The sequence below is a fragment of the Clarias gariepinus genome, chromosome 21, assembly GCF_024256425.1.
Source record: "Clarias gariepinus isolate MV-2021 ecotype Netherlands chromosome 21, CGAR_prim_01v2, whole genome shotgun sequence".
In the NCBI taxonomy this organism is placed as follows: Eukaryota; Metazoa; Chordata; class Actinopteri; order Siluriformes; family Clariidae; genus Clarias; species Clarias gariepinus.
In genome coordinates, this window is record NC_071120.1 from 11,429,085 (window position 1) to 11,573,263 (window position 144,179).

Genomic DNA, 144,179 nt, shown 5'->3' on the forward strand with positions numbered 1-144,179 from the left:
AAACACATAGATTTAAACACAGAGAATAGGCTGAACAGTGCTGTAAAATGAGTTCAGTTGTGATGTACAAATATTAGGCTCATGACTACTATTTTCTGCCCACAGCTGGAGGAAGGAGCTGTTAGGAATACCATCAAGTCATCAGAAGACTTAACTTGGCAGCGGTGTGAGCGTACACTCCAAGAACTGGAGGAGGTGCTTGATCACCTGGAGGAGCTCTTCTCCCTGAGTTACGTCCCCCGTGTGCTCTTCATGCTTGGAGGCTCTGTGATCCTTCCCACCGAAATATACGAGATCAACATGGAGGCTTTGGTGCGGGAAGGCAGTGTGAGGAGTTTGAGAACTTCCCTGTGTTTGCAGCAGATGTTTCACACCCTTTTCTTGGCAGATTTGCTCTCTGACGTTAAGCCGGTGCGTCTCATGGGCACCACAGTCATGGCGCTTGCTCATCGTAACTGTGGTGTAGAATGGTTTAAGCCTAAGGTTGACTTCAGGCTTCCCACTAATGTAAAGAGACAGATGATAGTTTTAGCCAGTGGTGGGTCTGGAAGTGGCCAAATGAAGGCTGACCCTAGAATCAGGGATGATAATATTTGGTTTCAAACACCTGTAGCGATTAAGGGTTTCTGTAAATAGTATAGATAATAGCATAGGTAAGATTCAGTCTGTGTACAGAGTTACAATAAAATAAGAAAACCAAAATCAGTAAAAGAGGTTCTTTAAAAAAATAATTAATAAATAAATTTTGTATTATATTGTTACATGTATATTGTATATAGTTTTATTTTGTTCAAAATATATATGTATATGTTCTTTTGTACTGGTCTTGAAAATAAATTCAACAATGTAACAATGATATTACATAGAGTAAGTGCACTGTACTTTCGTTATAATTTTTAAACAACTTGCATTTGTTTTCTAATAAATATAATTTTTGTAAGCATGCTGCTTCTTTATTTATTAAAAGAGAATAAGTAGTGAGATTTAATGGGTTGAAGTTTACAGGGTTTGTAATGACATCTGTCAGCTATTCTCTGCTACTTCACTATGCAGGTGGAAAAAATTTCCGAAGGCACACTGTAAAAGCAACCCAAGAAGTGGACTGTTATACAATGACTAAGTCTGTCACTTGACATGAATAAAAGATGCCATTTTTAGGTACATCTGGCTAAAAGTGTAATCATTCTGTTCTGCAGCAAATTCTCCTATAAGAAAGTGATGTTCAGGATTAGGTAAAACTGTATGATCATTTAGGAGGCTGTAGTTTGTGCTGCTGTTGAACTGAACTCTTATTACTCATTAGAAATACAGTTGATTGCAAAAAACCATAAACAACTGTTTACGCTTGTAGGAGGTTTCTGGATGTACTGTAGTGCTGTCTTTAAAGATTTTGTTTATGCTTTTTTCTTGGATAAATCATGTCAAATAAAACTCTAACCAGCAGTCACCTCTGACCCGGTCCCACAGTCCATAGGAAAGCACAACAGTCCTGTAAATAAATCACAGATAAACATAACCTTTATAAAACCATTAAACACAGAGTATTAGTACTACATCCATAAAGTGACAAAAAAAAACATTAATTTAGTGAAGTAAATGTAAAATACTGTACTGTACTCACCTTCATATCTTGTGCACTTCATAAGCATGACAAAAAAAGCATAAAAAATGTTTGTTTGCCAAATAAATTTTGTAATGATTTCCCGCTAATGTTTTTATAAAGGTATTTTTAAGGGTTTGTATCCTAAGGACCCAACACTGGATTCCACCCTTAAAAGTCTGGCAACCACTAATATAAGTATTTCAAATCAGCACATTCTCATGAACAGTTTGGAAGTAATGTGGGAAAAGCCTCCAAGTGTCACTGCCACACAGCTCCAAAGCCTTTGCTTTGATCCTAAGCTCAGTTTATTGTCTGTGTGCACATTTACACATTCTCCTCTGAGGGTTTCCTCTGGGTTTTCTGCTTTCCTTAGACTTGTACACATGGACAAGTCTAAGGATAGAACAGTCCATTGCTGGGGTGGCTAAGGTCCTTCACGATCTTTCAGCCCTGGTTCAGCACGGCTTGCTGTAGATTGAGTGCAGGTCAGGGAGCCCGGTGCGGATGATGCGCTCAGCTGACCACACCACCCTCTGTAGAGCACATTTGTCCTGCATGGTGCTCTTCCCGAACCAGGTCATGATGTTTCCCGTTAGGGTGCTCTCTATGGTGCAGGAGTAGAAATTCCTGAGCACCCTGGAGGTCAGTCTGAAATCTCTCAAGTGTCTGAGATGGAAGTGCTGAGAGTGAGGGAGGATGAGCCATGTCCTCCCATCTTTACTGCCTGTGGTCTGCCAGTCAGAAAATTGGAGATCCACTGACACAGAGATGAGCTGATTCCCAGGTGCTCCAGCTTGGTGGTGAGTGTGGAGGGAATTATGGTATTAAATGCTGAACTGTAGTCGATGAAAAGCATTTAAACATAATTCCCCCTTTTAGTGTCCAGGTGAGTGAGAGATGTATGGAGGAGATGAGAGATAGCGTCATCTGTAGAGCAGTAGAGGTAGAGGTCTTCCTGATCTCTCGCCATCTTTCCGTAATGTTCTTTCTCTTTTTATACATGCGTTCCACTCAAAACACCTCAAACGACTCAATCCAGCATCGCCATAAACTTACCGAATCAAGTCAAATGTCTCTGTGGCAGATTTACCCAGTCTTACACAGAATTTCACGTTCGGTCTTCGTTCTAACTTTCTGTCCATGATGAAATAGCAGACGTGGTAATGCTAGTGGTCAGAATAGCACCAGTTGCACACAACTCCTGATGTACACAGGACGGAGATGACTTTTGGCACAGTGACTTATGAAGGTTGGTGCTCCCTGTGACTGTGAGTGCAGCCACCTGTTGGTGTGTTACAAAACTAGTCTTGAAACCTTTGGTTTCATTGTATACTGTACAATCTCCCCTATACAAAGACATCCTGTACAACTGTGTTTTCAACTTTGCGTCAACAGTTTGGGGAAAATGCACTTCGGCATGTTAAACAGCCTGTTCAAAATTTTCTGTCTGTCTGTCTGTCTGTCTGTATGTCTGTCCATTCAGATTTTGTCACAGCATTATGCAAAACTGGCTAAACAGACTTTAATTTAACTTTGCCAGATGTTAATCCTGTGAAATAAATGAAATCAAAATGTTGTGTAGAAACATTTTTTCACTGCTTAAATAACAGTGCTGAAGTGGTATAAGTAAATTTTAAAGCAATGGAGCTTGAAAAAAACGTCCTAATATTGCTTTTTTAGATTTCTTTTCTGTGGTTCACTCTCCGATTATCGAACAGGGAGTGTATTTGGCTTAAACAATTAGCATAAACAAGGTGTAAGGTACAGTACTTAACCTTACAAAATTGTATTTCTTTGTTGTAATAAATTAGGCAGAGAGTTCTGCCATACAGAAGGACAGTCAAACATGTACATGGGCTTCAAACTAAAATAATAATATCACTAATTACATTAAAGCTGATCTGCTTATTTTTAGCTTTAACCTTTTAACTATTTCTAAAAACTCCTTTCCTATTAACGATATTTACTAAAACTTAAATTTAGTAGTATTTACTAGTAGGAAATAAAAAAAAAACATTGGGGGGGATTTGTTGTTATAACAGAATAAAAGCATTACTTTACTTAATTAGTCAATGAAATTAAGGAGATTCTTAAAAGCTTAACAAGAGAATTATGAATAAGTGAAACACAACAAATAAAATAAATCTAAACAATGGAAAGCTTTGTGTTGTTTTTTAATTATTATAGAGGGTTTGTGTTATTCTTACACAATAAACTGTTGACATATCAAATGAATTGGCTAATTAAACCTCAAAGCACATGGATGAAACAAGGATGAGAAAACACTGAACTAAACTAAATTAAACTAAACTAACCTATTTAAGGATATTGACAATATATGCTAATATATCAACACACACGCACACACATATTTGTAATTTTATTTTGTGTGTATGTATTACCATATATAGTCATTATCTTTCAATAGTTTAGTTTAGTGTTTAATAATCTATTGAGATATAAAAAGAAGGGTCTAATTAAACATAGATAAAAAACACATGAATGAATCAAAGATGAAAAACATTCAACTCTAAAACTAAACTATTAAAAGATGTTGACCATACACGCTAATAAATCGACACAAAATACAATGACGACACAAAAGAGCTACTGTAAAAGAAAGTGTGTATGTGTGTGTGTGTGTGTGTGTGTTCATATACAGTACAGTGAATTGGCTATGTAGGCTAGGCTACCTGATTAACTGTAGCTTCAGCGTATATAGTAATGAAAACGGCGTTGTTAGGTTACATCCCACTTATTTGCCCGCTCCCTGTATAAGCGCACTCCATCACGTGTAAAACAGCATCCACTGCACACTACCTAGTGCACTATATGCTTTATTTGCAGCACAGCCAATAAGCTTCTCCTGTCGCGACCATATGGGACGCTACGGCGCTCCCTAAGGTGAGTTGCCACGGCAACGCGTGCACGAGGAGGAAATGCGCGCTAAGGTACCCGGGAAATCTCACGTCACGCGCTCCAACAAAGTGATGCTTTCAGTTTGGGAGAAACTCAGAGGGCTGAGACAGTGGAGCGAAGGTCAGAGTGAGCATGTCGGCTATGAGTGACTCGGGCTTTGAAGAGGAGCTCCAGAGCCCTTCTCCGTGTCAGCAGCACGTTACCCGGCCGTGGGCAGAGAGCGCGCGCGACACACCGACACACAGCGACGAGAGCTGCTTCATCACCCAGAGCCACAAGCAGCAGCACTTCCTCACTCGAGACTGTCTGGCACGACAGCCACAGGTACACACGGGAGAGAATTTATTAAAAAAAACTTCCTCGTAGAAAAGTTTTTTTTAATTATACAGTCACTCAGGATGTTAAAGTACCATTTTATTCTGACCCATCAAATAGACCAGGGCCAGGATCAGATCAGGATCAGACATCACTACACAAATAACGCATATTTACTAAGATAACAACAGTAATAGTTAATTATTAAACAGACCTAAACTACAATCATGCTGTATTGTTATTTAATAAAAGGTAATTGAAGCAGGGGATCAGTGGCATAGTGGTTGGCAGTATTGCCTCACATCTACAGGGTTGGGGGTTCGAATCTTACTCTTGTCTGTGGGCATGGAGCTTGCATGTTCTTCCCATGCTATGTGGTCTCTTCCGGATTTCTCCCACAGTCCAAAGACATGCAGTACAGGTTAATTGCCATTCCCAAACTGCACACTCCTCAGGGTGTAACCCGCCAGGGTGTACAAAAAGGCTCCTGGAATAGACTCCAGTCCCTGTGGAGTGGAAGTCTATTCCAGTGGAAGAAGTGTGGAGTGTTATAGAAGATTAATGAATGAATGATTGCAGCCTTTAACTTTTAGGGTCGGTGATTCGAATCTCACCTCTGAGTAAAGTTTGCATGTTCTCCTTGTGCTTTATGGGTACTCATAGGTGCTTTAGGGTACTCCAGGTTACTCCAACAGGCCAGAGGCAATCACTGTACTCTGATTGGTGCCCACTGGATGTGTGTGTGTTTCTGTGTAATCCCTTGTGCCCCAGGTTTTCTTGACTAGGCTCCAGGCCCTCCTCAAGAACCTACACAAGATGAATGGTATGGCAAATGAATGTTGAAATAAAACACTTGTTGCTGATACTAGAAAATGATCAACAGTGCTAACAGTAAATCTGCTCACTCATACCACCCTTTCATTAATTTTTTTTCCTATAAGTATATGCCGCCATTGCCACGCCGGGGCAGCTGGACGCAATGCCACCTCAGAACTCCAGAGTCACAGCTCTGACTCAGGGTTTTGGTGATAGTTTGTTTCACTACAGATTCTCCCCATGTTCACATGTGGGGCTTTTTCTGTTTTTTTCTTGGTCTGGTAGTACAGTTACTGCTTACAAAACTCTCAACCATATTGAGCCACTTAAGACACAAGGAGAAAAGTACAAAAGAACCATAATAGGAGGAAAAAGTACATTGAAGAAAAAAACAACCTTTGAGTCTCACACAACATGAGTTTGATGAGAGTCTATGCAGGTAAGTTCAAGAAGGATCATTGTTAGACAAATACTTTGTTTCTTTCATTGTAAAGTAAATTTCAAAATAATAATAATAATAATAATAATAATAATGAAAATAATAATAAAAAAACTTTAAGCAAGCCACTGTGTGAGGTTAAGAAATCCCGCCTGCTATGTCATAATTGGTTGGAAGAATTCTATCTCACATTTCTTTGGTTAGAAACCCAGCACATGGAACCAGGATGTTTTTAGTTTTTAGCAATTTAGCACTCTCATTTACTCACTTATCGTCTATACCACTTAATCAGTATCGCGGGGGCCTGGAGCATATCCCAAGAGGCTTAGGACATGAGGCGGCGTACACCCTGGAGAGGGTGCCAATCCATCGCAGGGGACACACAAATACACACAGTCATTCACACACTACGAGCAATTTGAGAACATCAATTAGTCTAATCTGCATGCCTTTGGACTGTGGGAGGAAACCGGAGTACCCAGAGAACACCCACCAAGCACAGGGAGAACATGCACACAGAGTCAGGAATCGGACCTGGCCGGGAATCGAGCCCGGAGCCTGGAGGTGCAAGGCGACAGTGCTAACCACTCATGACTGCAAGTCATCATGCAGACTCAGTTTAGGACAGTATTTTTTTTAATTATTAAATCTCAGTCACTCCAAACCACAATTATAGCATATATGGCGTATTTATAGGTAGAATTAATGGATTTATAGATTTTGTTGTACCTTTGGCTGCTCTCGTCAAGTGGTTGCCACAACAGACAATCACACAGCTTGGCACAGGTTTTATGCTGAATGCTTGTCCTGCATCCAGTGGCTGGGGTTTGGGCATTGGGTGGGAATTAAAGCCGGGCCTTCTGCATTGCAGGAAAGAAACCTACAGTACCACTGTGCCACAAATGCCCCTTCATTCTTCTTCTTCTTCTTTGTCTTTTGGCTGTTCCCTTTCAGGGGGCCCCACAGTGAATCATCTGCCTCCATCTAACCCTATCCTCTGCATCCTCTTCTCTCACACCAACTAAGTTCATGTCCTCCTTTCCTTCTTCGACCAACAGTAGCCCAATTTTCACCGGCACCCTGCAGTGGCGGTCGTTGTTAACCCGGGCCACGACCGATACCAAGTGATTTATAGATAAAAATAGTTATTATTTAAATATTAAAAGAAAGATAGTAAAACTGTTAGCCAGATCCTGGTAGTAAGCCTGTGTGAGGTTGAGAAATCCTTCTTCTGCATTGTAATTGGTCACAAGAAATTGATCTTGTCTATTATTGGTTAGAAACCAGAAGGATGAAGCTGAGACTTCAAATTGTGTTTAAAAGACCAAGTGTATAGGGGTCACTCAGGGTTTTGCAGTAAGAGGATTTTTTTTTCTTCTACATTTTTAAAAAGACTTTTTTTGTTTCCTGTCCCGTTGGGGGCTTCTTATTCAGTAGATATAAGTCCAGAAAACTGAAAGAAAACTGTCTTGTTGAATCTTATACAGCAACACTATTTGAAAGAGCTGTGATGTTTTTATTTTATTTACCATTTCTAAATAAAAAACCTAACTGTGAATGTTATATAAATGCTTTTACAGATAACCGCTGAAGCACGCTGTAAACTGGTGAGCTGGCTCCTAGCCGTTTATAAACACTTCAAGCTCTCATTCGAGTCTTGCTGCTTGGCCGTGAACATCATGGATCGTTTTTTGGTCACAACATCAGTGGCAGCAGATTGCTTCCAGTTACTCGGAGTGACGTCTTTACTGATCGCAACCAAGCATGTAAGTTTTAAGGAAGGATGATCATCGGGCTTCTTTTAACCTGACTAAATCACAGGCTTTACATTAAAGTAGAGTATAGCATTTAGCTGTTTATCACGAAGTTTTTTGCTAGAGTTGTAACGACCCGCTGCTGTTGTTGATTACTTTTTTCTATCAGCATGCACTGTATTACAGTGGGTCTATGGGCCAAGATAAAAAGAGACACCAAAATATTTGCCTGATTATTTCCTAGGTTACACAGGGATTCTGCAACGTGTGTAAAGCAAAACAAACAAACAAACAAATGAATGTATTCTGAAATGCTATATATGCCATCTGCCACTAGGCTGTGCTGAAGGCTTGGTGCATGCGTGTGACTCAGCGAGCTAATGATAGTACTGTAAATATTTTCTTTCTCCTCAAAGCTAATGCAGTGGGTTGATGACTGTCCCCAGTAACAAAGCAAAACAGATGGCATTAACATAAACTATTATAATGATTTGCATTTTTTACATTTTGCATTTAATGCCATACAATAAAATACATGTGTATTTTATTTTGTTAGTGCTACAAATTTTCTGGTGAGTGAATACACAGGGACTTTTACTTAGTCACATAAAAAGTGCATTTGAACATTACCGATAAATAAAATTATTATTGGTGTGTGTTGTGAATCCCTCAGGTTGAAGTTTGCTCCCCACGTATCAAGCAGCTGCTCTCCCTCTGCTGTGACGCTTTCTCTAGAGAGCAGCTCTGCAATCTCGAGTGCCTCATTCTTCTTAGACTCAACTTCCGCTTGGCTGCACCGACTCTCGCCTTCTTCCTCGACTACTTCATCAGTCATGAGTTATCCAGATATGCGATTAGAACAAAGGAAAAAATCCCAGATGAAGAAAACAAATTCAGGAGCTGGAAAGCCGCTGAAGAGCAGCTCTTCAGTATGAAGAGGTATAAATGTTTAGTTGGCAAAGTTTGTGAGCTGAGTCTGGCAGACTACGCTTTCAACAAGTACCCACCGTCTGTTATAGTACTAAGTGCCATAAATCTGACAAAGGACCTGGTAAGGAGACAAATAAAAGAGTCCTCAGTCAAGAACACTAGATTGTCAGAGATGTTAGACTTCGTCAGTGTTGCAGATAACAACTCACAGGGTTTGGACGATCCTACTTTAATTCAGCAATGCACACAGGAGCTAAAATTATTGGTGTCTCTTAATCAAGAGTCAGTCCAGGACTTAATGACTCTCTGAACCAGTGCCAGTAATCTGAGCTGTCAACTTCAGAATATTTTTGTTTACTTTTGTGTATTATCTATGAAGGACAGTACATTTACAATTCAAATATTTCAGTTCATGATGCATTTATGAGTAAAAAAAAAATGCAAATTACTGCATTTTCTGGTAAAATGAGTTGATTTTTGACATTAGTATTTATTAATGAAATATAATTTTGCACTTACACCTTTGCTGACATTTATGTGACTCCTTATTAGATCCAGTATCAGTCTAAAGACAGTATCAGTCTAAAGTTTGGAAACAAGTTTGGATTTATCTTTAACGTTCTAGAACAATATTGGATTTTTTGGGAATTGGAATTGTCAAGTCTATTTGCAAAACCCATCAAGCACCATGATGAAGCTGGCTCTCATGAAGACCTTCTCAGACAAGCACGACCAGAACTTGCCTCTGTCTCAAAGGAAAAGTTCATTTAGAGTTACCAGCCTCAGAAATCACCAATTAACAAACAGCACTTCAGATTAGAGCTGTTATGAAGGGTTTACAGAGCAAAAGTAAAAGACACATCTAAATATCATCTGTTCAACAGAGATTATTGCATATTTTGGATGCCTTCAACATTGTATTACAATGTAGATAGAAATAAAATCAGGAAAGACAAGTTATAGGTTTGTCCAAACTTTCGACTGGTAGCGTAATAACATAAAACTTAATCCTTGTAAATATACTGCATGGCTACATTCTGGGCAACTTCGTTAAATATGAAGAATTTCAAGAGACTTCATATACACTGTCTGGAAAAAAAGCCATTTTATTGTCTTGCATCAAACAAAGAAAATATTACAGTTACTGGAATTAAAATCTAAAGTAGTGGCAGACAGTAAAATCTGTCTATTATGAAAACCTAAAAGGATAGTGCTGTACAGAAAAAAAACATGAATGATCATGATTAAAGATCGCTTAAGAGCTTAAATGGGGAAGTATCATAAAAATTTTACTCACAGCTTTGTTAAATAGAGAAGCAAGCGCATTTCCACACACACATAATGTGATGAGAACTCACAGGGTTGGGATCAACAGCTGTGTGTCCATAAGAAAACCACTTGTTAGTGAGACTCATTAGAGAAAAAGGCTCCAGTTTGTTCGGGAGTATAAAGTCCAGATTGATTCTATTCCATCTATTGCACCCATCATGCATAGTACAAGCCTCTGGAGGCAGTGTTATGATCTGGGGTTGCTTTATCTGCTCGGGTCTAGGCTCAGCAATGCTACTGTATGTGGCAATAAAATGATGTCAGCTGATGACCTGAATGCACTGAATTACCACGTTGTCACATCTATGGAGCTTTTCTCCCTTGATGGTACAGTCATATTCTATGATTCAAATTGTAAAAGAGTGGGAGCATGAGGAATCATTTTCACACATAAGCTGGCCAATATATTGTGCACCAGAATCAAAGCTAAAAACAGTCGAATTAAACATACAGTAGGAGTATAGTTTTTTTGCCAGACAGTGTACTATAGAAAAATATAAAATCGTGTAATCATTGGTCAATGAAGTTAAATATACGGTATGTGATTAGGCAGTTATGGGGGTTATAACCTATGAGGAATCAATCGTTGTACATATATAAAAGAGATCACAGAATCTGAGCTATCGTGCCATATTGATTTATTATTCATGTGTTACTTTCATTGTAGTGTCACCCGGATGTTATTTTTTTTCTTGTATTGTTAACAGCTTGTAGGATGATTATGCAGTCTGTACAAATATTTGTCTATCCAGTCCAAACTGAACAACCTGAAAGATTGACATGTATATATAAATATATAGCTAATGTCACAGTTATTTTATTGAAGCACTTTATTATATACATAAGGTTAAAGCTGCGTGGTACTGGAGAATAAAAGATGACTGATATACTTTATGACTATAGAATAATCCTACGTATACCAATATAACAAGCTGGTGTTGATGCTAAGATGCTTAAAGAAGCTCTAAGGCAAAAACAGATCTAACCACTCATGTCTGCTAATGTTGGAGGATGTAAGGCAGATTTGTCTGCTTTGAATCCAAAGTGATTGGTGAGGGTTAATGGCGCTCTATAGATGTGGAATAAACAATCAATACCTATGCAACTCATATAAGTTTATTTGGACAATGTTGATAAGCTGTTTAAAAATTTAATTAAAGAAATGCACACAAAAATTACTTAATGCCGATTTTTTTTATTTAAATGTCAAACCGCTTCAAAGCTACAGTTCACACGTCTATTACATGCATTCTCTATTTGGAAAAACGAGTGAAGGAATTAGGTGCATGACGCAAAAGCCAGTCTCCTAGCAAATCAAGTAGCAACAAAGAGACAACAAAGTAAAATTTACTGACTTTTCCAACTATTCATGGAGCATGCGAACAGATGTTGTTTTAATGTTCCTTAATTCCACTGTGAAATTGCACTGAAAGCAGATGGCTGATGAACTCATGACAGCTGGGGCTTGATCAAAAATACCAAAGTTTGCGTTGTGTGGAGGCTTACCTCTGACCACAGCCGTCAATCCTGCTATTTATCTTATTATCATCATGTGATGCTGTGCATGTGGAAACAGGAAGGTGACCTTATGAGCTAAGTGAAAACAATGTGAAATATTCTATTTATTTGGTAGATAATCCATCATCCTGTGCATTTACTGATTGCCATTCCTTTGAAAATGTTTTCCATACACATGGATGTCACAAGTATTTTTCTTTCCTCTTAAACAGCCACTGAGAACTTAGGATTACCACTTAGCTAGGAGATTAAGTGCAGACTAAACTATTTGAATGTAAAATTGGGCAGCGGGATAGTTTGTACCTGTTTTGTACGCAATGTAATCAGTTTAGAAAATGTTACAGCTGGGCGGGAGATTGTCACAAATTGTATTTTCATTAGTGTGTTGTGACTTTAGATGTTAGCCCAGCGAGAACCTCCGAATGCTAAGGTCACACATGATATGTTGGGTTTCATTTACTTTTTCAGTGTTATTTGTTGAAATAGGCCATCTTAGGATCAAGATCAGCTAGTGGGGTAACTTGGGAATTTGTTGTTTTCAGATACTTTGCTTAAATTCTAAATAAACTTAACATTTGATATAATCTGGTGTGTTCCTTTTTTCTATTTCATTTTTACTAAAGAATGTGTATAACAAAAATCGTACTGAAGAGACATCAACAGTATGCAATAGACCTGCATATGTATATTCCATAAACCCCAGTATGCATATAAACTGGCCAAAAGTTAATGTATCAGATAGAGGATCCCATTGCTGTTATTATAACCTCCACTCCTCTGGGTAGGTTTTCCACTAGATTTTGGAGTGTGTCTGTGTGGATTAGAAGTGCATTAGTGTGGTCAGACACTGATGTTGGACAAGGAGACCTTGTTATCAGTTAGCATTCCAGTTCAGTCCAGACATGTCCAGTGTGTATGAGTTCAGAGCTCTGTACAAGAAACTTGACACATCATATTTACATGGAGCTAGCCCTCTGCACAGTGGAATAGTCATGCTGGAACAGTTTTGAGCCTTTGAGTTCCAGTACAGGTGAATTCTAATGCTACAGCATCTCCTCACACCTCTGAGGCTGGTGGTTCGTGTCTGATCTATTTGTGGAGTTTGCAGTTTTCCCCCACCAGGTCCTCAAACTGTGTGTATTTCCCCCAGGTACTGTATGCCAGTGTCCCCCACAGTCCAAAGACATGCAATGCAAGTTTATTGCTGTTTCCAAATTGTCCACAGTGTATACAGTGCATCCGGAAAGTATTTACAGCGCATCACTTTTTCCACATTTTGATATGTCACAGCCTTATTCTAGAATGAATTAAATTTATTTCTCCTCAGAATTCTACACACAACACCCCATAATGATAAAGTCCATGTACATAAGTATTCACAGCCTTTGCCATGAAGCTTAAAATTGAGCTCAGGCGCATCCTGTTTCCCCTGATCATCCTTGAGATGTTTCTGTAGCTTAATTGGAGTCCACCTGTGGTAAATTCAGTTGATTGGACATGATTTGGAAAGGCGTACACCTGTCTATATAAGGTCCCACAGTTGACAGTTCATGTCAGAGCACAAACCAAGCATGAAAGAGTTAAAAAAATTGTTTGTAGACCCTAGATTGTCTTGAGGCACAAATCTGGGGAAGGTTACAGAAAAATTTCTGCTGCTTTGAAGGTCCCAATGAGCACAGTGTCCTCCATCATCCGTCAGTAGAAGAAGTTCGAAACCAACAGGACTCTTCCTAGAGCTGGCCCGCCATCTAAACTGAGGATTCGGGGGAGAAGGGCCTTAGTCAGGGAGGTGACCAAGAACCCGATGGTCACTCTGTTAGGGCTCCAGAGGTCCTCTGTGGAGAGAGGAGAACCAGAGAGAGTTGCCAGTTGGAAGCCATTCCTTAGAAAAGGCACAAGGCAGCTGCCTGGAGTTTGCCAAAAGGCCACTTTACCATATAGCCGAGGGTGGGGCTGCGCGTACCCTCTAGTAAAACCTAGGGCACATCTATTGTGTGTGTGTGTGTGTATACAGATATATATATATATATATATATATATATATATATATATACAGTATATATATATATACAGTGGTGTGAAAAACTATGCAAAAATGCAGTTTTTAAATGAAGGTTTACGTTATTAAGGGAGAAAAAAAAATCCAAATCTACATGGCCCTGTGTGAAAAAGTGATTGCCCCCTTGTTAAAAAATAACTTAACTGTGGTTTATCACACCTGAGTTCAATTTATGTAGTCACCCCCAGGCCTGATTACTGCCACACCTGTTTCAATCAAGAAATCACTTAAATAGGAGCTACCTGACACAGAGAAGTAGACCAAAAGCACCTCAAAAGCTAGACATCATGCCAAGATCCAAAGAAATTCAGGAACAAATGAGAACAAAAGTAATTGAGATCTATCAGTCTGGTAAAGGTTATAAAGCCATTTCCAAAGCTTTGGGACTTCAGCGAACCACAGTGCGAGCCATTATCCACAAATGGCAAAAACATGGAACAGTGGTGAACCTTCCCAGGAGTGGCCGGCCGACCAAAATTACCCCAAGAGCGCAGAGACAACTCATCTGAGAGGCCACAAAAGACCCCAGGACAACAACTAAAGAACTGCAGGCCTCACTTGCCTCAATTAAGGTCAGTGTTCACGACTCCACCATAAGAAAGAGACTGGGCAAAAACGGCCTGCATGGCAGATTTCCAAGGCGCAAACCACTTTTACGCAAAAAGAACATTAAGGCTTGTCTCAATTTTGCTAAAAAACATCTCAATGATTGCCAAGACTTTTGGGAAAATACCTTGTGGACCGACGAGACAAAAGTTGAACTTTTTGGAAGGTGCATGTCCCGTTACACCTGGCGTAAAAGTAACACAGCATTTCAGAAAAAGAACATCATACCAACAGTAAAATATGGTGGTGGTAGTGTGATGGTCTGGGGTTGTTTTGCTGCTTCAGGACCTGGAAGGCTTGCTGTGATGGATGGAACCATGAATTCTACTGTCTACCAAAAAATCCTGAAGGAGAATGTCCGGCCATCTGTTCGTCAACTCAAGCTGAAGCGATCTTGGGTGCTGCAGCAGGACAATGACCCAAAACACACCAGCAAATCCACCTCTGAATGGCTGAAGAAAAACAAAATGAAGGCTTTGGAGTGGCCTAGTCAAAGTCCTGACCTGAATCCTATTGAGATGTTGTGGCATGACCTTAAAAAGGCGGTTCATGCTAGAAAACCCTCAAATAAAGCTGAATTACAACAATTCTGCAAAGATGAGTGGGCCAAAATTCCTCCAGAGCGCTGTAAAAGACTCGTTGCAAGTTATCACAAAAGCTTGATTGCAGTTATTGCTGCTAAGGGTGGCCCAACCAGTTATTAGGTTCAGGGGGCAATTACTTTTTCACACAGGGCCAATGTAGGTTTGGATTTTTTTTCTCCCTAAATAATAAAAACCATCATTTAAAAACTGCATTTTGTGTTTACTTGTGTTATCTTTGACTAATAGTTAAATGTGTTTGATGATCAGAAACATTTTGTGTGACAAACATGCAAAAGAATAAGAAATCAGGAAGGGGGCAAATAGTTTTTCACACCACTGTATATAATTATTATTTTAATTTTATTGTAACACGTAAATGTTTTATTGCACATCCCTATTTTTTCCCCCGCAATTTTTCTTTTGTTGCAGTAAACCGATTCTATCTTTTTGTTCAACCTTACACTATCTTTCCATCCAGCTCACAGACAGGGCACAAGGCGCGCACTAATCCAACGCAGGGCACACACACTACGGGTTCACGACGACAGCAATTGCAAACCACTAAACCACTGTGCAACCTAGATAATTAAATGTATGATATGTCCTGAGTGGTGGAGTCATGAGCACTTGTACAGTGCGTCCAGAAAGTATTCAGAAAACCTAAATTTTTCCACATTTTTGTTATGTTACAGTCTTGTCTCAAAATGAATTAAATTCATTATTTTCCTCAAAATTTTACAAACAAATCTGGTATTTTATTCTTTGCAAATCTATTAAAAATAAAAAAAAATCACAAAAATCACATGCACATAAGTATTCACAGCCCTTGCCATGACACACAAAATCAAGCTCAGGTGCATCCTGTTTCCACTGATCATCCTTAAGATGTTTCTATAACTTGATTGGAGTCCACCTGTGGTTAATTCAGTTGATTGGACATGATTTAGGAAGGCACACACCAGTCTATATAAGGTCCCACAGTTAACAGTACATGTCATGAGACATGAAGTCCAAGGAGTTGCCTGTAGATCTCCGAGACAGGATTGTATCGAGGCATAGATCTGGGGAAGGGTACAGAAAAATTTCTGCAGCATTGAAGGTTCCAATGAGCACAGTGGCCTCCATTATCCGAAAATGGAAGAAGTTTGGTACCACCAGGAGTCTTCCTAGAGCGGGCCGCCCGGCCAAACTGAGCGATCGGGAGAGAAGGGCCTTAGTCCAGGAGGTGACCAAGAACCAGATGGTCACTCTGTTAGAGCTCCAACCTTTCTCTGTGGAGAGAGGCGAACCTTCCAGAAGAACAACCATCTCAGCAGCACTCCACCAATCAGGCCTTTATTATAGAGTGGCTAGACAGAAGCCACTCCTCAATAAAAGTCAACCACATGATGACCCTAAGCACACAGCCAAGAAAACAAAGGAGTGGCTAAGGGACAACTCTCTGAATGTCCTTGAGTGGCCTAGCCAGAGGGCAGACTTGAACTCGATTAAACATCCTTGGACAGATCTGAAAAATAAAAAATGACACTCCCCATCCAACCTGATGGAGCTTGAGAGGTCATGCAATGAAGAATGTGTGAAACTGCCCAAATAGGTGTTTTAAGATCGTAGCATCGTCCTCAAAAAGACTTGAGGATGTTATTGGTGCCAAAGCTGAATACTTATGTCCAATTGATTTCTTTTATTTTTAATAAATGACCAACATTTAAAGCAAACGTATTTCGTGTTGTCATTATGCGGCATCGTTTGTTGAGTTTTGAGGAAAATAATGAATTTATTCAATTTTGGAATAAGACTGTAACATACACAAGCGCTGTGAATACTTTCTGGATGCTATCGTGTTATTCTGGTTTGTTTTAAAAATGGATGTCACTAATATCTTTTTACTGCAAAATAATTGTATCTACAGGTAAAGTAACCAAAGAAAGAAAGAAAGAAAGAAACCAAAGGAAAAAAAATCCGCGCCATGAACTCAGTTCTACCGTGTTTCAGTGCTCTAACAACAGGGGGCGCCAGGCGCGACCGCCGCTTAGCCACCCGCTAAAAATTCAAAGAGTGAACGACTTCTGCTCCTCGCCTTCCTATAGGCTGAGAGAGAGCGCTGGGGGCGTGGCTTTTATTTAATTATTCACGTGGAACAAGGACAGAATCAGTTGGTTTAGAGCGACCGAGTAAAGAGAGAGAGAGAGCGCGCGCGCTCCAGAGCCTGGATTAAGCTTTATAACTTTTATTATCACTTTATGTGTTAACGGTCAGCGCCTGGACTCGATAAACACGTCTTTTTTTTTTTTTTTTAAAGAACATCTATAAAAATCATTGGACGCGTTTATTTAGGGCGCAAGACTTCAGCAGGTGTGTGTGTGTGTGTGTGTGTGTGTGTGGACTGAATGAGCTTATTCACACTGCAACACAAATAACACGCCAGAGGGGTGTTACCGCTGGACAGACGTGCAGCATGTCGGATTGTCTGCTTTTGTCCTCTTGTATGAGCATTTCTCACCTGCACTCAGTCATATAGAGCTGGAAGTGTGTGTAAGACTCTCCTGAGAAGCTGCAGAAGGTGTTTTATTTCCCCAAGGACAGAGATCTGGTGTGGAAGCTCACAATGACTGAGCAGAGCTACTCCAGTCTGGATGAAAGCTCACTTCAGAAACTGGTGAGTTCCTTCCCATCCCTGTGTCCTGCTGCTAAATTCACACTCATCTAATATACTGACCTGGGAAACTGTTCAGCTCAAATCTGTTGCTTCTGACCATTAAGCCTAAATTAACACTTTCATATAAATCTTATACTCTTATGCAGTGCAATAGTAATGTCACAGGTGTGATCATTTGTTAGACACAGGACATGTCTCAGGTGGGACTCATCATCAGTAGAGTTCTGACTCTTATGCAGTGCAATAGTAATGTCACAGGTGTGATCATTTGTTAGACACAGGACATGTCTCAGGTGGGACTCATCATCAGTAGAGTTCTGACTGGTGTTTATTTTGTGTTCATGTTCATCTTGTTACGACATGTTATTCATACATGCTAGACAGAGTTGACATTAAACATCTGGATAGGGCTGAAAGGGGCGAAACTTTCCAAGGAATAAAATAGCCTGCATCTTATATTCACAGATTAAAAAAATAAATAAATCAGAGTTGGACTTTGGCCAAGTTCACACCTGCAAATTACACACCGTCTCTCACCTGACTCACTCACTGATCCTTCATTTCGACAATATTGCTCACTTCCTTTAAAAAACAATTACTAATTACAGGAAGGTACTTTACACTGGCCTTGTGTTTGCTTCCTATGGTCAGTTTAAATCTGTGTATATTTCCTAATCTTTTCTGAATCCAAAAGTTCCTAACTGAAACCTGGGCTAATTATTTGAATCACAGTACATATTATTATTATTTTCCACTTCGTTATAGGTTAAAACAGCCAGATGTTTTATGTTGTACTTCATAACCCGAGATTTCTAACTACAGTATGACTTCTCTTCAGCCAGTCTCCTTTTGTGTCCTCTAAAAACTACACCTTCTTTTGAACATGTGAACATTTCGGGCATGTTTCGGACAGGAAACAGGCTCTTTGATTGCTCAGGCAGATATGGTGCTGCTGCTCCAGGAGCGTATTTGAGATGTATCACTCAGGCATGACGTTGGAGATCTGTTCTTATACGGGCATCGTGACTTCTGAAGAAAGGAGTCAGCAAAATAAGATTTCTATCTCTGTGATCAGAGAGGCTTTTGCGTCAAGCTTTCCCATGAAATTATGTAGGCAGAGAACACTGAGCATTGTTTTGACATGGATCTCAGAGGTTCCTCAGTGGGTCTCCAGCTGGTAATGCATTATTCTCATCCCTCAAACTCCTTCTGCTTCACTCTTTTTTCGCTCTCACTGTGTCAGTGTCTATGTAAAAGAGCTACTGCTGAGCCACACCCTTAAAGAGAACAGCAGAGCTGAGCAGCAAGCTTAGAGAGGGTGTCTTCTTTTATGAGGTCACAGCAGGGGGAAACATCTACTTGGCCCCAACCAATACAATAATGAAAAAAGGACAGTTCCAGTCACCCCCCCCCCCCCCCCCCTCTTCAAAGGTTAATTTGACTAGGCACACTGAAGCCCTATCTGAATGTCTTGGGGGGGGGGATTAAAGGATAGCTTCACATTCTCTAATTCACTATTTTTTTATAAGACATAGAAAAATTCCCAAACACCAAATTGTCATATTATAAAAACCGCAATGGACATCCATCACATCTAGGATGTATTCCCTCTTCACACCAAGTACTGTCTGAATCCACTGCCATCCTGAGGGAGGGAGGGAGGGAGTGAGTGAGTATTTAAACAGTGGTGAGAGGGAGGAGGAAAAAAAAACAGGTACTTAAATGAAAGGTGGCAGACAGGTCGTGAGTAGCTTGGGCATGTTTTATGAGCTAATGTTTTTTCATGCCTGTGTGAAAGACTTTCTCTTAGCTATGTCCACAGTCAGGTCAATTAGTATTTGAACAGTTTTTGTATTTTTGCCTCAGTACACCACCACATTGGATTTGAAATGAAGACTGCTTAAAGGTCGTTTTCACCATGTTGGAATTGTAAAGGTCATATGACAATTTTATCTACTTGGGTCAGCAGCGTTTCCCTTAGAATATTTTTTAGGCATGTTGGCAAGAGGACGATTTTCGCTCACAAAATAAGACTTTTGGTTGATGATAATTTTCATGTAAAGGGCAAGTAAGACAATGATAGAATGAATAAGATGTATTTATTCCACACAGAACTGTCAAAACCACCAATTACTTTTTAATCAAACAAGGTTAAGCAAAAAAAAAAAAAAACGTATAGAAACGTTTAAAAAATATATATAATTTTAGGAGAAAATGTGACATGCTTCATATATTATGATATAATATAACATAGTATAATATAGGCATCAGCTTATGGGATTGTTTAAAAATTCTATTAAAACTTTCCAAAGTAAACAGGAAATGTGATCTTATCACAATGAGCCTCAATAGAGTATGAGCTCATCAGCTGTTTCAAATATTATTTAGTATTAACTACTTAGAAATGAATGAGACTTGCATTCCCCATAACATGTTTTTATTTATTTCTTTTTTAATATACCCACCATGGGCGATGGATAAATGCAGCAAACAAATCTGGTGTTATTTTCATTACTAATTACAGCATGTATTCCAATACAAGCAGGAGTACATTTTACTGTACATGAGGTAAAGTGAGTTTTGTGTGTGTATATATATATATATATATATATATATATATATATATATATATAATATATAAATTTTTTTTTTTAAACGGTGCCCCGGAAGACTCAACTCAGTGTTTGGCGAGCACCCTTTTCCAAAGCGACTTGAGTGTGTTTCATGTCACTCTGGGCAGTGGTGGCTGAAATGAGTAAGGCTGTGGGTTGCTGGGTTACTGATCGGAAGTCCAAGGTGACAAGGAAAAGCTTGACATGGAAAAAAGACGACATGAGGAAGAAACCTTAAAACCTTAAAAGGAAACACTCGTGCATGACCGTTAAAGTCAAAACAATGAATCTTGAGCAACTTAAGCATGAGCAAGTTGTAAATGAGTGCAGAGAGAAGCTGATTACAGCTGAGGTGCTGTATGGAGTATGATGATGATGATGATGGTTTGAATATCACTTAATTCCAATACTAATTATAATATTAATTGAGTTGTTAATAGTTAAACTTCTCATTGTAATCTGAACATCCAATGATTCATTTAGAAGGAAGCTGTTTGTCTTTACGAGAATGTGTTAAATCACATTTTGTACTCAGACACTTTTTGCCTTTTCCTCTCCATGTGAGTCAGACCGAGGCGTGTAAATGTCGGGCTTTGGATGACTCACACAACATATTCGGTGTGTCAGAGTCAGTGTATTTTATTTATTTATTTTTAAATGTCACAATTCATAAATCCAGTTTTAGTACAGGCATCATTATCATTACTGTTGTGTATATGTTTTTTGTTTATATATTATATGTATTTGACTGCAAATGCTGAAACAGTTTTGGCTGCATCGACACAAGCTCCCAAATACTATTAAATTATTTACATTCAGTGTACACACAGCTTTTGGTCAAATACAGTACTGTAAAAAAAAGTCTTGAGCCCCCACCTCATTTCTTTATATTTTTCTTTAAAAGAGTCAAATCCTAAACTACACATCCTTGTATTCTAATGTAGAGGATCAGTTCTCCAGCCAAAGGTTCAAGGATTCTTTATTGTCATACCAGCACACTTCCATGTTATGGTGCGAAATTAGGACCCAGGTCCCGTTTAAGCCACATAGATAATGTAGATAGCCATATAGAGTAATATAAATATAAGGATGTATATACTGTATGTATATACATGAATATAAATAAGAGCAGTCAGATATATTATGCAAGAATTAAGACGTAAACTATACATAGTATATTGCACATTTTTAAAAACTGTATTGTACATTTTGGACTTATAGGGCTATATATTACACAAAAAATATAGAGCTATATTGTAATTAAAATACTATCCATTGTTCGCAGTTTGTGTTTGATGGGAGAGGACCTACAGAGCATGGCTAGAGTTTAGCAGTCTAATTGCCTCAGGGTAGAAGCTGTTTTTAAGGCCTGGTGGTCTTGCACTAAAGGCTTCTCAGCCTTCTGCCTGAGGGAAGGGGTTGCAATAGAGCATATGCAGGGTGTGTGGAGTCCTTAATAATGCGGAGGGCTCTTCCTCTGTATCTTGCAGTGTACAGTTCAGTAATAGAGGGGAGCCTGCTCCCCACTGTCCTCTGTGCAGCCTTAACAACCCTCTGCAGGGCTTTCCCCTCAGCTGTGGTGCTATTCACACAGTGATGTAGGACCTGATGATACTTTCTACAGCTCCTCCATAGAAACTTTTCAGAACCAGGCCCCCAAGCCTAGCTTGTTTTAGCTTCCTGAGGAAGTAGAGTCGCCGGTGGGCCTTTTTAATCAGGCCCGAGGTGTTGACGCTCCAAGTTAAGTCCTTAGCTATATGGACGCCTAGATACTTAAAGCTGGAGACCACTTCCACAGCAGCTTCATCAATATGTAGGGGGAGAGGAGTTCGCTTGTCCTTTCTGAAGTCCACCACCATCTCTTTAGTCTTTTTTACATTGATGCAGAGGTTATTTTCTCTACACCACTGTACCAGTTGTTCCACCTCTTTTCTGTAATAGTATTTATCATTGTCAGTGATGCGTCCCACTAATGCTGTGTCGTCTGCGAATTTAGGTATATATGGCAGCTGGAATGTCTCGTCGTACAGTCATACGTCAGTAAAGTGAACGGAAGTTGGCTCAGCACGCAACCTTGATGATAACAGATGATCAGACTGGTAATTAGTATACAGTTGATGCTGAATGCTGAGTAGTTGGAACAGATGGGGGGGGAAATGAGGTGGCTGCTGATGTTGTTGCATAAACAGCCAATGTTCAAATTATATCTTTAGGCATTTTGCACTAAAACATTTGTTCCTGTTTTTTTACTTTAATCAACGTAATTTAATACTTTAAAGGTGTAAATATGTAATTCATAGCGATTTTTAAAATGTATTTATTTATAAACTATCCTAATGGATTAAAGGTCAGAGAACTAAAACTGGATGCCGATGAAGTCATGTTAAATCACTCTTCAGCAGCATCTGCATCACTGATGTTAGGAGGAGGCTGGAAGAGGACGGCACCTTCAGAACTAGAAGCAGTCTCAACCCGTACCAGATCTCTCTTGTACCCACGTCTCAACACCACCTACCTTACTTGCAGATGTGACATGTAAATGGATCCGCCAAGCAGGAAGTGGAGAAGAAAGCACTCAGCTCCTTTCCGAGACTGCACGGACCCATTGGTTCAGATATATAGATGTAAAGATGAAGATTAAAGTATTGGCCTTCACAGTTCAATTAACACTAATATCAATTGACAGCAAGGCCTTCCTGGACTGTGCAGTTCTTATATGGACTGATAAGAAACTTATGGAAAAATGAAAATCTACAGAAAAGCCACACACAGAGCAATGCTTGCGGTTTGAAAACATCTCCACATCCACTGAAGCTAAAAAGAAAGAACACAACGATCAAGGCCTGCGGATATCCTAAGTAGGCTTTTAACGAAATTGCTTCCAGGTTTAACAGAAGGATGACCAAGAGAGCTGAGACCCAGCCCCAACAGAGTAACTTTATTATCCTGTGTGTGGCTGGAGTGTCGGAGAAGCAAAAAAGGATTTTTGAAAAACACTACATACCAGTTCACGTCAACCCCACTAAGATATGTGTATGTGTGGTGCAGTGAAGGATGTTCAGAGCAATAACCTGGGAAGACAAAACATCTACATAGGAGGATGTGCCATTTCAGGACCATAGTCAGCAATGTACCTTCACCTGAAGGACAAACGACAGACATTTGCAGACAATAATGTCCAATGTCTTGGAGAGAAAGGATAGATCATCTTAACGACTCTCCCTAATCTCTCTCTCCCTCACTTATTATCTAATGACTCTCCCGCCTACCCTCATCTTTTCCATTGTTCACCTAATGAGCATTTTCAGACAGGGATAGACCTGTTTGAAAATGACCCCGGAGGATAGAAACACGCGGAACTTACCAACTCCCTCAGACTTAAGAAGCTACTAGTAGTGAAGCATATCTATCTAAGAAGAAAGTCAAGGGGACATGATTCAACTTCTAGATAATAGACTAAAGATATGTTGTACATATCAATTTCTTATGTTAGTCAAATAAATTAAGTTCAATTTCAAATAAAAAAATCTGTCCATCAGCACCAGAAATTCACCATTTAGACAACATTGACCCACAATACAGCCTCCTTCGACATCCTTCGAGTCCATCTTCAGCCAAACATTGTTGAACGGTCTGTCGACTTATTGTGTGTAAGCCTGGAATACCGCCAGCAGTGGTGTGCCAGCATTTTCTGTCTGATTTGTTATGCCTTGGCATTGTCACTCTTGGCCTCCCAGACAATTAGCGGTGGAACCAGTTGTTCAGAATCTTTTCCATAGCCTGGAAAAGAGATTCATGGGAACTTCACACCATCTGGTGACATCTGAAGCGTTCTTTTGTGTGTAAATGTGTTTCTTTATTTGTGTGTGTATGTGTGTGTGTGTGATTGGTAAAAACATACACACACAAAATAAATATAAATGTGTTTTGTTTAATAAATGTGTTATGTTTTGTCAGTACTCATCATTGCTGTCACTGTTATTATTTCTTTTCCAATAATCTGGCTGTTTGTTCCACATGAATAACCAATCTATTTTTTCATTCATTAATCATATTATAACACGCCTGTTTACTTTCCATAACTGGTTGTTTTTAGGTGGAGTGCTTGCTCAGGGCTCTTTCAGCCTCTTTGTTCCTTTTAGCACATACAGCAGCTACTGGAAAATGTCCTGCAGAGATCTTTTTGAAAAGGCCAGTGTGACATTTCATCCCACGTACAGGGTCAATCAGTCACAGTACACACTCTGCAACATTGCAGGAACAGAAATAAAAGATGGTATAGTCATGATATGCCCATTTATCATCGAAGAAAGAAAACCAGAGGATAACTAAAGTGCGACAACAGCAGCCTCATATCTAAGACGCATAATTTCATGCGTAATACAAGTTTCCACTCTGACATGTGCACTTTTCCTAGGGGCTGTTAGAATGTACAGTACTAATGGAGGATGCAGTTCGGGAGATCTCTGAACGTTTATTAATGTAGTAAGATTTGGATTGTATGTGGTGCAAAAATCTCTCTAAAAAAATTAAGTTAGATGTGTGTGATTCAGTTTGATTTCTAAACATCAAGTTATCTCAAATAACTTGGTCGCATGCATATATCTTGAACGTTAAACAAGTACATTTTGTAAATGAAACCCCAGGTGATTTACCCTTGATCACTTAAATCATTTCATCTGGTTTAAGGTATGAGGAGCCGGAGACGTGATGAACCTGCCATGACGCTAAACACGTTGATTTAGCCTTTAACCTGAGCTTTGCAAATGCCAATTTCGGCAGTGGCACGAAGGTATTTTAATATTTTCCAGAAACCCATCAAGCCACAAATATAAGCACCTGGAGTTTGCACCAGGCACAACTGGAACTTTGATTAATGCAGAGTTTCACAGATGAGTTTCCAGATTTTCAGGTGCAAATCTGCGGCAAAAACGTGAACACACGCATTCAAGTCCGCACACACACTTTGGGAATCTAGTTTTGGCCAGATGTTCTCAGGGTCCCAGTAAGCTTCTGGGACACTTTGGAAAGAAATTCTGATGGGAATTAAAATGGGGTCATTGCTAGATTGTTCATGGTTAGTTTTGGATTCCGGACAAAATCTGGTTTTATGGTTAAATTTCTGATGGTCTGCTTTAGTGTGGTATATGACTGGATTAACTTGGTGGTTATTTGTATGTGGAATCTTCATCATCCAGTAAGAGATCACTGAATTGCAGTTCATGTGTCTTTCCAGGAACAAAGTCTGTTCCAGGAACTAAGTAACAGCACTGTTATAAAGCTATTGGAGTGTTTTTAGCTGTTCATATGAGTCTATGTAACTATGTAATAAATGTTAATTAATTTTATGTACATTATTGTGCAAAAATCTTGAGCCAGCCCTCATTTCTTCATATTGAAGTAGTTAAATTAATTTATAGAACAATGGGCCCTAAACATACTATTGAAAAATTGGTTGTTTATGTAGCAATCCGAGCAGCAACCTCATTCCCCCTCTCGTCTGATCCAAGCACTCAGCATTCAGCATCATCAGTATACTAATCACCAGCCTGATCATCTGTCATCATCTGCACCTGTTTCTCACTGGGTCATGCAATGCCTTGGGTTAGAGGTTTTACTTATGCTTGAGTGTTTTATGGGTTACTGTGTGGACAAACAAACAAAAATATTCAAATGAAACTGTGGAGGTACAGGAACTGGGCTAAAAACGAGATTGACACAACAGTCCTTCAGGAAGCCTGGAGAACTATTCCTCAAGACTACCTTAAAAATAATAGAAAGTCTGGTTCTTTGGTAGCAAAATATGAAGAAATAAGGGACTCAAGACTTTTGCACAGAACTGTCTGATTATTTGAGGATTCTTTTTTCTGTTTTTGATATAGTGAGGCACCTCTGACGAAAAAATCCGGTCGTACTTGATCTGCTGGCGAGAGTTTGAAATCAGACAAAGTTGCTTGATAAAAGATGATCCCACATGGGTGCAGATAGCAGCCTGGCAAATACCACAGACACCCACGCTTTCACATGTTCACCTTCTTTGTTAAAAGCCTCACCAACACAAGGGAAGGTTCTTCATTTTTTTTACACCGCGCCCGTTCCCTTGTTCTAACAGTTTCTCCTGTTTCCAAGTCTTTAAGTCTTCAAGTCCCCTGGGGTCATAAATGTCAGCCTCTCTTGGGTGACCAATATTGTATTCTTTCCAACAGTTTCCATCTGCTTAGATTTATTTTTAGTTGTTTTTTTCTCTTATTTTCCTGCTTTGCTGCGTCTTTTCCTGAATACTTTTAAGTGCATTGGAGTTGATTGAAATCAGAGTTACATAAAAGGCATTAAAAGTAGCTTTGGGATTTAAGTGCATACACACACACACACACTCACTCACATGCATACACAGTATCAGGTCTAGTTGAGTGAATGACTAAGTGATGTTATTTTTGTCTACTAACCTTTATGGACTTAGTGTAAAAATTTAGACAACATTTATGGTAGAAAAATGTGTACCAAAAGTTCCAACCTTTTTGGATAGGAATAAAGAGTTTAATTACTGAAGAGTAATTAACATTCTTTCCATACCAGCTCGGCTCTGAGCCACCGACAGGCCTGCAAACGGTTTCTTTGTGTAGTAAGGTGATATTTCTACAAATTTTATGCAACGTAATTGTTATTTCAAGAGTGCTTATAAATTTACAAGGCTACTCACGGCTTACTAACACACACACACACACAATCGCACAACCACACAACCACACTCGCGCACACAACAGTGAATAAAATAAAAAACTGGTAAAAGGTGCTGGATCTGCTTCTGTACCGTCTTCATACTTCTCAGAGGCAGAGAGTAGATGAAGGTTTTTCCAGATAACTTTCCAAGATTTGATTGATGGAAAGATGCAGATACGGACATTTCTTCGTGTACGTACACAGATCGAATCCTTTTTGAAAAGGACTTTAATTAGAAGCCTCTCAGTATTTGGGTGGGCAGTTATTGTCTTCTCACCCATATGATTTCCTCATTTGACCTAAAGAGCGCTGTATTTATAAATATGTTGACGTAAAGCAAAGGAGTAATGACTCTTTTGCAGATGAAGAAAAAAGCAACGGTATGGATTTCTCTCTCTCTTCCTTGAGCTTCAGCTCTTATCTTAAAGACATAGGGCAGAATGATGTGCCCTATGCCCTTATAAGGGCAAAATAAAGCTGTGTGAGGAGTGGACTTGCTGACTCACTGTTCACTCACATACTGGAAAGCAGTCATTCTGGGGGCATAAAAAAGTAGGAATCAGGTAAAAATGTGAGGATTTGAGCAAAAGTAACCCAAAAATGAATAACCTTAAACCTTTATCTTAATAAGCTGTTCGTAAATGTATTATTTAAAAAAAAAAAACTGATCATGTGTTTAGATCACATGGCTAAAAATTTTTACTGAAAAGTTGCTGACGTGACCACATGAAGCATAACGAGTTTGTGAAAGATTTAGTGGATAAACACGGTCAGTCAGAGCGACACTAGTCAGTCATTGACATGTCTGATGTAATGTGAAGGGCAGTTGTTTTCCTGTGGTGTAACGTGTCCTGCAGTGACAATGTCGGGACTGCAGGATATCCGAACCATATATAAACGTGTTGTATGATGCATGTGCCAGTATGTTATGGTATGGGATGTAAGCTTACCTTGTTACTGTTTTCTGATTTTGTACTTGTTTTATTTCTGAATACTCCTAGCACCATAGGTTAGTGCTGAACTGGTGTGTACGCTATTCTGACCTGAATAGTAAATTCCTCAAAACTAAACTAACCAGTACTTAATGAATGAAGTAGCAGAATGGGGTGAGTGAGTCAAGACAGAGGCGGTGCGTCACATCCAAGGCTTTTATCTCAAAACTATTAAATATTTCCGCTTTCTTTCTTATTTTGCATCTCAGCTTGTTCGGTGCAAACATCTCCCAAAAATTGGAGCTATAGTGATGTGAGAATTTAATGTGTGTGTGTATAATGTATGGAAGTTGGAATTTGGAAGTTACGTAGCCCATGATGATGATGATGACGATGATGATGAAGACTTGGCATAAGTGAATTAAGTTGCTAAGTAAACCTATTTAGGAAAATGGATTTCTGAACTAAACAATTTATTATATGCACTATAGTTCATTCTCATTTTTACAACCATGGTAGGAGCTCTGGTCAATTTGGCCAGTTTTCATGTAATTCCCCAGACAGCTTTATTTGAACCTCTATGACGTATCGATGACGTATTTCTTTACTCACTGATATTGTTGGTGTATGCGACTTGTCAGATAATATAAAATGCCATTTCACTGGATCAGTGTTTAACAGCTTTCAGCTGTAGTGTATCTCAGGGAAACAAGCTGCTGCTTGAGCTGCCTTATCAGTGCTTAGGAAGGAAGGCTGACTTCAGCTGTGTGTGCATGTGTGGAGCTGGCACTGCACCCAACAGTGACTTGACACTCAGTAACTCATATCCTATAAAAACATTTATTTTATTTTTTTTAACTGTGTGGACAGGCAATTGACTAATCGGTACTTGCTGCTCTACTGGCCTTAGTTTTTTTTTTTTTTTTTTCTTCCCTTTTTCTTTTCTTTCCTACCCTGAGACAGTGTAACAGTGTGTTGCAGTGATTTGTGCACGTACGAGTGGGTGAAAATATCAGATTACAATTGCGATATAATAGTCTGCTGACCAGTAGTAAAGTTGTTATTTTACAGGGAAAAAAAAGCTTAAGCAGTAATTCAGACATTGCTTCTTTCAAAAATACAGAACAAATAAAAAAAAATTTTCTAAGACATAAAATCATTTGGACATGATTTATACTATAGAAATGATTACTGTACAGGACAACCTTCTAGCCAACCAGAAAGAAGAATTGTGATCAGGACACAGCGGTATAAATATAGTACTATTATATTGTATATATTTTCTTTGCTTTATGCCCCAGATGTCAACTGCCCAGTTTCCTGTTCTCATCCGCCTCATTGTCCAACATGTGCAATCTGAGATGCTTTTCTGCTTTTGTCATGAGTTGCTGTAGACTTGCCTTCCAATAAACCCTGTCTGAGGGTTTGAACTGAAGCTTTTGACCTGTATCTGACTTGTTGCAGTGGTGTTGTCTAAGTGCCCGACTGATCTAACCTGTGTACTGCATGTTGTTTTCAGCTGGATGGCACCGTGGATATGACAGAGCGCCGACTCATACGGTCAGCGATTCGAGATCTGCGTCACCGTGAGATTCAAGATATGGAGGCTGCACTGACCAACAAGAGATTCAGACGGGCCCAGGAGCACAGACATGACAATAAAGAAAATCAGCATCGGTAGTAGAAATTTTTTTATTACTATAATGCTATAATAATAATAATAATATACAGCAATTTGATAAATTTCTGTTAGAAGATCAGTTATGCTGTTTTGTGCAAGCAATGAAAATTTATAAATGTATAAAAGATGTATTATCTTCTGTCTGGAAACTCCTATGAACCCAATTGCTTTCTAGATTCTGTAACAGACTGACTGTTGTTTTTTTGATGTGAATCAGTTTATTCATACACTACTTGAGAACATATTAAAGCCAAGCCTACAGTCCATCCCTTTCTCCCACATACATACAAGTATGGAGAGAATTTCACTTCTTCCACGCTCACATTTTCCATTGTTAATAGTTTTCTAAGACTGGAGTTTCTTCTTGCCAAGAAAAACTTTCTGGTATGTGTGTGTCCAACTGCTCAGTGCAGCACAAAGCTGTCAGTCACTGTGCAGTATGCAACTGTCAGTGTCTTATTCATAAATTACATTTTGTGTGTACGTGTGCATTGTTTATTTACAGGCCTGATTTGGCAGCATCCTTGGACATGCTTTCGAAGAAGCTTCAGGATGTTCAGAACATTGACGAGCTCTCTGCAATGGTAGGAACCAGGAGCAAAAATGGATCAAAAGTTTTATTTACCTATAGGCCTCAAACCAGGAATTTTAATTGTGTAGAATGACAGAACAGTCATGAGAGTAAAACTGTTTATTTAACCCTTTTTAATTTAAACCTTTAATTTACCTTTATAAAACCCTGCTACACTATTGCACTTATCCCAGCGATTTACTAGTGATTGAATACCATCAAGGTAAAAAGTTTTCTTAGTTCACTAGAGCCACGATCGGACTGACTGCTTCGCGTCTAAAACGGTGGCCTCCCAGTAACTTTATTAATGGCCTCGACATGTGGAAATAGCTTGGGGCAAAGTCAGGACTGTACGGGGACGTGGCAGTAACTCCCAGCCGAGTTTCACTCACCTGCAGGTTGTGCTGGTGAATGATTGTGTGTACAGTTCCCACAGACTGTCGTTTCTACCGCAAGTTCCCGTCACGTTATCCATTGATTTTAAATGATTAGGTTTTTCACCCACTGATTTTTCATGGGAACAAAGGGCAGAGGCCTCCTTTAAATCGATCAGGATCATCATTAACGGACATCCAGCCTCCTTTGAAACATTTGCACTATCTAAATGTTTTATTTCGGCTAAGAGCCACATCATTATACTGTTCTTGAAATCTTCTGTCAACTAGCAGTCAACTAGCTAAGCGTGTTCAATATCATACTTTGATTAAACCGATTTTACCCGTTTTCGCTTCACTTGTGATTGAGATACATGCAGTTCCCACATCTGAAGACGAGGAGACATTTTTACCGTGTACTACAGGATTTTCCCAGGCTGCCACACAATGATCTTACCACATTTTATGACATTTTCTATAAATAGTTACAGAGACAGTGTTTGGATCAGCACACTCTGTGTTTTTCTCTCTCCACCCTTAAGAAAATGTCAGCCCGAAACCTATAATTTTTTTTAGATGAACTTATAGGGTGGTCTGATATTTTCAGTTCCCTCAGGGTAGAGATGTCTGCAGTTTTCTTTTTTTTTGTTCGTTGGGGAAAACATTTTGGAGTACTATGGCATGTTTGTTTAGCCGTCGTTACGGTCATCCAGAGACTTGTACAATGATTTCATCATCAGATCCTTGGGAAAAGACTCTGACATGGCGTCAGTATGGTTGTACATCATTGCCACGCATGACTCACTGGGAAAGTAATAACGAAATAGATTTTTATTGGCAGGTACTGGTGGTGCTGCAGTCCTTTGTTAGTAACATTAGGCCAAAAGTATAACTCGGCTAACATTCAGTTAACATTTAATTCAATCCCATTTTTATTTATGTTATGAGCTTATAGAGTTTGAGTGAAACAAAACAGTTGACTTTTGTTGTTTGTTGTTGCTTATCATGCCGAAATAACTGCATGACGCTCAAATACAAATTTGGAAAGTGATCATAGATACAGTGGGTACGAAAAGTATTCAGACCCCCTTAAAGTTTTCACTCTTTGTTATATTTCAGCCATTTGCTAAAATCATTTAAGTTAATTTTTTTTCCTCGTTAATGTACACACAGCACCGAATGTTGACAGAAAAACACAGAATTGTTGATAATTTTGCAGATTTATTAAAAAAGAAAAACTGAAATATCACATGGGCCTAAGTATTCAGACCATTTGCTCAGTATTTAGTAGAAGCACCCTTTTGATCTAATAAAGCCATGAGCCTTTTGGGAAAGTTTTTCACACCTGGATTTGGGGAATCTCTGCCATTCCTCCTTAGATCCTCTCCAGTTCTGTTAGGTTGGATGGTAAATGTGGGTGGACAGCCATTTTTAGGTCTCTCCAGAGATGCCCAATTAGGTTTAAGTTAGCTGGGCCATTCAAGAATTCAGTCAGAGTTGTTGAAAAGCCACTCCCTCAATATTTTAGCTGTGTGCTACGGGTCATTGTCTTGGGGTCCTGAGCACTCTGGAGAATGTTTTCGTGCTGCCACCATCATGTTTCACTGTTGGGACTGTATTGGACAGGTGATGAGCAGTGCCTGGTTTTCTCCACACATACCGCTTAGAATTAAGGCCAAAAGTTCTGTCTTGGTCTCATCAGACCAGAGAATCTTATTTCTCACGATCTTGGAGTCCTTCAGGTGTTTTTTAATGTGTCTTTCACTGAGGAGAGGCTTCCGTCGGGCCACGCTGCCATAAAGCCCCGACTGGTGGAGGGCTGCAGTGATGGTTGACTTTCTACAACTTTCTCCCATCTCCCGACTGCATCTCTGGAGCTCAGCCACAGTGATCTTTGAGTTCTTCTTTACCTCTCTCACCAAGGCTCTTCTCCCCCGACAGCTCAGTTTGGCCAGACGGCCAGCTCTAGGAAGGATTATGGTCGTCTCAAACGTCTTCCATTTAAGGATTATGGAGGCCACTGTGCTCTTAGGAGCCTTAAGTGCAGCAGAATTTTTAATTTTTTTTGTAACTTTGGCCAGATCTGTGCCTTGCCACCATTCTGTCTCTGAGCTCTTCAGGCAGTTCCTTTGACCTTATGATTCTCATTTGCTCCGACGTTCATTGTGAGCTGTAAGGCCTTATATAGACAGGTGTGTGGCTTTTCTTATCAAGTCCAATCAGTATAATCAAACACAGCTGGACTCAAATGAAGGTGTGGAACCATCTCAAGGATGATCAGAAGAAATTTACAGCACCTGAGTTAAATATATGAGTGTCACAGCAAAGGGACTGAATACTTAGAGCCATGTGATATTTTAGTTTTTCTTTTTTAATAAATCTGCAAAAAAAAGCCAACAATTGTGTTTTTCTGTCAATATGGGGTGCTGTAGGAACATTAATAAGGGGGAAAAATGAACTTAAAAGATTTTAGCAAATGGCTGCAATATAACAAAGAGTGAAAATTTTAAGGGGGTCTGAATACTTTCCGTACCCACTGTATATGATCTTGCTCTATGGGCAGAGTCAAAACGCTGGAAGATCAGGAAAGTCTAGTTTCAGAGTACAGTAAAATGCTGCAGGAAGCTTCTCTTTATGACATTTTCTAATTATACTTTAAATTCTGTATGGTATTTAAACCACTAAAGCAAATAGACTCACTGAATTTTAAGCAAAAGAATGAAATCATAATGATAATCATAATTAATACTGTTATAGTCTAAACACTAATAGAAACTGTCCTTTAATTATTCATTGAAAAAAAAATACTGTTCGTCTAATCCACACAGTAAAAAAATTGTTCATAATGCTTTTGAGTAGCGTGTTTAGTTTGTTCATGCAACATAAGTTGGAGTCTTATTTGTCCTCGTTTTAAAACATGCTGATTTCTGTTTGTCTTTTTTTCTGTTTGTAGTTGCATAGTAGCACTGAGTACGAAGAGAGGAAGCTCATCCGTGCAGCCATTCGCAGACTGAGAGATGAGGAGATAGAGGGTAAGAGTAGGTGTTGTATGTTTAAATGGAACACAGTAGTGTCAGTGTGGGTTTGGATCTTATACCTGCCTGCTTTCAAGCAGGTGCATTAGAGAAGATTCATTTAACCGGTCATCAGATGGAGAAGCAACAAAAGCCTCAAAGAAGCTTGGACTTGGAGGTAAGTGCATAGATGTTTTCCTTTGGGGAAAGATTTATTTTTTCTGCACAAAGATTGTTGGGAGTATATAAAATAAAGAAAAGAAGACTGTGTGTAAGATCTCAGCTATTAAATCAGTTCTGTCATTTGTAGTTATTAAAATTGTTGTAGGGATCAAATATCTTGTGAAAGCTAAAAATATTTGGAGCATTTCAGTATTATAGGTGTTTGATGGCATTGTTAAATACCTAAGATTCATTTAAACAAGGAAGCAAATGAAGCACTATACAACTGACACAAGGTGCTTTTAGGAATGAATACTGTAAGTGAAAAACTCTAGGTGAGAATTATGCCAAATTATTAATAAATGTCATCTTTATTGGTCTAATTGTTTATCGCTCATAACAGTGATGCAGCAGGCAGGGTTTGGCCTCACAGCTACAGGGTCCCCAGATCAATCACGAGCTTGTAGTGTGTCCTTATCTGCCTGGGTTTCACATGCTCTCCCTGTGTGCCTCTGTACATATATGTATGTGTGTGTGTGTATAAATTTAGTGTGGTGTTGAATGCCAAAAAAAACTTTTTTCAAAATTTGTTCCAAAATTTATGGCCCAGGCTGTATTTAATAGAAAAATTAACATTGGGACTTTCAGCACTTACCACCAATGTCTGGTAGCCAAGACAATGAAATAAGCCCTGCTGTCTGGGTGAAAGCAACGGCTCACACTCTCTCCTCGTCAGTCACACCGACACAAGGCCAGCTGTGGGTGTTTGTTAGTGCTACCTACACCCTGTTTCACACACGTGAACTATATGCTTTCCCGTGATGCAGCATACGCCGCAGAGTAGCTGTACTGAGGAGGTTTACCGATTTAGCATCAGTCATTTTTTTAATTAAAGGCTTATTGCCAAAGCTCTAGATATTTTTTTATTTCTAGTTTTGTGCAATAATCCCAGTTTTTTTTCTTCTTCTTTTTTTCTTTTTTTTCCCGCTACACAAAGCGTGTCGAATGCCATCTCTGGAATGCTGTCGTCTCATCCAGCTGATGTTGTGTATGATAGTTGTGTGGTGGCTCTTTAATCTGATGTCACTGGATCATTTTGGTTTCTCTTTCACAGTTTGCGTTTGTGGTTCTGGTATGCAGCTGAACTTTAACTTCAATTTAGTTCCACTCTGGTACAGTTTTATAACCAGACATTTCGGACTGTAGTGTTTATGTCATTAGTACTTCTTTACTACACCAACAACAAACATCTTCGGTTCACCACGTAAATTTACTGTACAGGTTTTTTTTTTTTTACCCAGCGTATAAAACTGGGTCTGAGCTCCAAGCACTGGGCTTATCGCAAGCTTTACAATCAGCGACAGAGAGTAAACATCATGCACATACTGTAAATAATTCTGTTTAATGGTCGTATACTGTACATATAAAGAAAAGTACATTTACATTCTTATTTATTTGTTATTAACCCAAATATCTAACACTACAGAACAGCAAGGTAACAGTAAAGAACCAAAGTATTATGTTTGGAGCTCAGTTCTCATTTTCATAAAAAAAAATATGTGAATAATCTGCAATAAATCTCTATTTTCATGTAGTTATTTTTAGGGGTATTTTAAGTTGTGTTTAAAAAGAGCATGTCCCAGGCGATGGCTGCGAATTTAATATGATGTCAGCGTGTGTTAAATAACTACTAGAACAAACTTCCTGGAACCTGAGTGACTTTCACTGTTGGTTTAGCTTTTTTTCTTTTTGTCGTCTGCTGCCCAGCCCATGATCGTCAGAGATCAACTAGGTCTGTTATAATACTATTAGTTTAAGTTACAAGAAAATGAGCACGGCATTCAGTCTGTGGCATCCTAAAAGGACAGATATGTCTTAAAAACTAGTTCAAGTACAATTGTATATGTTATACAATTAGAGGTTGAAGATTGAGAGGAAAGAAAGAATGCGTGAGGAATCCTGTTCAGCCAAACGAGCAAAACGTGGGTGTCTTCTGACACGGTGCAGAATCTCAGGCTCATACTGTGTTTGCATTCTACCATTTCTTAGATTTATATTATTTAAATTTGAGTTTACATCATATGATTTGAGCTTATATTACTACACACATTATTATAACTTTTTGGTCTGTGCTTTTTACCATTTCCTTTCTTTTGCCGATGGCCAGCGTCCTAAAAAGATCTCAGCCGCACCACACGCTGCCACCCTGCACCCTAAGAGGCAGAAAAGATAATAGCCGTCTACATTATTTAAAATCTGAATGAATTTGTTTGCCAGAATTGGAATTGGCCTCCTTAAGGTCAGCTTCCTGATTGCTTCCTCATCGCTAACCTTTTTAGACTCTGACGTTGCGGAATTGCCGGAATGCACAAACGCAGATAGAGGAGAGATTTCGGGCCAGCTAAAACAGGATGTTTGTCATGCATCACTAATTATGCGTTTAGTATAAACGGGATCTCTGAGTGCATTCAGAAGCTTGGGTCCAGGTTTAAACACCTCTCACCATGCTGCTTGCTGCTGCTCAGGTAGTTATGAAGTAATTGTGACTGTGCATATTTTTTCTGTTAGATTTCTGTATCGATTCTACACACACTACACAATACACACACTAAACAATACTGATTCTACACACACACACGTTTCTATGCTACATGATACTATACGAGATTCTAAAAACCTGTAATAAAATTACATAATGTTATACAACTATATCATACTGACTATAAATATAAATAAATGACAAGCTAAGCCATTTATATAGAGCCATGTCGTTTTTTTTATCTTGGAAATATGATTTTAATATTTGCAGACTGGAATAATCTTAATCTTTAGACTGTAGATTAAAAAAACAAAACACTACAAACCCAAGTGTCAGCTCACGATAAAGGAAAAAGTGGTTTCAGTTTAGGCATATTTAATTGTTACAATAAACATCCAAAATATTTAATAAAAATTCACTCAAAATAGTACAGTACAGAACCTCATTAACTGTAATGTAGAATGAAATCTAAATACATTTCACTGGAAGCATTGCAAATAAAATGACATGCAATTCCAGGGAAGCGCAAATGTGATAATTTAAAATAAAGCAAATGATCACCTGTTTCACCGCCTTTATGCGTTCAGTTTTCTCTATTCAAACATTCAAACCATAATTCTGTCATCACAAACTGTCTAACCACAAGAAGAAGAAGAAAAAGAAAACATATGCAATGCAGCGACGGTGACGTGACTCACCAGACTGTTATTCACACTTCTTACTCACACATCTGGCTCACTTTCCTAAACACATATACAAGGCCAGACCTCAATGGTCACGGAAATGTGAAGAATGTGAAAAATCTCTGTCCAAATTACGCCATTCCAACGGTTTGACCAAGTGCTTCAGCACAGAGAGCCTCTCTTTCTCTTGTATAGTTGTATAGTTTAACATTATGTAGCATTTACCACCACCCAGTGGTTACTTATGGCGCCTCACGCGGGCTATAGACACCGCCAGTAAAAACAGGTCTTATTCTCAACAGTGAAGGCTGTAAATGGAGTGTAAAGCAAAAAATACTCAATAATTTATATAATACATGCACAATGTGCAATGCCATTGCTTATATATATAGCCCAGTGGTGTAACTAAGTCACTCAAAAAAATAGTATGTGTGTATATGTATATGTATGTATATATATATATATATCTATATATATAAGAGTCACATTAAACAATTTTTAAATGGTGCTTTGCATATACTGTACAACAAAAACTACACGCACTAATTACAAAGTTTCTGAGCTCTAATTATTCTTAGCTGTTATTATTCGGAAAAAAAATTGACGTCCTGGTAATAACTATCCAATCCACCCCGGTATAATTCCGCCGCTAGTACACCTACCTAGTACACCTACCTAGTACACCTACCTAGTAAACCTGGTTCCGCTGATTAATGTCTGAGCTACTGAAAGACTTTAGTGACCTTTACATGAACTGCTTTAAACATCGATTTCCAAGGTGGGTTATGTAGATTTTTTTTTTTTTTTTTTTTTTTTTTTGCACAGGACACACCTTCCTAGGCATCCTTTACTTTCCATGTCAAATATTAAGTCAAATAATTTTGCATGCAGACAATATACTAAGTTGCACATCCTTAGCACACTTTGTGAACATGAACTCATTTCTACCCCTAAATCGCATTTTCCAGCTCACAGTAATAATATAAAATACGCCGCTAATAAATAATAGCTCAGTGCTTTAATTTTTAACCAGATATTACACAAATGCTGACTTTGGATGAAGGGTTTCATAGAAAAATACACATTTAAAGGCAGACGGAAAAATATTTGGCTGCTAGTTAATCCATTGCCTTCCCTGGCTGTCGGCTGTTCACTCCCCCGACCTTCTTCTTTTTCTACTTATAATGACATCTTTCAGTCCGTAGTGCTGAAATTGTATAATTCATGAGTTATAAATTCCCAACCTAGTAGACACGTGGAGGACAAATCCAATCCTGCAGCGCATGAACAGCATGCCACATCACAGCCAGAAATGAAGAGCGCATGAAGATCGAGTAGAAATAAATATAATTGTGAATGTTCTAAAGCAGATTTATGAGTGATCTAATTATAGTTGTGGTTTAAAAAAAAAGCCCTTTAAATCCTCCAACAGTGAGCGGAGTGGTTTAGCGGGCTTCAGGTTTGGCCCAGGCTCTGTGAGGTCGGAATTCTTGCGATCGTAGCTCACTTTTTAACAGTCTGCTCTGAAATCAGCAGACGACCATTGAAGGTTCATTGGGGTAAAATTCAAATGTGTGGCCGTCTACCTGTAAGAGGAGGAGATGGGGAAGCCGGGGAAACGGAGCGGAGGGGAAAGGGGGAGAGGCAGAGGCAGGGGAGGAGGAGTGTAGATGTGGGAGTGGCCAGAGGAAGAGGTAGAGTACAACTCATTCTGTGCGTTCCACATGAGGAGAAGACTGTAGCTCCTGCACAGGAAGGTAATTACCACTTTTCTGCTGTACCACGCATTCTTTTATTTTGGTACCGTTTGAGTTTAATGTGCTAAATGTGATGTTAAATATGAAGGCATTATTAAATAAATACCTAATAAGCTTTAATGAGATCAATTTATTGCAGTTGTTTGTATGAGGTTTATCAGGACAGAGGTGTGTGTGAGTGAGTGTCAAAATAAATTCGTTATTTTTTTTTTCTTTTGTTCTTTTATTTCTTTCTAAGATTTGCATTGCATTAGTTGTATGTGTGCGAAATGGATTGTCTGCCGCCCACAGCACACACCAGACGTACACCATCGACCTGCGTTAAGAGAAATAAGACAGGAGCAGCAGCCTGCCGGGTGTGAAATAGCATTCATGCGATTGTGTAGACGTGTGTAGTGTGTGTGTGTGAGAGAGAGAAAGAGAGATTTTAATACGAAAGGCTTCGGTGTAGTGCGTTGGTGTTTGTGGTCACAGTTTGAAAACCACATTGGGTTTTAACTATAGGACAGCATGTGTGGAAACCTCACATACATACACACACACACACACACACACACATGAAGGCAGGGCTAAATCACCAAATGACAAACATACATATACGCACACACACAGATTGAGGACGTTAGAGAGAGAGTTTCCCTAATGTCTTGGCTAGAAGGTCTGTAATTATACTGCAGTATATAGTTATACTGATGTGTAACTGATGCATTTTCCTTTTTGCTCCTAATGCCCTCCACGTTTTTCTTTTTTTTTTTTTTCCTTTTTCTTTTTTCCACAATGTGTCTGGTTTAAACAGAAAGCGTCTGTCTGCTTTAGTTTAGTCGAAATTTTACAAGGTAAATCTGTTAGCTAGAATAAAGACCCACAAAACACGCCAGGCTCGCTGGAGAGTGTGTGTCATTTCCCCGGCATGATCTCCCCACACGTACATACATATATATATATACTATATACACACACACCTGTGTTTTGGACTGGTGTAAGCGGTTAGTCATGACAGATGAGTGCTTGCTTGTCGTCGCAGAGCAGCGCTTAATACTGTTCGAGCAGGTGGTCAAGGTCAGTGTCAGGTGTTTCAGAAACAGACAACCAGCCTAATGTTGTGAAAACTCTGATCTTGTGAGTGATTATCCCTCGCAAACACACAGTCTGTTCATGTGACACACCTGTTCTTGTGTAACAATTCTTTCCAGTCAATCCTCCACAGTTTTATAAATGAAATGAGATTATGCACTTCTAAACCAGGTGTGTTGTGTGTTGGGAAGAATGACTCACTTCAAAATTGCCATCCCTGGGCTTTTTGAGATTCAGAATGAAAACTTTTTTTCCCTAACATTTTAATGGCTTCTTCTCCGTTGCAAACAAATACCAAATGTGTGAGGAGAATAAAACATAACAGTGCATGCTTTTACACAGGAAAGGAGCCTAATCAATGACAGGAAGGTGTTATGAGGCCCGATGAAGTGATGTGGACTTGCTGTTCCCCCTCTTGACTATTCTCCCATTACAGCACGTCCTGAACCATTTTATTCCTCTTAAACCACACCAACTTGCCAGAGATTGCGGTTTATTCATGAAAGTCACATGATTAACTAGATGTGAATAAGGCGCTGCTATAGAAATGATAACGTATTCATAGAAGAATATTATAGAAAACACACTAAGATCTGTCGTACAGATGCACCTGTGGACTGGGCGGTTGTTACAGCAAATGCTTTAGCACTTAGTACTATAGGTAGGTGTGTGTGTGTGTATGCGTGTGACAGATAAAAACATTGCCCTCAGTTTCTTATCTGGTTTTAATGGTATACTTTAACAGGTCAGATACTGTAGGTCACTGATAGTCGGCTTTAAATCATGTTTCAGATCTGCTTTAAACCTACTGTAGGTTCGCACGGTGGGGTTAGGCTTGGGGGTTAGCACTGTGGCTCCGCACTTCCTGGGTCGGGGGTCAAATCTCGCCTCAGATCTGTGTGCGTGCTCTGTCTGTGCTTGGTGGTGGGTTTCCTTTGGGTACTCTGGTCTACATCCGTCGACCAAAGACATGCAGGTTAAGCTAATTGGCTTTCCCCAGTTGCCCATAGAGAGGTGTGTGTGTGTGTGAGAATGACAATCGGGCGTCAAGCTGGCAATGCGACCCTTTAAGTAACTGCCACAAAAAAAAAGGATATATCATCAGGTTGGGAAGTATTCGCATGGACAAAGGTTCTGTAATGCTTTAGCAGACCTCACAGTGGGGACTGTGCTTTAAACTTGTGATTTATTCACAAATTCAGATGCACAGCAATAAATAGAAGCACTCGTTGTGATTCTTGTGTAGGTTAAAGGTGGGATATTATGCAAAATGTACTTTTTAGTCATTTTAAACATTCCGATTCACTTTCAATCGGTGCATACAAACAAGCGAATTAGATTTTTTGTGAAGGTACACTACCCTTCCCCAGCTTAATAGTCAGCTCTGCTCCTGAGCCAAAACCAACAGAAGACAGCAGTCATTTACATGGACACTCAAACAGTTCATTTGGATTAGAAGTGAAATAAAGGATGTTGGAGGTAGAACAAAATGCATTATCTGAGGTGTATTTCATCTGGTATATTAACGCACACATTGGTGGAGCTGAATTAGTATTATTATTATAAAAAAAAATTTTATTAAAACAATTATGGGACACAATATTCTTACATTCTGGCGTTCCTGGAGCACTTAACTTTGTCATTTAATTAAATAAATTTTTCTCCCCCCCAGGATACACCGAAGGAAATCGTGGATAAGTCTGAACGGGTTGAGAAACTCCACAGCCAGACCCTGAGTAAAGAGGCCCCTAGAACAGGTCGGTTAACCATCAACACACCCTAAAGAGTTCACCCTGCTCCACATGGTGCCCTTGACTCTTTAACAGATTACAAAGCTAACTCGACTGGATGGAGTGAAGCAGCTCTCACCTTACAGTCGGCTGCATGTAATATATATATATATTTTTTTCTCTTAAGGCAGTGCGAGTAAATGAAGGGGAGAGCTCTGTATAATAATCCGGCTCGTGTCAGGGTTGTGTTTCCTGATGCCAGTCTAACGTGTGCTGCTGTAATAAACCAGAACAACTGTTTATATAAGGGGTGAATTTATTACCATGTTTTGAAAGTCTTCTCATGTTCCCTTGCAAATGACAACTTTTGAAATGTTTCACATGTCTAAATCCTGTAGATTATACGCTTTATTATCGGCCTGGTGCTATGCGGTTGGAGCCGTAGTTTGTTTAGAGGGTGTAGCCCCGGCTCGGTGGGAACGGCCACCTCTGCACGCGCAAGACGTTCAACCGACGCTAGTCATTAAATGACCATAAATAATCGCTTACTTTATGCTCGATTACATCTCTTCAGGTTCACTTAAAATCTAAGAGTTCACTACCTCGTCGGTTTCTTTACACTAGCCATATTTAGCGTGTTTAGGTAACATCTTTCTGCAAGACCTTTGATACAGTATGTGTGGTTCTGCTCGTCTATCCTTAGCTCCTCTTCTAACCAGTAATTTTGCTCTTTTTTTTTTTTTTCTTTCCCTCCAAACTCCAAACTTGGCCTGAGACAGTTTAGGAAGTCAGTGTTTGTTATTCGATGAGACACAAAGAAACAGGAAGTTTGGGGCGAGGACTAGGAGATGCGGAGGTGAACACGCTGAATTTCACACTGAAGAAGATTGGTGTTAGGAAGAGAACAGAGCAGCTACGCTTTTACTTCCTCATAGACCTCACCTACACGCTTTAACACGCTCTCATTTGTGTAGGTAAATTTTTTGTTGTTGTTGGACACGTGAAGTACGTGAATATGTGGATACACTAAAAGTGCTTGCAAGCCAACAATCTGACCGTTTAATCGTAAACAGCTGATTACTGTAGCAGTGCGTTCACTCTCTCAGAGCACTCCCACTCGAAGTGATTTCTTTTTTTTTTTTTTTTGGAAGGAAATCCTTTCCACGCTATCACAATATAGAAATCTGAAAGGATGTTTACATTTTAGTGGGATCTTTAGCCTTAAGTACACAGCTAAAGCAACAGCGGAGGAGTCTGAAACAAAAAGCGAACTTCCTCAAGTGCTTAAGTGGTCCATGTGTAGATCTGTCCTACAAGCTTTAAATAGCGCGTGTCCCCGTGAACGATAGCTCGGCTGACCCCTGTGTCAGAGAACACTCGTTTAATCTGTTCAGTGTATGATTGGCTAACGGGATAAGGATCTTGAAGTCCAGCAGTACATTTTCTTCCCCTTGCCTTTGGCTAATTCGGTGTGATTTGAATTCCCACTGTGATTTCTAAAAATAGCTCTGTTTAGAATAAACACTGGCTGATGGCTTGCTGGCTTTCATGGGAACTTTGGGAAAATTCACCAAATGTATTAAATCAATCATGACACCTTCCAGTTTGTTCATTTTAAATGAGATTTTTAGAGTTCTCACGCACGCATTTTCCTCTACGTGCTTAGCTGACCACTGGGGCATTTCTCCTGAAACCTCAGAGCAGCAGGTGTTCCTCTAATTTAAATCTGTTCTCAGAGCCGCACAATGAAGCCAGCGAATGTGCAAACAGCAGTCAACAAGTCATTATTTAATATAAAGGGATGTGGAGACGGTGGCATAGTGGCACTGTCGCCTCGCACCTCCGGGGTTTGGTTTTGATTCCCGGCCAGGTTTCATTCCGACCCCTGTGTGCATGGAGTTTGCATGAACTCCCCATGCTTGGCGGGTTTCCTCACACAGTCCAAAGACATGCAGGTTAGGCAAATTGGTGTTCCCAAATTGCCTATAGTGTGTAAATGAGTGTGTGTACCCTGCGATGGATTTGGCACCCTGTCCAGGGTGTACCCCACCTCATGCCCCAAGTCTCCTGAGGTTGGATCCTAGCACGTCCTTGTCTCCCCGTGACCCTGTGTACAGGATAAAGCAGTGTAGACGTTTGTCCCTTTAATTAACCTTTAGATTAGTTCCAGATTTTATGCTGCGTGATGTGGGAAATCCAATTCCAACCTCATACTGTAAATCTACTCACTCATCCTTTCTGACTGTACCGGTTTAAACCATGTGTAATATTTGTGTGTATTTATAACACAGACTGTCTCTGACTGTCTCAACCAATAAACAGAAGACAATCAAGCTGCCATGATTTTGTCATGAAATTCCACAAGATCTCAGCTTCCAAGAACCAGGAAACCGGGACTTTGCTGGGAAATCATGTAGTGTGTGGTTTCATAACCGAAGGATGATCCAAGAGGGAAAATCTATGAAATTGGTCCTTATATCCAGAGTCTAATGCCTGTTGTGTGACCTGGGTATAACCTGACTGAGGCCACTCGTCTGACGCTGGCTTCCTCTCTAGTTTGCTCTCACTCTCTCTCTCTCTCTCTCTCTCTCTCTCTCTCTCTCTATATATATATATATATATATATATATATATATATATATATATATATATATATAGTTTGTATGTTCTCCCCATGCTTGGTGGGTTTCCTCCCGGTCCTCTAGTTTCCCAGATTCCCAGTTTGCCCATTCCCAAATTGCCCGTGGTAGGTAAATACGCAAGTAAGCGTGTGTATATATACCATATGTAAATGTTTTTAGGTGTTCTTTCTTTTGCACAGCATACCTAGACCAAATGGTGGAGATGGCTTAATCAGGATGCAGTCAACACTTTTTAAATAGTTTTATATGATGGTGTTATACTGACCTTTTGTGGTGGTGTTGCATCAGTCACAACAGCATTCAGCAGAATCAACCAACACTATGCTACTATGTATTTACATTTATAATTATGGTTGATAAGAGTACAAGATGTAACAATTGATAGCTTTTGTTCTGCTGACTGTTTTCATATGCAGTATGTAGGGCTGCAACAACTAATCGATAAAATCGATAATTATCGATAATGAAATTCGTTGTCAACGAATGCCGTTATCGATTAGTTGGGCTGCTTACGTCACTGAGGCGCGCGACCACAAGATGCACAAATACACACAGATACACCGCCGCTCGCGCAATGGAGGTTACAGAAGCGCCGGCAGGAAAAAGCGCGCGCCCCGAGTCCTCCAAGGTTTTATAGCAATTTACATTAAACTCCTCTAAGAAGACGGTAACCTGCACGCTATTCAAGACCGAGATTTCATTGCATGTCATGCACGAACACTTAAAAAAAAAACATGTTGGCGTTACGGATGGCGAAATGTCAGCAGGGTCGGTAAAAACTGTATCTTTTCATCGTGTACAAGTTGTATAGTTTAAATGCTTTTATTTAAACAGTTTGCTAACTTCGGGACAGTCGCGCTAGATCTGTTCACGTGTATCTCGCTAGCATCACATTGCGCAATCACCTTATGAGCAATAGTGATTAGTTAAATGGCGCTATTTTAGATTAGCTTAATTTACACGGTGCGAATAACAGTAGAATATTACATTTAGTGATTGTTGTGGTTTTCAGTGAATGCAAATAACAGTATATTTGTGACTATTAGCTTTTTGCATTTCCACAGTTGTTTTTATAGTCCAATAGATCAGTGTATTTTTTTTAACTATATATATATATATATATATACACTATATATTATATACTACATTTCATTTAAGGTTTAAAATGTCAAAATTAAAGATTATTAAACTCTATATGTGGCTTTTGCATTTTTAAAAGTTTTTTTATACATAAATAATACCCTGATTTATGTTTTTTTTTTTTTTTTTTTTTTTTTTTTTTTTTTTTTTATAGTTATAAGCAAAATATCAAATTAAAGAAGCGGTCAGGTTTTATCCGATTAATCGATTAATCGAAAACATAATCGCCCAACTAATCGATTATTAAAATAATCGTTAGTTGCAGCCCTAGCAGTATGTTGTGGCAGACTTCGTAACATATTGAAAATAGAAACAAGCATGTGAAAATGGATGAAGACTGTAATAAGGATATTAATGAAGTTTGATTTGTTATAGCGTGATTTGCTAGGTTTCCTAGTGATTTAATGACCTCATTCAGTGCATCTGTCGCAAATGAGACGATGCTATGGAGTATGCTGTGCTTTACATCAGTATAAAATGTTTGCAGGTGATTTAAATTAATGCTGATTTTCTAATTTATCACCAACAAATTCTTTGGGGTAAAGTCCCAAATAGCGTAAAATGGAAGCTAGTGCTCTATGTGAGGTGTATGATCACTTGTTCTGCACACCAAGTAGTGCCCTTGATCAGGAGTTAGAGAGAGATTTGGGTTTTGCGTTAGAAGTTTGCTTTGTTGCTTGTGTTATGGAACACATGATTCTGCGCCCTCTGGTGCGAGGTCACACCGTGCGTCTAGACGACAGCACACACAACAAGGAATTTAAGCAAAAATGTAACGTTAATGACCATATTAAAGGATAGAAATGAAAGAATGAGGTAATAATTCCTCTTGAATGTGAATAAATTGAATTGCTAGTGAAAACCTTCAGGTGTTTAAAGTTGCTGTTTTTCCATAAATAAAGGAATGGAATGTAGTGCTCAGAATTTTCTAGTGATGTGTAAAAGCATTTGAGAAAGGTTTGTTGTTTTCATAACTATATAGTAGAAAATGACTAAATGTGACCAAGGGTTTTCCGAGACTGTTGCATGTGTATAATTAACTTTCCAGTAGGTCTAGAGCTATTATTGTGCCATTGTACCCGTTGCCATATGGATCTCACCCTCAACTACCAGTTATATGAAACATTGTACTTTTTTTAGGGAGTTGAAGTTAGAAAATGCTCTCATCAAAAAAAAAAAAAAGTTAGGATACTCTCATGAAATAGATTTCCCATGAGTATCCAATCATGTACATAAGCAGGTTCCATGTCACTGATGTGCGTTTGTGCACCATACTGTACAGTAGCTCTGACAGACATTAGATCGACGTTTTGAAGCCAGCACTGTTGAAGAGCATACTCTTATGCGTCTGCACAAACACCTGGAAGACGGCCGCCAGCCGATGCAGTAATAAAGCGAGCGCATTCCGTGCTGCGCTCCTACTGCGATGTGAGCAGCAGTCGCGTAGACGAAACTGCGCTTCCTCTCTCAGCAGATGTGAAAAGCATCAGGGTCGAGTCCTCTCCTCTAAATGACAGGGATCTGTTCAGACACTTTATTACCTTCAAGGAGCTTGGAGTCTGCGCTTCTTACCGTCAGGGTCATGCGACCACGCTGTCTGAATTTAAAGGAATGTCTTTATGGCCTGGTTTAAAAAAAAAATACAAAAACAGAAAAGATGTTTTTTTTCCTCCAAACCTTTTTTTTTTTTTTTTTTTTTTTGTATTCAGCATTGCATTTTACCCAATACAGAGTTTCAGCTAGTAAGTGACCCTCAAATAATTGACCTGATGAGTCCACCCTTTACATCCTGTGCTTGGATCCCCGTTTCCTGTCTTCCAGCTGTGTTCCCATTTGCGTATACAGTGACAGGAAATGTCTCTATCTCCACCCTTTTTTTTTTTTTCTTTAAACACTTCTCATGCTCGGGACGCGCTTGCTTCCTGTGTGTGGGCCTCAATGTGCTAAAACCTTTAATTTCAATCTTTTGTCCCCCTGCTGTGCTTTCATTAACCAAGGCTCCAAAATGCCTTCAGATGCCAACCATGGAAGCCCCTGCGTGACTGGTTTGCATTTAAACCGTTTGTTTTTGCGGCTCGGTTTTAGAGCATGAATTAAAGCGAGCCTGCGCTGACCACACTGTGGTTTTACGAGAAGGATACGCCGCTGCATTTCTCACTCTCATCATCACTTTAGTATCCATCTGAGACTGGATCAGACAGCTTCCTCTCGCCTCCAACTGCTTCATGAGTCTGAAGAATGTTTAAGCCAATTCAGTCCAATTAAGGACCATCTTTAAACTCTTGGAAATCCTTTTAAAAAAGAACGCAGAGGTTTACTAAGCACCATCTGTGCCCAAACACATGTCTCTGCTTTTGCCTCTCTGATGGATTATGCGCAAATTGGAGTGTTACCTGGTAATATGGATGATGTTTTGGTGTGTGGCGTGGCATAAACACACATGAAAGAGGTTGAAGCTGCAGTCGAGTTAGAAATCAGACAATCAGAGCCAATATTTTAGTTACTGTTGTGTGATAATTACTGTAATAAAATATTAAAACACTTTTTTTTTTCCCCTCGGGTTGTACATGATAAATTAATTTCCCTGTTCATCTGCTCAAATAAATGCAGTTTCTGACCCTCATTATTTTTTTTATTTATTTATTTTTTTTTTTAAATTCCTTTTTTTCCTTGTGTTCCAGTCTCTAACTCTGACATGGTGTTGGTGTTAGACCCGCTCCAGGAGAAGGTGTCCTGCCCCCTGAGCTCCCGCTCTGAGCTCGACTCTCCTGCCTCCGATGTCATCCCTCGCTACCGGACCCACTCCGATTCCAGCGCCTCGGCGCGCAGTCACGGCTCCCACAACTGCTCCAGAGTGTGCGCTTCGGAGCAAGTGGATGAGAGACCCGATGGATCCTCGCTAAACTTGGCTAATGAAGTTGACACTCATGAGAAGATAGTTGACTTCAATATTCCCCCGCATGACAACGGCGAAGACGTGCACGATGGGGCTGTGAACTCCATACAGAGACGTCGTGCCATCAGGAACCCACCCGGAGACGGTGCGCTGAAGCAGAAGGTAACTCCGAATGGTTAATGAGACCGAGTACATTACATGCAGTCATGGCACGGTGGTTCCACTAGGAGGTACTATTCAGCTGCAGGTGACATTCGTCGCATCTGCAGCACACGGATGCCGTGTCCTGGTTTTCATAACAGCCTTGTTTAAGCAACTACCATAAACATTAGTGTTTTATTGGAATGAGCGAGAGCTTTATAGGAGGTCAGTTGCCATGCTACATAAACACACTAGCCCTTAGTTTTCCCTTCTCCAACCATCTGGGTGTTTAATGCCTCCATATTCTGAATACAGTGGATAAAAGTCAGTGTCCAGAATGCCAGGGGATGATATGCATGCATAGGCAAGGTGAAAACTCTGAGACGACATGAGGAAGAAACCAGACTCATAGGAGAACATATTCCATAGTAAGGGTGAGACTGGATAGGGTGATTTTATAATCCATTTCCCTTTGATAATTGAAAACTATAGAATCAAATAGTACAATTGTGTAACCAGGAAATTTACTATAAAGTTAAAATGAAATTTATTTTATTGTAGTTATTAAATTATAGTCCTAAAGCTATGATGGAGAGTTTAGTCCTAAGCTATTATAGTTTGGTATAGTTTACATTTAGTTAATATTTGAAATTTCAGTTTAAAGCCATCTTCATGGTTTCCAGTTGAATCTTTAAGCTGTCCATATCGGGTGATTTATTAGCAGCCAGTGATGGGAACTCCACCCAGAAGTAGGATGGACCAGGCAGGTCTGGAGGGCAGGAGGGGGACAGTAAGGTAGTTATGAGAGAGAATCTTCAGGAAAAGCAGAAGAGCAATGATCAGCATCAGGGACAGTGTGCTTTTCAGCAGACAAGATAAAGGTAGAATTAAAGAGCTTTTTGAGGAGAGAGAGAGAGAGAGAGACGAAAACATGACTGAAGCACAAGTCAAACGTCCTGCATGCATGCAAGTTCTTAGGTGTTTTCCAGATTAAACATCATTGTATAAGAAATAAAATGATTGCACCATGATATACCCTTTAGATAAAAGATAATTACACATCCAGATATAGAGAGTTCCAGCTTCAGGGACTAATCACACTGATATTTGTGGCAACATTATATCAAGTTAACTGTGGATTACTGTGTTTTCTCTAGGACTCATCCAGCACGAACGCTTCACTGTTTCCTGTTAGAAATGATGCAGGTACGTTTAAATGTTATACAGAAAATCACTGGGTGCAAAGCTTAAACGGGTCTTAAACTTTTGATCAAATCACTCTCCCGACTTAAAAAAAAAAAATCTTGATGCTTTTGCTTTATTTGGTTCCTCCGGCTGCATGCTCTGTCAGTGGAAAGTAAGAACCTTCTAGGACACTAGTCTCCTAGTTTTATGATTAAGATGGGGAAAAAGGTGTTTGCTGTCTTTACAGTATCAAGACGTCCTGCCCTCCCCCACTGTCTGATGGCTGCATCCCAAATCCCTCACTCGTGCTCATGACCGAATAGGGCAGTCACAGCATGCATGTGCTTAGGGACCCAGTTCATTTCGAAATTTTAATGTGCATTTGTTTTCCTTTTATTTCCTTATGACAATTAAAAGAAAGTTGTAGGAAGAAGATATTAAGAGGACTTTGGATTTTGGTTATAATTTATGTCCTTTTTGCATGTATGTTTATTTGCCCAGCATCATTTCTTGTATTTAGGAATACATGCAAGTTAAAACTTAGCTGAACTCTCTCTTATAGTGCTTCATTCTGTTCTTTAAATACTGTGAGAAAGCGATGAGTGTGCGTGCAACAGAAAAGAACTTTCCACCCATTTCCATTTTTCTTTCTTTCTAGCATTTGCAAACAAAACGCTGTCCTATTCACCATTCAGCCGAGCTGGTTCAGTGCGTGACAGAGTGCTCAAATTTACAGAACCTACAGCTGAAAAAAGGAGCATGCCGAGAAGCATCGTCCCTTCTGCTAACACACTCGGTGCATCTCTGCCTGCTTCAGCGCACTCTGAGTCCAAAGATAACTCTCAGGACATGTCTTCATCCCATCCTTCCTTCTCACTGTCCACCTCTCCAGACAGAGGGGTAAACCTCGACCAATCACAGCGAGCGGTAGGCGGGCCCCAGAGCACTACTGAAGATGTCAGGAGTGCTTCTTGCAGCTCAGAAGAGGGTGAGACTCCCAGGAGAACAGCTTCTGCAGAAACACAGGAAGATCCTCAGTCTAACATGAAGGCCTTCCTGACCATCGAGATCAAAGACGGGAGAACTTCAGCCACCCAGACTTCATCATCATCGTCTTCATCCACGTCATTGTCCGGAGCCATGCCACGGATCCTTACAGGCTCTGCTGCTCAGAGAGCAGGTACGAGTTTATGAGCTCGCTGAGAATATTTACAGATTAGCAGATGCACAGAGCGCATGCCGGATGGTTTCATGCTCTTCTGTTTATGTAATACACACGTTGATGCTGTGTAGATTTAAGGCTACAGGAACGTCTGGGAAACTTTGGTGCGGCATGCCGACACACTGGGGGGAAAGAATGCAATTCTTCTTTTTTACTAATGTGTGTATACAGCCCAGGCTAAAGTCATTTATCCTCAATGATGCATTAAATTAAAAATAATAACTGGCTGCTTGAATAGCTTGTGCAGGGAAATTAGTTTAAAGCCCACATTCCACATCGTCTCCTGATAGAGTTCCTGGTGGTAAGCAGAATGCATGCTGGGTAGATGTGTGTAGTGCATCATCAAATTTATTGGGCGACTACGGTCAGTTTTTATACATGCATTCCGCTATCCGTAAGTTTGCAATTTATCACATCATATGAATAAATAGAACAGTGCATGCTGCTGTTACAGGCTGTTGCATTATAATTAATGTCCAGCACATGACAGGAATGATGGGAAATTACCCATACTTGCCAAATCCCTTTCTGACAAATTAGAACGCTATAAGATATTTTCATCTTGGACGTCATCCCTTGGAAACCTCATTTCACAGACATTCTTTGTTCTGAATGCAGTTTGCTTAGTTTTTCATGTGCACAAAGCTTCAGATATCTGATCTGATTGTCCTGCCATCACTTGGCGTGGATGTGACATAGTTCCTAGCTAACTGAATAGATTTCCTTTTTCCTCTTTTTATGGAGATATATTTTTTTTAATGCCTAATGCGTAATGGATTTAACAGTCTGTCACAGAGAAGAGTGGATCGGTTAACAGGAATGCGGTGCCGAGGTGCATTAGCGTGTGCTATGGTATTTGGCAGCCATTTTGGAAACCATGCCGCACGTCATATGAATATTTCTATACGATGAATAATGTAAGGGGGGAAAAAAGCTTGTCAAAATGAAGTGTATGATAATTACTGTGCTGTGATGTGTATGGTTTATATTCCCGACTTGGCCATTTCTTTCTCATTCACTTGGGACTGGTCTGTCAATCAATGCAGATTAAGTAGGTACATATTTACCCTAAAAGATTAAACATCGAGAGCGAATGATGTCCTCAGTGTTAACAGTCGCAGGGGAAACACCGCACTAAAAGCTTTACTTTACAATCCGCTAATTAAAGGTTACTGCTTAGCAGCTGTGAGAAGGCCAGCCAGATAAGCCCTGGTCTCTGTAATCACAGGAAAGCTAGCACTCGGCTCTCTCATGCACACACACTTTCTTTCTCTTAGGGTGTGTGTTTTTGTGCGAGTGTGTGTGTCACTGTGCCACAGCTCTATCTTCCTTTTTTGGAAGCACTTTGCTCATCCTCGCATCAGAAGCGGTCCGGGCATATTTGAAAGCCTCCATGTTTCCATTCTGTCATTTATCTCGCACTTTTACTCTAAGCAGGACAGAAGAGAATACAGTACGTCTCCTCTGGAGACGTGATGGTCGCCGACACACGGAATCAAAATCACCACCTAGTGCTAGAGCCAAAATCAGAATCTCAAAGGTTATTTATATCATAAGGCGCTGTAGTGGGCTTATTGACAGCTTTAGTAATTTTATGATTTCAAAAATGGGTTTTCCACAGACACTCCTGTACTGACCCTGACAGCTTTATCCCTAGTGTTAACGTTTATAAATAAGCTTTTACACCCTGATTACTTTCTGTATTCTGAAGTTAATTCTTAGCCTTATTTAGCCCTTAAAGCCTTCCTGAGTATGTGCTGATTTTAGAGAGAAGGCTGTTGAGTGGGAGTAAGCCATCGGGAATTTCTATCACTCTTAAAGGAATAATCCACTCTGAATGACTTACTCTTTAGAGTTAACGTGATCCTTTAAAGGCTTGCAAGATTGATTTTACAATAAAATTCTTTGCTTTTGTGAAGCAAAGGCAACACATAGGGATCACTGTCCGCTGCTGCGCGGCGGCTGCGCTGTCACCCGACATCGTCACGCTTTTCTTGCATCCAAATAACTCCTCCTAAGCCTTTCATGGGGATTTGACCAAACCTTCACTGAACCTTTTTTAGAATGCACAGATGTGTACTAGCTATTTTACTTTCTAATAATAAATTTGTTTCTTTCCTGATTTATTTATTTATTTATTTTTTGTGTGAAGAGTGAAGATCAGACAGGTGACACATTTTCTTTAGAAGACTCTTATTTATCTTAAGTTACAAAAAACAAAACGTGTTTTTATTATCATGTCAATTATTTTCACATTTTCCACAATGCAATTTAACTACCCGCTGACAGTGCTGCAGTGGTACTGAGTCGTTTCTTTATATTCACTCGGCCAGTGAAGCAGTGGAGGATCAGTCCTTCAGTCAGTCCATCTCTCTCGCGTCCTCATCTGTATCTCGGCTCAAACAGTTCAGCTTAAATGGCTTCAAGTCTCATGCTGTCATTAACACCTCTAATCTCTAACTAGTCAATTCTAGTCTCTACCAAAACTCAGCATATATGCAGCTGCATTGCATTCTGGGACATTGGATTTGACGGTAACATAACGTCGCCAGTCAGTGGGAAAAACAGATTGACGAATTAAAAAAAAAAGCTGTTCTTATGTATATTTTTAAAATTTATGTTTGAGATTGTTGAATGCGTTTATTCTGTTGTATGGTAACAATGATTACAACCTTTAACTAACCTTATAATAACCCAAATCAGCAAGTAGCAATAAATCAGCCCCAGTACCAGCACCACTTATTCCAATATGACCGTTGAGAACGTGTTCAGCTGGTGTTTCAATTCATCATTTAATAATCCTCCTTATGGAGAGTGCTGGATATTGTGTTTTTGTTCGCCGCTGTGTGTATGACTTCCCTTCTACTGTAGATTCAGAACTTCTGAGCGGTGTGACTCCCTGTGTGATGAATTGCTTAAATGAATAATGGCTCTCTTTTCTTTATCCCACATCACCTTATGTCATCCACAGGTCTTACTGTACACAGATAGATGTACATTGAGTCTATTTAATTTAAACATTTACCGTGTTATCTAAACAGAGAGGTTTTTGTACTGTGACTTTTATAGAAAGGCTAAATGTATACGTTATGAACATTTGCCTTTGCCTAGTTGTAATGAATGAGTGTTTATGTGGTGGGTGCCCTGTTACTATAGTTAGAGCGAGGTTTTGGGGAGGTTCATTACTGATAATTTGTCACCGACAGTTCTGAGAGCAAAAAATAACCTTTTCGTATTACAGTGAGCAGGCGAGCATTGATATTAATCATAAGAAGAGGAAGAGAAGAACAAGAACAAGTAGAATCAGCATGGTGCCACTTGTGACTGGTTCGAGTCTTGAAACCAATGGGGGTTTTAACAGAATGGTGCGATTATGCAAAAAAGATTTAGTAACTCAAATAGTCACTCTTTACAACCACAGTGGGCTGAAAAGCACCTCAGAACATCAGTGGCTCTCTCAGAACCTTAAGGCAGATGGGAACATACCGTAACAGCAGAAGGCAAATCAGCTTGTATTCTCTCTGGCACTAACCACCATTTCCCAAAGTCACTCAGTCACTGTGATCAAATTATTCCTCCAATTCTGATGTTTGCTGTAAAACATCAAATAAAACTCTTGACATGTACCTGCATTATTTATACTTTATGCTGTGCACCACTGGCTTATGATTTGCTGGTGGAAATATTGTATCGTAGGTGAAACATTATTAAGTGTTTATGTATATATTCTAAAATTCTTCTTTTTTTCCCCCCCAGAGCTAACACTTGGTCTGAGAGCAACACCATTCAAGCTGACCAGCTCCAGCCTGTCGACAGGATCCTGCCTCAAGGTACCTTTACTGCATTTAAAGCATATAAACACCCGTCTCAAAACGTACTTTTCGTTCCACGGCTGATGAGTGCAAAGCCGAGCTAATTCATTTACATTTGACTCACAATCTGAGGCTTTGCATTTGCTCCATTCGTTTTTTGTTTTTTTTTTAAGTTTGCACACACACCCTTTGGTACTGCTTTTCTCTCTCATTGGTTTTTATCTTCTTCTGAGCCCTGTAGGCTAGTGCTGTAATCTTGTTTAGGGATAAGCGTTAATTATCAGGTTAACAGCGGGAGCTCTGGACAAACACAGGATTAACTGTGCGGAAAATGTGTGAGAGGGAAAGCGGACAAAGAACCAGGAAAGCATTTTACTGCCAGAACAATGACGTGAAGTTTACCAATCTTGAATTCAAGACCCAGGTAAAAATGAGCAGTTAAGTTATTACTGTAGTAAATATTTATGCCATAACGATCTCTTATGGCTTATGATATAATTACAGCTGTTCATATGTTATGACCAAACAGGAATAATAATTGTGGAATAAGGTGTACAGGACTGTAATTCTGCCGTATCTGCACACGCAGTGGAAACTGTTTCTTGATCTGTTTGGGTGGTCTTAGGCATGAAGCGCTTCCTTTTCTTGTTTTTTTGAACTTGCGCTGATGTGCAGTACAGATTAGGGAACAGTCCAATCCTTTAAATGGCATTATTTAGCCAGTTAAAAAAATACAACTAAGCTGTAAAATGGACAGTACGAGTCTGATATTTCGTGAAAACACGCAGAGATAAGGATCTGGAGACTTTTCGTGGTGAACCGGAGGAGTTTGTTTAACTGACTAAAATTGGACATTTTGAAAACGGTTCCTGTCATTAAAGGGAAAAATACAAAGAACCATCCAGATTTAAGAAATTAGAAAAAGTTCTTTTGGCCAAATAAATTACAAAATCTCCTTCACCATCTCACCCTCCGGAAACGTCTTGTGTCTTTATCAGTCTTTTCTGTAAGATAGTGTGCTGAAGATTTGAAAGCAAACATTTTTACATTTATATGTATAATTCACTGTCATTTCCTGTTGGTCATTATGATGACTACAATGTCACTGCTGTAATACAGAGTCATATGGCACAATAAAAAAAAATATATATAATAGTTTGCTAAAATATATTAATTCAAATCTAGTGAAAACGGTCCTCCTGACTTTTTAATCTTTTGAGCCAGGTTTCTGACCAACCCTAAACAGTCAGGATCGTTATATTAATAAGTGAGGCTGAATTTCACATATAGAGCGCCTTAGCCACTTGATGGCACCACTTGCAGCCGATGTTTTAATTCTCATTTACTTACTACAAACTGCTTCGACTATGGAAAAAGGACAAAAAGTAGGGAATGTTTCATTTTCACTTCTTTTTTTTGCACATCAACTCTGGAGACCCACCCGATTGTCTAAAAGTGTTTAAAAAGTGAATTTTGTATAACAGGTCTATAAATAATAAAAGCTATACCTGGTTAATGCCAATCTTGCCGATAATGCCGATCTTATGGAATTGTTGCAGTTACACCTATTGTAATGAATGTTACACATGTTTGTATGTATTATAATAATGAGAATTTTCAAGGACAGAGTTTCAAGTAACAGCATGACCGTATACATTACGTATACATTCAGACAGCTATCTGTGCAGCCATGATGCCTCTGATTATTCTGAGCACTGACGGCAATACATCTGGCTTTACTGATGGCAATGCAGCTAATATCAGCCAGGACTCTCAAAAAAAAAAAAAACATTTCTAATCATGCAGAAACACTTTAAGGAAGAGCAGTCAAGAAATAAGCTGACAAAATTAAAACAGGTTAAGAATGTTCTTAGTGTACATTATGTACATTTACAGTTTGTTTTTGATAGAAATGGTTTAATGTTTTGTCAGCATGTCAAATATGCAACATTGCATTACACTCCATGCATGGCACAGATCTTAACTAGTTTGACTGTAGATTCTGTAGTTATCCAATTCACTACCCAAAAGACGTTTACATTTATACATTATTCTAACTTTTCACTAAACTGTAAGACATCTGTGTGTGGTGGCTCCTGATGCACTGACTCCAGCCTCACTCCACTCCTGTGAAGTCCTTGAATACGATTTGCTTGATATGCTTTGCTTTCTCTGCTTCACTTTTCCATTCCAGTCCGGCCCTTTCAGCAATGACCAGTTACCAGTTATGGCCTCCAAATGGTACATGGTATACACAGTATTTATTGTGTATTTATACTGTAGATACATGGCATTTATACTGTATGAATAGTAATTTACTCAAACATGGATTTAAATATTCTAATGTTTTGAGATTTTTTTTATTATTATTATTTATAAGCTGTCGTCATCAGAATAAAAATAAAGGCTTCAAATATTTCCCTTGATGTGTAATAATTCTAGAATATATATTATTATTATATTACACTTACAGTATTTTAGTCATCACTTAAATATTGCCAAGGACTTGGCTGTACAGACATCTGGAGGAAGTTCATTCCACCACATAAGTGTCTAAAAACATTTTAGATGCATGTCTTCCTTGACGCCCTAAATATAAAAGTTACCCTTTTTTATTTCAATTCAATTAAATCTGGAAAAATCTGCTCCTACTTTAGAATTCTATAGACTATAAGCAGTGATGCTGGAAGTCTGAGACAGTGTAAATGGCCTGGTGTCTGATTGAGAAGGATTGTGTTACTTTCTTCTCAGTCAGTCAGAGCATCACCAGTTGTGTGTGTGTGCGCTCATGCATGAATAAGAGGGCAGTTAGTGTTTTCTTCAATGTGTGCTCAGCTGTAGCATGACGAAGTAAAAAAAAAAAAAAAAAAAAAAGTTCAAAAATAACTATATGGAATACCCGGGATCACATGTTTTTCATGCAGTTGATTTCTGAACTCTAATTCTGTATTTGTATCGATTGATTATGATCTACAGCTGTCATCACCCTCAACTAGAATGGACCTTCAGGTTATTTAAGATTTGCACACACTTCATTTAGTGCGTGTTACTGAAAAAAAATCACAGCTGTCTGCTAGAAGAGGTGTGAAGGGCAAGAGCTGTAAATAGACAGCAGTAGAGGTTGAAGGGTGTTTATACACTGGAATAATGGAATGACTGGTGATATATAGTCATGGCTGTGGCACCTGAGCGAGAGGGGGTGCCCTGGACCTTTGCAGCCATGGTGACTGCATTCCAAGCCTGGTTATTGGCTCTCCTGTTCTGACCAGCTGAAGAGAAGACGTGCATGTTTGTGTGTGATTGGTGTGGCGAGTCTATAAAGAGCTGCGACTGTCCCAGCCCACTCAGTAGCCTGCAACTTCTGCATCAGTAAAAGGTCGTCTTTTGGTTGCTTTGATGACTCAATTATTTGTTTCTTGAATCTGAAAAATCCTTCACAGTTCCAGGCCTCTAAATAACTTTAAACCTCACCATGCCTGGTGTTGACCTGGAGCTCATGGCGAACTCAGAAGACCAGATAGCGCCCCTCAGCAGCTTGGATGGTGAGTGTGCAGAGTCTGGACTGGAGGCAGTGATTGGAGATCTTCTTGGCGATTCTCTGGTTGATGACCCTGCAGACACTGAGGGAAGAATTGCTGATGAGGAAGTGGGCAGACTAGAGCTCACTCTCCAGTGTGCTGTTAAAGACGTCCACTGTGATCTCAAGGCCTTCAGCGAGCACATCGATGCACGTCTTGAGGAAGTTGCAGCTCAGGTTGCCCCTGCTATTGAAGCCATTGCTGTCTTGCAGGAGGAGAGTCTACAATTACAGCTCCAGCGGGAGACACTCGCCAGGCAGGTAGAAGCCCTGTGTCATGCTCTCGGGCTCACAGGACCACAACTTCAACAAGATCAAGATCCTGAACCTTTAAACAAACTGCCATCTGATAGCAGTCCTCAGCCCATCCTACATCCACCAACCTTTTCTCTCCAACGCTCTTCCTCTACATCTTCGCAGACCGGTTGCTTGTCTCGCAGCAACAGCATGGTATACTTTTGGGATTGTATGCTTTTCTTTTTTTTTTTTTTTTGCGAAACTGTGCCCCAGCTAGTAGCCAGGCTTGCAGTTACTGTATGTCTTGGGCATATTGAACCACATTGTTGTTCTACTGTTCGACTTATATGGGTATTTATTTTTATATAAAATACAACACTGATTAGGCTACTTTTTCAACAAACAATGCCAATTCAGTGTTCTTATGTGGCTTAAACAACTATGCATTTACACTAGCCACATGGTCCAAAAAAAGACACAGGGCTATTCCTAGATAAAAGCAGCTGTCACAATGAGGGTTAAACTTTGTGCCCTCTTTTCATGCGTGTTCCTTGCTGCCCAAGCTGCATACCACTAGGGTCCACATTTTCATCCCATATAGTCCTTTAATCAAAGCTGTGGTCAGGATGCTCAATTCAGCCTCGCCTGCCAAACTCAGTCCCCAAAGAATTTTAACCCAGCTAGTGACCTGACTATTTAACCTTTATTATTTTTGATGGCCGTTTGTGGTGTTGACAAGTACTGTAGCTGCACTTACTGCATGTATTTTTTTTTACATGATAGGATTAGCTTTGAACTTTACATTATTAGATGAGACCAAGACATAAAAATATCAGCTAGCCTAAAAGCAATAGATTTAGACTATTTCTTAAACATGAATGATCATCTTAAATCTGAAAGTAAATTTGTTTTGCTGCTTGAAAAAAAAGACCATATTATTAAGGATTTCTAATATATAAAATCAGTGTGTTTTTTTGATAAACACGCTCATTTGACAAGTAGAGCTGTGCAAAAAAATTAATTAATCTTTTGTTCATCAGTTATATCAGTGGGACAGGTTTTGGTTCAGAATTAATTCGCATATTTAAATCTCTTTGAATGAATGTATGAACTTTAAATAATCTATAATTGACAAGTTCCTTAAAATTATACAGCAGCTTTTTCAGAAAATACCAGCCACTTTCTTTTTTGGAAAATACTCGCTTTGTGCAAGATTATTGCTGCTGCTTCATCTTCTTTTGAGTTTATGGGTGGGTTGTGCTACGGTACACTGCCACCTACTGGACTAGAGTATGGAGCGAAAACAACGCAATTTACTTGCCATTTCAATATTTATTATATACTTTTAGCAGGTTTCTAATACCAGAAAGAAATAGATAAGAATAAAAAATGGAATCGAAATGATAAGAATGGAATCGAAAATCGTAATGCTCAAAAAATGTAATTGAATCGACAGGCTTTTCTGATCATGCAGCTGTTGAATTATCTCTGTATGCAGACCGCTCAGCTTTCTAACCAGTTCAGAGAGGTTCAAAACTGTCAACCCAAAATAAGCTCAACAAGGATTTATTCATTTATTCTTTTATTTGTTTAGTTAGTTAGTTAGTTAGTTATAGCATATTTTATTGTATACATGTTATCTAAAAATGAAAAATATATTTTTATATCGGGGTCACATTTGCGATTTTGTAAAAGTTATTAATTGCTGCTTTGATCATAATAAGCACCCATTGTATATAAGAAAAGAATCGACTGGACTCCACCGATATGAATTCACGGTGAACTTAAGTAACCGCAATTTCCTTTTTAGACAGCCAACTCTTACATCATATGTCCGGTAGTCTCCACACAAACGCTTCATTCAGTCAAAACCTTGTTTTGTCTTTGCCAAGACTTTGTTTATAAGATTTTTCTTCAGTAACACACTGACTATTTTTACTTTGTTGTTTGGACTGGTCATTGTCTCTTTGTTAGACGTGTGTCCACTGAGACTGGATTAAATCTAAAGAGTTACAGTAGAAGAACAAAAAAAAGTCTCCCTCAAAACATCCTGTATGTAGTATAGGCTCGTGACGTTTCACTATGTAGCAATTTTTCAAAAAGAAAATAGTCAGTACTAGTGTGGAGGCTTGCTGACTTTTAGACCCGGGTAAATAATTTATCATGGATATTCCATAGCACGTGTCCTCGTGGAAAGAAAATCTGTTCTGTTTATAGCTGGTCCTTGTCTTCATGTCTGCTTGTCATCACTGAAGATACTCACCATATCCCAATCTCTTTCTGTTCATTCTCTCTTTCTCACACACACACACACGCACACAGAATGACTTTGTTAATTTGCTAATAAACAAGCCTAATAACACTACAGTTAAGTGTGTGTTTACAGCTTGAGCAGGGCTTTCTTACTTCATTATAGTTTATTGTCTGGCAAAAGCTAATGTCTAGTGACAGACACCGTTTAAGATTTTGGGTAATGCTGGATAAAGCTTAAAATGGACTGAAGAATCACAGTTTGTAGCAGGATGGATACCGCGTAAAAATCCAAATTAAAAATGGTGTTTAACAGCTGATGGCAACAACTGGTGCTTTTTGGTGGTGTATTTAATACAGAAAATGAAATTGCCAATAATATAGTATAGTACAGTATAGCCTAGTATTGTACTAGTATAGCCTAGCCTGGTATTTAACTAGTACAGTATAGCTTTGTATAGCTTCGTAGAGCACTAGTATGGCGCTAGTGTAGTATAGTGCTAGTATAGTACAGCCTGGTATATTAGTAGTACAGCGCTAGTGTGGTACAGCCTGGTATATTAGTAGTACAGCGCTAGTGTGGTACAGCCTGGTATATTACTAGTACAGCGCTAGTGTAGTACAGCCTGGTATATTACTAGTACAGCGCTAGTGTAGTATAGCCTGGTATATTACTAGTACAGCGCTAGTGTAGTATAGCCTGGTATATTACTAGTACAGCGCTAGTGTAGTACAGCCTGGTATGTTACTAGTACAGCGCTGGTGTAGTACAGCCTGGTATATTACTAGTACAGCCTGGTATATTACTAGTACAGCGCTAGTGTAGTACAGCCTGGTATATTACTAGTACAGCGCTAGTGTAGTACAGCCTGGTATATTACTAGTACAGCGCTAGTATAGTACAGCCTGGTATATTACTAGTACAGCGCCTGTGTAGTACAGCCTGGTATATTACTAGTACAGCGCTAGTGTAGTACAGCCTGGTATGTTACTAGTACAGCGCTAGTGTAGTATAGCCTGGTATGTTACTAGTACAGCGCTAGTGTAGTACAGCCTGGTATGTTACTAGTACAGCGCTGGTGTAGTACAGCCTGGTATGTTACTAGTACAGCGCTAGTGTGGTACAGCCTGGTATATTACTATTACAGCGCTAGTGTGGTACAGCCTGGTATATTACTATTACAGCGCTGGTGTAGTACAGCCTGGTATGTTACTAGTACAGCGCTGGTGTAGTACAGCCTGGTATGTTACTAGTACAGCGCTAGTGTAGTATAGCCTGGTATGTTACTAGTACAGCGCTAGTGTAGTACAGCCTGGTATGTTACTAGTACAGCGCTGGTGTAGTAGTGTTTAATAGTAACTGTACTGTATATAGCAAGTAATGCAAACAATGTTGTTGTTTTTTTACATATGTGCTTTTTTTTTTTTTTTTGCTGCTGGGAATGATATGAGTGGCAGAGTGGGATGATTAGTATCAGAAATAAAGTCTTACCGTTAAATATCATTATTGTATATAATATATTTAGTTTACAGAATTTGCATGCAATATAAACATAATTATTTGTTAAATCTTAAACACTGTCTAAACAGTTTGTTGTTGTTCTCCTCCGCACTGTGCTAACACAACACTGACCCAGCCACTTCATTTCCCACTCTCTTCGTTTTCCACATGTCAAAGTCAATGTGATTCTGAACGGCAATTTAGTTTTTAGTTTCATTCGTTCACCTCTAAATTGTTATTTAAATATTACGCTACAAGGCCTCAGTAACCTGCCGTCTGTTCCTTTAATTAGATTGAACCAAATTAATGGAGAAAATCCCCTAGCTCCTGTTAAAGCTAGATTGTACACACACGGTTACAAAATCCCCCCGCCCCCAAGAAAAAAAAGTTCTTGTACAAAGGCTGACCTGCTCAAAGCATATCGGTCACCTTGTGTCACAAGCAACCCACTTGGTGATTATCAACCCTCGACAGACAGCGCACGCTTCATCCCACCTGGCAGTACAGGGAGTTCCGCGTTGATTTGGAGAGCTTAGTGAGAGAGGGCTGGAGTGCGAGGGCAGGCACGCGGGCCGGTCATTCTCCCAGGAATCAGCAAGCTCTCATGCCTGGCTAAATGTCAGCCTGCTTCCATGGCCTGTGTGTAAACACAGCTGGAAAGATGGATCACATCTCCCTAGAGCTTCAAAACACACATACACACACACACGTTTTATTCTTTACTGTTATTATTAATAATTCCCCTACTGAAAGTCGTTTATAAACTGTTGCTTGTGAAAAATCTAGTAAGGTTTTATATTAAAAAAGGTAAAATTCTATGCTAAATGTTTTCCTTCCTCTGTTTCTTCGTAGATGGATACAGAACCTTTATTTTCAATCGAACCTGCTCTCCAGACAGCCAGCGAGACTTCACTAATTCAGAACGGTTCATCAGTCACCCAGCTGAAGAGAGACGCCCACAGTGTCACGAGCAGCAGCGACACACTCACCTCTGAACAGCTCGAGGCCATTGAGGATGAGGAAATCCTGGACAAAATGGTATTCTAACCACCCAAACCATCATTTGTATAGAAAAGATCTGACTATGCATGACCTTTCAAACGTTAATGAATTTAGTCCAGGAGTGCTGTTGGTGCTGATGTTTTCTCCCCTCTGTAACAGCTTGATGACTCTAAAGATTTTGAGGAGAGAAAGATGATTCGAGCAGCCTTGAGAGAACTCCGAAAGAAAAAAAGAGGTACAAAAGTGCCATTTTCTCTCTCTCGCTCTCTTTCTCTCTCTTTCGCTCGTGTACACACTAGCTATCAGACATCTTGTATAATTTCTTCATCATCGTGTTTTTTGTTTTTTTTTGCCTGTAGAGGCCAGGTTGGGATGTTCCCAGGAGGAGCTCGGTAGGATCATGGCTCACATGGGCCTTTTGCCCGTGTTTGTGTGTGTGGTGTTTTGTTACTGTGTGCATGTGCCTGCAGTGTGTTTTTATCATTTGGCATTTGGGTTTAAACAGTGGAGCAGTGCTGTAAGCAAGTGCATGACCAGAGCATTTGTTTAGTGTACAAATGTTTTTGAGTGTTTAACTTAACACCGTGTGTTGTGTGTGTGTGTGTGGTTGGGTTGGGAGACAGTCCTCTGCTTCCACATGCTGACAGAATCATCAGACTACCAAAGTCACATTTTGCCATAACAGCTATTTGGTTACTTATGAGTAAGAAATAAAATCCACGTGGATGTGCTGTTACAGGAATGTGATCTTGTGACATCATATCCCAAATTGTTTAATTCCTCTTACACCACTAACAAGTAAACATTTATGTAAGAACAACACCATTAGCATCAGATCCATATAATGTTCCATTTGTTGATGTTTTGTTGGATGCTGCACACGTTTGATGCTACATATTTGTTCATATACAGTATATGTACTGTAGAGGTGGTAATGAGTTGCAGTTCCTCTGGAATCCTACAGGGGGTACACACTAAACTATTCACACTTTGGCAGGCAGTAGCGCATCCTGTGTGTTAGGAGCAAATTATTATGTTTAAATTTGTTTAGAATTGTAATTAAGAAATATATAGACTTGAATTACTTATGAAATCATAAACAGACATACTAACAGATACAAATCAGCATCTTGGTATGGTGATAATATTGTATCGAGTGGCTCTTGGTGATTCCTGTCTCTGCTGTTACATTTGTTGATTTTAAGTTCCTCAGATTTATTTTTAGACATGTAATGATTCATTATTTTGTCGACTTTGAACATTTTTTATTTTCTCCAGTCTTTAAATATAAGGAGTGGTTTCAGCCAGGAAACCTCACTGTAGAAACTGTTGTCACTAACGGACATGTTCATGCACTTTGATACTGTGTGGATGTTTTGCAGCTGATGTGTCATTCAATTAAGTGATTCTACATAAAGTCCATGTCTTTGACCCACAAATCACACATTCTTCACTCCATCGATATACTCTTCCTCTCTTTTTTTTTTTTTTTCACTCCGATTTGGTTCTTCCTCTCAGACCAAAGGGAAAAGGAGAGAGATCTGCGTCTGCAGGAACTGAGGCAGCAGAGAGATGACCGAGCGCAGAAGAATCGGCCGGGCGCAGGAGAGGTGGTGGTGAAGAAGGTCGAGAAGTCGGCCGACGGCTCCACCATGAGCGAAATTACCAAAAGCAACCGCTTCGCGCAATCAGGTGCAGGATTTCATCAGCATAATTATTACTTTCTTTACAGTATTACAATGCGTTTTAGCAAGCTTTAATACACGAGTACTCCTGGAGCCTGTACGATTAGGATTAATTCTTGGGCCTGAATTCCTTCTGAGCTCAACAGTTTTCTGCTGTTTGTGTGCAGTTCTCGCAGAGGTGTTGGATACATCAAAATGATTTATGTCTACTAATACCAACATTTTAGGTTCTATTTGTTAAGAAAGTGTTGACTAATTTTCTTACTGATCAGCAGCTTTAAGTTGTAGCTCCGGCAAATCACAGTTTTGTTACTTCGCAAATTGCTTTCATGGCAACACCTTACACATGACCTGTGATCGACATGAACAGGTTCAAAGCATGTTATTACCAACATGTTTGTTGTTTAAATGCATTTTAAGAAAGAAAAAAACATGTTTAATGTATAAGAAAAAGAAGCTTAGTAATAATAATCCTGAATACTCTATTGTGTGTAGATGATGGCAGCAGGATGACCCGCATCATGGAAACAACTTATACACAGAAGTCCGACAGTAAGTTGATTGTTTCTTCTTCTACTCTGAATGAAACATTTTTCAGCAGCAGTCTGACAATCTGCTTTGTTTCAGGAGGGACCATGCAGACAAAGTCCTACAGCTACTCCTCATCTTCCTCCAGTACAAACAAGAAGATCGGAAGGTCAGCCAAGACCTCATGCAAATCCGTTTAAACGCTTATATCTGTCTTTCAGTCCGAATGACTAATAGCGAGTGATATTTTTCTCCTAGTGTGTTTGATCGTGAAGACGACACCTCGCGCAGCGGAGGCAGTTTAGCAGCGCTGGAGCGCAGACAAGCCGAGCGTAAAAAGGAGATCATGAGGGCGCAGACGATGCCTAAAAGCTCTGCCTCGCAGGCCCGGAAGGCCATGATGGAGAAGCTCGATAAGGATGGAGTCGGGTGAGCTGAACCATATAGATTATTGCTTCAGAAGAGCCAGACTTTCTTGCATTTTTAATTTAGTCTTAAGAAATAGTTCTCCAGGCTTTCTGAAGGACTCTTTTGCTTTTCATTTTCTGTCCAGCTCCGGTACCTGACCAGTTTCAGAGGAATGTTTTTGTTTGTTAAGCCACACAGTGTCCTATTAATCATTCAAGCATAAAACCACTTAACCCAAGGCATGAACCAGTGAGAAACAGCTTGAACAGACGAGAGGGGAAATGAGGTTGTTGCGTACACAACCTATTTTTTTAATTCTATCCTTAGCAACTTCGCAGCCTGTTAGAGTAAATCATTTCTTTCATTTAATCTACTTCATTTAATCAACTTAATATGAAGAAATAAAGCGGGGCTCAAGACTTTTGCACAGTACTGTATGTCAAGAATGTATAAAGAAATACAGAGGTGTACTGTAAATGTTATTTCATGACTTTTGTATGGATCGGCATTCCATTATATTTTCCTACTGTATATATTTTTCTGCAGCAGCTCGCCAGTGGCCCAGGTGAAGGTCCAGCGCTCCACCAGCTTCGGTGTTCCCAATGCTAACTCCATTAAACAGATGCTGCTGGACTGGTGCAGGGCGAAAACCCGCGACTATGATGTGAGGATCTCAAGTACATTTGTCACTAAACCCCTTTCTGCTTTTGGTAAAGCTGCTTGATACGACAGCACTGTTAAATCCATGATGCATTTAGTCAGAAGGAATCCACTAATTTTATTCTGTAAATGTAAATATGTTCTAGTATCCAAAGAAACAGCTACTTCAGAAGGAGGAGGAGTGTTCCACATAATCTATAAACGATAACAAACATATTAGCTAAGAATTGTTGATATGGTGGAGTTGTTAACATTTCAAGCTGCATTTTATAACCTTTAAAAGACAGAACTGATAGTCTGGTGACGAATGTAGCTCCTATAATACTAGTGATAACAGGAGCTGAAATGTTTTCCACTCTTCTCACTTACTCTTGCTTTTCCTTATTTTACCTTCCTTTTTTGTCATGTCAGAACGTGGAAATTCAGAACTTCTCCTCCAGCTGGAGTGACGGGATGGCCTTCTGCGCTCTGGTGCATAACTTCTTCCCAGACGCTTTCGACTACTCCACCCTCAGTCCTAGCAATCGCAGACAGAACTTTGAGGTGGCCTTTAAAACCGCAGAGTGAGTATATACATGGTGTGTTTGCAGTGTACTCTGCAGAGAAAACCAAACACATACCAGGTTTTTTGGACTGATAAGCATTCTCACCACTACTGCATAATGTTGGGAAATAAAAGAAAAGTAAATATTGGTCCCTGAATAAACTGCAGTAAAAACTTAAGTGAGTGTGGAGGTCTGGGAAAACCCTTGACATGGTGACATTTTGATAATTACGTATATAGTTCTGATCAAATTTCATATAGTAATTATAATCAGTAACCATTCCATAATCGATCATCTGCTTGACTAAACCAGTCTATGATTAATTCAGTTTAAACATACAGTCCAATTTTTGTACTGTGTGGTTAAACTGCGCAATGTTGGGATTGGCGTAACACACTCTGAGGACAGCGCCACCCGCTCCTTCCGCGCGCACAAGCTCACAGACGCCCCTGATTGGCTGTAGAGTCAAAGTACCTCTCATCCCTCCCCTCTGAGGGAGCTCGGCCAATCAGCTCCCATCACCTCCGGCTGCGAGAGGTTACAGCATCACCCGGGAATCGAACTCGCGATCTCCGGATGATAAGGCGAGCACTTTACTTTACCACTGCGTTACACTCGCACACGTTTCTCGCATTTTGTGTTTATGCGACAGTACACAGCAAATTCAATATAATTCAATATATATTGCGCTTTTAACAGTGGTCATTGTCGCAAAGCTGCAGATACCCGACGGCATTGTCAGGTTGTTTGCGTATAGAAAATACCTGTAAAGACTTTCGTCACCGCGACATGCAGAGGGTTCTCCTGGACTTCTAATGAGAAAGTGATCATTGGTAAAATTGCAGCCATATTTCCTTCCACTCACTAGTCGTCTGCTTCTCCCTGTTCAGAGTTTGTTCCAGTGATACTCTGGAGAGGGAAACATTTCCTGATGGCACTAACCTATAATATTCTAATGCTCCTGAAACTATCCAGCCCTTGCAGTGATCTACTCATATGTTTATATAAAGACTGAATGAGTACTTCCCTCTGCTCCATCATAACTCCTCACACACGTTTGCTCATGCCGCAGGGACTTGGCGTTTGGTGTTCGCTGGAATAAATGGCCAATAATTCATTTCTGCTGATTTGTTTCCGTGTCTCACTGTCCCCTGTCCTACGCAGAGCGGTAACAAGTTCTCCAGCTCGACTCTTTACTAAACCAGACCCATCCAGCTGGACTCTAATGAATAACGCAAGATAAGCATTACTTGCCGTTGTTTAGTGAATCTCTTGGTTGACTGAATGGGTCATCAGATCCTCCTCAAGCTTTCTGCTCCTTTAATAGAGTCTCTTGTTCCTTCTGCTCTCTCTTCTGTCACTGCACTTAACCAGTCTTTAATATTCAGTCATAACACTGCATGTGCACTGTTTAAGGATCAGACTCCATTGCCTGTAGATGTAAACATAGGCTGAGTTGAGAGTTCGATAGTTTTCTTCTCACTTTGCATTTTGCTTCCCGAACACTTTGTGATTCTCGTGTATGTTTTCGCACTATGAGGTACAACACAAGTGTAAAAGTCACGTTAGTCCTGAAAGATCCACAGCTTAAATAACCAACAAAGTGAAATGGATGTACCCTGACGCTCCATTTGACTTTTCTTGGTGTTGTGTTTGTATGTGTGTGAGAATATGATCATAAAGCATGAAAGCACATTAAAATGTAAGTCAACACAGATGTAATGTTTGTTTTGTTTTTGTGTGTGTTTTTTCTGACTGTCTCCTGTCACCCTGAATGTTGGCTGCTCACGGCTCCCATCTACCTCCTCCTCTCTCTCTTGTCTGTCATTCTGTCGTTCTTTCTCTCCCTACATACTTCATGTGCGAGTAGGAAGCTTGCGGACTGTCCCCAGCTTTTGGACGTGGACGACATGGTGCGGCTGAGGGAGCCCGACTGGAAGTGTGTGTATACGTACCTGCAGGAGTTCTACAGAGGGCTGGTGCAGAAAGGCTTGGTCAAAACCAAAAACTCCCTCTAAGGTCCAAACTGATCCCCCGAAAAAAATAAAATAAAATGGTGAGAGGTGCAACACTGCTTTTCAGAAAAGACCTGACCAGTGAGGCAGATGAGATTTTATTTTTATTTTATTTGGTAGATGTTTCAGTGATTTTGTTCCCATGCAATTTAATTGCACACTTAATTAAAGTGTTTATTTATTTATTTTAATTGATATAATGGCGTATTCCATTTAGATTTTAAACTAGCATATCTTTTCTTCCCGTGGGCCCATTCCCATGAAACAAAGCCTATGTTACTTTAAGCTCGGCCAAATACACCTCTGAAAATCTACATTATAATTCGGTCAGTAGTTTTTATGTGATGCGTGCACAGACAGACAAAAATTCCAAAAACCATCTTGCGTTCCCACAAATACTTCTTTCACAAGTATGGTCAATGTACTGACACGCCAACTTCACCGTTTTAGGTTTATCATTTATTCATTAACTTTTCACAGTAAATATAGAGGATTCAAATGTGACCATAATGCTCACCTTTTCTCAGCATCAGGTGTGCCATTATTTTCTTACTCGTTAGTGATCTGATCATGGCTTAAGCCCTTAGTTTCAATCTGATGTTAAGGGTTTAAAAAATCCCCCTCTAACTAAAAACATGACACACAAGCGTCCAAACTGCATTCCTGATCCTGTTCTATTTGGACGCGTCGATGAAACCAGGCTCCAGTGAAACCAGAAATAGGAAACTTAAAAAGGCACTGCGCTGTTAATCAGGGCTGCAGTGTGTACGCGTTCAGCTTGTCCAGGCCACCGCAGTGATCTTTATCAAAGGTTTGTTTGTCAGTTTTGCCGAACAACATAACGTCATATCAAGGGTCTGGCCACGTTCACCATCACTCTGTGTTTGTGAAAGCGAGCGCCGCTCCAAGACCCAAGCCCAAACATGGTCTTGGTTTGGACTGTGTGAAACGGAGAGAGCGCTCCTGAATCAAAGATCCCTGTACGCCTTTATCTGCTTTAGCTACTGTTTTAGAAACCAAACACTATTTAAAAAAACATGTTCATTTGTTAACTTGAGAAAATCTAAGCCTTGGCTGGTTTTTTTCCATGCCTAATGAAATTCACTTTTTTGAGGTCATTAAAGGATGAAACGAATCTGTGCCTGCTTCCCGTCAGTGTTACCAAGTCAACCGTGTGATAAAGTTGTGTATGGAGACGAGGTGCTGTCTATGTAGTTAATTTCCTGTTGCGTGGTTACGCTGAAGCCAGCCCAGTTATGATGTACCTGTAAATATTTTTACATCTGCCTATTTATTTAAGGCTGCTGTAATAAACAGGCACTAATACTTGTATGTGTACATGTGTTTCTTTTTCTTATCTCTGTCCATCAGGGCCTTTGCTAATTGTATGCCCCTGTTGGAAGTGGAGGACATGATGATAATGGGCAAGAAGCCTGACCCCAAGTGCGTCTTCACCTACGTGCAGTCGCTGGTCAATCACCTGCGCAGATACGAGATGGCATGTCGAGCACACTCGGACCTCTGAGCGCTCGATGTACACCCTGGCATCCGAGAACACCAGTTTTTTTTTGTTGTTGTTGTTTTTTTAGAAACTGCTTTTAATCACCTTTTTTCCTCATCATGTCCCACCTACAACCAACCAAACATTGCGCAGGATCACAGCATGTGGATTATTCCTATAATGCTGTAGATCATTTTAAAAAAGATTGTTTAAAGCAAATTTTGTTAAAAAAAAATAGCAATGAACAAATGGCAATAAAAAAATTGCATTACTGTATTTGAAATCCCAGAAAAGACACTTTTACTATTATGTTTATTTCTCTACGTTTCTATCATTTTTTTAAAGGCTTGTAACGATATTCCGTGGTACTGTAGCTGTTCCGATCTGCATGCTTCACCTTTTGTTTACTTGGATTCTTTTTCTTTTCTTTTAATTTAACCCAATTAGTCCTAGGCCACAGGTGACTGGAGTTGAGGACAGGATTTCTCACCGCTGTGTGTTTTAACAGCACCTCTCCATGAGGAAACATTTTTTTTTTCTTTTTCTTCTTTTTTTACAAACCATGCCTGGTCTGATAGTTTAAAACCCATGTTCTCGTCCTGCTGATTTAAAGCAGACTCTCTAGTAAAATGTTCATTAATCCGAGGACTGGCTTCCACTCCATAGTAGGAGAGGAACTGTTTAGCACGGGGCACACGCAAAGCAACACATTACATACCACACGCACACAACACACTGCAGCAGCGTCTTCCTGAAATTCATGCTTTATTTTATCAATTTTAGTTTATTGTATTCTTTTTATTATGTTTCATAAAGTATGCTTTAAAGAAGATAATTTGAAAAAAAAAAAAAGACAAACGGCTCATCCATCACGTCATTCTGGTTACTGAGGAAGACTGTTTCAGCCATGTACATCCTGGGTCCAACACTTTATTTTTATTTATGAATTATGTTTACCAGGAGAGTGCAAAGCTGTTTTATATATATTTATATATATATATATTTGAGCAAGTTTGTAACTATTGGCTGCAGATAATTTTATTTAAACGTATCACACAGATTTACAGGGCAGCGTTAATGCTGTATTCATTTTATATATAGCTGATTCATTTAATGTGCCAATAAGATGTCATTCTGTTAGCTAGTATTTAACATTAACATTTATACAAACTGTTTTCGAAATACTGTAATGTTTTTGTAGTAATTTTCCGACACGAACACCATGCTGTAGATTGTGCACTAACATGCAGGAGAGAATCTTGTGGTGTGAATTTTATCCAAACTTTAAAAAAAAAAATTTTACCCCCTCTTTTGCTTGTCTTGTGCCTTGTTTTTTCCCTCTCCGACCCACAGTGGAGATCTGAAGCGGCATCTTCTTACTAAACAGTGTTATTACTGATGAGCTTTTTAAGGAGAATAGCGGCAGACTCGTGTGTAGATATTACACAAGTAATTAACTCGAACACGCTGTATATGTGTAGAAAAATAGTTCATAGTCTATGATCATTTTGTTCTTGATGCGGTTTTACTTATTTGCACAGAGCAACATTGTTCACTCAGCATTTCTGTTCACTGCAAATTAACATGAAGTATGATATTAAAACCTTTCAAGAAACCACTTGTTTACTTATTGACTACTGAAATAACAATACAAGTGTTCTGGTCAAAAAAATATTTATTCATTTTATTTCTGTGATGTTATTATCCAGCACTTTATGAAGACCAGGTTCCACCAATAAGAACGCAGGTACTCAGCCCTAAACCAATCGGATGATTTTACAGTTTGGGGCATCATTCAGTTCTCATTTGGGCAGAAAATGGTGTCCATAACAGCTCGTTAGTATCAGCCGTACACCAGCAGAGCAAAAACAGGTGTGCGCACCCAAGACTGGGGAAAGTATAATCAAATTTACTTAATGATCCCAATTAATCTTTTACATACTGTACAAAGACTATAAATCTTTGTGCGCTGACTCTTTCTCAGGCTGTGGCTCCTCTGGGGGATCACTCTTTGTGGGTGCTTTTCCAGTGTGGTGCTCTTTAAAGGGGCTGTCTTTAGCTGGTGAGAAGCGAAACTCCTCCGGCACTTCGTCTTCAGCTTGTGCTTTTTTATAGAAGCCCAACTCTGCCAGAAGACTGTTAATTTCACTACGGGTCATGTGTGACAGCGGGATGCGCTGCAAAGGAAGAGCAAGAGGGTGAATTCGGGATTAAGGACAAGAATAGCACCTGTAAATCATCAAAATCTAAAGATTATTCTGAATATATCCGTGGTAGTACTAGGAAATTCCTGGTAGAATGTTATACATATATTTTGTTACATATGGATCTGAAATTTAAATGGTATAAGGGTAATTATAGGACTCTGGTCACAATTTGATAAAGCTCTACTCTCAGATCTTAACAAAATTTGAAGAAAATTTACAATATACTATAATGCACAATTTGGTTTAAATGAACATATAATTTTTTTATTTAGAAAACGCTACAAACAAAGGTACAATGTTGTAAACAACTTATAATGCAGGTTCCCTATATCTTATAAATAAATACTCTTCTTTTTTATATTAAATAACACAAGTATCAACAAAAACACCTCTGCAGAAACCGCTCCAATATCAACAACTACACCACATTACATCACCACGCTCATTTAACCTTATGACCTCTAATGCATGCTGCTTTGCAAAGATAACAGGCTTTTGTTCATTTCACAAACGCAGACATGACCTGTCTACTCTCCACAGATACTACCTAGCCAAAATAAAGTCACCATTTCAGAAGGGTCAAATGAGCAATGGGAAAAGGTCCTGTGGTCTTATGAGTTCAGATGAGCATGTCAGGATAAAAAGTAACCCATTATAATCTGGGGTTGCTTCAGTTGCTCAGGTCTAGATGTTATGTAATAAAAATGAAGTCAGCCGATGACCTAATTTTCCTGAATAGCACAGGCCAATTTCAGCACTAAAACTGTGAGAGTGGTGTGAGAGGAGGATGAGGAATCATTTTCACACATTGTGTGCTAAACGTGGCTAAGAGAATTACTTCTCCATTCAGATTTTAAACAATGATCATGTCGTCTTCTCCTCTCCAATTTCCCTTGATGGTATATCTGTTAACTTTTTAAAAAAAGCTGTTACTGAATGATCCAGTCAGGTTAGATAATTGTAGGAGTTTCTGTTCTGATCTGGTCTAATTTCCTTTTCAAAACAGGAAAAATCTGAAAAGGCTGAATAAACTGAAGGCGGAGTACTGGAATGCTGAGGAACTGCTGCGTGAAAGTTCACACTGGGTTACATTTTGTTCTCAGTGTGCTCTGTGGGTGATAACTTTACAGTAACGTATTCATAGTCCAAATGACCAGTCTCGTCCCAAGATTGATTATATCAAGAGATATATGTATTTCTTTGCTCATCTGTTTATTGTCTTTATATTTTGTTTATGTGCAGCATTTATCCTACAAGTCACTGTAAATTAGAGCTGTGAATAATAGGGAAACTTCGATTAGTTTTTACTAGATTTTTGGCCATTGAGGTTTCCTATTTGATTCAGTAGCAAATTCAAACTTATCTTTACAATCAGGGGAAAATATAAAGATGAATTTAGATGGAAATAACTGGAAATGACCAGGAAATGTCTGTAATGCCAGTAATGTCTATTGTTTAATTTGTCCCAAAAAAGTATACTTTTTACATGTTTAAAGTATTAAAACCTACTAAAATATCTAATAAACACTGAAATCCTGTGTAATTTGGGCTCCTGGTTGTTTTAACACTATGCCTGATACAGTGTGGTAATCTTTTTTCCTGTCGTTTGTGCCAAGTCCAGTAGGTGGCGGTATTGAACAAAACAGGCTTAAACTCATAAGCAGAGGATTTTAAGGAAGATTCAAATTATTATTATTATTATTATTATTATTTTACTGAAGTATATTTTCAAGGAATTGTTACATTTTACAGTATTTAACATTTAAGAGTTTATCTAGATAATTAAAAATGTGTGAACTGATACTAAACTCGATTCCAAAAATCTATCCATGATGCAATTAACTGACCTGATCAACCTTAGGGTGATGAAATTGCATAATCAATTAAATGGCACACTATGATTTAGCTGTAAACATAAAACAATGAGGCATTTAAACATTTATATAAAAATTTTATTTTGATTTGAACCACTGTCTGACCTGCTGCTATAGCAAATGAATCAAACAGCATGAAGAACAACATGAAGTGGTGTGATCTTATACTGTACTTACATCCAGCTCCTCGTAGTAGTGGTTCAGGAGGACGAGCTCGGGGTCTGCACCAGGGATGTGCTTCATCACCAAGTTATGACTGAGAAAAGTGTTAAATCAAGGAACATACACCCTGAACAACATCATTTTTCTAGTCTATGAACATGGTGGCAGTTGTTAGGATCAATCAGCATCACTTCTGACCTACAGTAGGTAAAAATAACTAAATAAAAAGATAAAATAAAAAGGAAGACAAAGCTGGAATTGTCAACAGTAAACCAAATCTGGTTACAGCTCAGATTTTATGTGAGGGTATTAACTGGTGACAAATTGAATATAAAAGTGGAGTTTTACTAGAAATGATAATACATTAATCAGCTAGATCAGTAATATCACCTGACTAATATTGTCTAGGTCTCTCCTGTGCCACCAAGACAATTCTGAGCCATAAAGGCATGGATTTCACAAAACATCTAATGGTGTGGTGTGGTTTATGGCACCAATGTGTTAGTAGCAGATCTTCAAGTCCTGTAGGTTGCAAAATACGGCATTCATAGATCAGACCTGTTAGTTCAGCACATCTTACATATCCTCAATCAGATTGAGGTCTGGAGAACTGAAGCCAAGTCAATACCTCAAACAATTACAAAATGATTTTGCAGTGTAACAGGGCAAACCATCCTGCTAAAAGAGGACAGTGCCATTAGGGACTACTTGGTCTATTTGGTAGGCACTATGTGTCATCCACATGAATGCCAGGAGCCAGCGTTATTCAGCAGATCTTCCTCTGCATGCCTTCTTTCCTATAGTGCATCCTGAAGTCACAACCGCCGATGTGCGACACCCGACGGCACACAATTTATATAAATAGTCCTTTTTTATTCAGGTTGACAGCTGACTGCACACTCCAGTACACGCAACAAAAGGATGACGGCACACAGAAGCAGACGGCATTGCTGGTTTGCTGCATGTGGATAATTTAAGTTCGGCTTAATATACGAGAACTCAAATAGACATCGAGTATTTTATTTGAACGTTACGTTCCTTCAACCCAGGGTCCTTTTTTTGGGAAGTTCACAATGTTTTTGTTGCATGCAGAAATAAAATTTTGTTTTCTCTGTAGCAGTTCATTTATTTCATAAATGCTACACAATATAGTTTTTTGATAAATAGCACAAGGGTGAAAAGAAATGAGTGTTATTGTGGTTATGAAAGGGTTTTGTAACTCCTGGTCCTCCATTTACATTTCTACTTAAATAAAAGCACTGTCCCCAACCAGCTCCTTTTTTTATGATTTCAAACACCTTCTACACTGCTGAACGTTTAAGCAGTTTACAAAAGTAAGGCGAAACAATTACACACAACAGCGATATTCCTGATTTAAATACTGTGGTCATGTAATGCAACACCACAAAGAAATGTAGTGAAGCGAAAAAGGACAGATGTTTTCTGTAGTATAAATAATCCCTGTAAAACTCTGTAAAAAAAAATTACCAAAATGATTCTTATCAAAAATAAAAAATTATTAAGATAATCATGAATTGACATCGAAGTTTGATAAAGTAATTGGCATTGTGAACTGGATGAAGGATACTACAGAGGGATGTCTTGGGTCACAAAGGCCTTGACCTGAGGACAAAGACGGAAAAACACAAAAAAGTAAATACAATTACAGTTATAGTTACTCAATATATTTTTCACAATATTTTTACACTGAATTGGCAAATGGGTCACTTTGAACATGGTACAAAAACAGATGACAATTTGTTAATCTTTTGTAAATTAGAAGAAATAAGAATGAAGTAATAATATTAACATATTGTGAGATTACCTCCCTCAGCCTATTCAGCTGTCATCCTCCACAGCTCTGAAAAAAAAACAACATTAATTATGGCCATTAAGTAAGTACAAAATATTTATCTTACAATTTCATGATTTGTGCATAGAACAGAAGCAGCTTTATTCTGACGTTCATCCTGCAGCTGTCTTGGGTCCGGATATACTGTAATTTGATCTATTCTATTTATTATTATCATCTCTAACTCAACCTAAATTATTATTTATAACAAGAACAGAAACAGAGCATCAGCCAGAACCCGACCAGTGTCCCACTCCCAATAAACATAGATGCACAAAATGATGGATTGACTGACATAATGATGGATTGATGGGTGAATAACATAATGATGGCTGGTTAAATGGATGGATGAATAAATATAATGATAAATGGGCATAATGATATTAAAAATAATGTTAAATGGATGGATATAATGATGATTGGATGGTTTCATGGATGTATGGATGGATATAATAGTAGACAGACATGATGCAAGAAAGGACAAAATAATGGATTGATGGACATAATAAACGTATGTAAGGATGGATGAATAAGCATAATGATGGTTTGATCAATATAATGAAGTATAGAGGAACATAATGAATAAATGGACAAAATGATGGCTAGATGAACATGATGGACGGATGGATGGGATGGATATAATCAGCTTTTACATCCCTAAATCTATGGATGAATGAACGTAATGATTGATGGATTGATATAATGATAGTTGGATGGCTGGACACTTCTAAAGTTACAGTGTATGTAACACCAATAAGAATAGTGTTAGAGAAGACGGCAACACTCTGACACACCACACTCATATCATTGTTCGGTGTCACATTAGTCTTTTCAAACCCACACAAAGACTTTTTCAGTGTAAACCAGGTCACTTAAGCAAAGTCAGTTTCAGCACATGATCTAAATAAAGCGACAGACTGTTTTGCTTTTTAAAGTGGAGTTTCATGTTGGTGTGGCAGATTTCACTGGTGTTGCCAGATAAGCTAAATTTCATCTAAATATCCTAGCATGGAGAATAATACGTGCAAGCAGTAAGGGGAAAATGCTGGCTTAGACAGTTAGGGCTCTGGGGTGCTGATTAGAATGTCGGGGGTTTAAGGCCCCGTCTAAGCACTGTTGAGCCCTTAAGCAGGGCACTTAACCCTTTCTGCTCCAAGGGACCATGTATGCTGGCTGACCCTGCACTCTAACCCCAGTTTCTCAAGTGGGATACGTGGCAAAAATCATTAACTTTGCTTTAAGAAACATGTGGCGATTGAATCTTAATCTTAAGTGTGTCTGCTTTCTGTATGGCAAGCATGGCAACAGGTATAGTGAGATGAACAGTAGTGTTCTCAGATTGCTTGTAGGCAGGGACCGCTTTGACTGTCAAATAAATTTTCAATCCTCAACTTTTCACCAACAGATCTGGTTAGATCCATGTTAATATTGTTATCGATAAGTTATTTTATTGATAGGTCTGTTTTTAAGGATGATAGTCATAGGTGGCACAGTGGCTTAGTGGCCAGGGTGTGAGTTTAATTCCCACCTCCAGTCTGTGTGCATGGAGTTAGCATGCTCTCCCTGGGCTTGGTGGGTTTCTTCTCACATTTCAAAGATATCCAGATATGTTTAACTGGCGTTCCCAAACTGCCTATAGTGTGTAAATGCACGTATAAATGTTGACCAGATATCCTACCACAATCATAAAATGGGAATAAATACAATAGACTACAGAGGGTTCTGGATGGATGTATTAAGTTCATAACGATGAGATTTCCATAGTACACGTGTTGACTTTGGTAATAGTGTGTTGTGATTTTTAACCACTTTAAAAGCTCTTTGAATCAGACTTTGAGAACCCTCTGACCTAAATGAAAAGCCTCAACCTGGCAACCCGGTACATCAGCTTTACAGTTGTTGCTTTCTATTAAAAGCCTGGAGAACATCTGGTTAATTTAATTCAGCTTTATTGTATATATGACATCTAAATGCAGAATTTGTATTTCTGTAGATATCTTTAAAACAACGTGATTTAAAGGAAAATAAAGATAAGAGGAACTGAGAACAGCAGGGGAAATCCTATAGACTCCATCAGTCCTTAACTCCAATCATTAGCACTAATACACAATGTCTGGATTATCAGATAAATAACCTAATCACTGTTAGTTATTACCCAATGATAAATGTCTCGAAAACTAAACTAATAACAGAAAAATGTGAACTTCCTCACCTCCACTTTGGCTCTGGCGAGACCATCGAGCTTCTTCCAGTCCACTTCATGAGCCAGCAGGATGGAGGGAAGCAGCGCAACCAGCACAAGCGGCCACATACTCGGTGTGACCCGGGGGACCTGCGAGCCTCACCTGCCTCAGATGCGCTCTTTTTTCAGGGAGGGAAGACGAGTTCAATCACTCAGCAGAAGATGAGTCCGGACTGCCACGTACAGCGTCCCCCCACGTACAACGTTCTCCTACGTACAGCGCCCCTTACCGCAAACCCGCGTACTAGCGCACTACGTAGTGTGTCCCCGGGTATCACGCGCACTACTCTCACGCACTGTGTAGTGCGCTAGTATGCGGCTCGCGACATTCCTCTTTAAGGAGAAGGCGGGACCAAGAGAGCGTCATTTCAGAGTTAATTAACCCTATTGGCTAGGTCCACGCATGCGCTGTCTATCTCTGCGGCAGTCTTCTGAAGGGGAATTCTCTAAGTTAAACAGAAAGAGTCGACTCTTTTGAACCTCAAATGACTCGTTACCATTTTTTTTTAAATCTGAAAATTTAAAAAGGAAAAATTTTATTAAAAAATCTTTTTATTAGTTAAACTGTTCAGTGAACGGTTTCTTAGTACTCTGATCAGGAAAATGACATTGTAACTTATATTAGATATGTAACTAAAAGAAAGCCAGTGTTCATCATTCTTCTTCCTCATACTGCTAAAGTGTTGTAGAATCTTCAATTAACATTTATGTCTATAACAGTCTAGTCATTACAATTTCTGTCCATTTTTCTTTATATATATATATATATATATATATATATATATATATATATATATATATATATATATATAAACATTAAAACCTTAATATTAATTATCTATGTAAATAAAATAAATGTTTTGTCTGTACATTCAGGACAATGTGGTCAGAACTTTTTCTGTCCTAACGTTTCATATATGAACCACAAACCAGTCTCAGAAAATGTTCTGTCTGTATGTCCCATAGCCAGCATTTGTCACTGAATCATGCAAAACTGGCTAAAGTACCTTGGTATTCACCTGAAGTTAAACCTGTGCCATAAATAAAAATCAAAGTTAATCAAAACAAAAGGGAAGTTATGAGTAGTTCTGTTCCAGATTATAAACCGCAAGTTCTGACAGCGTACTGCGCATGTGTCAAACTGTGGGCTCGTCTTTAATCGACTGCTGGACAGAATTTAATAAAACTTTTGCAGTACTTAGATATCTGCCTGAGGCTTATCCTGTACCATAAGTGAAACTCAAATGATGAGTAAAAGCTATTTTATGAACATTTATTTCCCGGATTTAATAATCTATTAATAATAATTTGTATAGCGCTTTTAACAATTGGCATTGTCCCAAAGCAGCTTTACACAATCAAAAGAATTATTTAAGTTTGTATGGAATTTGAATGTGTATGAATCAAAATGGTCAGATTGTCCCTGATGAGCAAGCCGAGGGCGACAGTGGCAAGAAAAAACTCCCTGAGATGGTAATAGGAAGAAACCTTGAGAGAAACCAGACTCAACAGGGAACCCATCCTCATTTGGGTGAAACAGAAATCAGGAAATGATCTGCATTTATACTGTTTGTTAGGTGGCAGGCAGTTCAGCATAACAGTTGATGTTAATTGATGTTAATATGGAGTCCAGTTAGTTATTGAAAACTCAGGTAGACTTGTATGAAGTATCGAACTGTCAAGTCCTCAGAGAAACAGCTGCCAACACCAGTCGAGGCCAGAACCTTCTTCTAGGTAGCGAGAACCATTCCCAGAATCGAGATGCATCCCAAAGAGACACACGGGCATCCATGCGACAAGATCTCCAACCAAAAGCGGGGCACCAAGATGGGTCAGACAGGTCCGGAGGGCAGAGGGAGTCTGGATCACTGGCAGCTCAGGAACGACATGTGTAGCTCGACAGAGAGAGGGAAAGAGAGAGAGGGGAAGAGAGGGAAGAGAAGGAACGGGAGAGAGAGCAGAAGAGGAGAAATAAAGTTACAGTAGGTATGGTCACAGTCACATAATGTATAATGTGAATGTATATTTACTGTAGAGTCCAAGCAGAGACTCCGGCAGGACTAACTATAACAGCATAACTAAAAGGGAGAGCCAGAAGGAAACACAAACATCATGGCTCCCTCAGATGAAAGCAACCAATCACCTCACCGTCAACAAACCTGAGTGATCAATGAGAGTGGGGAAGACAGCATCTAAACATACCAGTTCACCATAATACTCCATGAGTCTCCCAGATCTGCTCCTTTACCTAAGGCAAATCTATTTATAAAAATGCTTGATTAAATAAATAGGTTTTTAGCCTGGACTTAAACACTGAGACTGTGTCTGAGTCCCGAACACTATTTGGAAGACTATTCCATAACATTGGGGCTTTGTAAGAAAAAGCTCTGCCCCCTGCTGTAGTTTTAATAATACGCGGTACTGATAAGCAGCCTGCATCCTTTGAGTGAAGTAGGCATGGCGGATCTATCAGCTCACTCAGATACTGCGGCGCGAGACCATTTAATTCTTTATATGTCAAAAGTAGTATTTTAAAATCAATGCGAAATTTCACAGGGAGCCAATGCAGTGAAGATAAGATAGGGGTGATGTGCTCATATCATCTGGTTCTAGTGAGGACTCTTGCTGCTGCATTCTGGACTAGCTGAAGCTTGTTCATGCACCTAGTTGAACAACCAGACAGTAGGGCATTACAATAGTCCAACCTAGAGGTAATAAATGCATGAACTAGTTTTTTTGCATCGTTTAGGGACAATATATTTCTTATCTTGGCAATATTTCTGAGGTGAAAGAATGCTATTCTGGTAATATTATCTACATGAGCTTCAAATGAAAGACTGGAATCTATAATCACACCAAGGTCTTTTACTGTTGCACTTGATGGAACAAAAAGGCCATCTAAAGTTACAGCATGATCTAGAATCTTACTTCTGTATGCAGTCCTATGACTAGAACTTCTGTCTTATCTGGGTTAAGCAGAAGGAAGTTAATTAGCATTCAATTTCTTATGTCCTGCACACATTGCTCAACTTTATTAAACTGGTTTATCTCATCAGGTTTTGCTGAGATGTATGTTGTCAACTGTGTGTCGTCAGCATAACAGTGAAAACTAATACCATGATTACAGATTATGTTGCCCAGAGGAAGCATGTAAAGGGAAAAAAGCAGTGGGCCTAAAACCTGAACCCTGTGGAACACCAAACTCCACTACAGAATAATCACCATTTAAATCTACATACTGATACCGATCGGTTAAATAGGATCTGAGCCAGGAGAGGGCTGTACCCTTAATTCCTACTACATTTTCGAATCTCTGAAGAAGAATACTATGGTCAATGATGTCAAAAGCTGCACTGAGGTCGAGTAATACAAGCATGGTTACACAACCTTGATCTGAGGCCAATAGGAGGTCATTTACTACTTTAACGAGTGCTGTCTCTGTACTATGATGAGGCCTAAATCCTAACTGATACAGTTCATGTATGTTATTTCTATGTAGATATGGACATAGTTGCTGTGCTACCATCTTTTCCAGAATCTTATCAGTAATTGGACAGTTGTCAGGGGTCAAGGTCAATATGAAATAATAATATTAATTATTACATTAAAGCTGATCAGCTTATTTATAGCCTCATTTTATCTATTTCTAAAAACTCTTTTTTGTTAACTACCGGCACTTACACTAGTCATTCATATACCAGTAAACTGGTAACAGCATCATGGGCCCCCAAGGCAGGGACGAAAGGCCAGCACGTCTGGTCTAATCCCACAGAAAAGCACAAATCACCAAAAAGTTCAACACAGTTGAACATCTCACATCCACGTCCCACAACACACAGGTCCTAGCAGTTGAAGAAGCCAACCCAACCTTCAAATTCCCCAAATTCCTAATCCAAACGAGTCACCCATAGAACACGCCATACTAACACGTCCGATCCAAGGAGGCCCAAACCGTCAACCCAGAGCACCCAAAGGACTTACTGCCAATGACCTGGTGCCACACACCGCAGCACATTCCCAGAGGTCTAGTGGAGTCATGCTGCTCAAGTAACAAAAGGGGAACCTACACAATACTGAGCATAATGTTTTGGGTTTATCTCCTTGGACTAAAATCCTTTCTCTTTAAACTCGAGGACAAAAATTGTCCTCTAGAGGGAGACAGAGTTCTTGAGGATTGCAAGGATTTTAACTAGACATTTCATGTTGCTTTAGTACCTGTAATGTTTGAGGGGACCTTTTTAGCATTTATCATCATTAAGCCAACCCATAGAATGAACCTATACTAAAAGTACTAAAATTATAGTACTATATATCTATATATCAATGCATATTTCTAGTCTGGGGGTCTCTTGCCTCCCCATACACAGGGCTTGAGGGTTCATTCGGTCTGATGAGAATGGAAATCATGTAAAGCCACAGCTATAGGCACATTTTAAACATTGTCTCTATTTTTCATCATTATTAAAACATCAATTGATGGCGTTTATTAAGAATGTGTAAAAAGCAGAACTTGTTCTGGCAGCTCATGGTCACTATGCTCTTTCCTTCCTTAAAGTTAAAATAATTGTTTTATCCTTTGTGTTTTTTCCTCAACTGTAGTTAAAATGTACTTATATTAATGCTATGTTAACTTGCCTTTGCAGTTGCATCTTTTGCCTGTGTTTAATGGGTTTATTATGATATTATTGTTTTATTATTATTCATAAATAGTTATTTGTAAATAATTAATAAACTGTGTGCAAATGAGCTTATGCTGGTGCTGTGCCTAGAGGTGGTGAAATGGCTAATATTATTATTAGCAGTAATTAAGGAAACACAGGAAACACATCTTTCGAGGCACTGCATGACACTTCCTGAATGCCAAAAGTCTATCAGCCATCTATGGAAAATTAATGAGCTGCATACTGCGATGGGGAGATGAACAGCGTTCTTGAACTCCTTAATAAATCAGAATGAATTTCTTTCCATACCTTATGTATGCTGATCTGTTGTTCAACCCCATCCTTTACTAGGATTAAAGTAGGTACGTTGTGAAAATATTTCTCAGCAAAACATTGCTCAGGACATCACACTGCCTCCAAGGTGCTTGCCTTTCTCCAAAAGGAAACTTCATCAGACCAGCCCACCTTCTTCTACTGCTCCATGGTCCATTGTCGACAGGAGTCATGACAAGACAGGCTAGGCTTGCACATCAGTGATCCTTGGGTTCCAATGAACCTGTTGCCAAATCACAGGTTACCCTTCTTTAAAGCACTTTAAACATCCCACAAAACAGTCAATTACACAGTGAACCAACGTTGCTATGTTGTGTTTTATGAGAGGTTGCCATGGTACTGAAAGACCTCAGAGAGCATGCGAAGGGAAAGAAGTTGATTTTCTGCCCAATACAATGTATTTACTGTAAATTAGAATAATTAGATATGTAATAATATATGGCTTTTCCAATAAGCATCACTGCATGTATTAAAATATAAAAAGAAATTCCTTTTAAAGTGGCTTGACTTTGTGAAAAAGCAGGACATTACAGCCTTTGGCTTCATCAATGATATTTGGACAAGCAGTTTAACAGCACAGTGGCTGGATGAAGATCATGGAAAGTTGTTCTTCATGCAAAGCAGTTTGCACACTAAGGCAATAGCAGGTGCATCTGATGATATGATTCAAACGAGGGGCAAAGGATGTGCTCAAGGACAACACCAACTACTCCTATTGGTACTCAAATCAAATTCTAATCAAATTCAAATTTTATTTCTTGTCATATACACAAACATGCACAATTTGATATGCAGTGAAAAACCTGCACTTCATCCGGTCTAATTGATTACACCTTGCGTAATTACACCTTGCCATGCGGGAATCTTTAGAAGACTCCCCAGTACCTTTGATTAAATTTTATATAAAATTAATGAAAACACAATGTATTGTTATAATGCTAATATTCTGTTAACATCCCAACATTTTACATATCATATACTGTATATTTATCACACATTAACGGGAGCCAACGACTCAAAGTTTTTGTTATAATTATTTATTTCATAACAGTTTCATTGCAAATAAATTGCTATATAAAATTTTATTAAAAACTGCATATCTAGTGCTTTAGTCTAAAGATCACTATCCAAACTCTATTCCCTGAGCCACTGGAGATCCTAGGTTTTTTAATGTTTTTTTTTTTTGTGCATGGATAAGTAAAGAGTAAAGAAATAATAAAATAATAAAAAACATCTACTGTACATTTTTGGTTGCAAGTCAGGTCTTCTCGTACCCCTGGGATATCCTCTAGGCCCCATGTAGCCCTATATAAGATAAACAGTATGAAAAAAATTAGTGAAAAATGATCGGTGGTTATGTTGTTGATGATGATCTCACTTCACTGTACTGTAGGATAGGTGTGTGGTATAACACATTTACTCAAGGCTAACTGAATTCCTTGACACTGTTGACATTTGAGTGGAGGATGGTGGGATAACAGTAAGAATCAGAGAATAAATAGGCCTTTAGATGCTCTTTAAGGAAAAAACTGTACATTTTTACATTTACTTAAGTTTCCCCTGTTCTTATTTATATTCTTGCTATTTTCTTTTTTTTAGAACTGATATTATATATAATATAAATGTTATATATATATATATATAATTTTTTTACATTAGAGGGATTTACCATGTTAACATTAATATGTTAACATATTATTTATGCTTGATCCTTTTCAAAAAATGTTTATTAAAGCTGGTTATCCGTCCATAAGACGTGCTTAAGCGCTACAAGGGGAGTCCATGTCGAGATTTCTCTGTAGCGACAGCTGAAGATGTGCACCCAAGTGTGCAATGCTGCCTGGAGAAATAGTCTTTTCTGACTAGTGTCTGAGTTAGCTTACATAAAAACAACAACAAAAAACAAGTGTCTTAAATCTAACAAGATTTTTCATGAATATACAGTAAGCTTTAGCTAAACAATTCAATAACCATTAATATGGGGATAAATACTGTCAAAATAATAACACCAAACTGTTGGATAAACAGAGAATCATATGAAGCTCATACAAAGAAATATAGACAATATAGTTGTCATGTCCTCTGAGAATTCCAGACATGCACAACTCCTGTTCTCCTGTGATTTTCATATACAGCCTCCATAATGGGTAAGCAGAAGTTCCCTGGGTAGCAACGCTTTGTTGATACCAGAAGTCAGAGGAAAATCCCCTGATTGGATCAAGCTGCCAAGAAGTACGAGAAACAGTACAAGAAAGAGACACCGCAGAGACTGACAAGCACAGACAGCTCCACTCTAACATTCAGGGGAGGAGCAATTGTAACTTGCAGAAGATGAGTGTACTGTGAAAATATTTTAGAAAATGGAGAACGAAGACAAGGTAGAAAGTATCTGTCTGGCTTTTCTAGTTAGGCAACTAACTAGAAAATAAGATTTAAACTGGGAGGAAGATGAGGGAGATCAAGACCAGAAGATGGTGGTAAAGCAACATAGTAGATGCCAACTGCCAGTAAATGGCAAGAAAACAAGAAGATCTTTTTCTTAGAATGCACAAATGCACACAAAACATCAAACCCCAGGGTAAATATGCTATACGAAAAAGAGAACGCATTGGGTTCAACATCAGTCAGCCAAGAACAAAATTCTGAGGCAATCATGAGAACAGACTCACAGAAACCACACAGGCAAAGATTAGGAAAAAATCTGTGCTTTATACATATTTCAATTGTTTAGTTTTGGTACATCTGTGCTCATGATAGCTTCAGATACTTGTTATTGGCTGACAGAAACAAAACCTGATCGTTTGCTGTTGCAGTCTATTCAACTTAAATGGTGCGCATTATCAAATGCTTTTCAGCTCACCATGGCTGTTTCAGTCTCTACAAATTACTTTAAGTAATGCAAAAGAACCCTAAACACATGTATTCCCTCATTTAATCACGTTAGCAGCACTGATCGTAATGTTTGATGAGGAAACATGGCTCGTCTAGAGTTAAAAAAAGAGGTGCAAACAAACAGTAAAAGCTTCTGCAAAAGAAATGTGTGAATGAGTGTGTGAGTGTGTATGCATGTGTACCCTGCGATAGATTGGCAACCTGTCCAGGGTGTACCCTGCCTCAGCAGGGCCTAAGTCTCCTGGGATAGACTTCAGGCCCCCCTGCTGACCTGTACACATGATTAAGCAGGACAGAAGATGAATAAGTGGATGCATGTCTTTTGACTGAGTGAGGGAACAGGAGCACCCAGAGGAAACCGACCAGGCAACACGCAAACCCCAGCAGGCGGCAGTGCTAACCACTAAGCCAATAATACACTACATACTGCCACATGATGAGGTTCATCTAATAAACTGGCTCAGCATGTTTTTAGGTTCGAATGAGATCCATCTCAATGCAATGACAAATGTTTTAGCCATATTGACCTGCTGTAAATGCCCTTGCTGTGTGTTCAGCTGCTTTTTCATGCCACATCCTCTGGAACGCGCGATTTGATTAGCGGCTGAACCACGTGACCAGGAGGTGAGCGTGACGTGAGCGCTGATAACGTCTCTGACGGAAAGCTGAGGCTCGGTCCGCGGCTGCATTAGTGTCGATCCAGGCTGTGGAACTGGCGCGCGCGCGCTGACTTGCTGCGGCTGGTTCGCGCGCTGCTGAAGGACAGGTGGAGCTCTCGCGCGGTTCTGTCTTCAGTCGCGAGCTCAGGTGCATGTGTAGTAGAAAAGGCAGTGTCAGGTTAATAGAAATGTCTCTTTAATTGCGCTGCTTCCTCCATGTCCTTCGATTTTAATGAGCGGAGCGGTATCTTCTCCCTTGCACCTGCTCTATAAGGATACATCCTGCCCTGCGGACGTGCCATCGGACAGCGTGTAAGTACACATGCTTGGTTTCTCAGCTGGCACTTTGTAAACAAACGCAGAAAATAATAGATGTGTTACTGTTGCGTTTTTATTATTGCACAATTGCACCTCCACCCAGAGATCATGATGCATAACACACACACCTACACACACACACACACACACACACAGTACATACACACGCTTTTAGTTCTCACGGCACGTGCTGGCTTATATATATGGCTTATGTCACACACACACACACACACATATATATATATATATATATATATATATATAAAGAGAGAGAGAGAGAGAGAGAGATAACACCACTACATGTGTACATCATTTGCAAGGTTATAGCCTGTCACACTTCATTCACACTGATACAGCAGGAACCACTGACACTCAGATGGACAAGCAGGTTACAGTTTTCTAGTTGATGATAATAAACGACAGGCCACAGAAAGAGAAATGCAAGAATGCATCTGTTTGGAGGATTGTTTACTGTAAACAACCTGTAAACATGTTTTTTTCATTCTCCATAAAAATAATTTTTATTTCACGTTATTTCAAGTACATGCTGGATCACATGCTGGATATGTAGGAATAATGGTTTAAATGTATTATTATAATTATCTATTTTTTTAGATTGTCATATATAATAAAACAGTCTCACAGTATTCAAGCACAAAGTTGTCTGGCCTTAGCCGTTCACATCTGTGTATAATCCAGTCCAAGACCAAAATGAAGTGATTCACTTTCTAGAATTTGTTGTACTTTATTGCAAGTTCAGGAAATGGCAGTTCAAAAGACTTTGTGCAGGGAACAAAAGAATTTGACAGTCTATGCCTTTGGGTCCTGCTCTAAAAATAAGGGACATGGAAAAAAACTCCTGAAGGTCATTTCACTGGTGTGTGTGTGTGTGTGTTTAGCTTAAATTCACTCTGTCTTGAGAATTTAAATATAACTGAATGCACGCCTCTGATTTAACCGTGCTGATCTCATTGAGCGTGTCTAATTTTCTAATTTTCAAGCCTTGCAATCTCAGCATCTCTGAGATCCAACAAAATAAGCAATAGGACACAATCAGCAGGAGCACTTTTCATTAGCCTTGCAGCTTAGCGCGCACGGTTCGATGAGATTTAACTGTGCTGGTGTTGGTATGCGGCTTGTCTTGTTGTCCCTTACCTTATAGAATGTAATAAGAATCTGATTAGAATTTTATTTTATAATATTGCGTTTTCATTAATGCTAATGAACACATGGATGCTTAAGAACATTAGACAGTTGTCTACACCAAGGAAAATGATGCTGTGAATATTATACACAAATACATGACTGCATTTTAATTACTATATTTTCCTTTCGATGATAACTCTTTATTCGTGTCCTTTAGTCAAAGTAATCCTCTGTGCTATTTTAAACATGTGCACTTAAAAGATACAAGCAGCTGTGCGCCCGACATTGGCCATCAGGCACAAAACAGCTTAATGTCACAGACAGCTAGTTCAAGGACCTGTCAGAGAAACATTGTACAGCATTTGACATCAGCTAGACGGTAAACCTGGATAAAAATAAAATCTTTTTTTTTTGTCATTATATTTGTAATTTGTAAAAGTGGAGAAACTATAAACAGTGTAGCGGAATGATGCATATATGTGTGTATAGAGGGATGTTTCTTGCAAATTGTTAATGTGTGACTGTGTCGAAACAATTGATATCTGATGACATCCATGGGCATGAAGTCTGGGAGTACAAAATAAGCACTGATCTCTAGGTAAATAGAATAGTGTATCTTTTCCGTGTGGATTAGAGAGAGAGAGAGAGAGAGAGAGTCTAGACATCAGAATCGTATTTAAGATCACATACACAGTCAGTGCTCTGCATCCCTATGAAGTATGAGTAGCAACTGGACAAGTGATTGCTGTCATGTATTGAATAAGCTGCTAATTTGTAGAGGAGACTCAGTTACGTGGGAGTATGATTTGTGAGGGACAATAAAAAAAGAGCTATCAGTACATCTCTTTCTGAGCAAAGGTCATGACTCTGGCCTCTGGCCCAGTGTCAGTACAGTGTCAGTACAGTGTCAGTACAGTGTCAGTACAGTGTCATAGTAAAGTTACACAGTCCACTTTTGATATGTTTTACGTAAGGATTTCTAGATTATTTTAGTAATTCATAGTGAAGGCTCTCAGTTTGCTTGCATCAGTAAACTCCTATAAGGAAATGTTTTGGGAGGATTGGGTGTGGTGATAGACAAACCTCTTTAGTTTTCTGCTAACATTTCACATCTGACTATAAACTAGCTGAAGTGAAACTTAGACTCTGATCCAAGGCTTAGAAAATGGGTTGGCTCTAAACATCAATTAATAATAATCTGCATACCATTTTTAGTTTCAATAAGTATAATTACTCATTATGGTTAAAGAACAGGGTGTGTGAGATGGTGTGTCCTCTTATGGCTCATAAGGTGGAAATAAATGCCTTATCTGATGGAAGCTTGCCTATTATTCTTCTTATTCTTATTCTTCTTATGATTATATAAGATAATATAATATATGATTAGATATGAGAGTAGATTATAAGATAATATATTATTATTATTATTATTATTATTTTATTTTATTTAGCATGAGGCAAAATAGTCTCCATGTCTGTGTTGTAGACATTATCCTAATCATTTTATGCTCACAGATATTTCTGCACTTGAACACTTGCAGTGATTTGTTTCCTGGTCGTCAGTAAATGCAAAGGATCTGTGTCGGGAATGACACTCGTGTTTTTAAATAATCAATGAATCCTTTGAAGCCATGAGGTTTTTAGACTAGATTATTCTACTGGTCAGAAGCAGGTTTGGGTTTTTGACTGCGTGGGGATGGTGATCTCGTGCTGAGTGACGTGGCTCTCTTTTGTCTGAGTGTTGGGGCAGTGTTGCACGTGTGCATGTGTCAGTACATAGACGTGTCGAGGCCTGGCCAATTCTGTGTGATATGTTTCCTTGAAAGCCAACACAGATAGATTTGTTACAGTAATGATTGGCTTGAGATCTTCAGTGTAGAATGACGGCATGAAGGTTACAGCGTGTTTATTAGCACAGTCAGGCATAAAGACAAGGCCAGTCATGGGTTTGGCCTGGAAACAGCAAGTATTACTCAAGGCGAGCAGAACCTCTGTTAAAACATGGCCTAGTTTACAAACAAACAGTGATCATAGAAGGGTGGAACTGGTGGGGGAAGACTTTGCTGATGCTGAGTATAAATAAGCCCACATTTGCGAATGTTTATGTGCTGGTGTGTGTATGATGTGGGGGAGGGAACACCTGGAGGTATGATATCTTATCTTACTCATAAAGTTATAAACTGGACAGAGAATTGTTTCTCAGTGCTGGTTTTGCACATTGTTGTCTATTCCGTTTGTACCGTGTTAGTATTTATTAATTCATTGTTGCATCAAGCACGTGTCACATCCATAAATAAAGGCAAGCTTAATTTAGCCCTACAGTATGTGGTTCTGATGTTGAATATTGTTGAGGGTCATAGACCTCCATCATTACCTGTGGGGACAGCAGATCCTGGCCTGGTGGAGATGTGCAGCGCTTGAATAAAGAGATTGATGGGTTTTTGTCCTGTCCAGTGACTGCTGGGATTTGTTTACTGGGGATTGAGGAAATTTGAATTGTGTCATTATATTCGAACCTTTATTTATGGGTAGAATCTCTATACGCTCTCCATTAGCTACTCAGTTTCATGAATTTTACATGTAATGTTCCATGAGATCACAGTTCTGTATAGTCGCTTTGGTCAACCGTCAACAAAAAAAAATCTCTAGTATTTAATTGTACAACATTAAAATGATAACAATCATTATATATTACAATATAAATGTCTTTTGTCTTCATAACTTTGTCCCCTTAAACTGAATTGATAATATTCCTGGTCTTGTAAAATTACAATAATAAAAATAAATTTGTGTTCAGTTTACTGTTATTGTAAAGCAGAAGAATAGATTAAAATTTTTTGTTTATTTTCACCCTTATTTATTAATGTTTGATCATTGAAACGTCATAAGCAGTATATAACGTAAAAAAAACAAACAGTATAAGCAGTATATAACGTAACGTGAAAGCTGTCCATTACATTATGCATTACAATGTTAAAAAGCACTGGATGAAACTCGGCTGTCTGTCTCTGGTGTAAATGTGGGCGTGGCTGAAGCATGCCATATGTGGAGAGGATTCATTTTACATCCGGTCCTGAGGTCACTTCCCGTTTTAGAGCTACTCCTCTGTTATTTTATTTTAATCAGGGTGTTATTTCTCCTGTCCTTCTCTGAGAAAATTACAGACTGAGTTACTTCCTGGATGCACATGTCCGTCATTTTAAGTGCAGATGTCAGCTTCCCTCGAGGGAAGAAAAACGTTTAACTTCTATCCATATTTAGTCTTATAGTGTGCCCCTTAACATTGCCCCTTCACCAGAGATGAAGCATATCCCAAGTCATGGAAACAAGAAATTGATGCTTTAAAGACACTTCACAGTTCTGTGTGTTAATGTATTTTTAAATTCATCCATTAGGATATGGCATGTTGTGATGGAATATGCTTAAATATCTGCTTTAAACAAAATACAACCCGCTATACTGCAGATCCAGACTTTACAGTATCCAAATCTGTATCCTAGTTGTTTGTGTGTGTGTGTGTGTGTGTGTGTATGCACTAGCTGTATGTTTGCAGCATTAACACAGGTGTATACTGGTTCACATATTTGTGGCTGTAGTTTGTCTACCACTAGAACACAGTGTGAAAAAGAAACTTTTTTGTTTGTTTGTTTGTTTTTGTAAATCGATGGAGCCTTGTGATTAATGATTAAATTAATTTTTAAATAACTAACTGGAGGATTTTGTTTCTTTTAGAATGTATTAAGATCATATGGTTTGGATAAACAGAATAAAAACAAAAATGTGGCCAAGCACAAAAATATTTAATCAGTCCTGTAAGGTTTTGTAATAAGATATGCATTTTTGCATGACTCTGTGCCTATAAAACAACACCCTCATTGTGCTTCCTGATTCTTTATATGGTAACACGTCCTGTAGCCTGTGTCCAGACGAATATACATACTGTACAAATAGCTTGTGTCTGCTGGAACCCTTTTTTAACTGGAAAATACCTCGCCTTGTACAGTATGTTTCGCCTTGTATGTCTGTGTCCGGGTCTTTGTATGATTTTTTATTTTTCTGCTGAAGACAGGACACCGGGCCGAAAGCTTATATATGCTCTTTTTGCTGGTAATAAACAGAGAACTTCAGACACATCATCCTTGCATGTGTGTGTGTGTGTGTGTGTGTGTGTCATTTATCTTTAACTTAATAGTTTGGCCACTTAACTTAAACCTAACCAGTGCCAGTTTATTTTTACAAAGACAATGAATGCTAAACGTGATAATTAGCACAATTTATACAGCATATATTATGTGGAAAAGGTAGTTTTGTTCAGGCCTCTCACTGTTAAACAGTCCTAAGCAGTTACAATTAAATGATGAAAAACTATTACTTTTTCATTGAAAATTATTCTTCTTTCTTTCCTTTGTAACTGCATTGCATAACTTTAAAATTGAAATGCCTAAATATTTAATGCTTTTGTTCTGTCACCTCATTTGTTTTTTTCATAAATGTCTGTAGACATCCTTACAATAGCAAAGTTTTTTTTAAAGCCACACAGTCTAGTTTCCATGGAAACAAAGCATAATTTAGCTAAACATTACAGTCATAAAAGAGTGGGAAACCTAATCAAAGAGACTCTGAATTCTGAAGGAAATTACAGTAAATATCATATTCATCATTTTCTGTGTCATTAGTGTAGAGTTTATGAATAAAGTATCTTGAAATAGACTTGAAATAAGAGATTCTGTACTAAAGCTAATGAAGCAGACCATACAGAAAATGTTGAGGTCTACAAGTGTTCCTAATAAAGTGATCAGTCAGTGTTTATGCACAAGTGATCTATTTAATTTCGACATTTTAACATGCTGCACTCTTGTGTTGTGAGGGGTTAGGTGGCATGAAATGCAACTATTCCTTGTGCATACAGTATACACTCACTGGCCACTTCATTTTTTTTTTACAACTATTCTGTCATGTTGCATTAATGAAAATGGGGAAACCTTGGCATATGAACATACTTCAAGAGGAAGAAGTTTAAATCAGACCAGAGGTTAGACTGAGCAACAAAGGACCGTAATAAACAGCACAGATGAGGCCTGCAGTTGTTCTTGCTTTAAGACCTTTTCAACCACAGAGGATGTAATTCGTTTAGATAAATTTATAACACATCGTGTACTGACACATTCACATACAGTAGACAACACTGAATCACCAGAGAGTCACTTTGGAGCATCAGGCTAGTTTAGATCCAGATATTTTGCTGGATAAGCGGTGCTCCAAGAGTACTGATATTTAGTATAACAGCACTGGTATATTTCACCCTTTGTGTTGCTGGAGTCTGTGTGTTGACATGGCAACACACACTAAACTCTATTCAGCAAAGTATTTACCCATATTGTATTTGAAACATCACTAACGTGTAAGTTATATTAGTTTCTTGTCTAAAAAATTGTTGTATGATTTTGTGTGATTTTAATGTCAGCCTTATGCGTATGGCCAAATCAAGGATGTGCCGATGTTCAGTGCAATACTGCTTGTGCAGTGTTGCTTAATTAGATATCGGGCATACGAAACATGCACAGTACTTCCTCTAAAGGCATGACAGTAAAGATACAGATAGACTGTGTTGCGATGATTCACTTCAAACCGCAGACTTCAGATGGTTCCACAATATCCTTGTTTAAAATTGTAACCTTTCATACGTTGTTTCTTTTCTCAAGATACTGAGCCAATCCTAAGCAGTGCCTCCTTTATGCATTTCTTTGTAACAGACAAGAATGGAGCAGCACAGCCAGAAAAATCCTGACGTCCAGTCATCTTCAGAAGAACTGAAAGCAACTACAGAGGCCTCCATTCTTGTTCAAGGCTCAGAGAAATGTTCTTCTGCACCAAGCAGACCATCTACAGCTCCGGCTCGCCCAAAGAGGCCTCAGAGAACCTCCCGGGTCGAATCCACTGACATCTTACAGCCTGAGGACCCAGAGTGTCCTGAATTCGACCAGGAGAAAGTTGACTCTTTTGCTCTTAACAAGGCCAGTCAACCATCAGGTCCAGCCCAGCAGCTCCGTGATGACCTCCCCTGTAGCCCATCTTCTTTGACTGGACAGGTCCCACAGGTCACGAGGAGCCAGATCTCCAAGAGAACAGTCTCGCTTCCTCAGGCCCCATCCTATAAACCACCTGTCACAGATCCCACTGTTCTCCCTCAGAGGGCGTTCTCTGTAGCTGGCACAGCTGATACAAAGCCTCAGACTGATGAGGATTTCAGGTAAGCCACCTTACAATGTCATCAAAATATTAATGCTGTTATGCTTCACACGTCCACATGAATTTACTATTGCAAACATGCCAGCAGGTGGATTTGGGACTTTTCTAGTTATAAGTATGAATCATAAGATCTTATCTCTGATGTCATATAAGTAACCTCCTTTTATGCAATGTTACATTACACCACCCCATTGACTATTTTCCTACAAAGTGGCTTCCCGAATATTCCGTTCTGGACGTGAGTTCTATTGTATTGCGAAATGCATTTTCCCATAGGAAATCAACAAAGACAATCTGTTCCCGCCACCTGGAAATCTTACTAATATTGCCAATTTCCAACAATATAGTTAGATTTTTGCAAATATTTATTAAAAAAACATGTAAATTATATAATATGTTGAATAAATAGACATTAAACCTCACTTAACCTTCATTTATGATTCCTCTTGGCACAGACTGCCTTAAAAACATAACTGAAAGTGGCTCCATTTTCCTCTTGATGTTCTAGATAATAACAGGTATGAAGTACAATAACGTGTAGTTCATAATCAGTTCCTACATGATGTATTACCCTATCAGTTGTTTTGGTTCCACGTTTATCTCCACTTTCTCTCTAAATCATGACGAGATTCCCAGTAATATAAGCTGACCATGTTTAAATAGAAGGCGCAAGGCAAACTTTCCTTTGTCTTTACGTCTACAACTGGTCGCCATTAAATCCTTCGGTCTCTTTGCGGATACATAAAAATTGGATTACTCACAATTGGGACAGTATTGCAGGACAGCGTTTTTTTATCATTGTACACAGAAACTATACTTCCATTCACATACACACCAACATTTTTTTTTGTGTAGTTGTTACTAGTCATGTTTTGTGCACTGTAGTGTCTGTTTTGTATAGAACACATTTGAGGTTGGTATATTTGTTGGTGTTGTTTTTTCACCGGTTCCTCGAAGTGCCCGAACAGGAAGTATGAGCAACCAGCTTGATCGCTTGTATGTCGAAACTGCTTTGCATGGCGTAGCAAAATCCAGCCAAAATTTTGGTCTAAACTGGTCTTTCTGAGTGTGTCCAGTGGTTTGCATCTTCAGGAACGGTTGGGATGTGTGATCTTCTGATTAATTCTCATTATGATACTCCTTTCTCCTTCATAGTTCTCTTGACTTGGCTAGATTTTGCTGTTTTTCTTTTTTTTGCATGTTTAACAAATGTTCTGTTGTGTCTCACTGTATATTTGTGCTATTTCTAGCTGTTGTTTTTTTCATGTTTAACTAATATTTAATGAGCACACACATGCACAAAACATTAGAGTTTCTTCAATGTTACATTTTTATGTTTCAATATCTATTAAGTCACAGCATCCATCTATTAGTTATACAATCAACCTCTTTTAAACCCAGCTGCGTCTCAGAGAGGCCCTGCAGATAATAGGAGATATTTATGGATCTTTGATTTCTCTTTCCATTTCTCTGTGTCTCGTCTGCATGTGCACTCAACGCACGTCTCCCTTTCTTTTGTGCTCTGCACATGAGTGTTTGAGAACAAGAGATTTCTCTAGCTGCTGATTAATGATAGGGGTTAATGGACTGAGAGCATGCATTGAGAAATAATGGAAGAAAATTATAGACTATCAAAAGGGAAACTTGATCACCTCTAAAGGATTAACTAAAGACATTTAGTGATGGAATTTTAAAATGTGTAAAGGTCATACCCACAAAATGCACACTACCAATTATCTATTATGTAGATGTCCTTTATTGTCTTTCATTCTAATGAACGTCTTGTGTTTTTTCTCTCTGTCTCACCAACAGAGTGCACATAATCACATGGAACGTGGGCTCAGCCGTGCCCCCAGATGACATCACTTCCTTGTTGGGGCTAAATGTAGGCGGGGGAAATACGGACATGTATATTGTAGGGTAAGAGTTGCTCTGCTGGCTGTTTTGAACTTGCTAATCTTGGGCATCAACCTGGCAAAGGTGAATAAACAAATAATGCAAAACACAATGCAAACAAAGAGGATGAACTATTTTGTTAGTCATGCAAACTTTATGACATGGTTCATTGTATGTGTCTTGTATAAGCCGCCCTGTTGTGTCTCATTTTTTATATGTGGATGGAACATGGTACAAGCATACCATGTTAGATAAGCCATCTATGCTGACAAGTTTGCCTGTTATTAAGATAATCCTCATGCTGTGCTCAGAATGTAACACCATGTACTTTTCAGTTTGAGTTACGAGTCTGAGTACTCAGTTTCAGTAACTCACTCTCTTGCATCACCTCTGCTCTTATACCAGATTACAGGAAGTGAACTCCATGATCAATAAACGCCTGAAGGATGTCCTTTTCACAGACCAGTGGAGTGAAGTCTGCATGGACACACTCAGTCGCTTTGGATACGTGTTGGTCAGCAACAACACCACACCACACCCTGTTGGCCACGTAGTGTCATTATAGCTTTTAATGCTGCTTGCACACAATTTGGGTGGCTTTTTGACCCAAACATGAAAGCAAAGTCCAAAAGTGGCTTTAAGTCATCCCTGCGGATAAACTTTAAAAGAATATATGTTTATAACATTGCATTTTAGATTAATCCCACATTTAAAATAGGATTGAGGAGGTATTTCGTTCAATGCTGTTTGACAGATTTCAGTATAAATCCCAGTCTATAGATCAATTTCTGTTTGCGTGCACACGTGCACATATTGTTTCAGGATGGAGTAAAATTGGAATAGACTTTAATTTCTTCCTTATTTTATTGTCTTAAACAGTAACACTCCAAACAAACTTCAGTTTATTCGGTATATTGTTTATTGCTCAGCAGGCATAATACAGGTCTTGATTACCTTTTCCTTTATCATTTCAGGAAGCATTTCTTTGCACATGCAAGTCTATGTGTGCATGCTTTTATTTCAGACACCTTAAATATAATGTATCATTAAGTAAATTTAAAGGGTGTGCTCATTCTAAAACCTGTTCTGTTTCTGGCTGGTTTTTAAGCAGCCTAGAAATATGCAACATTTGCATTGACACTCTTATTTTGAACAGCAATAGTCAACAAATTTAATAAAGTAATAACTGGCAACTTTGTGTATTTAAGGTGACCCACAAGTTTGGATAGGCATTGATCCGCATATTTGCTAATATTTATTCTATAATTTATAATTTTATGAACATATTGCATTTTTTCTATTCTGTTACGGATTAGATCACTGTTAAATGTACACTCACTAGTCACTTTATTAGGTACACCTGTTCAACAGTTGTTATCACAAATATCTAACTAATTTGTTGATTTGCTGTCACAAATGGCAGCAAATCAACAAATTTAGTATTGTAGGCAAGAAGATCTGCTGAATTTCAAACTGAGCATCATAATAGGGATTAAAGGTGACTTTGCAAAAGCATGCATGGTTGCTTTCAGATAGGCTGGTTGGAGTATTTCCGAAACATGGTTCGAGCTGATGGAAGGGGACAGTAACAACTCACATCTCATTACACCTGAGGGTATGCTAAAGAGCATCTCTGAACGCATTAGACACCGAACTTTAAAGCAGATGACAGTAGTAGAAGACCACACTGGGTGCCATTTCCTGTCAGCTAAGAACAAGAAATTAAGGTTACAATTTACATGGGCTTAACAAAATTGGACAACAAAAAATGTAAAAAAAAAAATGTTGCCTAAAGAGTCTCGATTTTTGCTGTGACATTTCGTTAGTGGGGTCAGAATGTGGCGTAAACAACATGAAAGCAAAGATCCATCCTGTCTTTGGGCCCCCTAGTACCAATTAAGTATGGTTTAAACGTCACAGCCTACGTGAGTATTGTTGCTGACTGTATCCATCCCTTTATGGCCACAGGATAATGCACCATGTCACAAAGCTAAAATCATCTCAACGTGACAATGGGTTCACTGTAATCAAACAGCCTCTACAGTCACCAGATTTCAATCCAAAAGAACACCTTTGGGATGTGGTGGAACGGGAGCTTCATCATATATGTGCAATGCTGTCATGTCAATATGGACCACAATTAATGTTTCCAGCACCTTGTTGAATCTTTGCCTCAAAGAACAGGCAGATCTAAAGTCAAATGGGGTCCAACCCAGTACTAGCAAGGTGTATCTAATGAAGTGGTACACCAGTGAGTGTATATATCTAATGGTCAGGGTGTGTATTATTTAATGCAGTGGTTTTTTTTTTTTTTTTTTTTTTTGTTTTTAAATACAAATGCAAATCTCCAGCAACTGCATGATGCTGTCATGTCAATGTGGACCAAAATCTTCTAATTGTCTAACTATAGTACATTTTTCTCCATTTTGTCCCTGAAGGTGACATCACAGAGAATGCAGGGTGTACTGCTGCTGGTTTTTGCAAAGTACTACCACTTGCCTTTTATCAGAGGCATACAGACGGAGAACACACGCACTGGTCTGGGAGGAATATGGGTAAGCCATAGTGATACATAAACTCAATTCAGTTTAATTTTATTTGTATAGCGTTTTAACAATGGTTATTCTTAAAGAAAATTATGGAAGTGTATAAGATATATGTGTGAAAATATGTCTGGACCAAAACGATTAGTTTGTCCCTAATGATCAATCCGTGAGCAACGGTACCAAGGAAAAACTCCCTGAGACAGCAGTAGCAAGAATTCTTTAGAGAAACCAAACTCAACAGGGAACTTATCCTCATTTGGGTAATAACGGGTAGCAGGAACTGGTTTGCAGTCATACTGTGTGTTAGGCGACTGAAAGTTCAGAATAACAGGAGAGATATGTTTTAATTAATATGGAGTCCATATGAATACTTAATTAACTATACACCACTTCATGAATACATTCAAATATTATTTATTGGTGTATGTTATTACTAATATTGTCATGATCGTTGCCAAGGATTGCTCATGGACAGAGCCAGCACAAATACTAGAGTAGTATGCTAATAGCACTTTGCTATTTCTTAAAGGCTCAAATTATTCAGTAATGCAGATTTAATACTTAGCATATGTTGAGCATGTTGCTGTAGTGAACTACCTGTTTAAAACCAGCCAGATTTGATTTGTTAGGGATGTGTACGGTGAGAGTGAATGGCCTGAGTGTTCCTGTCTTTGCTACAGCTTTTATGGTATTTACTTTCCCCTATGTAACCTGTTCATGTTCTTCCTCCCAGGGAAATAAGGGTGGAGTAAGTGCTCGGATGAGTGTGTTCGGACACGCACTATGCTTCCTGAACTGCCACCTGCCGGCTCACATGGAGAACACAGAGAAGCGCATGGATGATTTTGAGAGCATTTTGCAGCAGCAACAGTTTGAAGGTCAAGCTGCCATGGGAGTCCTGGATCATGAGTGAGACACATATATACACACCCACACACACATACACACACATGTTGTACGTTTGCTAAATAAAGGCCAAATTGTTTGAATGATTGTGTTATAAATTATTTAGATTCTTTAGGTATTTAAACGTCTTAACAAGCATGTACATTTTTGGTTGTAAAAAATTCAAATTCTCTTATTTTTAGTGTTGTTTTCTGGTTTGGGGATCTAAACTTCCGTATAGAAGACTTGGAGATGCACATGGTTAAGGCAGCTATTGATAATAACAAACTTTCCATTCTGTGGGAAAAAGACCAGGTAAGAGACATTCAAGTGAAAATTAAAACTACCAGCTTTTTTCATTTCTTTACAGTTTTTTTTTTCAACCTGTGGCTCATGGCATGAAGGAGATGACCCAATTGTTTCAACCTCTTGAGACACAAATGTCCTGAAAAGAAAATCTGAAATTCTCTCAACTGCATTGTCTGTATTACCTTGTATGATCCTTATATGTGCACCATTAGGTATAATTCTTTTGCCAAACGTCTTTCTGTTTGAAGACATTAATTAGGTTCTTAGTTATCAGTTGGTATTAAAGAGAAACCATGAGGAGAAAATGGTATGTACAGTGGAACCTCAGATTAGGAGTACCACGGTTTGCGAGTGTTCCGCAAGACGAGCAAAGTTTTTTAACAAATTTTGACTTGGAAACAGAACTTGGTTTCTGACTACCGAGTATCATGTATCACGCATGCGCTCCTTGTTTTGACGCTGAGCGTCACATGATCACAACTGAGCCAATGGTTTTTTACTCTCTTGCGCTGCGGAATTGTGGGTAATCGTCTCCCCTGCTGGGTCTTAGTGCTCTCTCTTACCAGTCTCTCACTAGTATAATCAACATCTGTGCACGCGTGTACTGTTTAATATAACACTGTGACTACGTGTGTGTGCGTAAAACATCTTTTATTTTGTGTTTGTATGCGTGTATACACACGCACACACACACACACACACACACACACAGACCCCTCCTACTGTACTTTCGCCTTCACAGGCACACAGAGAGAGACAAACACACACACACACACACACACACAATTTCTCTGTTTTTACTTTACAGCAGTGATTCCGTTAATATGCGCTCACACGAGTGTCACTAGCGATGTTCCATGTTAATTCTTCCGATAAAACAGTCTTTCCCCTAATATGTCAGTGTATGTGTGTGTGTGTGGGTGTGTGTGTGTGTGTGCGTGTGTGTGTGCAATATAGAGAGGAAGAAGGGTTACTGTGTAAGACGAGAAGAGGGAGAGGGGAGGTTCTGATTCCTTCTCTCCTCTTATTTTAGCTTCACACATACACACACAAACACACACACACACAGCGCCTGCACGCATAAATGGAAACACTTATCTGTCAGGATTAATTTTTACTTTTTAAATGTAAAGTGCAGGTTAATTTGTTTTATTTTTACTTTATATTTTGTATTAATTATTTTTAAGTATTTATTTTTGGGGCTGTGGAACAAATAATTTGAGTTTCCATTATTACTTATGGGGAAATTTCCTTTGGTTTACGAGTGTTTTGAAATACAAGCTCGTTTCCAGGATGAATTATGTTCGTAATCCAAGGTTCCACTGTACACAACAGCAGAGTTCAGGTCTCAGGAGGTTGAAGTATTAATTATTGACTATTAAATTACAGCAATAAATTATTATTTCTGTAATGCAATAGTCATTTTTATCTTTAGGGTCTGTCTATCCTTGAAACATTGGAGTTGAGTACTTGATACAAAAAAACAACACACACCTACAGAAGGCGTCTTTAAACATGTATTAGTGTAAGAGCTGCCAAAAGCCACCGTCATAAGATAAAGCCGACATTTAACTCACAGATTTTTATATTTACATTTAGGCATTTGGCAGAAGCTTTTATCCAGAGCGACTTACATTTTTATCTCATTACACATCTGAGCAGTTGAGGGTTAAGGGCCTTGCTCAAGGGCCCAACAGTGGCAACTTGGTGGTTGTGGGGTTTGAACCTGGGATCTTCTGAACCGTAGTCCAATGCTTTAACCACTGAGCTACCCCTGGCCCTATTTGTGTTCACCACATACTGTAACAGTTAATAGCTTAAATCGTTCTCATCAGAGTAATAAAAAAAAAAGTTTTCTCACCAAAAAGAAACACAATTTTAGTTACACACATTTTTTATCCAGTATCCACCACAGTCCCTGTGTGAGATGTTACTATAGAAACTGCTAAGGTATACTGATACTTTTAATTGTGCCTAATAACATAATCTTCGACCAATGTAAGCCCATAAGTGTTACTTTAAATGATTAAATATCACTGTAGAGGCATATGCATATATGGACATCTTTTCATTCTTTTTTTTTTTGTCTTATAGTTGAACATGGCCAAAGACACAGAGACTGTACTTGAAGGCTTCCAAGAAGGACCTCTGAAATTCCCTCCTACCTATAAGTTTGATGTGGGAACTAACACATATGATACCAGGTACAGATTAAAGTCTAAGCCTTCTAAAGATTTTCCTTTCACAAAATTAGTTCATGCCCACATTCCACCTGGATACTGTAGACTGTAATCATAAGCACTGTTCTGAGGTTATCTGAGTATTTCTCTTAACCATGTGCTCATGCTAAACATCCTATCAGCACAATAACTAAGTACTAAGTTGCAAAAGTGGAATTGTCTGTCAAGGACAGTTATTATAGGTAAGTCCATTTTTTGAGGTTGCAAATCTCACTGTATTTTTATGGTTTCTAAGTGTGGACGCATCCTCAGTATCATGTATAGTAGCTTTAGGAAGATCGTACAGTATGTACATTAAGTGCAAACAGGGATTTAGGCAAGACGAGCTATGATAGCATAATGAAAAGTGAGACCCAGAAAAAAACAGACATAAGAGAGCCCTGGGACATATAGTGGCCAACTACTCCATCATAAGCAAACCTGAGTTGGGTTGAGCAAAATCTGCTTCTCTTACAAAAAACTATTTACAAACGCTTGACTAAAGAAATGCCTTCAGTCTGGACTTAAAAATGGCAAGTACCTGCACATTTATGTGCCTGTATGTGTTTGGGTTCAGAAGAAGGAGGATAGCCAGATGCCTCTGCTGTTTTAGTAGCTAATGCTGCTGGTGCTGACTGATGTTGTCAGCGCCCTAGGCATGCACAGAGACAAAAAGTCACATAAATCGCTTAATCAAGTTGCATGATCAGATATCGAATACGTACTGTAACTGCTCTAGGACCACATTCTTGGATCCGGTCTTAAAAACATCAGATTTGTGCATTTCAAAGAGGCCTAAAAACTAAGCTCTGTGTCACAATAGGGACATCAGATTTGAAGTTCAGTTTTACACTGCTGTATAGCAGTCTAAAACCGTTGAAACTGTTATTTTTCACATAAAATATGTCATGTAAAAGAAGGTTGTGTAAAATGTTCTTTTACGCATTCATATAATTAAATTTGTGTTTGTTCAAGGATAGTGTGATGGAGAGCTTAATTTCATTTTCCATCTAACCAAATTTCCAGAATTTTAGAAGTTTCCTTTGGTTGGCTCTTAAGCCCTTCACACAAATGTACAAAACACCTAATTACCAATTGACTTTTAATGCATTTGCTTTACTACAGTCATTTCTCCTGGAATCTTTTTCTCAGAAGTCAAACATTCATATTTTTTCCTAGTGGGAAGAAGCGTAAGCCAGCATGGACTGATCGCATTCTTTGGCGTATGAGGCCAATGGCTCCAGCAACCAATGTGTCCAAGCGTAGCTCAATGTCAGGCCTCACCAGTGGCACTCGGGTCACACAGCACTTTTACCGCAGTCACATGGAGTACACTGTTAGTGACCACAAGCCGGTCTCCTCCATATTCACCCTGCAGGTAAAGCCATAGATGAGATAAATAAGGAAAGATGGGGTTCATTCTATCAGAACTGTGTATCACTGTGATATACACTGGTCTCCACAGTTTCCGTATAAGGTGGATATGTCATTGGTAACGCTCATTGTAGAAGATGAATGGAGGGAAGTGACTGATGCTGTGGCGAAATTTAAGGTGGCACCCAATTACTCCAGAAGTTCCTGGGACTGGATTGGACTTTATAAGGTTTGTCTAAAAAGTAAATTATTTTACTTTTTTATATCATTTAATATATATTTTTTTACACATTTATGAAGGTAATATAAGACATTATAATCTAATATAAAACATATTTACCTGGAAAATGTGCTTTACAAATGGACCTGAGTTAAGGAATATGTAAGTAGCTCAGACTTGATTAAATATTCACAGTCATGTGTAAAAGTTAGTGCCCCATCTTTTAATTCTATGTTTCTTGTGTTAAAGCATAAGTAAAATCCTCTGATCATAGCAGGTCTTAGTATTAGGCAAATACAACCTTAGACGATTAACATATTAACTTAAAAATAATTTTGGCAGCACTAAGGACCCATTACTGCTTCCACAGAATTTAGAGGATTAGTTTGTGGCCAGGTGCTGCTAATCATCAGCCCTTGATTAATTGATCATCGGCAGGTGTGCATACCTCGATATGTAGAAATTTTGGCAGATTGCTGTTCTGGAGCATTCAGTTACTTTGTATTTGTAATTTTTATTGTTTTTACACTAAAACATAGCCTTAAAAAAGAAAGGGACCAACTTTTACACATGTATCCATTATGTGACGCATATCTTGTGAATGTTTTCTTGGCTTTAATCAAGTCATGAGCAGGCAGAACTAAAAACATAACCCAACCAATAGTAATTAAATTATGCTAAATGTGGTATTGGGGTGTGGTAACACTTTTATAATTTTTCAAGCGATGAATAGGTGATGAAATGGAAAATATAAGCACAGTAAAAATAGCAGCATTTTTTTATGAAATCCTTTTTTCCAGGTTGGATTCAAACATCATAAAGACTATGTAGCTTACACTTGGGCTAAACAGGAAGAGTCAGATTACCTGAGACAGGAGCACAATGTAAGACATGAATCAACAATCATAGACCATCATGAAGAAAAACTTACAGTAGTTTTAGTAAAGAATGAAGACAAAATGGCCACAAACTCATCAGCTGTTTCAAATTCCCACCTTGCAGGTTTCCTTTGCAGAGGAGGAGTTACCAAAAGAGCCTGGTGACTATATTTTGGGTTACTATAGCAACAATATGAACTCCATTGTGGGTGTTACTGAGCCCTTCCAGGTAACAGTTTTTCCTTAATAAATTACACAAATGAAAAAATTATTTATGCAGAATAAATGTCTCATTATCATGGTGCAATCCTGTTCAAGGTGACCTGCAGCCCATTATAGTCATTCTGGGAACATTCTGCGAGCAGAATTCATGATCCTTGAAAATAAATCGATAACTTTTCGCCAAAATAAGACGCATCTGTCTGTGGGAACTGTACATACAATCATTTCAATTGCATATTACAGGAATTTGGGGAATTATTGACACATCCACATTGAAGGGGGTTGACAATGGGTTAAGTTAGTGTGGCATCAACCATTCTGTAATTACAGCCATTTTTATTCACACACATTTTGTGGGGCTCATATATAATCTACCAATCTAAGGATTGCCCTTAATACCTAATAATGAAAATCCTTTGTAGTAAATGACTGCCTGAAGTCTGGAGCCCATACACAAGTGTCCTTCCAAAGAAATGTGTGTATGAAAATGACTATTATTCTTGAATCTTGAATGATCAATTCCATGCTTTTATCACATCCCTTAAATTAAAGCTAAAAGTCTTGACTTTGCTCATATTTTGAATGTTCTATTTCAAATTGAATGTGGTGATGTCCAAATGGCAAAATCCAGAATTTATGGACCAGACTGTATACTTTTTATATCTACATACAATAAATAAATATGTAATAAGGCTATGTGCAGTAAATATGTGCAGAAAATGATTACAGTGAAACCTTGGATTACGAGTAACACGGTTTACGAGTGTCCGCGAGACGAGCAAAGATTTGTAATCAATTTTGACTTGAAAAACGAGCATTGTCTTGGTTTACGAGCACCAAGTATCATGTATCACGCATGCGCTTCTTGTTTTGCTGCCGAGTGTCACATGATCACAACTGAGCCAACGTTTTTTTCTCTCTTTTGTGCTGCGGAATTGCGGTTAATTGTCTCCCCTGCTGGGTCTTAGTGCTCGTCTCTTACTGGTATAATCAACATCCGTGCACGTGTATACTGTTTACTAAAACACTATGACCACCAGTGTGTGTGTGTGTGTGTGAAACATTTTATTTTGTGTTTGTAAGCGTGTTTGTACAGTGCGCGTGTGCGTGCTTATAAAGCAAAAGAAAGTCTCATTAGAGGGTAAAGATAAATTTTTTCTCTCCTTCACTTTACCTTTGAAAAGAATCGCGACAGAGCAGAGTTTCTGTGTAAGGCAACACACACACACACACACACTCTCGCCTTTACAGGCCCCCTCCCACCGCCTCCTCCTCTCGGCTTCCCACACACATACACACACACTCTCTGCCTTACACAGAAACTTTGCTTTGTCATGATTCTTTTCAAAGGCAAAGTGCAGTTTTTCTTTTTTTTACTTTACAGCAAAGATTCCGTTAGTATGCACTCACACGAGTGTGACTAGCAAAGTTCCTTGCTATTTTTTTTCAATAAAACAGTCTCTTCGTTAATGTGTGTGTGTGCACGCATATTACACACACACAAAAAAACACACACACAGAGAGCATGCATTCACAAATGGAAACACTTATCTGTCGGGATTTATTTTTACTTTTTTTAAAGGTAAAGTGCAGGTTAATTTTTTTATTTTTACTTTATATTTTGTATTAATTATTTTTATGTATTTATTTTTGGGGCTGTAGATCGAATAATTTGAGTTTCCATTATTTCTTATGGGAAAATAAAATTTAGTTTACGAGCGTTTCGGAATACGAGTTCCCTTCAGGAACAAATTATGCTCGTAATCCAAGGTTCCACTGTATATCACTCTGACTTTTTTGACAAGATATTTAATGTCACATGGATAAGTAAAAACCCTTATAGTCAAAATTTACAGTGGCGTAAATAATTTGCTCCTTTCATGCCTTTGCAGATTCAGTTGCCATCACCCAGCACGGCTGGTCTCAGTGCCTCTGACAGCTCAGATTTTAGCTCTGAGGATGAGGTCAAGAAGGGCAGCAGTGGCAGCAGTAGTCGCAGCGCCACACCCACTGGGCAAGAAGGAAACTCCCACAAACCCCATTCCAGACACGACTCATCACATTCCACTTCCAGTTCTAAGGGTGGCAGCCCTGTTAAAACAAGGGACTCCTCTGCTGATCGAGACTCAGGGAAAAACAGTGGAAAGCCAAAAATGCCTTGAATGGGCTAAGTGACATTCTGGAGATGGCATCGAGATATAATGCAGGAGCTTTTGCTGTATCATGATGTGATTTGTTACTTGAAGTCTTAAATGTGGCAGGACAAAGTTATCCCTTTAGTTGCACTCTCTCCTAGGAATTAGGAAAGTGGAGTGAATTAAAATCTTTGTCTCTTTAGCAGTAAACTAAATTTATGTCATAGATCATTCTCCACTTTTTCCTTTTTCTCCATTTCAATCAGATTCAAAGAGAATGGTTCAATTCTCAGACTTTAATAAAGAGCAAAGCACATGAGTTAAACATATTTTAAAATGATACATAAGGAGCATTTGGTCTTTACTGTTTCCAGTGTAATAACTTTTGTAAATTAAATCTGCAACAGTGTTTGCTGAGGGCATCACAGCCTTTCCTAAAGCTCTGTGAAATGGCCAGGATTCTTTCACTAATAAAAAAAAATGCCTTTCCTGACCACAGCACTACTGATAAGAGTGCTTTAGTGGTAGCACACATCAGCCAGTTCTTGAGAATCCTTTCTATTTTCTATCAGTAAACTGACAGGACTCATCCGATTTGATTCTTGTATTTAAAGGCTGAACAGTAAAGAGCGATCCAGGTTTATTTCCATTATAATAAACGTGTACAGATATCAGAACATGATTCTGTCAAATGTGATACAGGTCCTTCTGTGCACTTACCGACTCTCCCATGTGAATTGTGCAGCACTGGAATCATGTCATTCATCCTTGTAGTAGTGTTCCTGTTACAGTAGATGTCTGAAAGTCAAACCTTGACAGAAAAATCTAAAGACATATTCTTCTCCTTCTCTCAAGAATCCAATAATAAAATAAATGTGGTGTCACTTGGTAATTTAAGGGTACTGTTTAAGCATAAGCTTAATATAGATAACTGTAGATTAGGGAATGATTTTGAGAAAATAAATCATTTGTGAACATGAGAAAAAAAACATACTTCCTGAATAAATTATACTATATAATTTACTTAGATGTGTGGGAGAGTTTTTGTGCCTGGTTAGATTTAAGTATTAAACAGTACTACATCACTGCTGTAACTATAAGTGTGGAGATTCTGTAAATGCACCGTCTGGTATTTTCTAGAATTTGTCCTGTGTTACGAAGATCTCCCCTCTCTCTCTCTCTCTCTCTCTCTGTCTCTCTCTCTCTCTTTTACTTTCTCTCTCTCTCTCTCGATAGTGCCAGTGATTAGCAGTACACAGTGATAACTTCAGTAGCTGGTAAATCTCAGTGCACCAGTTAGGACCGGGAGAACTATTTTACACTTTGTGCTAAGTAAGTGTAAGAGTGTGCATATGTCCTTACGTGGGTGACTGTGTATGTGTATATGTGTATATGTATGTGACGGTATGTCATGCAAACAAATTGTGGTATCAGATTTCTTGTAATACTTAGGAAAAAATGTAAATGACCCTTAAACTTTAGCTAAAAGGAGCAGGATGGAAGCGTAGTTTTATAGGTTTTTTATTATTTCAAACTAAAATAAAAATTATGTTGAAAAACTTATCAAAGCCATTTGCACATAACAGTGATATACATTAGTCTAGTGTTAGATCTATTTGTTAATTTTTCACTTGCTATTGAAGAATTAATGGAATAATTCCCCTAGTGTAATAATTCAATTCAGTTATGGTTCACATGACATTTCTAATTTAAGACACTAAAGTCTTTTGGAGAGCTGGATTACAGCTAGGCAGATCCTAGTGGGCTGTTCACTGGGCTGTGGACTGTTCAATGCCCCTGCTCTGGGTAAAAGTAGTGGCAGCTGTATGGTAATGTAGCTTTTTGCGGTTTTATTATAATTCTAACAATCGGCCCTCTGAGAGCAGCAAAATAATTTGGGATAGAACTATTTTTCTTTTTTTATTTAAAGGCAGGAAAAAAAACAATGCTGCCTCCTTAACAATGCTATTGTAATATTTCTGTTCTTGGATGCTGAAAACAGGAAAGGTCGGATCAGAATTATGATTAAGGGTCAGGTTTAGATCTTTATTGTGTCTGCAGAATAGCCCTGACTCTTACCCCTAAGATAAGCTGTGGAATCAGTCTAAATAAAAGTTGTTTATTTTTTATGAACTGACAATCAATGCCAAAAAAATAAATAAAAATAATAGTGTTCATATAATGTGATTATTGTATGTATATGTGTATTCTATTTTTATTGCATTATATGTACTATCTGCTGGCCAGTGTCTTGAAGGCATTATAAATATGAAGTTTTAATTAAAAATTTAATAATTCTTTATTTATTTATTTTATTTTTATTTTTGTAAATTGCAGCAATTATCAATATTTACACTGGGAAAAAGATTTGGTTTTTTTTTCTACTTGCATATCTTATGTTGATGTTGGGTCCCATTTATTCTGTAATTGACCTTTAATAAAATTGTGTAATAAAGAGATTTAAGTTCTTTACAGATTAGCATATTTAACTGAAGAAGGGTAATTTATGAAGGAAGCCTTTTGGCTGATGTTGTCGTACACTAGTGCCCATAAGAAAATAAATCATTGTTAATGTGAAATCATTCTCGTCCTTGTGTTTTCAGATGTTTAAAAAATGGAAAGTTATTTAAGAAAGCAGTGACTAATCTTTATTGCAAATGTGTACAAGTTATTAAGTTGGTAGATGCAGTGCTGGCTCTGGACTTTTGGGAGGTTGTAAGCAATATTTATATAAATAAATAACCAGCAATATTTCCCCATCAGAATGGCAGTTTTGCCTCAGCATTGTCACCACATGGGGTTGAAATAGTAAATTGCACAACACTGCATTTGTATCTGGCATCTCTACAAAATAAGTAAGGAATAAAACACTTTAGGGCTGCTGTTATAGGAAAATAACACTCGCTAATGAGTTGGTTTAATGCTGCCCAATGCGTAGTAATCACATTATTAATTAATGACCAGCCAAAAATGAGCAGTATGAACACAATTACTACAGTTCTGCATGAACATTAAAGAGGTTCATTAATGGAACTTTACATAAATTCCTCCTGCATACACAAAGTTGCACATTTTGTCAAAATCTTTGATCTACTGATTATAGTATACAAAATACTAACAAAATACTTACATCTACCGATCAGCCATCACTTCACAATCTTTAAGTCCACCTAGGTTTAGGGATCTCTTGTACCAGAGGAGCAGCTCTGGTTTTCCTTTTTTCTGTTCTAGCTCCTAGTTGGCGCTCCTTCCTCTTGGTGATCTTAAAATGATGTCTAAAGACCTTTCTGTTTCTAAGGTGTTTAGGTTAACCCCCCCCCCCCTCTAATAAACAATTAAAAAACTAAAATGTTTCCCAACAGTGTTTTTCTGATAGTCCCTCTAATCCATTTGAATCAGTATAACTATGTTATTATCTGCTTAGAGATGTGCATCCATATTGCCCTGAATGCCTACAATAAAATCTTCATTGTTGATGTAACACTTTCAGAGTTCATCCGATTAAAACTGGATCTACATGAACACTAAATTCAATTTAACAATCTAGGTGTTAATTCAACACTGGGAATTTTGCTGTTTCATCAACATTTTTAAAGGGGTCATACAGCACTACATGCACTTTTTTAAGCTGTTTGGACTGAACTGTGTGTTAGGAGAGTGCGTACACAACCACTCTACGATGATAAAGAGCCGCCCAGTGGTTTTCTTTTCGTTTATTACAGTAACATCCCCCTTCTGAAATCAGGCCAATCGCAAAAGCCTGTCGATGTGACGCCAAACCCGACAGAGGCCGCTCCTACACAAGTTGATTGACACTGGCGTTTAGCAAAGACGAGTGAGAAGAAGCTGTCGGCCATTGTTTTTTCGCCGCTGGAGCAAAATGACGCCTAAGCGAGTGTTGTGTACAGTTGTTGGGTGTAATAGCGAACACAGCAGTCGTCATTCACTACCTAGGGTTAGTGACTTAGGGTACCTACCTAGGGTTAGGTATCTGAGCCACTGAGGACGCAGTGGCTGAATTTAGTTTTTAAAGCTAACGTCCCCGCCGATTTACCTAAATGCGTTCATGTTTGCGATAATCATTTTTTACCAGACTGCTTTATAAACGCGGGTCAATATGAAGCAGGTTTTACTAGGAAGCTGCTCCTAAAAATGGATCTGTACTAACGCTTCGTGTTCCTGCTTCATTTTCACCAGGCTCGGTGAGTGTAATTTATTTTACTATGACTCTTTGCAGATCGCCTTTTCTAATAATTACGATGAATGCGGAGTGTAAGTTAACTTACACTCTAATAGAACATGGTTATGGCTTCTTCTCTGTGTATATCCGTCTCTATATAATTCCTAATCGCCCGTTTATAATAAACAATGCATTAAGGTGACTGTCTAGTTGCAAACTGTGTACGTAGTCGGAAAACTATATTATGCTTACCTTTGTTACATTAGATGGTTTATAACGATGTCTGTCGAAGATTAAGAAGTCATGTAAACACATCAGTAAACACATCGCGTCCGTATCTCTCTCGGTAAGTTTCTCCGCTTTTGTTGTTGTTGCTCGCGGCAGTGAAACAGCCCGTTAATTCATGCCCATGCAGTGATGAGAAAGACAAATCGAGTCGATGCATGTCCATTCTTTTAATTTCTGCGTTGTCAGGCGATATTACAAACTTCCGCGTAGGTTCCGTACTTAAATCAAACCAAAAACGACTGAAGAAAACAGGCTCGGGCTCTATAATCCATAGTTTTCCAGTTTGGACTGCATTATCCACAAAGCACTGCCCGCACTGGACTACACTTCCGTGGCTATACCCCACGTGTCACGCCCCACAGAACTGGGGGGGGGGCGGGCTCAGCAGAGGTCATGAGCATTTAAATTAGCATGTACTGAAACAGGTTGCTGAGAACAGAGCTAGTTTTTACCAGGTAAAAGTAGTGGTTTTTTTACACAATCCTTTTGAATTTTTAATTAACGTATAATACAAACTTTTCATTAGGACCCTAAAGATCATATTAAAATTTAATGAAAAATATAATGTGTAGGACCTTTAATTCAATGTGTGACCAGAAATGTTTTCCACTTCGTCCTCTCGCCTTTCACACACACTTTGACACAAGAGGCCTTACATAATTGTAAATGTAACTTCTGTAACACTTACTGTATGTAGGGCCCTACAGCTTTGTGCATGGTGCTCAGTGATAAACCACACATGGCAGGGAGCTATGCAGGGATCTGTGGTGGAAAACCTGAAGAAAACCTACATGCATATAAGAAGAACAAAAACCCCAGATCAGGATCAAACATGGAATATTTTAAATGTAATAATGTATGCATGTGCAGGGTTCACAGTAACTATTTAAGCAAAACACCACCACCACTAGAGGGACACATTAGACTACAGAAACCAGAGAGAACCTCTGACTGTACAATTTTTGGCTCTCATACACCAGGAGCACTACAAACCATAGATTGTTACCATGGGGCTTTGGTGTTTTAATCTAAAATAAAGTTTGGTCACTATAAAATCTCACTAATGCTTAAAAATGGTAAATGTCATTGTTTAGTTTTTTCTCAGAAAATAAGAAATGTCACATTTTTTTATTAAAATCAACTTGTAGTGGATTCTTCAGCTACGTGTTTCTTTAGGCAGATGATACCAGCATTTTTTTTTAAGCAAAAAGAATCAATTCCTACCTTCATTCATTAATCACTTATTAGCCATTATCATCTAGCAGTTATTAACCCCGTGGTTTAAAAACCTGACCTTTACACCTGTCAGCTGTCCAATTATAGGCCATTATCAAACTTTCCCTTTATCTCACAGATGCTTGAAAATGTTGTAGGACAGCAGTTATGCGCATCCTACCTAGGAAGAATATTCATAAAACATATTAGTCATTATTCCTTCTCATAGCACATAGACAGTGCTGGTTATAGTAGTAAATAATCTACTGATCTCTGCTCAGGGTTGTGTGTCATTGCTTGTGCTTCTTGAACTTTTGACACGATATAATACTATTCTCTTGATAAATGTTCCATTTAATAAAATGTCCCTTTCCTGGCTTAGCTCTTACGTTCCTAATTGTTATTAGCTTGTAAATGTAAATGGTAAATACTTTAAATGTAAGTAAAGTTTTACTTTAAAGTAAAGGTTCTGTTATGGTAAAGTTAAGGTTCTGTCCTAGGCCTATTGCTTTCTCTCTCTCTCTCTCTCTCTCCAAGTTCTTTCTAGCAGTAAAACGCTACATTGGTGTCAGAAGTGGGATGGAGAATTCCGAGTTTGAGTGCACTATCGAGGACTTACAAAAGATCCAAGTAACCCACCGTGTAGCAGAGCAACTACGCAAGGAGAAAGAGCATCTTCCTGATGGGGCTAGCGTGAGCAAACCAGGGCGACCGAAGCAGAGCGGTGAAATGAAGATTCCGCCCCGCAAGCTACAGCCCCGCAAGGCGAGGCGAGCTGCAGCTGCGGCTTTCCTCCTACAACGGCGCCGTCGAACCCTACGCATTCTTTGCGCAGGTAGAGCTAGCCGCCGACTTCGCAGGCTGGTCTCCGGCGGAAACCGCGGTCAGAGTAGCACTCTCGCTGCAAGACCTCAGGGCCGATGAGTGGAAGGACTGGTCGAAGTTACAACGAACAAGTCTCTGAAGTTTCGCGGCAACGCCAAGCCACGGCACCTCAGGACTACCGTTGCAACGTTCTCAGGCCTGAGGAACAGTACCGACCACGCGTACCCCAGCAACCGTTAAACTAGCTCTGGGGGGTGCTAAGGGGAAGCCGCCTCCCGCAACCGTTCTTGTTCCCCCAGCTAGTGGATTCAACTTCCGGTCGGGACTTCGCACTGGAGTCTATGTAAACTGTGTTCTGGATAACGTCTTACTACGGGCGATCGCGGAGACGGGTTCTACGGTTTCGCTGTTGTGCTGTGGATTACTGGGACAAAGTGAGCACGTTTGCACACTGCCTGATCCAGCCTTCAAAATTTGCACCGTTTCTGGGAGCTACGTGAAGATATGGACTTGTCGCACGGTCCAAGTAGAAATAGGTGAGCAGATTCATTTACATGAATTCTTTGTGTGGAATATCGAGGAGGATTGCATTGAACTCTGCGTGGTAACATCGGGTTAGCCAGGTTGCTAATACCCGGGGGGGCGGAACTTCTGGTAGTCGCGCCATGTAAACATCCGGTAGCAGACAGAGCGGGAAAATTACACGCTAACGGCGACGCTTTATCCCGACGGCCGTGCAGCAAAGCGCGTGGTCGGTACTGCGAGCGAGTTAAAGAGCGTGTGTGCGGTTGCGACGTAGAACCCTCAACTTAGAACATTCTCCCTGTGCAGTCCTACGGGCTCTCCGGCGGTGATCAGCCGTCCGAGCCGGGGTGCAGCCGAGTTACTGCGTCGCCTAGAGCACCAACCGTAGTTGTTTCGCTGGTGCCACAGCTAGACCATGATCAACTGATTGCCTGGACAACCCGGTTCGGGACACTTCGGGGTGATTAAAACCCTGCGGCGTTTGCCCGCTTGTTTCTACTGGCCGGGCTGTCATACCGACAGTAAACTCTTTGTCCACTGATGCAACCTCTGCACAGCAAAGAAGGGGGGCACCTATGGAGCGTATGGGCGTGGACACTAACAGCCGGGGGCGAGACTTTGCTACTGGAGAGCAGGTATGGGTGTATTCCTCCGGAAAAAAGATTGGGCTCTCGGCCAAGCTTATGTCCCACTGGGTGGGCCCCTGTACGGTAATTGCTCAGCTGCTCCGATGTCGTCTACCGGGTGTGGTTGGCAGGGCGGGTGCAAGTGGTCTTGCTCCCGAAACATCGAACTCTGCGGAGGCCGGACTGCCTCAGGACAAATGTTGCGCTCCTCCCTCGCCCACAACAGGACTCTGGCGTTTACAAAGCCAGCAGCGACTGCCTTCAAGCATCTGAGACTGAGAGAGTCATGGTGACCGGGGACGGTCACAGCTTGGGTGGGGGCAGTGTGGCGTAGGCGGGGCAGCGGCTGATGACCATCATACCTTGGGGGAGGTTTTCTGTGTTCACCCTGTTGGGAAAGGTTGTTTGGGCTAGTGGCTTCGGCCATGTTTGTGTGTGTTAAATGTGTGTGACCTATTGAATGTGCTCTGGTTCATGCTTGGGCTGAATTGCGTAGGTCTCGTGTGAATGTGCCGCTCACGCTATACAGTGACTGTGCAAAGCTCTCCAAGTTCTTTCTAGCGGTAAAACGCTACAATATATATATATATATATATATATATATATATATATATATATATATATATATATATATAACTGCTGACGTCAAATTAATGTTTCAGCAAAACCAGATGAGAGACACCAGCTCAGTAGTACTCATATAATAGCTACAAGCAGCTATAAATGAATTTTTTTATTATATAGTAATTCTAATTTGCCTTTTTATTTCCTTATTCTGACTTGTGTGCAAAATTGTTTTTGGCAAATTTATTTTGTTCAGACAATTTCAGCCGCAAGAAAAACATCACAGAAAAACATGTGCAGCAATAATTGATTCTAGTCTTTCAATTAAAGCTCATGTAAATAATATTACTAAGGTATTCTTCCATCATCTAAAATATATTTCCAAAATGAACAATGAACAGTTACATGATGCATAAAAACTAGATCATGCTTGTTACCTCTAGGTTGGATTACTCTAATGCCTCACAGTCTGTATGTTGATGGAGTCTTTACCAGAATCACATGTGACCACATCACCCCTAACATATATACATTGCAATTTTCATAATAAATCTAAAATACTACTGTTAACCTATAAAGCCCCACTGTGCCTGAGTGAACTGCTGGTTTTAAATGTTTTGCAACACCTTGAATAGTTGCAAGCTATTTACAGCAGGGAACAGAGCGTTCTCTTACAAAGCCTCAAATCAAATCTGGATAGTTTACAACAATAGAGCGTTATGTGAACTAGAATATTTGTATGCTGTGACCCCTGACACTCTCATGCGTTAACTCAGGCCTGTTGATGGTGGAATGTGTGGCTGCTCTATGTCCCAGGGTGCTCTCATATCTGTGTTTCTTTTTCATTGGAAAGTTTAGGAAAAGGAACAGAAACAAACAACTAGAATATTACTGTAAAAATCCTTATTAAGCCTAGTATGTGAATGTTTAATTAAATAAATCTGTACTGCAAAAAAAAAAAACCCATAGAATTTATTTTCCTGCTTATGACCCTGGCTGCAAACAGAAATTCCTTGTTGAATTAGCAATACAGTATGCTGTATTTCTGATTGACTCTTTATGCTCCTTCAGGCATGTCTGTCAGCAATCTAGTACAATGCAATGAATGCTTTTATAGCATTTTTTCTAGAAAGATTACCTCACATTTAAACACATGCTGAGAACAAATGGACTTATCTAAAAGACTTACTGTGGATAGTGCACGTTGGACAAAGGTAGACAAAGTTGACTGAATACTGGCTATCATGTGAACCATAGCTTGTGTGCATACAGGGCACAGATAAGACAAAGATTATATTATATGGCAGCTGTTTCTTTACTGTACATCTGTACCATTTTATCTTTAAATACAGAATACTCAATTCGCTGATGGTCACATTAAATGTGCAAACCAGGCATAAAGCAGCATCTACCCGATCACTTTGGGAAGGATTTGGAACACAGAAACCTTCAGGGCTGGAACTGATTTTTCTCACATAACTCAATTTTTGTTTTTCATAGAAAGGTGAAAATCACATGTTCCCATCCTTAGGCAAAATTATCTATTGTGTAATTCAATCAAAAGCTTAGTACAATATCTGGCCTTTTACAGAGGACAGACCATATCTACTGTAAAATGGATACTTCACATAATTTTATTTGCACACAGCAGAAGAAAAGATCATCAGGGCTCATGGTTGTCAAACCCAAATGTCTGAGGTGCATTGTCCAAAATGTCCTTTTTGTAATTTGCTAAACTTAGTAAAAACTACCCTATTGGCTATGTTTTTCATATTATTACTATTATTATTATTATTAAAATTTTATTTAATGTGTATACTGTATATAATTATAAGCTGTAAGACCATTTATAACTGTATACATTTATAATTGTAAGACCATTTTACCACAGTGGTAAAAAATAGACAATGTGAAAACCTTTCACGGCTTTCTTTTCATTCCAGTAAGTTAATCAAAGGGGCATTCTTTAATTTTAGACCTTCGCCCTTGTATCCTTACCAAACAGACACACACCCTGGGGCTTTCAGAACAAGTTGTATGTGTGATTGTACAATTATTGTCATTATATGAATTATACTAATTACTGTTAATGAATAAATGATCCTGGTTATTGTCCAGTGGCTTTTACTAACTGTCTAATTAGAACTATAACAGCAATGTACAGTACTTTGAATAAAATTATTTAATCTTGTAAAGAGCCCACATTACCATTACACCCGTCTGAATGACTTCAGAAGCGTCTCCAATTGCATTTGGGTTGATAGGAATGCATTTGTATCTGTGTGTCTATGTTTTTTTATTGGCACAATAAACAAAAACTATTAACCTAAAGTTGCAAAGCAGTGTTAACTCCTATCGCTTGGAATGTAACAGAATTCCAGCATTGAAAATGAGTCAACAATATCTGTTAAATGCAATATCTGCATTTAAGCTAGTATACATCATAGATTTTAAAAACATAATGCCACCTCACCCATAGATTTTTTGAATAACGGTTTTAAAGATAAAGTAGGAGCTAGCAGTTTGACACTCATATCGGCCACACCCAAAACAATACATTTCTATGAAACACCAAATGTACTTCTCATTTAAATACACAAACAACTACATTTCAGAGATTTGAAAGAACATAGCTTAAGGAAAGTAATTTTCTTCTTGTGTACCATACAGAACAAATCTAAGGGTCGTTGCAGATATTTATTGAGTGGGAAAGTGCCTGTTTAAAAGTGTAAACCTGGTCAAAAGTACATAAATACAATATGTTTTGTAAAGCTAGATGTGTGCTTTACCCAACATGCACTATTGGTTATGCTTGAGCGTGAATGAAAGTAAATAAAGCAGCCCAAAGCAGCAGCACAAGCAAAGCAACAGAACTAATAAAAACACAGAAATAAACAATGTAGACAAAACGAAACTAAAACAAAACACATGGAGAAAAAAAAACACTAAGCTAAAGCAAATCACTAGGCTAAATTTACTGAAATTCCACACACGCTGGAACAAACCAAACACCTCCCTTTTTTCGTCATTGACCGGATGATGAACTTCAACTGCCAAACTTAATTCCAAGGTCTAAAAATAGCAGTTACAGAACTAGACACAGAGTGGCTAGAAGATAAACCACCTATTGCAATTAATTCTCACTCCTTTTTAGGCTCCTGCAGCAAAAGCCTGTATCTACAGTAGATACCAGATGTAGTTCTACCTCAGGGTCATCTACCAAATTACTGGGTTCAATAACCCCAGAATCAGGGTGCACAGTTACTGATTAAAGGCAATTGGGCAGAGACACATTCGGCATGTCAGAACTAACACTAATGCTCCTGTACCCATTCATGCACACTACCAGGAATTGGCTCTTGTACTTTTTTTTATTTCTTTTTTTTTATTATATTTATTAATTTTACATTATTAACAACCAACAGATTGAAACATAACTACAAATTTACTACACACAGTACCTGAAAAAAAAAAATAATAATAATAATTAGAAAAAAACAAAAAATAAAAAATAAAAAAACACACACACCAAAACTAACAATTAAATGATTACGCACATACACTTAAAAATAAATAAATAAACTTAAAAAATAGATAACTAAATAACTAGGCTGCCAGGGGGTACAATAAATGTACAACATGCAATAGTAGGTTATGAATTGTTAAATATGAACAGTATTCCTGTCTTTGTCGTTCTCCAGATAGGAAAGAAACGGACTCCAAATATCGAAAAATGTATCCAAGGAGTTGGATCGTGTGTACCTTAATTTTTCCATCCGGATAATAGACACTATTTCCAAAATCCACCTTTGAAAAGATGGCGCAGAGTGAGATTTCCAGTCTGTTAAAATTAGCCTTTTTTCATTTATTAGCCGTTCATACCAAAGCATTAAAGATTTCTGTAAGGCTTTAGGTAGATGTAGCGTTGATTCTGAACAACCAAAGATTGCTAGTTCAGCATGAGGACTAATATCTTTGCCATATGCTTTGGAAAACCAAGGAAAAATGTCTGACCAATATCCTGTAAGTTTATGACAATGCCAGAAAGTGTGTGACAAGGTACCCTCTGAAATTTTACACCTGTCACATTGAGCTGAAACGGATTGATAAATCTTGTGCAGTTTAGACTTAGAGTAGTGAAGACGGTGTATGACTTTAAACTGAATTAAATGGTGTCTACTGTTAATGGAACAAAAATGTATTCTGGCCATAATTTCAGTCCACAAGGATTCAGACAGGTCAATGCCCAACTCGCTACTCCACGCCTTTCGTAGATGGTCAGTAGGTGTTTTAACTCGACTGCTGAAAACGGATACAAACGATGAGACCATCTGTCTGGAGTCAGGGGGACGCACCAAGACGTCAATGAAAGGATGTTGGATTGGTATACTTTCAAAGTTTTTTATTTTATCTCTGACATAATGCCTAACTTGTAAATAGCGGAAAAAATGTGAATTGGGAAGCTGGAATTTGTCCCTTATCTGATCAAAGGAGGCGAATTTACCATTAATATAAAAATCTTGGATGGTAGTTAGTCCACTCCTACTCCAAGCATCATAGCATTTGTCTGACCATGGTGGCAGGAAAGAATGATTAAAACAGATGGGGGTTCTTACTGAAGTCTCGGGTATATTGAGCACCTTCTTGATCTGGTTGAGAATTCTGATAGAGTTTCTTGTTATATAACTTAGAGTGTTAGGTTTACCCAGCTTAGAGAACAGCAAGGCCTGTAAGGAAGAGTCACCAACTGAGTTAGCTTCCATTTTTACCCACAGAGGGGAATCAGGTGCATGATCCATTGTGCGGCAGGTGTTCCAATACATTAATGCTCTCGCATTAGCAGCCCAGTAGAACTGTCTAAACACGGGAAGGCCAAGCCCACCTTGAGATTTGGGCTTTTGCAGGTGAGCTTTAGATATCCTGGGAGTTTTATAATTCCAGATATAAGAAAGAATAACTGAATCCAAGGTTTTAAAAAATGCAGATGTGAGAAAGATAGGTAAATTTGGACACAGATAAAGAAATCTGGGGAGGGACACCATTTTAATGGAGTTAATACGGCCAATCATGGATAAAGGGGGAATTTTCCCTGTGTGTGCCCAAATGCTTCACTACCTTTTTCCAGATGGCAGGAGTGTGAAGTGTGTGTGAGAGGGGTGTGTCCGATCAGCCACAATGCTGGTGCTTTGCGGATGCAGCGTGTGGTGTAGATGTCTTCAATAGAGGGGAGAGAGACCCCGATGATTTTCTCTGCTGTCCTCACTATCCGCTGTAGGGTCTTGCGGTCCGAGATGGCACAATTCCCAAACCAGACAGTGATGCAGCCGCTCAGGATGCTCTCAATAGTTCCTCTATAGAAGGTGGTCAGGATCGGTGGTGGAAGCTGGGCATTCCTCAGTCTTCTCAGAAAGAAGAGACGCTGTTGGGCTTTCTTGTGTAGGGAGCAGGTGTTGAGGGACCAACTGAGGTCCTTCTCCAGGTGGACGCCCAGGAATTTGGTGCTGTCGACGATCTCCACAGAAGAGCTGTCGATGCTCAGCGGAGAATGGTCGCCTCATGTCCTTCTAAAGTCAACAACCATCTCCTTTGTCTTGTCAACATTCAGAGACAGGTTGTTATCTTTACACCAGTCCGTTAGCCTCTGCACTTCCTCTCTGTACGCTGACTCGTCGTTCTTGCTAATGAGACCCACCATGGTCGTGTCATCAGCAAACTTAATGATGTGATTTGAACTGGATGTTGCTACACAGTCATGAGTCAGCAGTGTGAACAGCAGGGTACTGAGCACACAGCCTCGTGGGGCCCCAGTGCTCAATGTTTTGGTGCTGGAGGTGCAGTTACCGATCCGTACTGACTAAGGCCTTCCGGTCAGAAAGTCCAGGATCCAGTTGCAGAGGGAGGTGTTCAGGCCCAACAGGCTCAGCTTCCTGAACAGTTGTTGGGGGATGATAGTGTTGAATGCTGAGCTGAAATCTATGTACAGCATTCGAACGTATGCGTTCTTTTTGTCCAAGTGTGTGAGAGCAAGATGGAGTGTAGTGGAGATGGCATCGTCCGTTGAGCGGTTAGGACAGTACGCAAATTGTAGTGGGTCCAGTGAGGGGGGCAGCAGGGTCTTGATGTGTCTCATGACGAGCCGCTCGAAGCACTTTATGATGATGGGAGTAAGTGCAATGAGACAGTTGTCATTGAGACAGGACACAGTAGACTTCTTGGGCACGGGGACGATGGTGGTGGCCTTGAAGCACGTGGGAACGACGGCACTGCTCAGAGAGATGTTGAAGATGACGGTAAGAACTGTAATATCTGTTCCGCACATTCTCTGAGCACTCTGCCTGGGATGTTGTGTAGACTTTTCCTCACCTCAGCTGTAGTGAGACACAGCACCTGGTCGTTCGGAGGAGGGGTGGACTTCCTCGCCGCCACGTCGTTCTGCCTGTCGAACCGAGCGTAGAAGTTTTTCAGCGCATCTGAAAGGGAGCCAACACCGTCACAGGCCGGTGATGTAGTCCTGTAGTGAGTGATAGCTTGTAATCCCTGCCACATGCGCCGTGTGTCGCCGCTGTCCCTGAAGTGATTGTGGATTCTCTGGGCGTGTGCGCGCTTCGCCTCTCTGATGGCCTGAAAAAGTTCGGCCCTTGCTCTTCTAAGCGCCACCTTGTTTCCCGTTTTGAAGGCAGAGTCTCGGGTCCTCAAAAGTGCACGCACTTCCGCTGTAATCCACGGTTTCCGATTGGGTCGTGAGATGATGTTCTTGAAGACAGTGACGTCATCGGTGCACTTGTTGATGTAGCTGGTCACTGATGACGTGTACTCCTCCAAGTCAGTGAAGTCACCGTAAGTTGCAGCCTCCCTAAACATGTTCCAGTCAGTGTTCTCGAAACAGTCCTAAAGAGCAGAGATGGCTCCTGCTGGCCAGGTTTTCACCTGCTTCAGAACCGGTTTTGAACGCCTGACGAGTGGTCTGTATGCTGGAATTAGCATAACAGAGATGTGGTCTGAGTAGCCAAGGTGGGGGCGGGGCTCTGCCCGATATGCGCCGGGGATGTTTGTGTAAACGAGATCCAGCGTGTTTTCCCCTCTCGTTGCAAAGTCCACATATTGATGGAATCTAGGAAGCACTAACTTGAGATTTGCATGGGTGAAATCTCCAGCAAAATAAACAGTCCATTCGGGTGTGTGTTTTGCAGTTCACTGATCTTTGTATACAGTTCCCATAGCGCTTCCTTAGCATTAGCGCTAGGTGGAATGTACACTCCGATAATGAAAACGGTGGTGAATTCCCATGGTAAATAAAAAGGTCTGCATCTAACAGTCACAAACTCCACCAGCGATGAGCAATAACTAGAGACTAGCACAGAGTTCTTGCACCATTTCGTGTTGATGTAAACACACAAGCCGCCACCGCGAGTCTTACTGCATAGAGCAGCATTTCTGTTGGTGCGAAACGAGGCTAGCCCATCTAGCTGAATAGCGGCGTCTGGTACTCTGTCGCTGAGCCATGTCTCTGTGAAAACGAAGACACAGCATTCTCTAACTTCACGCTGTGTAGCCTGCTGGAGTTGGATATAGTCCAGTTTATTGTCCAGGGAGCAGACGTTGGATAGGATGATGGACAAGAGAGCCGGCCGGCTAGGGTTTGTTTTTAGCCTAGCACAGACTCCCGCCCGTTTGCCGCGCTTCCGCTTCCTCGCGCACCGCTTCCGATGTCCCTTTCTCTGGCCGCCGGCATCAGGCAACGCCGAGGCTTTGAGGCCTGGTTCACGCAGCAAGCCGAGGTCTCGTAGCTTTTCCCGCAGCTCATCGTGGATGTCGTTAACCGGGTGATTTTAGTGGAAAAGTGTCTGGCGGTTGTATGTGCGGACACCAGTCGCGACGATATCAATACACAGGATAAAATAAACACGCTACACACAAAACATAAACAACCTAGCACCATTTTGGTTTCGAAGTGGCCGCTGCGTGCTACTGCCGCGCCGCCATCTTGGATCCAAGACTGTATACATACAGTATATACAATATAAACAAAATTATGAAAAAAAAATAAAAGCAAAAACAGTAAATAAGTTACATATTTACCAAAAAAATCATAAAATGTTATATAAACAATGGAACAGCAATGAGTAAGAGCAGCTAGTCAACATAAACACACATCTTTATAGTAAGCTGAGATCCGAGATTGAAAAGCAGATTTTGGAATAAGATTATCCAGGTTTAACATTTTCTGCAGGTCATTCCAGTCTCTAGCAGCAGCGTTCTGTAAAGACAACAGGCCAAATAAAGAGGAATTAGGTTAGCAAAACGGGTGTTGTACCCAGAAGGAAAAGAGTGTAACAATTCTTGTAAGTAAGGAGGGGACAAACTGAGGGAAGTTTTGTAAATGCCCATATGCCAGTGGATTTTATGGCAGGTGTGCAGTAAAGAAAGGTTGAGAGAAGAATACAGGGTACAGTCATGAGTTTTGAAAGGAGCATTTGTTATGAACTGGATGGCAGAGTGATAGAGAACAGCCGTTCCATTAGCCTCTTAAATGTACTAGGAGCATTGCAGAGCCCAAATGGCATCCGATTTAACTCGAACAATCCAAATGGGATGCAAAACCTGACGGTCCCTCTCGGTAACAGGAACTTGATTGTAACTGCTAGCTAAATCCAAAGTGAAGAACCAACATCACTAGTCAACATATTCAATGACTCCTCAATACGTGGCAATGGAAACGCATCCTTCCTGGTTTTGGAGTTTAACTGACGGTAATCTATACACATATGCAGACTACTCTTTATAACCAGCACTATTGGAAAAGCATATGGGTTACAACTCTCCCTAATTACCTGGGTCTCAAGTAACTGGTTAATATGTGCCCTTACCACCTCATACTCTGAAGGAGGTATACGCCTATGACGCTGTTAAACTGGAATGTCATCAAGAAGAGAAATATTATGGGAAAGCACATCAATGCAGCCAAAATTGCCTTCAAAAGTAGAAAAAAATGATTGATATTTTAATAGGAGAGTCCTAACCTTAGTCTGCTCATCACTTGATAGGCAGGACAAATCTAAAGCCTCAATTTGCTCATGCACATATGAGACCTCCACTTGAGAAGTAATTGAACAAACCTGATCTCCGAAGCGCCTGGAGGCAAGCAACCAATGTACCAATCACTCGCCGGGGAAATAGGAAGGCTTCAGTAGTCGCAACATTATTAACCAGTATGTAAACAGTTCCTCTAATTACTTTAACCAAAGCTGGTGAAATCAACAGCCCCACATCAGGGGGCTCCAAAAATGCAACCCCCCTAGAAAAGGAGTCAGAACAGGTGGCCGCTACAAATTTCATCACACCCCCAGGAATGTAAATGGCTTGGGGACCACGCACCTTCACCTTTCCTATACCCTCGCCAGGAGTCCTAACACTTACCTGGTGACAATACTGTAACGCTTGAAACACAGCTTTGGGAGCACCAGACACAGACAGAGAATGGAACAGAGAAAGCCCATACTATTCAAAAGCTCCTGGTAGGCTCAACACGTTTATGCCCAACACACCCGGGGCTTGAGCACAGACACCACCAGGAGGATACCGGACTACCAACACACCACACTTCAGAACCATTCGACCACAAAGTTCAACATCCAATTTGACGTAACCAAGGTAAGGAATAGACAATCCATTGGCCGCCTTAAGCTGAAGCCAATGGCAAGACCTAAGACGGTCCTGGCCCCACGGCTTAAAGTATTCCTGGAAACAACTAAGCAACTAAGCAAGATACAGGCACACCACTCATAGACACAACCAAATGTGGAAATTTAACACTGAGCCAGCACTGCCCAACAAATCTGAGCCACTATTTTCCCCAACCAAATTGCGACTTAACAATTCGGTGGGATTTAGTTTTCCTGGACAATGAACCTGAACGAGACTGTCTATTATTTCCCACAACACTGGTATCAATTGGGGGTCGTAAAGAAGGGGGAGAACCGCGCTTATGATTGCACTCTCTAGCAAAATGGCCAGGTTTTTGACACCTTCTACATATCCCTGAAGTGCTACGGAAGGGCTGGGTCCGCAGACACTGGTCACACAATTTGGTTATACTTTGGGTAAGCTGAGCTAACTGTTCCTGCTGTAATCTCAACATCTCTCTAAGCTCACACATTTCAGACTGCCGAGATGGACAATCCTCTCCTGAACACGCACCACGTTGGACCCTATATTGGAGCCCATTTGCTATTGGAACCAAATGACTATGACCTCTCGCTCCCCCTGGTGTGCCCTCACGTTCCCACCTAATAGCTTTGCAACGAACATCCAGCGAGGTAGCAGAGGGTTGGCGACAAACTGCTTCAATTAGCGACAAAAGGTACAGTCAAGAACATGCTCAACAAATTGGTCACGCAACACAGAATTTAGCATTGCATCTGGCGTCTGCTGTTTAGCCTTCTCTAAAAGAGCTCTTAGAGAAAACTCCAACAATGTCTCCCCCCTGTTGCTTTTAGGAAAAGAAAGCTTCTTGCAATGCCATATACAACTGAGAACTTTATTCATAAAACAATGTTTCAGAATCAGACACTATCAATGCGACAGTTTAAGACAAATCACTAAAATAGCCCAGGCGAAAAAAAAAAAAAAAGTTGGGGGCTTAACCCTAGAGAGGCAGGCTAGGTACGAGACTACACTCCTGCCTGCCAGTAAATAATCAAACGTGCACCAAATCACTCGCACACTAGTAAAAATATAGTGCCACTCCACACTTGTGAACAGAGACATGCCACTCTACAAGCAGCTAGCCTGCCTTCTCTCCATACCAGCTCCTAGAAGAGGAAATTACAAATTAAATTTTCAATTCAATTTTATTTGTATAGCGCTTTTAGCAATTTAGCAAAAAAATCATCGGTGAAGTGGTGAAGGGTTTCAGTTGAGAAACGTGGAATACTGGGTGGATCCGGAGCGCCGCAGGCAGCTGGAGCCGGTAGGTGACAGGGTTAATTCTCAGAGTGATGCGGTAAGGACCGATGAATCTGGGTGATAGCTTTCGTGATTCTGTGTGCAGATGGAGGTTCTTAGTGGACAGCCATACCTTGTCACCTACTCTGTACAACCGTCCCGGAGGGTGTCGGCGGCGATGCTGGGCGACGTAGCTGGTGTTGGTGCGTTGGATGGCGAGGTTGGCTTGGTTCCATATCCGCCGACACCTACGGACCAACTGTTGGGCCGATGGTACGTCAACCTCCGGTTCTTGATGGTCGAACATCGGAGGTTGGAACCCATAGCATACCTCAAATGGGCTTAGGTTCGTGGCAGAGGAGACGTGGAGATTGTGGGTTAGCTCTGCCCATGTGAGGTAGCGGGCCCAGGAGCGCTGGCGATCAGACACAAAACACCTCAGGTAGCGCTCCAGCTGTTGGTTGGTCCATTCCGTCTGACCGTTAGTCTGGGGATGGTAGCCGGATGACAGACTACTGGTGGAATTGATCAGACGGCAGAAGGCCTTCCAGAACCGGGCGGTGAACTGGGGCCCTCTGTCCGAGACGATGTCTTTGGGGAACCCATGCAGGCGGACTACGTGTTCCAGAATCAGCTCGGCGGTGTCCTTAGCTGATGGGAGTCCGGAGAGGGCCACCAGGTGTACTGCCTTGGAGAACCGGTCAACTATCGTGAGGATGGTATTTTTCCCTTCGGAAACCGGCAGGCCCGTGATGAAGTCCAGGGCGATGTGTGTCCAGGGCCGTCGAGGAATGGGAAGTGGTTGCAGCTCTCCGGGTGTGGGTCGGTTTGGGTCCTTGGCCCTGGCACACACCGGGCACGCCTGAACGAACTCCTCTATGTCCTTCTTCATGGAGGGCCACCAGAACGCCCGTTTTATAAAGAGCCAGGTCCTTCGGTTCCCAGGGTGTCCGGCGACGGGCGAGGAGTGCCCCCATTGTAGGACCTCCGATCTTAAGGTTTGTGGCACGTAGAGTCGTCCAGGCGGCACACCTGCCGGTTCGGTCTCCGCAGCCTGAGCCTGGCGTACCCTCGTTTCCAAGTCCCAACGGAGGGGTGCAATTACACGTGACGGGGGTATGACAGGCACGGGGTCCGCCCGGGGGGCGTCCTCCTCCTGTTGTCGGGAAAGGGCGTTGGCCTTGGTGTTTTTGGACCCCGAGCGGTATGACAAATGGAAGTCGAATTGTTCAAAAAATAGTGCCCACCGTGCCTGCCGTGGGTTGAGTTGTTTGAGGTTTCTGATGGTGATGAGATTTTGGTGATCCGTCCAGACCATGAATGGCTCGCTGGCGCCCTGGAGCCAGTGACGCCATTCCTCCAAGGCCCACTTTATGCCCAACAGCTCGCGGTCCCCTACTCCGTATCGCTGCTGAGTGGGATTAAATTTCTTGGAGAAGAAGCCACAAGGATGTAGCTTCTGGTCTGGACCTCGCTGGGAGAGAACAGCGCCGGCGCCCACATCCGACGCGTCCATCTCCACAACGAACGGTTGGTTGGCATCTGGGTGAAGCAGAATAGGGGCGGTGGTGAAACCGTGGCAGAGTTCCTTGAATGCAGAAATGGCGGCGGGAGTGAGGTGGAAAGGATGAGGTGAGGGCCTGGTCAGTGGTGCTGCAACTGTACTGTAGCCCCGGATAAAGTGACGGTAGAAGTTCGCAAACCCGAGGAACCGTTGAAGCTGTTTGAGAGTCTTTGGTAGGGGCCAATGACGAACAGCTTCGAGTTTCTGCGGGTCCATGGCCACACCCTGGGGCGAGATAACAAAACCCAGGAACGTGGTGGAGTGCTGGTGAAAAGCACATTTTTCCAACTTGCAGTACAGTTGGTGAGCGAGCAATCTCTTGAGAACAGCCCGGACGTGCTGGATGTGTTCTTCAGTGGTGTGCGAGTATATGAGAATGTCGTCCAAGTAGACGAACACCCATCGGCCTAGCATGTCTCTCAGGACGTCATTGATGAATTGTTAAAAGGCCGAGGGTGCGTTACAGAGTCCAAATGGGATGACCAGGCTCTCATAATGTCCGGTGGGAGTGATGAAGGCCGTCTTCCACTCATCACCCTCTCTGATGCGCACCAAGTTGTAGGCGCTCCGGAGGTCCAACTTTGTGAACACGGTGGCACCAGAGAGGGCGTCCAGGGCTGAGTTGGTAAGCGGCAATGGGTGACGGTTTTTAATGGTGATCTTGTTTAGCCCCCGATAGTCGATGCATGGGCGAAGCTCGCCCCCTTTCTTCTTCACGAAGAAGAACCCCGCGGCTGCCGGCGACGAAGATGGCCGGATAGTCCCATTGCGAAGGGCGCTGGCAACATACTTCTCCATAGCCTGCGTCTCAGTGGCCGACAGCGTAGACAGACGAGTAGAGATGGCCGCGGCGAGGGACGGAACCTGGCTGAAGCTCTATCGCCAGGTCATAAGGGCGATGGGGTGGCAGATGGTTGGCTCTTCTCTTGCAAAAGGCTCCAGCCAGGTCACGATAGGGGGGAGGTATGGCGTTGATGTCGACGTCGGGGGCCTCGGACTCCGTGGAACACGTCCCAGCCTGAGCCCGTAGGCAAAGTTCAGTGCAGGTCGGTCCCCACTGGAGGATACGGTTCTGGTTCCAGGAAATGAGAGGGTCGTGCTGCAGCAGCCACGGGTAGCCGAGGATGATGGGAGGAGATGAGATGGAGGTGAGGTGAAGTTGGAGCTGTTCCTGGTGTTGATCGATTATGAAGGTGATGAGTTGGGTCTGGTGAGTGATAGGGCTGGATGAGAGGGGCCGACCGTCCACTGAAGTGATGTGAACCGGCTGAGATAACGCCTCGATCTTCATCCCCAATTCTTTGGCATAAGTTGAGTCAATGAAGTTACCAGCGGCACCGGAATCGATGAACGCAGTACTTCGAACTCGTTTGTGGCCAAATTGGAGAGTTACCTGGACCGTGAGACGTGAGATGGTGGCGTTGGTCGTGGTGGAGAGGTGGAGAGGGCCCGGTGAGTCTCTCCTCGCACTCACCGGGGCTGGGCGTTTCCCGGACGAAATGGACAGATCGCCCGGTGATGTGCCGCTGACCCACAATAGGCACATAACCCCTCTCTGTACCGTCGTTCGCGTTCCGCCACGGTCAGGGAGGCGCGTCCTAATTAAATGGGTTCCCCGGCTCCGGTGTCAACCACGGCAGGAGGTGGAGATCCGACAGATCTAGTAGTTGGAGCGGTGAGAGCAGTAGGTGGTCGTGGTGCGGTATAGGAGAAGGTGGGTGCAGGCAGCAGGGTCCTTGGGGCTGGCTTCGGGCGAGAGAGGATGCGCTGGTCAATACGAAGGGTGAGCTGGATCATTCCCTCCAGGGTGGCAGGAAGCTCTCGCCCGGCAAGCTCGTCTTTTATGCGCGGAGCCAGTCCCTCGTAGAAAGATGTCCGGAGCGCGGCATCTCCCCAGTCAGTCTGTACAGCGAGGGTCCGGAATTCAGCTGCGTACCGGCTCACGGACAATCCTCCCTGCCGCAGATGGTAGAGCTTGGTGTCCACGCCCGCTGGGTGTTCGAAAGTGAGTCGGAGTTGGCGGGTGAACTCATTATATGAGTGCGCGGTGTCTGTATCCGCCCGGAGAACTGCCGTGGCCCACTCAGCTGCCTGCCCGGATAGCTACGAGACCAGAAGCGCGATGCGTAGCCGATCGGTGGAGTACCTGGTGTCATTAAACTCAAACACCAGATCAAGCGCTGTTAAAAACACATTACATTTCCCGTCCGTGCCATCCCATTTATCCGGAAGTGTCAAAAATACATCGGAAGGAGGGGGGGTGGGTTGGTGCGGTGTCGCGGCCGCCACGACGAGAGGCCCGCTAGCCGCGCGATCCACAGCCGCCCAGAGATCCGCGTTCTCTTTCCGGAGCTCCGCGACCTCGCGGCGCAAGGCCGCGACGTCTTGGAGGCCCTGGCGCAGATTAGCGATCTCCCCGGTTAGCTTGTTGATCAGCTCGGCGTGCTGATCTACCACGTCGCAGAGGCGCGCATGATCCGCTGGGTTCACCGCGGATGGCTCAGTCATTCTGTCAAGAACTAACCTGAGGTGACCAGAAGACTTAGCTTTAGCGGTTAGCCCTTTGTAGCGTGAATGGTAAACCCAAACGCGGAAGAACACGAGTAGGCAGGATAATCACGCTCTTTAATCTAAGGACTCTCACGAATGGGGAGCAAGGGAAAGACACAATCTAACCCGCGTCCTATAAATGCACACTCAATCAGAAAGCAAGACCAATAAAGTGAGTACTCACGATTCGACGAACGATTCCGACGAGACATGGACTGAGCAAGATGCTATGGTTTGTTTCCTCCTTTTATACTTCCTGGTTCGCGACCGCTTCACTTCCGAGTCCTAGTGCCGGTCGCGTTCCGAGTGTGCATGACAGTAACTGGACAGCTGACAGGGGTCGAGGTCAGGTTTCTTAATTATTGGTTTGATAACTGCTAATTTAAAAGATATTGGAACATAACCAATGCTGAGTGAAGAATTAATTATTCTCAACAGGGGTTCTGTTATTGCTGGTACTATCTGTTTAAGAAAATGTGTCGGTACAGGATCTAATATACAGGTTGATGAATTTGAAGAAGAGATGAGTGAAATTAGTTCATTCTCTTCAAGGGGAGTAAAGTATTCTAGGTTCTGATCTGACATGGCTAGATTAACATCTGCATCAATTACATTGTTCGGTTTCAAAACCTCAATTTTATGCCTAATATTTACAATTTTATTATTAAAAAAGTTCATGAAGTCCTCACTATTGCATGATGTTGTTGTGGAGATTTCTGCAGTGGTCTTATTTCTGGGTAATTTGGCTACAGCATTAAATAAGAATCTAGGATTATTTTTGTTATTTTCTATAAGAGTGGAGAGATACAGTATGTTGATCTAGCTACACTAAGAGCTTTTCTATAGTTCAGGATGCTCTCCTTCCATGCTATTTGAAATACTAGCAATTTAGTTTGACGCCATTTACGTTCTAATTTCCAAGCGGTCTGTTTTTAAAGTGCGCGTGTGATCGTTATACCAGGGAGCAAGTTTCTTATCTCTAATAATTTTTCTTTTAACTGGAGCTAAATTATCTAAGGTATAGCGAAATGTCGACTCTAAATATTCAGTCGCCTGATCGAGTTCTGTGGGGTCAGACGGTGATCTAATCAAAGTTGGGAACTCTGGGAGATTACTGATAAAACTCTGTTTGGTAGTTAATGTAAATGTACGTTTAGTACGGTAGCGCGGCGCTGTGCGTACATTATTACTGTGACACACTTGAATTGAGACAAGATAGTGATCTGAGATAACTTCAGATAGTGGAATTGTGAATAAATTTCTTATACTTAATCCGAAAAATATTATTAAATCTAAAGTGTGACCTGCTTTATGAGTGGGTCCTACTACACACTGATTTACTACTACCGAGTCCAGTATGGACATAAATGCTGTTCTCAGAGGGTCTTCTGGGTTTTCAAAATGAATATTAAAATCTCCAGCAATTAACACTTTGTCTACAGAAACGACTAGGTTTGAAAGATAATCTGCAAATTCACTAAGAAATTCAGAGTACGGCCCTGGAGGTCTGTAAATGACAATTAGCGGGATCGACAGAGCTGACTTAATATAGTTAAATACACTTGTGTTACTATAAAGAATTTCAAATGAATTAAATTTGTGTCCATGTTTTTGTACAATAGTCAGATTATCATTGTGAATAACTGCGGCGCCTCCTCCTCTACCAGTTAACCGAGGCTGGTGTGTGTAGCTGTATCCAGGAGGACTAGCTTCATTTAGAGCTACATACTCATCCTGTTTAATCCAGGTTTCTGTTAAACAGAGTATATCAAACTCCTGAGTTAATTTCATTAACTATAACTGCTTTAGATGTGAGAGATCTAATATTTAACAGTCCTAGCTTCAGATCAGAGGTGCCGGCTGTGCATTCAGTCTGATCCAAGTTAGTGGTCTTTATGTTAATTAAATTACTAAAACAGACTTTCTGAGTCTTTCTAAATTTGTTTTTAGCTCGGGGAACAGACACAGTCTCAATACAGTGAACCTTGAGTGACGACTCTATGCAGCTAGTAGAAGGTTGGTTTAGCCTGTCTGTCTGCTCCCTGGCCTGGGCTCTGGATTGTCACCGATTAACTAGGCCTCTTCTGAGACTATGAGCTATACTGCAAGAAATGAGAGCAGCACCTTCCCGAGTGGGATGGACACCGTCCCGCCCTAACAGGCCAGCTTTGCCCTCAAAGGTCTTCCAATTATCAATGAAGCCCACGTTGTTTTCGGAGCACCACCTGGACATCCAGCAGTTCAGCGACCATAACCTGCTGTAAGTTATGTCACCACGTCTCATTGGGATGGGACCAGAGCATACTACTCCATTGGACATCGCCTTCGCTAATTTAAACACCTCTATAAAGTTATTTTTGCTAACCTCTGACTGACGAAGGCGTATATCGTGAATGAACAGAAACAAAATCATAAATAAGAAAGATAATAATAAAAAAAAAAAGTAAATTTAGCTGCAAAGCAACCTCCACACGTGGAGGACAAAAACTTTGTTGTGTCGATGTTTCAGTTTTGTGTTGAAGACGTAGCATCGAAAACAATAGGCACCAAAATAAAGCAAAGCAGCACAAACAGAAAACAAAATAAACAAACCAGCCCACAGCAGCAGCACAAGCAAAGCAACAGAACTGCAGCAAAAGGCAAAACTAAAAAAACCCAATAAAAACACAAAACAATGCAGAGACAAAACGAAACTAAAACAAAACACAGGGAGAAAACAAAACACTAAGCTAAAGCAAAACACTAGGCTAAAGTAAAACACACACTGAAAAAAACCACTAGAGCAAAAACTACGCTAAAGCAAAACATTCCACTGAAGCAAAACAGTCCACTGAAGCAAAACAGCATTGCTAATGTGGGAAAAACACCGATCAATTTACCTAGAATAGAATAAAGTAAAAATATATGGCACATACCTGTGTGGCAGGCACCAAGGAATTAAATTACACCTATCACGCGATGGAGACCACATCTATCTAAAGGTAAGTATAATGGACGCCTACGAGCTGCTTGTCTGTTCCCCTTGGATATAATAAAGTTCCTAAAGAAGCTGGCTTCCCAAAGGAGATCGCGAGTAAGATAGATAATAGATAATTAGATATTAGATAATAACCTTCACGTGTACAAGTAATCAAACGTACAGCATACCAAACGAACCTCTCGCACGCGGCAGCAAACTTCTGGAAGCATGACTTTGGGGGGGGGGGGTTTAGGGTTACACCCTTTTATACTTCCCCAAACTACAATTAATGATCCGTATCTGGTGCATAACCGGAAATCCGGATGGAAGTGCATACTCTCTCTCACCACATTGTGAACATCATTAAAAATTCGAAAAAGATATTTGTAGACTTAATATCTGACTTTAGTTTCAAATTTGAGGATCTGCTCTTTGTTATTCATGGCCATTGTACGCAGTGGCGGATTGGCCATCTGGAGCACCGGGAGGTTTCCCAGGGGAACGCTGGCCAATGTGGGCCGACCCAATCAGTAGGCAAGTATATAAGAAAATTACGTAAACCATAATATTGCATCTTTTTTCTAAGCATATGGATGAGTGCGTCGATTGCACGGGCCCCGCTGACAAAGAGCGTGTGTTTTATGTTACCGCTCATGCGAATGTATTGCCCTCCCTTAATATTAATTAGTTTGGTCTATTCCATTCGTGTTCTGAAACACGCCCACCCACCCCTCCCGGACCCATTCACTTTAAATTTACGGAGGAATAGATATTGATCCTTTCTCGATACAGCGAATTTCTCTGAGTAAATTAATAACAATTTTTATGAATGAAAAGGAGGAAGAAGAAAAGTTGGAGAGAAAAGTTACGTAAAAATAAGAAAAAGTTATATTAGTCCAAGTTTCTTTAGTACTTGGACTAATCCCTCCCCCAAAAAAACAAACAAACAAAAAAAACTGTCCCCAGTTGTGTTTGATTATGACACTTAGTCATTAACCTAGTTAACCCAGTGTAAGTATCTACCCAGTGATATAAACTTTAAAGCACTTTTTCTAAGTCGCTCTGGAAGTGCCTAAATGTAAATGTAAAAATCTTTAGAGGTAAATGCTGTGAACCGCTTCAAATGAACAGATTTTGCCTGTGACTGGTCAGGGACAGCGAGGCTGGATCCAGCAGCCCACCACATTTCTCCTCATAATACATTGGCTCATTAAAGTGGAGGTTAATTTTTAAACTACTTACTAGTATAAAAATATAACACAATACAAAAATGTAAAAAAGAAAGTAAGTATCACTGAATATATATTGGGCCATATTTGTAAAACAAGGAAACAAAGGAAAGAACATCAAGACAAACACCATATAAATCTATATATAAAGACAATATATTCTGTGACCAGTAGCACCAGTCTTACAGAGACCCAGAAGGCTTACAAACAGTTTGACAGCAAAATGAGACATTTTGGCAGTATTGTGATTTATTTATTTATTTATTTATTTATTTATTTCAAAAGATGCAAAATGCATAATTTACAGGCTGGTAGAAAATATTCTCTGCATGGACTCTTATTGAGTCACAGGTGTGTTAAAAAGCATTCATCATTTAAAGTTATTTATATTTCATATCAGTGTAAAGTTCGTATGATTTTGAAAGTGCTATAACTCCACCTGGCACAGTTTCATTCCAGTGGAACAATCTGACCACATGTGCAGTGCCATGAAAAAGTATTTGCCCCTTTCTGATATTTTTTTTCTTTGCATATTTGTCACATTTGTATGGGTGGAATTTCACCTAAACATGGAAAAGATAAGGAAAAGACAAATTGGCTTTTTTGTTTGTGAGATATCATGAACATTCTGCAGGGGGTATCATCTTGATGCAGTGTAAGATATACCACTCATCAGTGTAAGCTGTAAGTGCAGCAGGTCAGTGATTCCTGCTGCTCCTTCAAGTTCTACATTAATGTACTGTACATTTATACAAAATAACCTGCTTTAATTCGTTTTGCAACTACACAGACATTTACTTGAAAACTATTTCCTAATCAGATAATGCAAAAGCAAAGACATACATGTCTTCACAAGTACAGTTATTTATTCAAGCAATGTAGTTTTTTTTATAAGATTTTATTTTACTTTTGCCACTGTACTGTTGTTTCTATTAAAAGTGTGTTATATTAAAAAATAAAGGGGCGCCATCTTTAAACTCATGGCTAAATACGGAAAGTTGTTCCGAGTATTTATGTCGGTTGTGTTAAATGAGACGCGTGCTAATATTCTTGTAGCCACTAGGAGTCACTAGCGTGCACCATGAGGAAAAAGAAATTATCACGTTCTTAACACACGTGATTTCTTCGTGGCGCCATTTCTCCAAGTACTAGGCCGTTGGCAGGCGGGGCTTATAGGCCGGGCCCGTGACGTCAGATACCGGGGTAAAAGCTTGCGGTAGGAACACGCGGGGTCGCACTGTTCCAGGGGCATCGCGGTGATCTTCTAAAGCACAAACCGTTTCCACAGCGAGAAACGTTGGATTCCAGAACATGAACGGGGAAATAAACGGTTTTTACAACGGCTTTATCGATGAAGACTGCTTCTTATTCACCTCTGAGTCGGTGGGAGAGGGCCATCCGGGTAATTCCCGCTCACAGCAGTACGAAGCCGCGCGAGACACGCACGTGGGGCTGCGGCTCAGGAGCCTTGCGCTTTACAGCTAGATAGTTAGCATGTAGCTAAGCGGCTTTTCTTAAATTTACATTTAATCGTAAAGGTTTTAACTATTGTGTGTGTTAATTTACTGTTAGTATTAGCGTTGGTGAATGTTTTCGTGTTGAGGACAAACTCGAGAGTAAATAGGTTATATTTGCGCGGTGTTATATATTTACCAGCTGTGAGAACACACACTGGATATTTATTACACAAAGATTTTATTAATAAAATTAACACACGGTCAAATATTAAGAATAACCAAATATTTTATTTATATATGGTATATAATGAACACTAGGCCTAACTAATTAATAGTTCAATTTAAATCCTTTCCTGTTGAACTCTTAAAAATCCTTTATTAACACACCCACATTGCATTATTTTTATTTATTCTGTTTTATATTTAACAGATAAGATCTGTGACCAGATCAGTGATGCTGTTCTTGATGCCCATCTCAAGCAGGACCCAGATGCCAAAGTAGCTTGTGGTAAATAAATGCTATTAACACAGAAACCGTCAATTGTCATCGTTGGATTGTCTTTTCTAAAAATCTAGTCGTACATTGTATTTTCTTTTTCACAGAAACTGTAGCCAAGACTGGAATGATCCTGCTTGCAGGAGAAGTGACATCCCGTGCCACCGTGGATTACCAGAAGATTGTTAGGGACACCGTCAGACACATCGGCTATGACGACTCCTCAAAAGGTTTGTGTGTCAGCAGTAAAGTGATGATGATCCAACCAACCCGATATTATTTATTTAGCTTCTGTAATTACTATTGCTGGTCAGTATCACAGTGCGTCTTAGGTCTATTGGACGCAAGACAGGACTTCAACCTGAATGTAACATCATTCGATCACAAGGAACCGTGCACAAATACACTCTTATTCTTATATATATTCATTAATAAAACTTTTTGTCTTTTTTGTGCCTTATAACACTGTTGTAACACTGCAGGTACTGCATTATTTTGCTTATATGCTTTACAACTCTGTAGTAAAAAAAAAAAAACCTTTAGGAAGATCTTAAGATTTTATTACTGGGTTACAAGTCACACCAAGATACACAACTGCATATTTGTTATAATAAATCATGGTATAATGTAAAATTAACACTGTTATATATTCTTGATGAAACATAATCTAAAACCAAGACAAAAAAAGTGGTAGAAGTCAAATATAACTGTTATTTAAAACTAATTAGTAGGGCTGCAACTAACGATTATTTTGATAATCGATTAGTTGGCCGATTATGTTTTCGATTAATCGGATAAAACCTAACCGCTTCTTAAATTTGATATTTTGCTTATAACTATTAAAAAAAACATAAATTAGGGTATTATTTATGTATAAAAATAAACTTTTAAAAATGCAAAAGCCACATATAGAGTTTAATAATCTTTACTTTTGACATTTTAAACCTTAAATGAAATGTAGTATATAATATATACAGTTTATTTTTATATATATATATATATATATATATATATATATATATATATATACACACACACTATATATATATATATATATATATATATATATATATATAGTTTAAAAAATACACTGATATATTAAGTTGATAAGATATAAACAGCTAAAATAATGTAATTTTGTATAATAAAATGATGTATGCATAGGTAAAACCACAGTAAATTACAAGTTAACTTTGTAGTGGACTATAAAAAAACTGTAGAAATGCAAAAAGCTAATAGTCACAAATATACTGGTATTTGCGTTTGCTGAAAACCACAACAATCACTAAATGTAATATTCTACTGTTATTTGCACCGTGTAATTTAAGATTAGTTAAATTAGCGCCATTTAACTAATCATTATTGCTCATGAGGTGATGCTATGCGCAATGTGATGCTAGCGAGTAGCACGTGAACAGATCTAGCGCGACTGTCCCGAAGTTAGCGAACAGTTTTTAAATAAGCACTTAAACTATACAACTTTTACACAATGAAGAGATACAGTTTTTACCGACCCTGCTGACGTTTCGCCATCCGCAACTTTTTAAGTGTTCGTGCATGACATGCCATGAAAGCTCGGTCTTGCATAGCGTGCAGGTTACCGTCTTCTTAGAGGCGTTTAATGTGAACTGCTATCAAACCTTGGAGGACTCGGGGCGCGCGCTTTTTCCTGCAGAGGCTCCTGTAACCTCCATTGCGCGAGCGGCGGTGTATTTGTGCATCTTGTGGTCGCGCGCCTCAGTGACGTGAGCAGCCCAACTAATCGATAACGGCATTCGTTGACAACGAATTTCATTATCGATAATTATCGATTTTATCGATTAGTTGTTGCAGTCCTACTAATTAGTTTAAATAATAACACCAAGAATGTGTGTGTTGCTGTGAGCTGAAAAAAAGGAGAGTTTAACAGTGTAAAAGAGGCAAAGAAAACATGCGGAGAGCTAAAAATCCAGCAATAGAATTTAACTTAAGAAGTTTCATTGAGGAGAACTGGAGCTAAAAACCCAACTCACAGCAACACACAACCAGTAATTATCGATTATTATTGATTTTATTTGATGACATCGATCAATAATTGTACCCGTAGTGATGTTAATTATGTTTCCCATAATATCATATCAGAGTAATGAAGATTTCTTTTAACAACCAGCAAGCAAATTGTATATAAATTGACCAAATTATTAAAGTTTTTTTAACACCTTAAACTCAGGCCTCATCAGTGTATCCAGACTTTGATTCCTTACTCTTGCAGCTAAGACTTTTTCAAATAGTTTCAGTGTGAATCTAATATGCTTTAGGGTAAATAATAAACAGTTTACAGCCTATTGGTGTGTAATATTATGTGTTCAAATTTCATTTAAGATGAGTTTTGTCATTTAAAGATTAGTCTTTTTATTTGTGACCAAATTTTAAACTTTATTATATAAGACACTGCTAATAAGATATACCTTTATTTATATCTTTATAATACACTAATATATATTTTTAAACTGTCTTTATCTTTTTGCTTGTTAACTTCAGGTCATGTAATGCTATTCATTAAATGTCTTTATTCTCTGTACTTTTAGGTTTTGATTATAAGACCTGCAATGTGCTAGTGGCTTTGGAGCAGCAGTCGCCAGACATTGCCCAGGGAGTACACTTGGACCGTAATGAAGAGGACATTGGCGCAGGGGACCAGGTTGGTTGATGGATATGGATGGATCCCAAGCACTAGATCATTTTAACAGGTTGCATGACTCTTAAATTTCACAAGTACAGCATGGCAAAAGAACAGTCTCTATAATTAAATATTTAAGGGCTTAAAAGGTGAGACCTTGCTTTATTATAACAGATTTGCTCTTAATTTTAGTTTTTCCAAGTTCATGTTGGGGACAAAATGTCCTTTGGCAATTTCAGTTCATCCAGCTGTTAGCTTGTGAGGACCAGCACATAACGATAACACCTTCATGTCCTTTTGTACTGTGCTCTTTTTCAGGGTCTGATGTTTGGCTATGCCACAGATGAAACAGAAGAGTGCATGCCTCTTACCATCATGCTGGCCCATAAGCTTAATGCCAAAATGGCTGAACTGCGTCGCAATGGTGTTCTATCCTGGCTTCGACCGGATTCCAAAACCCAGGTGAGTGCACCTCGAACCTCGGGTTACAAGAACTTACAGTTTTTTTGATACTGAAATTGTAACATTGATCCTTAAATTTTTTTTTCAGGTGACAGTGCAGTATAGACAGGACCATGGTGCCATGCTGCCGGTGCGTGTGCACACTATAGTGATCTCAGTACAGCATGATGAGGACGTTTGCCTGGACGAAATGCGTGATGCATTGAAAGAAAAGGTGGTTAAAGCGGTGGTGCCGTGTGTTTATCTGGATGATGACACCATTTACCACCTACAGCCGAGTGGTCGTTTTGTCATCGGGGGCCCTCAGGTGATGATTTGCATTGTGAAAGTTTATCCACACCTTAGATTTTTTGACCATCTAAAGTTTAATATAGAAAACAAAAGGTAGAAATTAAATACTTTCCCTCTGGCTGTGTCGACAGGGTGATGCAGGATTAACAGGTCGTAAAATTATTGTCGACACTTACGGAGGCTGGGGTGCCCACGGTGGAGGTGCCTTTTCGGGAAAAGATTACACTAAAGTCGACCGTTCTGCTGCCTACGCTGCCCGATGGGTAGCCAAGTCTCTGGTTAAAGCTGAATTATGCAGACGTGTACTTGTACAGGTGAGGAAACTCATTCTTGTTTATGTAAGTAAGAGGCAACAAGGACAACAATGTGACATAAAAGAAGTTGCTGGGTTCTGTATACAGCAGTACATCACATTATATACATGTAGGGCAACAGCAATGGCCAGGAATGTCAGTAAAGTGACAAATGCAGCATAATGCCAAAATGCATAGGATGATATTAGTAATAAATGAGTGATAATGATTAATTCACTTTTTAATTATGACAAAAATACTGTAGTATTTTGAGTGCTTGTTGTAAACTATTTTTGCTTGTGATATTTTCCAGGTGTCGTACGCAATTGGAGTGGCTCATCCACTGTCCATCTCTATTTTCCACTATGGCACTTCAAAGAAGAGTGAGAGGGAACTGCTGGAGATTGTAAAGAAGAACTTTGACCTTCGTCCAGGAGTCATTGTTAGGTAAAGAAATGCATTGTATGATTCATTCTCCATCCACACAAGCTATGGAATGGTTTAATGGCTCTACAGTCAAAGACCTTTCAAATTCAGCCCTTCTGGCTTTCGGATTTAAATGTACAAAAGGGCATTTGTTGTGTTAATCACTGTTGATGGTGTTTTAATGTTTCTACAGTGTTTAAGCTTTTGATATGCTAACATCTACATCAGGGATTCCCAACCATTTTGGGTAACAAGCCAAAGTACATTATGAACATAAATATGTGTAACCGAGAGTTAATGAAAAAACAATGGAACTTTCCTTACAACAATCCGCTAAGAGACGTTGTAAGAAAATAAACCATGCCACATACAGATGAGTTTAGTTGATATCTTTGCCATGTGAAATGTGCTTGCCTTTGCACAAGCAATACACAGTCCTACACACTCACCTGTGGAATCTAGTGAATCCACAGCCACTAGACAGCACAGTATAATCAACTTGAGCTTAATACAAACTATCAATCATTGTTGTTGACTGTGACATAACTGGTACACAAAACTGAATCTTAAGTAGGTTTAAAGGTAAGGTTTTTAAAATTAAAACACTAACTGTATGAGTACTCAACAGTGGTCTAGGGTAGTGCCCAGGTATGCAATTTAAGACAATGTAGTGGTCCTAAGGTTGGGATATTTGTCCATTTTGTCCACTGGAATTTGGTTGGAAACCAATGATCACATCAAAATAAAATCTGGACTAATGGTGAATTGTCAACTTTGTGAAAGAAATGTGGTTTTAAAAAAATAAATACCTGATTGAAGTACAGTAGGTGCATCATAAAATCGGGAGTAGAAATCACAGCTTGAGCTCTGAAAGCAGTGTTATGATCTGGGGTTGCTTCAGTTGCTCAGGTTTCAACTCAGCATTGTCACATGGCGATAAAATGAAGTCAACTTGACGCTAATGATGTGTCCATTTCTGCTTGGCTGTTTTTAGTTTTAGTTTAATCTGGTCCTTAGCTATCTATGATCTGCATTTCAGGTTTAGTCTGTCATTCTTGTCTCTGCTAAACAACTGCTAAACCTTGTGTGTTTCAGGGACCTGCAGCTAAAGAAGCCCATTTACCAGAGGACAGCTGCATACGGCCACTTTGGTCGTGACTCATTCCCATGGGAAATTCCAAAAAAATTGCAGTACTAATTGCTGTCATTCCCCTCGATGCCTGCTGACGTAAACTACAGAGAAGTTTGCATGGCTCGGGAGAATGCAGATATATTCTTACATCTGTTTAAATTGTAATTAATAACCAATGATTATTTAAGCAAAGTCATAAGGCATCTTAAAAAGGAAAAATTTTATTTCCACAAACTGTTCAAGATTTGTCGTACTTTTTAAATTGCTTATAAAGACAGGATTGCATGCACAAAAACACAAGACATCACTAACAAGTTTTATTTGCTATTCTTGTGCATAAATACTTTCAATAATATAATGATAAATTGCAAGTACAGCTAATGATGTACCCTCCTTCAGTTAAATTGAACACTGCTGCAGCTTTTGTACAAGCAGTTATCCTAGTGGAAAAAGCCAAAAATCACCAAATAATCTTATCCTTGTGAGGCAAAACATCCAAAACTTAATCCACTTCCTTTCTTATTATTATCTTCTGATTTTATGCATTATTTGGCTATTCCTTAACTATTACTTGCAGGTACGGTAGCTTTTTCTGGAGGTCTGAAATATATCGAAAGTACTACGAAAAAACATGGTGCTAATGTAAAAGAAAAGCTGTATTCCCACTTTTGAGTTTTTGTTCCTGTGCTCTAGTGTGTTGCCTTTTTTTTTACCTTGTGAAAAATATGGCTAGTGTTTTACAGAGAAACTAGCTTTGTTTACATGCAGTCTCCCTCTACTGTCTTTGAGGTCTTTTATTTTATACTGTATATGACTCTTTCTGTGTATTTATGCCAACAATAAAATAGAGTTAACAATGAAATATGTTGCATTGTCTGGAGTCTTGTCAGTGATGATATTAATGATCATTTAGTTATGTTCATCTAATAGTTATAAGGCCAGGAGTAGCTCAGTGGATAAGGCATTGGACTACAGTTCGGAAGATCCCAGGTTCAAACTCCACAACAGGGGCCCTTGAGCAAGGCCCTTAACCCTCAATTGCACAGATGTATAATGAGGTAAAAAAAAAAAAAAGTAAGTCGCTCTGGATAAGAGTCTGCCAAATGCATAAATGTAATAGGTAAGGACAAATGAAATTTCTGTGGATGGTCTCACGTTAAGGTGGTACCATGGCTTAGCCATTAGCCCTGTCACCCCACAACGTAGGTTCTGCTTGTGCTCTGTGAGCTTTCTTTTGCCTTCCTTACATAGTCCAAAGGCAGTGTTGCCTGATTGGTGTTTCCATATTTCCTATAATCTATGATTGTTTGTGTACCCTGTGATGAACTGGCACCCTGTCTTGTGCCCCATATTTCCTGGGATATGCTCTAGGCCCTGTGGTGTAGACAATAAATAGGTAAATAGTTCCAATTAGACACCTTACAGATTTTTTTTCCAAAATCTCACCTTGCTTCAGTGGATAAAATCTGAATATATATATATATATTGTAGCGTTTTTACGCCGGAAAGAATACTGGAGAGACGAGTGAGCTTATTTGCTGCCCAATGCAATGGCTGGAAGTACTTTATTAGCAAACAGCAGGTATGGCATAAGCAGCACCTTCACTCAGGAGCCTACATCCAATTCAGCACTAGCTTGAACTGGAGCACATTTCACACGTCACACCCCCACACACACAAACAGGGCCGAAGCCACTAACCAGAACACCTTTCCCCAACATGGTGAACACACACCGACATCCCCGCAAGGCATGCTGGTCGTCAGCCGCCGCCCCGCCCACGCCACACTGCCCCCACCCGAGCTGTGACCATCCCTGGTCACCATGACGAACTTTGTATTGGAGGCGTGGAGGCGGTTGGCGCTGGCGGTGGGAACGCCGGCGTCCTTTGG

The 144,179-nt window shown here is 39.7% G+C and overlaps 6 protein-coding genes across 15 annotated transcripts in view; 5 read left to right on the forward strand and 1 right to left on the reverse strand.

Annotated features, from left to right (window-relative positions):
- Nucleotides 1–636, forward strand: part of LOC128509072 (MAD2L1-binding protein-like) — a 2,319-nt gene extending 1,683 nt beyond the window's left edge. Inside the window, exon 3 of the mRNA XM_053480643.1 lies at nucleotides 106–636. Within this exon, the coding sequence (XP_053336618.1) occupies nucleotides 106–636 (531 nt within the window). The remainder of the gene's footprint in view (nucleotides 1–105) is intronic.
- Nucleotides 637–4,631: 3,995 nt separating this feature from the next.
- On the forward strand, nucleotides 4,632–9,086 carry LOC128509874 (cyclin-O protein B). The gene is made up of 3 exons (XM_053481745.1): nucleotides 4,632–4,846; nucleotides 7,673–7,858; nucleotides 8,520–9,086. The coding sequence occupies exons 1-3, from the start codon at nucleotides 4,655–4,657 to the stop codon at nucleotides 9,084–9,086; spliced, it is 945 nt and encodes a 314-aa protein (XP_053337720.1). The 5' UTR covers nucleotides 4,632–4,654.
- Nucleotides 9,087–17,211: 8,125 nt separating this feature from the next.
- smtnb (smoothelin b) lies at nucleotides 17,212–71,932 on the forward strand. Of its 9 annotated transcripts, XM_053480626.1 has the most exons (21): nucleotides 17,214–17,528; nucleotides 29,312–29,469; nucleotides 29,979–30,057; nucleotides 33,372–33,450; nucleotides 33,531–33,610; nucleotides 41,320–41,404; nucleotides 47,841–48,217; nucleotides 49,354–49,402; nucleotides 50,040–50,561; nucleotides 54,360–54,433; nucleotides 62,833–63,018; nucleotides 63,142–63,217; nucleotides 63,342–63,374; nucleotides 64,501–64,674; nucleotides 65,163–65,219; nucleotides 65,295–65,364; nucleotides 65,454–65,624; nucleotides 66,150–66,267; nucleotides 66,675–66,826; nucleotides 68,679–68,864; nucleotides 70,195–70,325. In XM_053480626.1, exons 1-20 carry the CDS (start codon nucleotides 17,478–17,480, stop codon nucleotides 68,824–68,826), a joined length of 2,739 nt encoding a protein of 912 aa, XP_053336601.1. In that variant the 5' UTR covers nucleotides 17,214–17,477; the 3' UTR covers nucleotides 68,827–68,864; nucleotides 70,195–70,325. The 9 variants fall into 9 exon arrangements, with proteins under 9 accessions (XP_053336600.1, XP_053336607.1, XP_053336598.1 ...); XM_053480625.1 differs by lacking the exon at nucleotides 68,679–68,864 and having other exon boundaries at nucleotides 17,212–17,528; nucleotides 66,153–66,267; nucleotides 70,195–71,932; XM_053480632.1 differs by lacking the exon at nucleotides 68,679–68,864 and having other exon boundaries at nucleotides 17,212–17,528; nucleotides 33,534–33,610; nucleotides 66,153–66,267; nucleotides 70,195–71,932.
- A 49-nt stretch (nucleotides 71,933–71,981) lies between these two features.
- selenom (selenoprotein M) lies at nucleotides 71,982–78,890 on the reverse strand. Its single transcript, XM_053480633.1, has 5 exons — nucleotides 78,632–78,890; nucleotides 76,393–76,428; nucleotides 76,156–76,190; nucleotides 74,583–74,661; nucleotides 71,982–72,501 (listed from the first exon to the last, which is right to left on the reverse strand). The coding sequence occupies exons 1-5, from the start codon at nucleotides 78,728–78,730 to the stop codon at nucleotides 72,277–72,279; spliced, it is 474 nt and encodes a 157-aa protein (XP_053336608.1). The 5' UTR covers nucleotides 78,731–78,890; the 3' UTR covers nucleotides 71,982–72,276.
- An 8,204-nt stretch (nucleotides 78,891–87,094) lies between these two features.
- On the forward strand, nucleotides 87,095–109,796 carry inpp5jb (inositol polyphosphate-5-phosphatase Jb). Of its 2 annotated transcripts, none has more exons than XM_053481671.1 (13): nucleotides 87,095–87,518; nucleotides 94,429–94,920; nucleotides 96,732–96,839; nucleotides 97,221–97,329; nucleotides 99,254–99,370; nucleotides 100,095–100,270; nucleotides 100,450–100,561; nucleotides 102,650–102,759; nucleotides 103,954–104,152; nucleotides 104,240–104,377; nucleotides 105,169–105,252; nucleotides 105,371–105,475; nucleotides 107,361–109,796. In XM_053481671.1, exons 1-13 carry the CDS (start codon nucleotides 87,439–87,441, stop codon nucleotides 107,628–107,630), a joined length of 2,100 nt encoding a protein of 699 aa, XP_053337646.1. In that variant the 5' UTR covers nucleotides 87,095–87,438; the 3' UTR covers nucleotides 107,631–109,796. The 2 variants fall into 2 exon arrangements, with proteins under 2 accessions (XP_053337646.1, XP_053337648.1); XM_053481673.1 differs by having other exon boundaries at nucleotides 87,096–87,518; nucleotides 94,424–94,920.
- A 26,464-nt stretch (nucleotides 109,797–136,260) lies between these two features.
- Nucleotides 136,261–142,503, forward strand: mat2ab (methionine adenosyltransferase II, alpha b). The gene is made up of 9 exons (XM_053480429.1): nucleotides 136,261–136,474; nucleotides 136,960–137,037; nucleotides 137,133–137,255; nucleotides 139,593–139,705; nucleotides 140,003–140,146; nucleotides 140,235–140,453; nucleotides 140,569–140,751; nucleotides 141,044–141,177; nucleotides 142,252–142,503. The coding sequence occupies exons 1-9, from the start codon at nucleotides 136,384–136,386 to the stop codon at nucleotides 142,352–142,354; spliced, it is 1,188 nt and encodes a 395-aa protein (XP_053336404.1). The 5' UTR covers nucleotides 136,261–136,383; the 3' UTR covers nucleotides 142,355–142,503.
- The last annotated feature ends 1,676 nt before the right edge of the window (nucleotides 142,504–144,179 follow it).

Coding starts and splice junctions, on each gene's coding strand:
- LOC128509874 (XM_053481745.1), top strand. CDS start 4,655: ATGTCGGCTATGAGTGACTCGGGCTTTGAAGAGGAGCTCCAGAGCCCT. Junction 4,847..7,672: donor GTCTGGCACGACAGCCACAG/GTACACACGGGA, acceptor ATGCTTTTACAG/ATAACCGCTGAAGCACGCTG. Junction 7,859..8,519: donor TACTGATCGCAACCAAGCAT/GTAAGTTTTAAG, acceptor TGAATCCCTCAG/GTTGAAGTTTGCTCCCCACG.
- smtnb (XM_053480623.1), top strand. CDS start 17,478: ATGACTGAGCAGAGCTACTCCAGTCTGGATGAAAGCTCACTTCAGAAA. Junction 41,405..47,840: donor TAAAGAGGCCCCTAGAACAG/GTCGGTTAACCA, acceptor CTTGTGTTCCAG/TCTCTAACTCTGACATGGTG. Junction 49,403..50,039: donor TCCTGTTAGAAATGATGCAG/GTACGTTTAAAT, acceptor CTTTCTTTCTAG/CATTTGCAAACAAAACGCTG.
- inpp5jb (XM_053481671.1), top strand. CDS start 87,439: ATGAGCGGAGCGGTATCTTCTCCCTTGCACCTGCTCTATAAGGATACA. Junction 97,330..99,253: donor GTCGCTTTGGATACGTGTTG/GTCAGCAACAAC, acceptor TTGTCCCTGAAG/GTGACATCACAGAGAATGCA. Junction 99,371..100,094: donor CTGGTCTGGGAGGAATATGG/GTAAGCCATAGT, acceptor TCTTCCTCCCAG/GGAAATAAGGGTGGAGTAAG.
- mat2ab (XM_053480429.1), top strand. CDS start 136,384: ATGAACGGGGAAATAAACGGTTTTTACAACGGCTTTATCGATGAAGAC. Junction 136,475..136,959: donor GGTGGGAGAGGGCCATCCGG/GTAATTCCCGCT, acceptor TATATTTAACAG/ATAAGATCTGTGACCAGATC. Junction 137,256..139,592: donor CTATGACGACTCCTCAAAAG/GTTTGTGTGTCA, acceptor CTGTACTTTTAG/GTTTTGATTATAAGACCTGC.